The sequence below is a fragment of the Sciurus carolinensis genome, chromosome 10 (genome assembly GCF_902686445.1).
Source record: "Sciurus carolinensis chromosome 10, mSciCar1.2, whole genome shotgun sequence".
Lineage (NCBI taxonomy): Eukaryota > Metazoa > Chordata > Mammalia > Rodentia > Sciuridae > Sciurus > Sciurus carolinensis.
Genome location: NC_062222.1, coordinates 140,420,225 through 140,551,364, shown reverse-complemented (window position 1 = coordinate 140,551,364; position 131,140 = coordinate 140,420,225). Strand labels below are relative to the sequence as shown.

The window sequence follows — 131,140 nt, the reverse complement described above, 5'->3', positions numbered from 1 at the left end:
GTCCTAGATGGCCCACCCCACCCTGGGTCAGAGTCCTCCAGCTGCAGGGCAGAGCCTCAGACTTCTGACTGAGCTCTTAGCTGGGGGTGTGCAATGGGGGCTCCTTCAGCAGGTGTCTGAGCCCGGGAACAGTAGAGCTGGGCCTGTGGACAAGGATTCGGAGAGAGACCCTCCCCAGACATGGCAGCCAGGAAGCAAAGGGGTCTTGCTGTGGCATCGGGGCTCCCAGTGCCTCCGGGACCTGTGGCAGAGGCCACCACCCTGGAGTGGGTTCAAAAACTGAGGTCAGGGAGGCGGAGGCTCCGCGAGTCCTCCGGGGCATGGGCGTGGCAGAGAGCTGCTCAAACAGGTGCGTCCTGGGGTCGGGGGCATCTCCCCTTCTGGTGCCACAGGCGGAGGGGAGCCGAGCCAACCCTTCTCAGGTGACGCGTGGCTCCCTCCTCCAGTGGCACCGTGGAGAGGCGGGTCACCTGCGGGGATTTCCGGGACTGCGTTGCACCCAGGAGGCAGGAGGAGGAGCTGTTTTGGCCCCGCAGTGCAGGGACCCTAGGACACAGGACGCACCAGCTGCCACCGGGTCCCCTTGGCCTCCTGGGCCTGGCGTCCACAGTGTTGTGTGGGGAGGGTGCTAAGCGGCGGGCGGTGCAGACCAGACCCCTTCCTCCGCTGTCCCCGCGGCCAGCAGCCCTCTCAGCTCACCTCTCCTCAGAGCTCCTGCCTGGGCCGGCTGGCTCTGCACCCTCAGGGAGGGGCCACGTCTCCATCTCTGCGTGGAGCCCGCTGTGACCCCAGCGCGGAGAGAAGCCGCCCGCTCAGGGGCCCGGGGCACCACACCAGCCGCTTAGTCCACTTCTGTCCACGGCAGGAGTGACCCCATCATCAGCCACTTCCCAAGTGATCTCTTGGACAGTCTATGCCAACAAACCTTTGGCAGGCAGAGGGGGCTGACCCAGAGGGCCCCTGTGGTCACCTGGCAGGAGGCGGGTGGCTCCAGGTGCCCGCCCGCCACCAGGCTGCTCCGCCCAGGCTGGGAGCCATGTCCACTCTCCACTCGGCTGCTGGGGAGCTGTGGGCCACAGAGCTCCTCCACAGCGGAGGCAGCACCTAATGTCCGAGGGCAGCGTCCCTGGGAGGGGGCAGAGCAGGGCAGCCTGTCCAGGAGCGGACCCTGTGAGCTGCGCGACTAAGGTCCCAGCAAGCCCAGCCTGGGAGCCCGCTGGAGGCAGAGGAGTGCCCATGTCCTCCTTTGGCTTTTGAGGGGCGGGTGGCCTGTGGGACACCTGAGGCTAAACTGATTGTCCCCGTTCCTTGGTTGCCACCCCAGGGCAGGGAAGGAGGGTTTATGTTGGGCTGGGATTAAACCCAGGGTGCTCTACAAACCCAGCCCTTTAATTTTTTTATTTTGAGACAGGACATTCTGTAGGCAGCAAAAATTTGGGAAACCAAGCCAAAAAAAATTGTCAAGAACCAGGTACTGTGGCACATGTCTGTGATCCCAGCACCTCAGGAGGCTGAGGCAGGAGGGTCCAAAGTTGGAGGTCAGCCTCAGCAACTTAGCAAGACCCTGACTCCAAATTAAAACAAAAAATGGGGAGGGGTTGGTGGTGTGAACTCGGTGGCAGAGCCCCCCTGGGTTCAATCCCAGTGCCAAAATACACGCACGCGCACACACACGCAAGGTAATTTTAATTTTAACTTTAAATGTTTTAAATGTCAGGAAAGGGAGGAGGCAGGCTGAAAACCAGTAATGGGCCTGTCTGAGTTGTGGCAGCAGGTGCCACAGGGCCATGGGATGTGCTTCAGCCAGGTCCTGCCTCTGCAGAGATCAGGGACACTGAGTTCAGCCACAGATAGTGCACAAGTGCCTTCGGAGAGCAGATCAGTAGCACTGGAGCCACCCGCCACTGGGCAGCAGGCCTCCAGCGTACAGGATGCAGTCCCAACAGTGAGGCTCTGGCCAGGACTGGCTCCCACCCTGGACACACTGCCCTGCACAGCCTTGACTCAGGTGGAGCAACCCAGGAGCACTGGGGGACGAGGGCAGTCTGGGGCAGTCGGCTGCATAGGCCAGCTCAGGTAAGGGCCCCATCCATCCTGAGCTGGGGTCCTGACAGAGCCCCAGAAGCCCAAGGATGTACCTCCCTCACACTGGATGACTCACATTGAAGAGAGAGGGAGGAGGAGCAGGAGGAGGAGGGAGGAGGGAGGGGGAGGGAGGAGGGAGGAGAGAGGAGGGAGAAGTAATGGAGGAGGAGTGGGGGAGTGAGGAGGAGGGAGGAGTGAAGGAGGAGGAGGGAGGAGAGGAGGAGGGAGGAGGAGGGAGGAGTGAAGGAGGAGGAGGGAGGAGAGGAGGAGGGAGGAGAGAGGAGAGAGGAGGGAGAAGTAATGGAGGAGGAGTGGGGGAGTGAGGAGGAGGGAGGAGTGAAGGAGGAGGAGGGAGGAGGAGTGAAGAGGAGGGAGGGAGGAGGGAGGAGGAGGAGGGAGGAGAGGAGGAGGGAGGAGTGAAGGAGGAGGAGGGAGGAGGGAGGAGGAATGAAGAGGAGGGAGGAGTGAAGGAGGAGGAGGGAGGAGGGAGGAGGAGGGAGGAGAGAGGAGAGAGGAGGGAGAAGTAATGGAGGAGGAGTGGGGGAGTGAGGAGGAGGGAGGAGTGAAGGAGGAGGAGGGAGGAGGAGTGAAGAGGAGGGAGGGAGGAGGGAGGAGGAGGAGGGAGGAGAGGAGGAGGGAGGAGTGAAGGAGGAGGGAGGAGAGAGGAGAGAGGAGGGAGAAGTAATGGAGGAGGAATGGGGGAGTGAGGAGGAGGGAGGAGGGAGGAGGAGTGAAGAGGAGGGAGGGAGGAGGGAGGAGGCAGAGGGAGGAAAGGAGGAAGGAGGAGGAGTGAGGAGGAGGGAGGAGTGAAGGAGGAGGAGGGTGGAGGGAGGAGGGAGGAGGAGGGAGGAGTGAAGGAGGAGTGAAGAGGAGGGAGGAGGGAGGGAGGAGGAGGAGGGAGGACAGGAGGAGGGAGGAGGAGTGAGGAGGAGGGAGGAGTGGAGGAGGAGGAGGGTGGAGGGAGGAGGGAGGAGGAGGGAGGAGTGAAGGAGGAGTGAAGAGGAGGGAGGAGGAGTGAGGAAGCAGAGAGAGGAAGAGTCAGAGAGGAGGAGGAGGGAGGAGGAGGGGAGGGAGGAGCAAGGTCTGTTAGTTGAGGACAGCAATGGGATCTGGTGGGCTGGACGGTGAGGATGCTGGGCTGGTTCTGTGGAGAAGGGGTCCCTGTGTGGCCCCCAAATGGTAGGCATGAGCCCAGTGGGTGGGCTTAGTTAGTGGGCAGGACGGAAGGCCCCTCTGCGTGTCCCCTCTCTCTCCCAGTCCATGACGCTGCAAGCTGCTGTCCTGGGTTCCCGCGTGGCAGCTCTGTCCTGCCCTCCTTTCTCCAGAGACCACCCACGCTCACTTGGGTCTGAATGGTGACCCTCCTGGGCTCCTGACGTCCAGGTCTTATGCTGTGTTCCAGGCAGGCAGGAGGCCAAACAGCCGCGGAGGCCACAGGGTGGAGACCATGCTGCCCGTGGGCACCCCAGGCTGGGTCTCCCAGGGCTGTGCACACAGGACAGTGGAGACACCCCAAAGACTGCAGCGTCACCTGGCTCACTGGACTGGACCGGTAGTTGCTTCCTCTGGGCAGGAGGTGGGAACTGACCAGTAGCACTCCATTGGAGTGGGATGCTCTTCAGACCCTGGACCATATCCCACCAGGCCTGTTAGGGATGGGCTGCAGGTGGCAGGTGAGCTGGACCCACTGTGAATGTGCCCACCCTGGTCATGGGGACAGGGACACAGAGGCTGTGGGTAGTGGGCTGGAGGGGCCATGCCAGAGGTCAGGGCATCCTCTGCAGGACAGGGAGGGTCAGAGAGGGTCACAGGCTGGCTTGAAGAAGCTGCCACCATGACAACATGCAAGGCTGGGGTACAGCAGGGTGCAGTGGAGACCGTGGCCGAGTCAGTGTCCACAGATGAAGGACGGGCTCCCTGGGGCTGCCCCACATCCATGGCCGGAGGCTAAGCGTGCTGAGAAGCCACGCCCACCAGTCCTGGAGTCCGAGCTGAATTTCAGCCTGGCCAACCCAAGGAAGGGCTCTGCAGTGCCAGGCCAGTGTCCACTCCAATGTCCAGGCCACGGGGCCCCGGAGGGTCCAGGGACAGCGGGTCTTGCGAATGGCTCAAGAGCTGTGGCTGCCTGGGGAGTTGTGACCCCCTCCCGGGGCTGTGTGTTCTGTGAGGCCAGGGGCGTCCCGCAGGGCGCGACCCCACCAGGGTCAGATGAGCAATGGGGGTCCTCTCCTGGGCCCCGGGCCACTCCACTGCCCTGGGCGCCGCGCCCTCTTGGCTCGGGGGCTTCAGAGTTAGCCGAAGGCTGACCGCCTGGGCTAAGCCGGGTTCTCTTTACCTCCAGGTACTTTGGAATCCACTGGCTTCTGTGGGAAGCCTGAGGGGGTGGCGCTGGGGTGGCTTCCGAGGTGCAGGTGGGTTTGCAGAGAAGGGACGTCCACACTAGCGCCCGTCCATGCCCTTCTCTGCACATCCCAGCAGCTGGCGTGGTTCTTACTTTCATTCTTACTTTGCGGCGGGGCCTTTTTGAGTGAATGGGCTTTGCAGGTACCGTGACAGAATCTGGAGGCGCCTGCACTTGAGATGCGTTGCGGGGCTTGGCACTGGTGCAGGCGCTGGCTCCCGTGCGCACACGCTCAGCCCAAGATGGCGCCAAGCCGCCCTGCACCCTGGCTTCGTGACGCTCACAGGACTTCCAGCCTCCGCGCCTGTGGCCTCTGGGCCTCGGGAACAGCCTGCCTGTGCGCCCGAGGCACGCCCACTCCTCTCCCCGCCCGCTGCCCCTGGACAGGCCCCAGCAGCGCTGACAGAGGGGACTCTGCCCAGCGGCCTCCCCGTGGGTGGAGGGGCGCTCTGGGGTTCGCCATGATCGCTGCTCCCCTGTGGGGACCTCCGCGCCTCTGCGTGTGCGCGGGCTCTGCTCTGGTGCATCTCACAGCTCCAGGTGAGGCTGTCCTCCTGGCACTGGGGCTCATGCTGCCCCTGCACACGCTGCTGGGCCCTCTGAGCACACGTCCCGCCGGGTCTGCGGTCCAGAGCCTCTTGGGTTCTGAGCGGGGCTGGGGGACCCTGCCCGGTCCCTGCTGCGCTGACTGGCCTCAGGGCTGTGAGGCCTGGGGCTTCGGCCTCCTGGCTCCGGGCCTTTGATGTAGGGCTGTTCTGATTTCTCAAGATGCCGTGAAGTCGGTCTGATGACTCTCAAGGAACCTGAGTCACTGCACGTCCCGCAGGGGCTGTTGGTGACGCCCCTGTCCCTCTACTGTCTGTGCCTTTGGATGTCTCCCCGCGTTCCTCACAGTGGTGCTGTGTCTTCTCGCTTTTCTCCTCGAGCAGTCTACAGATACCTATCAATTTTATTGATCTTTTCAAAATTCAGACTTAGGTTCTGGTTTTCCCTGTTGTTTCTTTTCTTTTCTTTTTCCCTCAAGGGCACTTGGCCACTGAGCCACACCCCCGTCCTTTTTTTGTATTTTATTTAGAGATAGGTCTCACTGAGTTTCTTAGGGACTCACTAAGTTGCTGAGGCTGTGAATTCACAATCCTCTTGCCTCAGCCTCCGGAGCTGCTGAGATTATAGGTGTGCACCATCGTGCCGAGCTTCCCTGTTGTTTATTTCCCATTCCACTGATTTATAGTTGTTATTATTATTATTATTATTTGGTACTGTGGCTTGGGTTCAGGGATGCATTACCACTCAACTGCACCCTGAGACCTTTATCTTTCATTTTGAGACAGGGTCTTGCAGAGTGGCTGGCCTCCAACTGGTGATCCTCCTGCCTCAGCCTCCTGAGTTGCTCTTATCTTTACTATCTATACTTCCTTCCTTTGACTTACTTGGGTTTAATTTGCTCCTGGTTGGGTCGTCCTTCTTCACTGGCATGGTAACTAGCATGGTAAACTTCCCTTTGCTCCTGGTTGGTAGTACTTCTTCACTGACATGGTAACTGGATGGTAACTTCCCTTTCTCCTGGTTGGTAGTACTTCTTCACTGACATGGTAACTAGATGGTAACTTCCCTTTGCTCCTGGTTGGGTCGTCCTTCTTCACTGGCATGGTAACTAGCATGGTAACTTCCCTTTGCTCCTGGTTGGGTCGTCCTTCTTCACTGACATGGTAACTAGCATGGTAACTTCCCTTTGCTCCTGGTTGGGTCTTCCTTCTTCACTGACATGGTAACTAGATGGTAACTTCCCTTTGCTCCTGGTTTTTGTCCTTCTTCACTGACATGGTAACTAGATGGTAACTTCCCTTTGCTCCTGGTTGGGTCGTCCTTCTTCACTGACATGGTAACTAGATGGTAACTTCCCTTTGCTCCTGGTTTTTGTCCTTCTTCACTGACATGGTAACTAGCATGGTAACTTCCCTTTGCTCCTGGTTGGTCGTCCTTCTTCACTGACATGGTAACTAGCATGGTAACTTCCCTTTGCTCCTGGTTTTTGTCCTTCTTCACTGACATGGTAACTAGATGGTAACTTCCCTTTGCTCCTGGTTTTTGTCCTTCTTCACTGACATGGTAGCTAGATGATAACTTCCCTTTGCTCCTGGTTGGGTCGTCCTTCTTCATTGACATGGTAACTAGATGGTAACTTCCCTTTGCTCCTGGTTGGGTCGTCCTTCTTCATTGACATGGTAACTAGATGGTAACTTCCCTTTGCTCCTGGTTTTTGTCCTTCTTCACTGACATGGTAATTAGATGGTAACTTCCATTTGCTCCTGGTTGGGTCTTCCTTCTTCATTGACATGGTAACTAGATGGTAACTTCCCTCTGCTCCTGGTTGGGTCTTCCTTCTTCACTGACATGGTAACTAGATGGTAACTTCCCTTTGCTCCTGGTTGGGTCTTCCTTCTTCACTGACATGGTAACTAGATGGTAACTTCCCTTTGCTCCTGGTTGGGTCGTCCTTCTTCACTGGCATGGTAACTAGATGGTAACTTCCCTTTACTCCTGGTTGGGTCGTCCTTCTTCACTGACATGGTAACTAGATGGTAACTTCCCTTTGCTCCTGGTTGGTCGTCCTTCTTCACTGACATGGTAACTAGATGGTAACTTCCCTTTGCTCCTGGTTGGGTCGTCCTTCTTCACTGACATGGTAACTAAATGGTAACTTCCCTTTGCTCCTGGTTGGGTCGTCCTTCTTCATTGGCATGGTAACTAGCATGGTAACTTCCCTTTGCTCCTGGTTTTTGTCCTTCTTCACTGACATGGTAACTAGATGGTAACTTCCCTTTGCTCCTGGTTGGGTCGTCCTTCTTCATTGACATGGTAACTAGCATGGTAACTTCCCTTTGCTCCTGGTTGGGTCGTCCTTCTTCACTGGCATGGTAACTAGCATGGTAACTTCCCTTTGCTCCTGGTTTTTGTCCTTCTTCACTGACATGGTAACTAGATGGTAACTTCCCTTTGCTCCTGGTTGGGTCGTCCTTCTTCACTGACATGGTAACTAGCATGGTAACTTCCCTTTGCTCCTCGTTGGGTCGTCCTTCTTCACTGGCATGGTAACTACATGGTAACTTCCCTTTGCTCCTGGTTTTTGTCCTTCTTCACTGGCATGGTAACTAGATGGTAACTTCCCTTTGCTCCTGGTTTTTCTCCTTCTTCACTGACGTGGTAACTAGATGGTAACTTCCCTTTGCTCCTGGTTGGGTCGTCCTTCTTCACTGACATGGTAACTAGATGGTAACTTCCCTTTGCTCCTGGTTGGGTCGTCCTTCTTCACTGACATGGTAACTAGCATGGTAACTTCCCTTTGCTCTTGTCCTTCTTCAGACATACTAATGGTAACTTCCTTTGTTTTGGGTCTTCTTTCACTGACATGGTAACTAGATGGTAACTTCCCTTTGCTCCTGGTTGGTCTTCCTTCTTCACTGACATGGGTAACTAATGGTAACTTCCCTTTGCTTCCTGGTTGGGTCGTCCTTCTTCACTGACATGGTAACTAGATGGTAACTTCCCTTTGCTCCTGGTTTGGGTCGTCCTTCTTCACTGACATGGTAACTAGATGGTAACTTCCCTTTGCTCCTGGTTGGGTCGTCCTTCTTCACTGACATGGTAACTAGATGGTAACTTCCCTTTGCTCCTGGTTTTTGTCCTTCTTCACTGACATGGTAACTAGCATGGTAACTTCCCTTGGTTTTGGTCTTCCTTCTTCACTGACATGGTAACTAGATGGTAACTTCCCTTTGCTCCTGGTTTTTGTCCTTCTTCACTGACATGGTAACTAGATGGTAACTTCCCTTGGTTTTGGTCTTCCTTCTTCACTGACATGGTAACTAGATGGTAACTTCCCTTTGCTCCTGGTTGGGTCGTCCTTCTTCACTGACATGGTAACTAGATGGTAACTTCCCTTTGCTCCTGGTTGGGTCATCCTTCTTCACTGACATGGTAACTAGCATGGTAACTTCCCTTTGCTCCTGGTTGGGTCGTCCTTCTTCACTGACATGGTAACTAGATGGTAACTTCCCTTTGCTCCTGGTTGGGTCTTCCTTCTTCACTGACATGGTAACTAGATGGTAACTTCCCTTTGCTCCTGGTTTTTGTCCTTCTTCACTGACATGGTAACTAGATGGTAACTTCCCTTGGTTTTGTTCTTCCTTCTTCACTGACATGGTAACTAGATGGTAACTTCCCTTTGCTCCTGGTTGGGTCGTCCTTCTTCACTGACATGGTAACTAGATGGTAACTTCCCTTTGCTCCTGGTTGGGTCGTCCTTCTTCACTGACATGGTAACTAGATGGTAACTTCCCTTTGCTCCTGGTTGGGTCTTCCTTCTTCACTGACATGGTAACTAGCATGGTAACTTCCCTTTGCTCCTGGTTGGGTCGTCCTTCTTCACTGACATGGTAACTAGCATGGTAACTTCCCTTTGTTCCTGGTTGGGTCGTCCTTCTTCACTGACATGGTAACTAGCAATGGTAGCTTCCCTTTGCTCCTGGTTGGGTCGTCCTTCTTCACTGACATGGTAACTAGCATGGTAACTTCCCTTTGCTCCTGGTTGGGTCTTCCTTCTTCACTGACATGGTAACTAGATGGTAACTTCCCTTTGCTCCTGGTTTTTGTCCTTCTTCACTGACATGGTAACTAGCATGGTAACTTCCCTTTGCTCCTGGTTTTTGTCCTTCTTCACTGACATGGTAACTAGCATGGTAACTTCCCTTTGCTCCTGGTTGGGTCGTCCTTCTTCACTGACATGGTAACTAGCATGGTAACTTCCCTTTGTTCCTGGTTGGGTCGTCCTTCTTCACTGACAAGGTAACTAGCATGGTAACTTCCCTTTGCTCCTGGTTGGTCGTCCTTCTTCACTGACATGGTAACTAGATGGTAACTTCCCTTTGCTCCTGGTTGGGTCTTCCTTCTTCACTGACATGGTAACTAGCATGGTAACTTCCCTTTGCTCCTGGTTTTTGTCCTTCTTCACTGACATGGTAACTAGATGGTAACTTCCCTTTGCTCCTGGCTGGGTCGTCCTTCTTCACTGACATGGTAACTAGATGGTAACTTCCCTTTGCTCCTTGTTTTTGTCCTTCTTCACTGGCATGGTAACTAGCATGGTAACTTCCCTTTGCTCCTGGTTTTTGTCCTTCTTCACTGGACATGGTAACTAGATGGTAACTTCCCTTTGCTCCTGGTTGGGTCGTCCTTCTTCACTGACATGGTAACTAGATGGTAACTTCCCTTTGCTCCTGGTTTTTGTCCTTCTTCACTGACATGGTAACTAGATGGTAACTTCCCTTTGCTCCTGGTTTTTGTCCTTCTTCACTGGCATGGTAACTAGATGGTAACTTCCCTTTGCTCCTGGTTTTTTTCCTTCTTCACTGACATGGTAACTAGATGGTAACTTCCCTTTGCTCCTGGTTTTTGTCCTTCTTCACTGACATGGTAACTAGATGGTAACTTCCCTTTGCTCCTGGTTGGTCGTCCTTCTTCACTGACATGGTAACTAGATGGTAACTTCCCTTTGCTCCTGGTTGGGTCTTCCTTCTTCACTGACATGGTAACTAGATGGTAACTTCCCTTTGCTCCTGGTTTTTGTCCTTCTTCACTGACATGGTAACTAGATGGTAACTTCCCTTTGCTCCTGGTTTTTGTCCTTCTTCACTGACATGGTAACTAGATGGTAACTTCCCTTTGCTCCAGGTTGGGTCGTCCTTCTTCACTGACATGGTAACTAGATGGTAACTTCCCTTTGCTCCTGGTTTTTGTCCTTCTTCACTGACATGGTAACTAGATGGTAACTTCCCTTTGCTCCTGGTTTTTGTCCTTCTTCACTGGCATGGTAGCTAGATGGTAACTTCCCTTTGATCCTGGTTTTTGTCCTTCTTCACTGGCATGGTAACTAGATGGTAACTTCCCTTTGCTCCTGGTTTTTGTCCTTCTTCACTGACATGGTAACTAGATGGTAACTTCCCTTTGCTCCTGGTTTTTGTCCTTCTTCACTGACATGGTAACTAGATGGTAACTTCCCTTTGCTCCTGGTTTTTGTCCTTCTTCACTGGCATGGTAGCTAGATGGTAACTTCCCTTTGCTCCTGGTTTTTGTCCTTCTTCACTGTCATGGTAACTAGATGGTAACTTCCCTTTGCTCCTGGTTTTTGTCCTTCTTCACTGACATGGTAACTAGATGGTAACTTCCCTTTGCTCCTGGTTTTTGTCCTTCTTCACTGGCATGGTAACTAGATGGTAACTTCCCTTTGCTCCTGGTTTTTGTCCTTCTTCACTGACATGGTAACTAGATGGTAACTTCCCTTTGCTCCTGGTTTTTGTCCTTCTTCACTGACATGGTAACTAGATGGTAACTTCCCTTTGCTCCTGGTTGGTCGTCCTTCTTCACTGGCATGGTAACTAGCATGGAAACCTCCCTTTGCTCCTGGTTGGTCTTCCTTCTTCACTGACATGGTAACTAGATGGTAACTTCCCTTTGCTCCTGGTTGGGTCGTCTTTCTTCATTGACATGTTAACTAGATGGTAACTTCCCTTTGCTCCTGGCTGGGTCGTCCTTCTTCACTGACATGGTAACTAGATGGTAACTTCCCTTTGCTCCTGGTTGGGTCTTCCTTCTTCACTGACATGGTAACTAGCATGGTAACTTCCCTTTGCTCTTGGTTGGGTCGTCCTTCTTCACTGACATGGTAACTAGATGGTAACTTCCCTTTGCTCCTGGTTGGGTCGTCCTTCTTCACTGACATGGTAACTAGCATGGTAACTTCCCTTTGCTCCTGGTTGGGTCGTCCTTCTTCACTGACATGGTAACTAGCATGGTAACTTCCCTTTGTTCCTGGTTGGGTCGTCCTTCTTCACTGACATGGTAACTAGCATGGTAACTTCCCTTTGCTCCTGGTTGGGTCTTCCTTCTTCACTGACATGGTAACTAGATGGTAACTTCCCTTTGCTCCTGGTTGGGTCGTCCTTCTTCACTGACATGGTAACTAGATGGTAACTTTCCTTTGCTCCTGGTTGGGTCGTCCTTCTTCACTGACATGGTAACTAGCATGGTAACTTCCCTTTGCTCCAGGTTGGGTCGTCCTTCTTCACTGACATGGTAACTAGCATGGTAACTTCCCTTTGTTCCTGGTTGGGTCGTCCTTCTTCACTGACATGGTAACTAGCATGGTAACTTCCCTTTACTCCTGGTTGGGTCGTCCTTCTTCACTGACATGGTAACTAGCATGGTAACTTCCCTTTGCTCCTGGTTGGGTCTTCCTTCTTCACTGACATGGTAACTAGATGGTAACTTCCCTTTGCTCCTGGTTTTTGTCCTTCTTCACTGACATGGTAACTAGCATGGTAACTTCCCTTTGCTCCTGGTTTTTGTCCTTCTTCACTGACATGGTAACTAGCATGGTAACTTCCCTTTGCTCCTGGTTGGGTCGTCCTTCTTCACTGACATGGTAACTAGCATGGTAACTTCCCTTTGTTCCTGGTTGGGTCGTCCTTCTTCACTGACATGGTAACTAGCATGGTAACTTCCCTTTGCTCCTGGTTGGGTCTTCCTTCTTCACTGACATGGTAACTAGTTGGTAACTTCCCTTTGTTCCTGGTTGGGTCTTCCTTCTTCACTGGCATGGTAACTAGCATGGTAACTTCCCTTTGCTCCTGGTTGGGTCGTCCTTCTTCACTGACATGGTAACTAGATGGTAACTTCCCTTTGCTCCTGGTTTTTGTCCTTCTTCACTGACATGGTAACTAGATGGTAACTTCCCTTTGCTCCTGGTTGGGTCGTCCTTCTTCACTGACATGGGAACTAGATGGTAACTTCCCTTTGCTCCTGGTTTTTGTCCTTCTTCACTGACATGGTAACTAGATGGTAACTTCCCTTTGCTCCTGGTTGGGTCGTCCTTCTTCACTGACATGGTAACTAGATGGTAACTTCCCTTTGCTCCTGGTTGGGTCTTCCTTCTTCACTGACATGGTAACTAGATGGTAACTTCCCTTTGCTCCTGGTTTTTGTCCTTCTTCACTGACATGGTAACTAGATGGTAACTTCCCTTTGCTCCTGGTTGGGTCGTCCTTCTTCACTGACATGGTAACTAGATGGTAACTTCCCTTTGCTCCTGGTTTTTGTCCTTCTTCACTGACATGGTAACTAGATGGTAACTTCCCTTTGCTCCTGGTTGGGTCGTCCTTCTTCACTGACATGGTAACTAGATGGTAACTTCCCTTTGCTCCAGGTTGGGTCGTCCTTCTTCACTGACATGGTAACTAGATGGTAACTTCCCTTTGCTCCTGGTTTTTGTCCTTCTTCACTGACATGGTAACTAGATGGTAACTTCCCTTTGCTCCTGGTTTTTGTCCTTCTTCACTGACATGGGAACTAGATGGTAACTTCCCTTGGTTTTGGTCTTCCTTCTTCACTGACATGGTAACTAGATGGTAACTTCCCTTTGCTCCTGGTTGGGTCGTCCTTCTTCACTGACATGGTAACTAGATGGTAACTTCCCTTTGCTCCTGGTTGGGTCGTCCTTCTTCACTGACATGGTAACTAGCATGGTAACTTCCCTTTGCTCCTGGTTGGGTCGTCCTTCTTCACTGACATGGTAACTAGATGGTAACTTCCCTTTGCTCCTGGTTGGGTCTTCCTTCTTCACTGACATGGTAACTAGATGGTAACTTCCCTTTGCTCCTGGTTTTTGTCCTTCTTCACTGACATGGTAACTAGCATGGTAACTTCCCTTGGTTTTGGTCTTCCTTCTTCACTGACATGGTAACTAGATGGTAACTTCCCTTTGCTCCTGGTTTTTGTCCTTCTTCACTGACATGGTAACTAGATGGTAACTTCCCTTGGTTTTGGTCTTCCTTTTTCACTGACATGGTAACTAGATGGTAACTTCCCTTTGCTCCTGGTTGGGTCGTCCTTCTTCACTGACATGGTAACTAGATGGTAACTTCCCTTTGCTCCTGGTTGGGTCGTCCTTCTTCACTGACATGGTAACTAGCATGGTAACTTCCCTTTGCTCCTGGTTGGGTCGTCCTTCTTCACTGACATGGTAACTAGATGGTAACTTCCCTTTGCTCCTGGTTGGGTCTTCCTTCTTCACTGACATGGTAACTAGATGGTAACTTCCCTTTGCTCCTGGTTTTTGTCCTTCTTCACTGACATGGTAACTAGATGGTAACTTCCCTTGGTTTTGGTCTTCCTTCTTCACTGACATGGTAACTAGATGGTAACTTCCCTTTGCTCCTGGTTGGGTCGTCCTTCTTCACTGACATGGTAACTAGATGGTAACTTCCCTTTGCTCCTGGTTGGGTCGTACTTCTTCACTGACATGGTAACTAGCATGGTAACTTCCCTTTGTTCCTGGTTTTGTCGTCCTTCTTCACTGACATGGTAACTAGCAATGGTAGCTTCCCTTTGCTCCTGGTTGGGTCGTCCTTCTTCACTGACATGGTAACTAGCATGGTAACTTCCCTTTGCTCCTGGTTGGGTCTTCCTTCTTCACTGACATGGTAACTAAATGGTAACTTCCCTTTGCTCCTGGTTTTTGTCCTTCTTCACTGACATGGTAACTAGCATGGTAACTTCCCTTTGCTCCTGGTTGGGTCGTCCTTCTTCACTGACATGGTAACTAGCATGGTAACTTCCCTTTGTTCCTGGTTGGGTCGTCCTTGTTCACTGACAAGGTAACTAGCATGGTAACTTCCCTTTGCTCCTGGTTGGTCGTCCTTCTTCACTGACATGGTAACTAGATGGTAACTTCCCTTTGCTCCTGGTTTTTGTCCTTCTTCACTGACATGGGAACTAGATGGTAACTTCCCTTGGTTTTGGTCTTCCTTCTTCACTGACATGGTAACTAGATGGTAACTTCCCTTTGCTCCTGGTTGGGTCGTCCTTCTTCACTGACATGGTAACTAGATGGTAACTTCCCTTTGCTCCTGGTTGGGTCGTCCTTCTTCACTGACATGGTAACTAGCATGGTAACTTCCCTTTGCTCCTGGTTGGGTCGTCCTTCTTCACTGACATGGTAACTAGATGGTAAGTTCCCTTTGCTCCTGGTTGGGTCTTCCTTCTTCACTGACATGGTAACTAGATGGTAACTTCCCTTTGCTCCTGGTTTTTGTCCTTCTTCACTGACATGGTAACTAGCATGGTAACTTCCCTTGGTTTTGGTCTTCCTTCTTCACTGACATGGTAACTAGATGGTAACTTCCCTTTGCTCCTGGTTTTTGTCCTTCTTCACTGACATGGTAACTAGATGGTAACTTCCCTTGGTTTTGGTCTTCCTTTTTCACTGACATGGTAACTAGATGGTAACTTCCCTTTGCTCCTGGTTGGGTCGTCCTTCTTCACTGACATGGTAACTAGATGGTAACTTCCCTTTGCTCCTGGTTGGGTCTTCCTTCTTCACTGACATGGTAACTAGCATGGTAACTTCCCTTTGCTCCTGGTTGGGTCGTCCTTCTTCACTGACATGGTAACTAGCATGGTAACTTCCCTTTGTTCCTGGTTGGGTCGTCCTTCTTCACTGACATGGTAACTAGCAATGGTAGCTTCCCTTTGCTCCTGGTTGGGTCGTCCTTCTTCACTGACATGGTAACTAGCATGGTAACTTCCCTTTGCTCCTGGTTGGGTCTTCCTTCTTCACTGACATGGTAACTAAATGGTAACTTCCCTTTGCTCCTGGTTTTTGTCCTTCTTCACTGACATGGTAACTAGCATGGTAACTTCCCTTTGCTCCTGGTTTTTGTCCTTCTTCACTGACATGGTAACTAGCATGGTAACTTCCCTTTGCTCCTGGTTGGGTCGTCCTTCTTCACTGACATGGTAACTAGCATGGTAACTTCCCTTTGTTCCTGGTTGGGTCGTCCTTCTTCACTGACAAGGTAACTAGCATGGTAACTTCCCTTTGCTCCTGGTTGGTCGTCCTTCTTCACTGACATGGTAACTAGATGGTAACTTCCCTTTGCTCCTGGTTGGGTCTTCCTTCTTCACTGACATGGTAACTAGCATGGTAACTTCCCTTTGCTCCTGGTTTTTGTCCTTCTTCACTGACATGGTAACTAGATGGTAACTTCCCTTTGCTCCTGGCTGGGTCGTCCTTCTTCACTGACATGGTAACTAGATGGTAACTTCCCTTTGCTCCTTGTTTTTGTCCTTCTTCACTGGCATGGTAACTAGCATGGTAACTTCCCTTTGCTCCTGGTTTTTGTCCTTCTTCACTGGCATGGTAACTAGATGGTAACTTCCCTTTGCTCCTGGTTGGGTCGTCCTTCTTCACTGACATGGTAACTAGATGGTAACTTCCCTTTGCTCCTGGTTTTTGTCCTTCTTCACTGACATGGTAACTAGATGGTAACTTCCCTTTGCTCCTGGTTTTTGTCCTTCTTCACTGGCATGGTAACTAGATGGTAACTTCCCTTTGCTCCTGGTTTTTTTCCTTCTTCACTGACATGGTAACTAGATGGTAACTTCCCTTTGCTCCTGGTTTTTGTCCTTCTTCACTGACATGGTAACTAGATGGTAACTTCCCTTTGCTCCTGGTTGGTCGTCCTTCTTCACTGACATGGTAACTAGATGGTAACTTCCCTTTGCTCCTGGTTGGGTCTTCCTTCTTCACTGACATGGTAACTAGATGGTAACTTCCCTTTGCTCCTGGTTTTTGTCCTTCTTCACTGGCATGGTAACTAGATGGTAACTTCCCTTTGCTCCTGGTTGGGTCGTCCTTCTTCACTGACATGGTAACTAGATGGTAACTTCCCTTTGCTCCTTGTTTTTGTCCTTCTTCACTGACATGGTAACTAGATGGTAACTTCCCTTTGCTCCTGGTTTTTGTCCTTCTTCACTGGCATGGTAGCTAGATGGTAACTTCCCTTTGATCCTGGTTTTTGTCCTTCTTCACTGGCATGGTAACTAGATGGTAACTTCCCTTTGCTCCTGGTTTTTGTCCTTCTTCACTGACATGGTAACTAGATGGTAACTTCCCTTTGCTCCTGGTTTTTGTCCTTCTTCACTGACATGGTAACTAGATGGTAACTTCCCTTTGCTCCTGGTTTTTGTCCTTCTTCACTGGCATGGTAGCTAGATGGTAACTTCCCTTTGCTCCTGGTTTTTGTCCTTCTTCACTGTCATGGTAACTAGATGGTAACTTCCCTTTGCTCCTGGTTTTTGTCCTTCTTCACTGACATGGTAACTAGATGGTAACTTCCCTTTGCTCCTGGTTTTTGTCCTTCTTCACTGGCATGGTAACTAGATGGTAACTTCCCTTTGCTCCTGGTTTTTGTCCTTCTTCACTGACATGGTAACTAGATGGTAACTTCCCTTTGCTCCTGGTTTTTGTCCTTCTTCACTGACATGGTAACTAGATGGTAACTTCCCTTTGCTCCTTGTTGGTCGTCCTTCTTCACTGGCATGGTAACTAGCATGGAAACTTCCCTTTGCTCCTGGTTGGTCTTCCTTCTTCACTGACATGGTAACTAGATGGTAACTTCCCTTTGCTCCTGGTTGGGTCGTCTTTCTTCATTGACATGTTAACTAGATGGTAACTTCCCTTTGCTCCTGGCTGGGTCGTCCTTCTTCACTGACATGGTAACTAGATGGTAACTTCCCTTTGCTCCTGGTTGGGTCTTCCTTCTTCACTGACATGGTAACTAGCATGGTAACTTCCCTTTGCTCCTGGTTGGGTCGTCCTTCTTCACTGACATGGTAACTAGATGGTAACTTCCCTTTGCTCCTGGTTGGGTCGTCCTTCTTCACTGACATGGTAACTAGCATGGTAACTTCCCTTTGCTCCTGGTTGGGTCGTCCTTCTTCACTGACATGGTAACTAGCATGGTAACTTCCCTTTGTTCCTGGTTGGGTCGTCCTTCTTCACTGACATGGTAACTAGCATGGTAACTTCCCTTTGCTCCTGGTTGGGTCTTCCTTCTTCACTGACATGGTAACTAGCATGGTAACTTCCCTTTGCTCCTGGTTGGGTCGTCCTTCTTCACTGACATGGTAACTAGATGGTAACTTTCCTTTGCTCCTGGTTGGGTCGTCCTTCTTCACTGACATGGTAACTAGCATGGTAACTTCCCTTTGCTCCAGGTTGGGTCGTCCTTCTTCACTGACATGGTAACTAGCATGGTAACTTCCCTTTGTTCCTGGTTGGGTCGTCCTTCTTCACTGACATGGTAACTAGCATGGTAACTTCCCTTTACTCCTGGTTGGGTCGTCCTTCTTCACTGACATGGTAACTAGCATGGTAACTTCCCTTTGCTCCTGGTTGGGTCTTCCTTCTTCACTGACATGGTAACTAGATGGTAACTTCCCTTTGCTCCTGGTTTTTGTCCTTCTTCACTGACATGGTAACTAGCATGGTAACTTCCCTTTGCTCCTGGTTTTTGTCCTTCTTCACTGACATGGTAACTAGCATGGTAACTTCCCTTTGCTCCTGGTTGGGTCGTCCTTCTTCACTGACATGGTAACTAGCATGGTAACTTCCCTTTGCTCCTGGTTGGGTCGTCCTTCTTCACTGACATGGTAACTAGCATGGTAACTTCCCTTTGCTCCTGGTTGGGTCTTCCTTCTTCACTGACATGGTAACTAGTTGGTAACTTCCCTTTGTTCCTGGTTGGGTCTTCCTTCTTCACTGGCATGGTAACTAGCATGGTAACTTCCCTTTGCTCCTGGTTGGGTCGTCCTTCTTCACTGACATGGTAACTAGATGGTAACTTCCCTTTGCTCCTGGTTTTTGTCCTTCTTCACTGACATGGTAACTAGATGGTAACTTCCCTTTGCTCCTGTTTGGGTCTTCCTTCTTCATTGACATGGTACCTAGCATGGTAACTACCCTTTGCTCTTGGTTGGGTCGTCCTTCTTCACTGACATGGTAACTAGCATAGTAAACTTCCCTTTGCTCCTGGTTGGGTCTTCCTTCCTCACTGACATGGTAACTAGCATGGTAACTTCCCTTTGCTCCTGGTTGGGTCGTCCTTCTTCACTGACATGGTAACTAGCATGGAAACTTCCCTGAAGCAGATTCAGTCACCCACAGATTCTGACACATTCATTCTCGTTTTCATTCAGTTCAAAATATTCCCAGTGTTCTTGGTGACTTTTCTTGGTGACTCTTTGAAGGGATTACTTTAGAAGTTTGTTATTAAATTTCCAAGTTCCTGGGGCTGGGGATTGGATAACTTTTGATTCTGTGTGGTCAGAGAACACCCTCTACATCACTTGCTTCCTTTCTGACTTACTGAGCTTCGGAGTGGCCTGTCCTTCCAAGTGTCTCGCCCTTCAGTGAAGACGAACATGACCTCAGTCTTGGGTGCTTATTCTCTGAGTGTCCATTAGGTCACGTGTCAGGTCTCTCATGCCCTCCCTGATCTGTCCACTGCCGCAGACAGTGGTGGTTGTGGCTTCGCCTGTCTCTTCAGGTCCTTTCTCTGACTGACACCAGCCTGGCTGCCCCAACCGGCCACAGCTCACCTGCCCACATGGCTCCTCTGGAGCCTTCGGAGGTCCGCACAGAGGCACCGCCCATCTGAGACCCTCTCCTGGTGATGTCCTCGCAGCCCGAGGTCGTCCACCCTGCTCTCTGCCTCTCTCCAGCGGCTCCTGTTCCTCTGGTCCCGTCTCACTCCTGGGCCTGGCCGGCTGCACAGGGGTCTGTTTCCGCCCGGATCTGCCGACCTTCCGGCCCCTTTCCAGCTTTGGTCGAGGGACTCAACTGCGCGTGTGCTGTACGGTTGGGCGATCACTTTAAAGATGGGCTTGAGAGCCAGGCCAGTCCCTGTGTGGGGGCCAGGGACACAGAAGGGGAGTTCCGGGACGTCCCCTTCCAGGCCTCCCTCACATGCCCAGCCTGCAGGGAGCAGAACTGGGACCCCTGCTCTGTGCCACCTGCCTCTCCGGGGCCAACAACTGCTTGGCGCGTCTGCCCTGGCGCGTCGGCTCCCTGAGGAAGGCCCCAGGCGTTTCAGACGGAGCCAGCCTGCGAGTGTCGAGGGCGCCCAGCAAGCCCGCCGCGGTCCTGCCAAGTGCCCGTTTCCTTGGCTCAGGAAGGAGGAGCCTGTGGGCAGCAGGCGGGCTGGGCCACAGCGGCTGGGACGAGTCCTGTGACACCCTCAGCGTCTCTCCCCAGTCCTGCTCCTGGCCACTCGACCTCCCAGTCATCGACAGGAGCAGGGTGGCCACCCCAGTTGCTGCCCCCCACTCCCTTCTGCCTGGTCTCGTGGTCTGCGGCCAGCTCCTCACCCAGAGGGGCCCAGGCTGCAGCGCCCCCTGGCGGCTCTGGGCTCCCCACAGGTCCTGGTGGGGTCCTCGGGCACCACAGTCCACTCCTCCAGGTGCTGTCCCTGGGCAAGCTGGCAACAGGGGCTCCAGAGGCCACGTCAGCCTCCCGCCCAGCTCCGCCCCCTCCCCAATCTCGGGGTCCCCACATCCGGTGTGACTGGGAGGTGCCGGGGACACGTCTGTGCTCCCCAGGAGCCGTGGCTGAGAAGACAGCAGATAAGCAGGCTCCTGAGGGCTGAGACCCACCGTGCCCCCTACGGCCCCCAGCTGCCTCCACGGGCTGTCCCAGGGCGGGAGGCTGGTGAGCCCAACCCACTTGGCCACCTGTCAGGCTGGACATGCTGCCCTTCGGGGTCCTGTCCCTGCACCCTGCCCAGGACCCTGGCCCCCACCTGCCTGTGCCGCTCTCCCTGCTGGAGGCCCTGGGGACAGGGAGCTGCACCCACTGGGGCTTATCACCCAAGGTCTGACCGCACAGGGCAGAAGCAGGGCACCTCGGAGCAGAGCTGGAGGAGCCCCTGCGTCCAGATTCGCCTGTAGAGCCACCTCCACCCCGGCGGGCGCCGAGGGCGGACAGGCATCTGCAGAGCAGCTCCACTCGCCAGGACTCGAGGGGCGACCAGCGGACAGTTTCCATGTGGCTTCTTCCACCGAGTGTGAGCTTTGAGATCAACTCCAGTCGCCGTGCATGGTGGCCCAGGTTGTGGCGCTCCTGCCTGCCTGCAGCCCTGCTGTGCACAGGGAGGTCTCCGCGGCCAGAGCTGTGGGTAAGTTCGAGCAGGCTTGCTGACAGCCCCACGTGGGCCTCCTGATCCTGGCGGGCCTGAGTGGGTGTGACCAGCTCTGCTGGTCATCTGCTCTGAGGAAGGTGCTAGCTTCCATCGAGGGGAGCAGCCCAGGCACCCTTCCCAGGTCCCCCGTGTGGGCCCTGTGGCCACAGGCCTGCACTCACGGAGGACAGTGCGGGGCCCCTGGCCCGGGGGTGTTAATGAGCCTGTGTCCTGAGCTACTGTGTCTACACCTGTGCCCCTGCTCTGTCTGTGCTCACGCAAACTGGCACAGCTCTGCTGAGGACATCTTGATGGCAGGTGTCCCAGGCACAGCCCACCAATTCCTCCTGGGCTCGAGTGGACTTGGCCGGCATGTCCCTGTCCTGCAGCCAGGACCCCTCCCTCGTCCCCTCCCCACCTCCCTCTGCAAGCTGAGAGAGGTTCCCTCAGCAGAACCTGGACACTGCCCCGGGGCTTCTGGGTGAGTGGGACGAGCTTGTCTTGGGCACGTTGACCCTGCAGGACTCAGGAGTGGCACCTGGGTCTGGGCGAGGGAAGAGGGTTCTGCTCAGCATGGGCAGAACAAGAGGCTCCAGAGGCGACCAGGGACCAGGTGGCTGGGGCTGAGGTCCATCCCATCTCCAAAAAGTGGGAGGCCAGCAAGGTCCCTGCCTGCAGCCTGCCCCTTGCCCCTTCTGTGGCTCCAGGGACCCTTGGACTTGGCCCACCCTCTTCCCAGCACTTCCAACTCCAGGGTCCCTCCTGGTGGTCCCCCCAGGGCCCTGTGGACCTTTGGGTCTCAGCCCTCTGCTCCAGGCCCAGGGTGGCAGGGTGCAGGGCTTCCTGTCCCCAGTGCCCATCCCTAGGGCACCCGGGTTCTGTAGGGCCTGCCTGGGGTCCTAAGCTGGAATCAAGAGTGCCTGGCGTGAAAACCTCTGCGCTGACCAGGCTGCTCACGTGGGCCTGCGGTGGGGTGGGAGGAGCCCAGCTCTGGGTGGCCACGGAACCGGGCTGGGAGGCGGGGCCGCCTCAGGCTGTGGCTGGCAGGACCTCTGGTTCCCAGGGCACCACTGTCCTGCTCAGGAGTCCTGGCCTCTTGCCCTGGTAGGGACCCAGCACCTAGTGGAAGTGGGCCCCCTGCCATCCACCTGGGAGCCTGTGGTCTCCTCTGGGCCCTTCTGGAGAGATGGGAGAGTGGGCTTTCCCAGGTGCACAGGAGCCCTTGTGCCCGCACCTCGGGAGCCAGCCTTTGGCCACAGCCCAGGGCAGCAGCTTCCTCTGCAGTAGACAGTTGCGGTGGCCACAGCAACACGGCAGGCTGAGGGAGCAGATCCAGACCACAGCTCCCTGGGGCCGATGCCCCTCCCACTGTGGCGTCTGAGCGCCTCGCCCTGCTCTCACCAAGGGGGACCTACGGGAGTCCAGTGGGAGGCTTGAGGTTGACCAGGCCCCACCGTGCGCCCTGCTGCCAGAGCACAGGACCCCTGTTCTGGTTTCCCAGGGCGCACAGCTCCCAACAGGCCCCAGGGGAAGGGCCTGGCACTGAAGGGACCTAGGCTCCCAAAGCCTCCCAGCCAGAGCCTTCACCCGACACAGCTGCTGGGGCCCCTGTGATGGACACACGCGCCCCTCGCACACACTCTGAACTGCCCCAGGGAGAGCAGCCCTAGTCAGCATGTCCGGCTCTTCCCGGGTATCTCGTTGGCTCAGTGATGTTTTTGGAGGGAGGTTGCACAGGATGCTTGTGAGTCTGCAGCACTGACCTGGCTTCAGGACCTGGGTGGTCACTGCATGGGGCCAGTGGGCTGCCTACAGACCCCCAGTGAATTGCAAGTTCTGTAATCACAGGCATGCCCACAAGGGACAAGGTCCCCAGGGCCACCCACTCAGCAGCCCAAGCAAGTGGACCTTGCATTCCTGGAGGACAGAAACCAGGCCCCTCCCGGCCCACTCACTGCAGGACAGCCAGCAGGCTGTGATCGCAGCCCTAGAGCCACACGCGCCGTGACGTTGAGCGACCTGGCTGTTCTTCCTGCAGGTTCTCAGCATCAGAGCACTGTGGGAACTGCACCCTGCCCTCCTGCTGACCACACCCTGGGGACACTGGTCTTGCTGCTAGGCTCTCATCTGCCTTTAGTCTCTCAGCAAGTTGTGGCCAGTTCTGACGGCAGCCAGGGTTGTTCTGGAACAGCACCCACAGCTGCTCGATGACGGGGACACAGCTCCAGGCAGCTGCACCCTGCACCTGCTCCCTGGCTGTGCTGGCCACACAGTGATTGGGGGCCTGAAGCTCAGCCCCTGCTCCCTGGCTGCAGGTGACCGCCAGGCCCGGGCAGCAACCAGAGGCTGCCACAGAAGTCAGACCTGCCAGTGAGCAGGCGTCCCGGCACTGAGCTGAGCCCAGCTGAGCCCACTGTGAGCAGGAGGGTCCTGTTGTCCCGGGAGCCCTGACCACGAGCCAGCGTGCAGACCTGCCGAGGAGCAGGGCGAGCCCCCGGCGGCCTCCCTCTCCGTCTCAGATGCCAGCACGTCCGCCGCTGGCCTTGCTGGTCTGTGCCCTGACTCCAGGTCAGCGTCAAGACACAACAGTCCAATGGCACAGGAGACGGTGACAGTCCTCAGAAAATAGTTTAATATGTACAGACGATCAAGACGGCACAGAGGCGCGCACTGCAGAGCAGGCAGCAGAGCCCCCTGGCGGCGCCCGGGTGACGGCCAGACACCAAACAAACCAGACCGCGACGCGTGTGGAGGGGCACAGGCAACACTGTTCCTCTGGGGCGGAAAAGGCGCACAGGACAACACAACGGCTTTGGAATGCTTCTCTCCTGCGGGCAGGGGGCGCACAGCGGACCACCAGCCTGGGCTGCCTCCGCCTGCGCCTCTGGCCCACAGCCGGGGCTCCCGGGGGCTCCTGCAGCTGCCCAGGGTCAGAAGAGGGGCCGGGAGCCCTGGCTCTCAAACTCGGACCAGGCGTCGTTGAGCTCCATGAAGATCATCTTGGCGTGCTGCTCGTACGGCTGCCCTGCGGCCTGCGGGGTGGATGAGAGCCGTCTGCCGGCCACTGCCCACTGCCCGCCAGCAGCCCCGCGGGACGCGCACACCGCACACTCACCTTGTCGGGGTGCACGACCAGCACCGCACGGCGGTACTGCTTCTTCACCTGCCCCGGGGTCACCAGGTCGGCCATGCTCACGGGAGTCCAGCGGCTCTCCCCGTCCCACAGCACCGTGTGCAGCGTGGACAGCAGTGCTCGGATGTTCCGCTCCTTGCCTTCAATCCAGTCCAGGAGCTGCAGGACAGTGGCCTCAGCCTTGGGCAGCCCTGCGGTGCCCAGGGATGGACAGCGGGCCCAGGAAGCATGTGGGGACTGCTGTGTGGGGCAGGTGGCTCCTGGGGAAGCCCACCTGAGGCCCACGCACAGTGCCCCGGGGGTCCTGAGGTGAGGCTGGCCTTTCCCCTCACACGTCCCCTAAAGACCAGGAACCTAACAGACCAGACCCCTAACAGACCAGACCCCTAACAGACAGGACCCTAACAGACCAGGCCCCTAACAGACCAGGCCCCTAACAGACCAGACCCCTAACACACCAGGCCCCTAACACACCAGACCCCTAACACACCAGACCCCTAACAGACAGGCCCCTAACACACCAGGCCCCTAACAGACCAGACCCCTAACAGACCAGACCCCTAACACACCAGGCCCCTAACACACCAGACCCCTAACAGACAGGACCCTAACAGACCAGGCCCCTAACAGACCAGACCCCTAACAGACAGGACCCTAACAGACCAGACCCCTAACAGACCAGACCCCTAACACACCAGGCACCTAACACACCAGACCCCTAACAGACCAGACCCCTAACACACCAGACCCCTAACACACCAGACCCCTAACACACCAGACCCCTAACACACCAGACCCCTAATAGACAGGCCCCTAACACACCAGGCCCCTAACAGACCAGACCCCTAACACACCAGACCCCTAACAGACCAGACCCCTAACACACCAGACCCCTAACAGACCAGACCCCTAACACACCAGACCCCTAACAGACCAGACCCCTAACAGACAGGACCCTAACAGACCAGGCACCTAACAGACCAGACCCCTAACACACCAGACCCCTAACAGACCAGACCCCTAACACACCAGGCCCCTAACAGACCAGACCCCTAACACACCAGGCCCCTAACACACCAGACCCCTAACAGACAGGCCCCTAACACACCAGGCCCCTAACAGACCAGACCCCTAACAGACCAGACCCCTAACACACCAGACCCCTAACAGACAGGCCCCTAACACACCAGGCCCCTAACACACCAGACCCCTAACACACCAGACCCCTAACAGACAGGACCCTAACAGACCAGGCCCCTAACAGACCAGGCCCCTAACAGACCAGACCCCTAACAGACCAGACCCCTAACACACCAGACCCCTAACAGACAGGCCCCTAACACACCAGGCCCCTAACAGACCAGACCCCTAACAGACCAGACCCCTAACAGACCAGACCCCTAACAGACCAGACCCCTAACACACCAGACCCCTAACAGACCAGACCCCTAACACACCAGACCCCTAACAGACCAGACCCCTAACAGACAGGACCCTAACACACCAGGCACCTAACAGACCAGGCCCCTAACAGACCAGACCCCTAACAGACCAGGCACCTAACAGACCAGACCCCTAACAGACCAGACCCCTAACAGACCAGACCCCTAACACACCAGACCCCTAACAGACCAGGCACCTAACAGACCAGGCACCTAACAGACCAGACCCCTAACAGACCAGACCCCTAACAGACAGGACCCTAACAGACCAGGCCCCTAACAGACCAGACCCCTAACAGACCAGACCCCTAACAGACCAGGCCCCTAACACACCAGGCCCCTAACACACCAGACCCCTAACACACCAGACCCCTAACAGACAGGACCCTAACAGACCAGACCCCTAACAGACCAGGAACCTAACAGACCAGACCCCTAACACACCAGGCACCTAACAGACCAGACCCCTAACACACCAGACCCCTAACAGACCAGACCCCTAACAGACCAGACCCCTAACACACCAGACCCCTAACAGACCCTAACAGACCAGACCCCTAACAGACCAGACCCCTAACACACCAGACCCCTAACAGACCAGACCCCTAACAGACCAGACCCCTAACAGACCAGGCACCTAACAGACCAGGCACCTAACAGACCAGGAACCTAACAGACCAGGCCCCTAACAGACCAGACCCCTAACAGACCAGACCCCTAACAGACCAGGCCCCTAACAGACCAGACCCCTAATAGACCAGGCACCTAATAGACCAGGCCCCTAACAGACCAGACCCCTAATAGACCAGGCACCTAACAGACCAGGCCCCTAACAGACCAGGCCCCTAACAGACCAGAACCCTAACAGACCAGGAACCTAACAGACCAGACCCCTAACACACCAGACCCCTAACACACCAGACCCCTAACAGACCAGACCCCTAACACACCAGACCCCTAACAGACCAGACCCCTAACAGACCAGACCCCTAACAGACCAGACCCCTAACACACCAGACCCCTAACACACCAGACCCCTAACAGACCAGGCACCTAACAGACCAGGCACCTAACAGACCAGGCACCTAACAGACCAGACCCCTAACAGACCAGACCCCTAACAGACCAGGCCCCTAACAGACCAGACCCCTAACAGACCAGGCACCTAACAGACCAGGCACCTAACAGACCAGGAACCTAACAGACCAGGCCCCTAACAGACCAGACCCCTAACAGACCAGACCCCTAACAGACCAGGCCCCTAACAGACCAGACCCCTAATAGACCAGGCACCTAATAGACCAGGCCCCTAACAGACCAGACCCCTAATAGACCAGGCACCTAACAGACCAGGCCCCTAACAGACCAGGCCCCTAACAGACCAGAACCCTAACAGACCAGGAACCTAACAGACCAGACCCCTAACACACCAGACCCCTAACACACCAGACCCCTAACAGACCAGACCCCTAACACACCAGACCCCTAACAGACCAGACCCCTAACAGACCAGACCCCTAACAGACCAGACCCCTAACACACCAGACCCCTAACACACCAGACCCCTAACAGACCAGGCACCTAACAGACCAGGCACCTAACAGACCAGGCACCTAACAGACCAGACCCCTAACAGACCAGACCCCTAACAGACCAGGCCCCTAACAGACCAGACCCCTAATAGACCAGGCACCTAACAGACCAGACCCCTAACAGACCAGGCCCCTAACAGACCAGACCCCTAATAGACCAGGCACCTAACAGACCAGGCCCCTAACAGACCAGACCCCTAATAGACCAGGCACCTAACAGACCAGGCCCCTAACAGACCAGGAACCTAACAGACCAGGCCCCTAACAGACCAGACCCCTACAGACCAGACCCCTAACAGACCAGACCCCTACAGACCAGGCCCCTAACAGACCAGACCCCTAACAGACCAGGCCCCTAACAGACCAGACCCCTAATAGACCAGGCACCTAACAGACCAGGCCCCTAACAGACCAGACCCCTAATAGACCAGGCCCCTAACAGACCAGGCCCCTAACAGACCAGGCCCCTAACAGACCAGACCCCTAACAGACCAGGCCCCTAACAGACCAGACCCCTAACAGACCAGGCACCTAACAGACCAGGCCCAAGCATGTCCAGGATCCAAGGAGACCCAAATGGCACTGGTGTCCCTTGCTGCCCACCCAGCTCCCCAGTGCTGTACCAAGACCCTGGTGCTGACAGTCGGGGCCAGCTGACCTCCAGGGCTACGCCCACTGGTCCTGGCAGGGCACAGTGGGCACCCACCTTCAACTTGAGCGGGTCCGTGTCTCTAACGAGGTCCTGCTTCCTCATCTCCGCCATGGTCTTTGGTCCCTTCCTGTCTGACTTGGAGGAGAAGCCTTGATTGGACAGCAGATCTTCAAAGTCATTCTCTGAGACCTTTGGCTTCTGGGCTGGAAAGACACAGGGGTTTTTAAAAACACTGGTCCGTTCTGTTGTCACCCACTTCTACTTGCTTCCTGGGTGGGACTTCTGTCCTGCTGCCTCGGCAGGAAAGAAACTGGCCCCAGAGGCCCTCTGTCAAAAGTAGCCTGGAGGCTTGTGCTGGGAGAAGGCCACAGGGTCCCTAAGAAGGTGGCTGGTCAGAGGCGACACCTCCTCCCCTGTTGGGGCACCACGGCCAGCAGCTCCAGGGTAACCGGCTCCACCTGTGGTCACCCTGGGGGAAGACCATGTAAATCACACCCCCCAACGGGCAGGGGACTCACCAAAGCTGGGTGCACGGACGCCCCTCTCTTCTCGGCCCCCGATCACACTGAAGTTAGTGGTGTAGGTGGGTCTCGGCTGTGAACCGGCTTTGGGTGGAGGCTTGGCCTGGGGGGGCCATGAGGTGCCCTGGGCTGGTGGCCGACTTGTCTGCCAGGAGCCACTGCCTTTGGGAGAAGGGGCCGGTTTGGGAATGAAGCCACCGGGAGGGAAGCCCGCAGGAGGACCTGGGGAGAGGGCACAGGGCGCTTGCCAGGCCAGGGGCCGCCACCGTCCACGGCCACCCGCTCAGCCAGCGCCTCCCTCCAGCTCCCGCTCCTCCCTCAGGCGGGACAGGTGAGCGCTGCGGAGCAGCAGGTTCTCATCAGACACCAGGAGAGGCCCGTCCAGCAGGGCCGCCTCGGGCGGCCACCTCCCAAAGCCCCTCCAATGAGCTCATCGGCGCCAGGGAGGCCGGGACGCTCCTGTGGGCGGAGAGGCCCAGCACCTGCACCCGCTGCCCCGCACGCCTGGTACAGCCCAGCGGCCACCTGCAGCACCCTCTGGAAACAGGCCCAGTGGGGACAGTGGAGGCCCGTGGTGAGGCTGCTGAGCACTCCTGCAGAGGCCGTTTGTGCGACCCTCCCTGCTGGGCACCTCGGGGGTGGCGACTCGGCACCCCAGCTGCTGCGCCCCCCTGGCTGGAACCTCCGGCCATTCTGCTTGGTTTTGACGTTCTAAGCGCCTCCCCCTCAACCTGTGGCCAGGGCGCCACCCGCCGAGGCCAGAGCCTCCTCTGGGCTGCAGGCTGTGCATCTCTGCGCTGTGCCTCAGCGCTCGCCTGTCACCTGGTGGGAGGTCGAGGCCAGCCCGCGTGCGGCCGGGAGCCCAGGCTCCGGCTCCGTCTGCGGGGTCTCAGCCGGTGGGCCCACCTCTGCAGAGCCAGGTCTCCCCCCCACTTGCACCGCCTTCTAAGTGAACGTGGTAACGGTGTGTCCCTCGACGGAGTCCCCGCTGGGGTTCTGGGAGGAGCTGCGTCAGGCCTGCAGGCCCTCGAGGTGGGCCCGGCCTGTGGACCCCACCTCCTGCCCCGGCCCACGCTTCTCTCCGTGCTCTCCTGAGGTTTCAGCTCCAGGTTCCGTTGAGTCTTCTGGGGTTTAACCTCGAGGTTGCTTTCAAGTGGCTGCGAACAGCGTTCTCACTGGCACAAGGCTTCTGTGCTGCTCTTGCACCCTGTGCCCTTGGTGAACATGAGGTTCTAAAAGGCTCCCGGCGTCCCCTGCACATGTGCCCTGTCCCTTCTGGGGGGCACAACATCTACCGTATTCTGTTGCCTCAGGGCTGGGTCTCCTGTGAGGGTCAGGAGAACACGCGACCCTGTCCCGGCGTCAGGCCTGCCACGCGGGCTTGGAGAGCTGCGGCGAGGCCCTGGCTTCAGCTGCCACTCTGCAGCCCCGACGACAGGCGAGGTCCCCTCCAGCGGCCACAGCAGACTGCTCCCTAGGCGGGCGCTGAGCCGGCTGCACCCTGCATGAGGCTGCGCATGGCGGGCAGCCTCCCCAAGCGCACAGATGCCGCGAGCTCAGGTCTCCTGGAGGGTTTGTGCTCCCGTGGGCACTGGCCTGCCTGGACTGCACCATGGCTGTGCAGAGCCAGCAGAGAAGCGTCCCCAAGCCCTCCAGAGACCGTGTGGAGCTGCTGCCCTCTGAGCCACATGAGCACTCAGTGCGCAAGGCATGGACGGAGAGCGTATGCCCGTGCCACGTGCTCACCGTGGCCCCTGAGGAGCGGGAGCCTCCACAGATGCGATGCCCGGTGCCTGGACTGTGGGTGCTGTGTCCGTCTCTGACCTGGCAGAGCTGTGTCAAGAACCAGAGTGGGGCTGGGGCCGCAGCTCAGTGGCAGAGCGGAGCACTTGCCCAGTGTGAGCGAGGCCCTGGTGCGTCCTCAGCACCACCACAGAAAGCAACTGAACAAAGAGGAACCAGAGCGGCTCGTGTCCCTCCGTGAGCTGCTTGGGCCTGGCCTCCTCCAGGTGGAGGCGCTCTTCTGCCCTGAGGCGCGACTCGCTGGTCCCCACCTCTGGCTCCAGCCTGGCCCAGTCCCCCGCCACCGAGCCTGCAGCCACGCAGAGCCTCCACTGGGAAGACGGCCACAGCAGTGCAGGAGGGCCTGTGCTCTGCGGCCCTCGAAGGGGACAGAGGAGTGGGCATCCCCAGCCACGATGGGGGCTCATCCAGGCTCCTCGGCTCCACTTCCTTCAGGGTTGCCACTTTCCGAGGGCGCGTGAGGAAGGGTCCCAGGTGACAGCGCAGCGAGCTGGAGGCCAGCTCTGAGCAGAAAGGTGCTGCCTGGAGCAGTGCCCTCCTCCCACAGGCGTGGGGCGGGGACGGCCATCCCAGAGCCCCGCCTGCACCCAGACCCGGCACCTGGGCCACACAGGGAGGCACAGGCACGGGCAGCGGACACAGGAAACCTCAGGACACCGCGCAGGAAACGTCAACCTCTGGGCAGAAACCGGGTGACGGCAGAACCCGTCCAGGTGTGCCCTCTGCAGCAGAGCAGCAGGAGCCCAGGGCTGGGCACGGCAAATGGAAGGAGCCGGAAAGGGCACTGGGACGGGCCGCAGGATGGTGCGGCTCCAGGGGTGGAGACGCAGAGCAGCTGAGCCCCAGCCACAGTGCCCCGGAGGCCACCCACCTGGAGGGCCCGTGCCCAGCGGACGAGGGACACGAGGGCACACTTGCCCTTCTTTCTCAGAGCTATGGGAGAGTGGCCCCAGGCAGTGGCCTGCAGGACCTGGGGAGAGGCGTCGCAGGTGAGCCCGGCACGGGCGTCAGGCGTGAAGCTGCACAGCCTCCCGCAGCTCCAGCTCGCCTGCCCTTCAGGTGGGAGGCGGGCTGCGCTACAGCTGAGCACCAGGCCCAGCCAACCCCACGCGGGTTAGGAGCTGACGGAGCCCCGGGGCTGCACCTTACCTTGGAGGCTGGAGCTGAGGTCGCCTAGGTCGGCAAAGGGGTCCAGGCTCTGAGGCTTGGTCTGGCTGGGCTGCAGGCCGGGTGGGTCTGGCTGGCCTCCTGGAGAGAAAAGGGGGCCTGCAGAGGGCAGAGGGCAGAGGGCATCAGACGGGAGCCACCTAGAGAAGACCTGTCCAGTTCTGCTGCGCCGGATCCCCGGACTTTAGGCCCCCTGGATCCAGCCTTTGTCTAACAGCCTCGTTCACCGGTAGGGGGACACACCAGGCACAGCTCAAGATGCAAACACACTTGTCCAGGCAGTGCCCGCTGCCCAGACTGTTCCTTCTAGAAAGTGGCAGAACCACTGGTACTGAGAGCCGGAGCACAGACGGAGACTGAGGGAGGACTGCGAGTTTGAGGCTAGCCTCCGCAACGAGCTGGACTAGGGAGAGCACCTGAGCTCAATCTCCAGGACCAAGAAGGAGAAAGCACCAAAATGCCCAGGGTTCTGCTCCTGTGTCAGCATCGCCTGCTGGACTCCAGCTGTCCGTGAGTCATTCTTCACACCGTGTGCAGTTCGACATGGTGTGGGGCATTCCTTTACTGTAAACCTGAGAATATCTTAAATATGAAAACAAGAAATAACTACTGTACACCCCCTGGAAGAAATATTATGCATCCAAAGCAACAGCCATTCCTGAATGAAGAGCCTGATAAATCAACCAAAGGTTTCATTCCCCATGAGAAAAGAGAGAGAGTAGGAAATAACCCTCAAGGAAATACAAACAGCCAAAATCATACAAAACAACGCTTGACCTCGTTCATAAGGAAGAGATTCAAGTGAAAAGCACTGATGGATGGTCTCTTAAATGGTGAAGCATTCTTAGAGCCACCATCCAGCTGTGGTGAGAAACCAGGGACAGGACTTGCTCCTGCACAATTAAGTGAGTAAGTGCACCCAAGGGGACACACCAGTGGCCTTGTCCACAGAACGTGCTGGCCCACGGCGTGCCAGCAAGGTGGACCGTGCCGGCCACAGACAGACACTCGCCAGCCCGACCACTCCAGGTGATGCCTGGCCCCACAGGGCATGGGACTTGGGCTTAGGCCACTCCTCCACGGGTGCAGCGGGGCCGTGGGACGCAGGAAATGCAAAGCTGCAGCACCACAAACAAGTGTGCAACCCACAGCACGTGGCGTGGAGTTGTGTTCCACAGCACACCCGCCCCAGAGGACAGGACCAGCACAAGCGCGGGGCACGGTGGCCGCTCAGCAGGGCCGGGGACCCTTCCTTCCTGGGAGGAGGGTGTGGGCTCTGCTGAGGTGGAGGGAGAGGCCCGAGGCGACCGTGCCCTTGGAGCCCAGGCGACGTGGCTCACCTTCTGCGGCTGGCGTGGGGGCTGGCCCAGGCACCGCAGCCTCGGCCCAGGCGTCCCACCCGCCCAGCAGATCCGGGTGGCTGGAGGAGGCTGTCACCTTGCTGGGCTCTGCCGGCAGACCCCCTGAAGGAGACAAGAGGGCGTGACTGGGGCGTCCACACCCACCCCGCTCGCTGCGCGCTCACCCTTGTCCCCTGGAAGCGAGCGGGAGGGGTGCCTGGCCCAGCACAGCTGCCCAGCACACCACAAGATGCCCGCTCTGGGAGAGCCAGAGCCGAGGCTGGCCACCCTCTTCCTGCTGGGCGGTGGGATGAATCATGCAGCCACTGACTGGCCAAAACTGACCAACAGAGCGGCAGGAGGAGCAGGGGACAGCAAGGGACCAAGAGAGCTGGCACCTGCAGAGCCCCGAACCCGCCTTCCACCTCTCCAAAGCCCACCTGGCCCATGGTGGCCACATCTGCCCAGTCCCCTCCTGGAGGGCAGGGTCCATGGCCATGCACAATTCCCCCAAGGGTCCAGAGCCAGTCTTCCCATCCTACCCAGCCCCACGGGCCACTCCTGCTACCCCAGGGCCTCCCTGCAGACACTGGCCTCAACACGCCAACTGCCTCTTCTTGGCCCCTCCTGGTCCCTCTACCCTCACCCCATGAAAGCATCAGGCGAGTGGCCCTTCTGGCTCACAGCAGTGGTCCTGGGGTCAGAGACAACTTGCAGAAAGGACAGTGGGCACCACAGGGCCCACAGCCTGCCCCAGGTCTGAGGGGACAGCTCAGGCAAGGTCAGGAAAAAGAACCAATGCCTCCTGACCCCACGAGTCCTGCCAGACCTGGGAGCGGCCCGACTGTGGGAAAGGCACCAAGAAGCAGGCCCCTGCCCAGCACCCCAGAGGGGAGGCTGGGGTCCCTCCGCCCCCAGCTCACCCAGGCGCAGGAAGGTGGCGCTGCAGGACGGGGGCGGGGCGCTGTGGGCGGCAGGGAAGGCAGCAGGGGTGGCTGCCACGCAGTCGGGGCCAAGGAGCTCCCCCAGGAGGTCGGGCGAGGCGCAGGGCTGGGCGTGGGCCTCCGCGGGAGGCGGGAGCGGGTCGAAGGGGTCCGCTGCGGAGAGACGGCAGCATCAGCTCTCTTCTGGGAGCTGCCAGGGCTCACCCTTCAGGCCTTCGTGCTCCACAGGAGGTGGTCTCAGCCACACAGACGGCCACCCAACTGCCCTCCCTGGATGCACGGCCATCCTGGGGACACAGCCATGCTGTGAGGACAGAGCTGGGGGGGACGGCCGCACGCAGCGGGCCTGCAGACGAGGGGATGCCCCATTCTACGCGGTGGCAGCGCTGAGGCCACTGGCCCACGGGCCGCAGAGGAGCGTACCCGGGCGAGGGGCCCCGGCTCGCGGGGTGCGCTGCAGGCTCTCCGGAGCGGCCGGGCTCGCCAGGAGCAGGTCGTCCGGGGACCCCTCTGGAGCGGGAACGGGTGGCCCCAGCAGGCGGCTGAGCAGGTCGGCGTTGCTGGAGGGGGCCTGCGAGGGAGGCCCTGGCTCTGGGTCCGCCTCCGAGTGCAGCCCCAGGAGGTCCACACCCTCCTCCTGCAGCAGGGGCTCTGGGGGCACTGCCGAGGACCCCACTTCCAGTGTCAAGTCCTGCTGGCCGGTCCCCGAGGCCAGGCTGGCTGTGTCCTCGCCAGGGAAGGTCGGCTCTTCATCCGAGGGTCCGCTTCCCTCTCCGTCCGCGACTGGGGCAGATGGACTCTCCTTGGGAGAGGTATTTTCTACACCAGTGTCTGCTTCTTTCTCTTCTGTGAAAATACAACAGGCCACGGGCCAGTGGACCCACGGGCTGCTATAGCCAGGAGGCTGGGACAGGCCGATGCTGACAGCGTCTGGGCAGAGCCCAGGCTGCAGCCCTGATGGCCACACGGTCAGCACCAGGGTCCCCACACCCACCCTGGTGACCGTTCTGGGGCACTGTCCATGGGACAGACATGAAACATGGCCCAAGGTCTGGGCTGCACACCAGCCTGGTGCCCAGCACCACACAGCCCCCAGGGGTGGCGACACACCTCCAGCCTCAGCAGGTCCAGTGCCACACTGGATCCCCTGCAGAGTGGACTCTGGGAGCCAGTCTAGTGGGGGACACCTCTTGGGGGGATGGTGTCGCTGGGTGTCCCCTAGGACATCAGGAAGGGTCACTGGGGGGGTGAGAGGTCAAGGGCTGGGCCTGGGAACCTGGTATGGGCTCCAGGAAATAAGGGGCACAGGCACTCCTGTGGGATGGGGACCCCGTAACTCGGTGTCCTGCTGAGGCCTCTTCCCTGGGCCCTAAACTCCCCTGGGCAGGGGCCTGTGGGGACCAATCATCAAGACCTCAATCTCAGGCCAGTGTCCACAGCACTCCAGGCTTTGTGGGCACTATGCTTTCTTAAAGAGAGAAACTATTCTTGTTCTGTGAGCCATTTAAAAACAGGCCAGCTTGCAGGTCTCCAGCCCTCGGAGGTGGCCATGGCTCTGCCCTTGACCAGTCCCCATGGGGTGTGCCCTGTGCACCTGACCTGCATGTGACCGCATGCAGGACGGTGCGCCTCTGTGCGATGGAGACTCACTGCCACAGAAGCCACGGTGACCAGCGAGCCCCAGGCACCGTGGCAGACCCACGAGTGGGGAGGGCCAGGCCGCCTACCCTGCCAGTCCAGCGTGTGGAGGAAGTGGCTGGCCTCGGTGCTGCTGCTCTGCGGTGAGTCCGACTCTGAGGGCGCAGCCTCCGGAGACCCCGTCTCGGCCTCGTACTGAGCCGTGGAGCCTGGCTGCCTGGGGAGCTCCGGCTTCCCTGGCAGGAGAGGCGCAGCGTCAGGCCTGCAGGGCCAGGACTGCAGAAAGCCAGGCCGGCAGCAGAGGGGAGCCGCAGGCGCGTCAGGCGCCCGCACACCAGGCTCACCGGGCTCTGCACACGCCCATGCAGACACCCCTCGGGGAGGCTTTGCTGTCCTCAGGGGGAAGTGCAGAGCACGCACACCAAGGCCAAGGCCAGGGGAGCCTGCGGTGGTGGCGCGGCACGTCCTACCTGCCGGGCACTTTTGTACTACTTTTTGGGGAACTGCTCTGAAATAAGAGGAGACACCCAAGCTGAGCAAGGGCCACCAAGAGCCACGGTCCCGGCCTCCAGGTCACATTTAGCGCATCCTGTTCAGAGCACACCTGTGTCAGACAGGGGCACAGACCTGAGCCTGGAGGAGACCCCTCCCCGTGGGCCGCATGGGACCCTGAAAGCAGACTCCAAGGCTCTGTGCACAGAGCACCACCACCTCACCCTGGGGAACCCACCCGGACCAGACTTCCTGGCAGGTCCAGGCTGGGCCTCTGCAGCAGTGGCCAGGTACGTGGGGCAGCTGTGGGCATCCCTCCCTTGTGCACCGCCAGGCCCTGGCCCACACCCAAAGTCGGCACCTCGCACTCCCTGCAGCCGTGCAGCACGCGGCTGGGGCACAGTGCAGGCCTGGTGCAGGGCTCGCCGGCAGGCTCCCCTGGCCCCTTTGCCGCGAGCTGCTCATGGGCCTTACCAAACTTTGACAGAATGTCCTGCTGCTCCTCCCGGCTGGAGAACAGGATCTTGGGGTTCAGCCCCCTCATGCTGGCACTCTCCCAGGGGGGGGCCTCCCGGCTTGGCCTGTCCCTGGGCTCCACCTCGACATCCAGGCTCACCTGGAACAGGTCTGGGTACTTCTCCTGGATGTCACATGCGTCCAGGTCGTACCTGTTGTCAAGGCACACCAGTGAGGACGCCGGGAGCTCCTGCTCAGCCAGGCCGCGGTGCAGCACGTGGCTCCTGCAGGCAAGCTGGCGCAGCCCAGGAGCACCATCCGGTGCCCGAGTCGGGAAAGGCCTTCTGACTGCTGGTGCCAGAGGGGGCCAGGCTGTGCTCAGACTGACTAAAGCAGACAGGACAGCTGAACCCAGCAGGGACCCTGCAGCGGGGAAGTGCACTTCCCCAGGCAGCCCTCAGTGGTGGCTGCCCGCACCCCACAACATGCACATCCTGGATGCTCAGTGGGTTCAGATCAGGTACTTGGGAATCATCGATGTATTTTTCCTTAAAAATGATAATGTCGACCCTGGCAAAGATCTCCAACTATTCTCAGATGCTTGAAAAACCAAGACCTCTGGGACCCAACTGCCAGAACCACAGGCACAATTTGCAGTGGGGCCCAGGGAGCCAGAGGGACAGGCAGGGAGGGGAGGAGGGTGTTGTGGGTGCCCAGACACTACAGGGACAGCTGCCCAGTGGCACAGGTAGGGGAGGTGCGGCCAGGGTGCCCTGCAGGCAATGGACTATCCTAATCTGGTAGCTCTACAGAGCGCCAAGGAGCATTCCTAGACTCCAGGGCCACCCAGACACACGCTGGCTCTGTAGCTGTGTGCCATATGCTACAGATGCTCTTAAGCCTCACATGTAAAACCCCCAAGAAATCAAGACAGAGACACACACAGAGTAGTGACGGCTGGATCCCAGAAGACTCAGGCACCCGGGGCTGCCTGTCTGTGCCTGTGATCAACCAAGGAAGGCCAGGGAACAGCAGCTGGGTGGCAGAGTGAGGGCTGAGTTTACTTGTACTAAAACCAGCAAGCACGGGCTGGAGCTGAGTGGTAGAGCACCTGCCTCACACTCAGGAGGCACTGGGTTCAATCCTCAGCACCACATAAAAATAAGCACATAAAAAGATATTGTAAAAAAAAAGAAAGAAAAAAGATACTGTGTCCACTTACAACTTAAAAAATTAACAAGACAAAGCGAAAACCAGCAAGCAGGCATGGCCACCACGCGCAACCAGGCGCATGCTTCCTGCCTAGGACAGTCACCTTGTGCTCGGGAGAGTGCAGGACAGAGCGGGCAGGCTCCACGCTGCCTCCTCCAGGAGGATGGGTGCCGTGCCAGCAGAGCCAGCAGCCACGGGGAGGGCAGGCTGGGACCCGCCCCCAGAGGCAGGGGCACACAGGGGCACACGGGGCCGCACGGTCCGTCTGCAAACTCAGCTCCCAGGACAGGCAGTGGGCAGCTCCGGCTTAGCTTGGTCCAACCCCACTGGCCCCACTGGCCCTGGAGAGGCCTAGCTCATGCCCAGGGAGGTGAGGGAACAATGAGGGTCTGTGATCGGGGAGGGAGCAGCAGGGCACTGCCCACAGGCCTGGTGGTCAGGCCAGGCCTGGCCCACTCCATCAGGGTACTGAGGGAACCCCGACACCTGGCTGGACAAAGGGCCGTGAGGTCAGGCAGCACAGCACCCCACAGATCTCCTGGGCCATCATGTGGTCACAGGCAGAGCCCTCTGGCTCACCCGACAGTGCTGGACGGCAGCACACCTCTTCCCTCCACCTGCCCACACGCCAGTCAGCCCTCCGCCTCCGTGCTGGAACAGCCCAGCAGTCAGGGTGCCCGCAGCAGAGCCCTGCGCCTGCACAGCTGGTGTCTCCCGGCTGGCCATCGGGCTGCAGGCTCTCCATGTGCAGTGGTCACTCCCCTGGGCGCCCAGGAGCAGGTGGGTCCCAGGTGCCCTTCCAGTCACCTCTCCCACCTCTGGTGGCCTCAGCCCTGCTCGGGTCAGCCCTGGTGGTCAGAGGGCACCATGCTCTCATCTGCATTCCTGCCCATGGATGGCAGTGAACAGCTCTCCACAAAGCACCGAGCCCCTAGGGTCCTCACCGGGCAGTGCCTGCTAGCTCTGCCCGTCCCAACTCTGTGTACCTGCATGTGCCCTCTGACACCTGCCCATTGCTGCTGCCCAACGACCTCGTGGTGTCTACTTGTGAAAACATGGAGCCTCGGTGGGTACCCGTATGGTCTGTCCAGGTCTGTCCACGCTGCTGTGGTCTGAAGCTGTCCTTGGGTGCTCGGGTGCAGGAGGTGCCTGGTGCTTCTGACCTGGCCCTTCCAGCGGCCTGCTGCCGTCGCCCACAGTCCCCTCCAGTGGGCACGGACACGTGGGGCTCCGCCTCCCTCTGCTGCAGCTTGTCTGGGTCTCCTGCAGCTGTGGGCTCTCGTAAATGGCTCTGGCCTGTGGGGTCACCTGCTCAGCGCGAGGACCGTGGCTCCCCAGGCCTGCTAGCTTGTGGTTGTGCTCTCCACACCCCTGGCTCGACCTAACCCCACAGGCCTTACCTGGATCAACCATGTCTTGTTTTCCACTTTCCCATCAGCTCTTGGCGCTCACCAAGAGATGCCCTCACTGGCTAGTCTGAAGACAGTGCAGGCTGCCTCCAGGTCTCCATGCCGGCCACTTCTGGGCCACGGCTGCCCTGTGACCCCCAGCGGGTCCTGACCTGCACTCCACGTGGCCCGCGCTCGCCCAGCCTCTCCTAACTTCTCCACGTGCCCAAGACTCAGGAGACACGCGCCTCGCCCTCTGCTTGCTTCAGCTCATCGAGGGCAGCTTCCCACGGTGTCCCCAGAGCTCCCAAGATGCCACCCACTCGACTTCTGGCGCGTCATTCTGACAGTCAGCCGCCCTTGGCTTTCAGCAACCCCACCATGCTGTTGAGGTGGGAGCTTCTCTTCTTTTAATAAAAAGTCCTTCTGGGGAGTTGGGCTGTAGCTCAGTGGCAAAGCAAAAAAAATCCCACCAAAAGAAAAAAAGATAAAAAAAGAACCCTTTTGGAGCTGGAGTTGTGGTTCAGTGGTAGGTGCTTCCCTGGCATGTGTGAGGCCCTGGGTTCAAACCTCAGCACATGTGAATAAATAAATAAAATAAAAATCCACTGACAACTAAAAAAAGTCCTGGGTGTGTGTGGCGCTCCTGAGTCTACAGCACCCTCATCCATTCAGGAAGGTTCCAGAAGCCTCTCTCCCTCTCTCCCTCTTCCCGGGGCTGGGACAGCAGCGTGCCAGTGTCCCGTGTCTGACTTCACCTCTCTGGCACTGTGACTTGGAGACGGCCCACCAGCCGCTGTGCCCTGCTCTAAATGGGTCTCCCGAGTCCCTCCTCCACTGGTGTCCTCCGTGCCTGGATCCACACCTGCTCTCAGTCCAGGTCTGGTGAGATCCCCCATTCCTGTTCTCAAGCACGCAGTCTGGGTCTGCTTTCTGTTGCTGTAACCGCCATGCTGACTGACAGGCAAGGAATGAGGCTTATTCTGCGCGCTCACCTTCCTGGGTGAGGATCTGCAGTCCTGAGGCAGCACCAGCTTTGCCTGGGAGTCCCTGCCCCACACAAGGCCAGCCCCAACAGCGAGGCCCTGCCCTTACAGCCTCTTTAACCTACCCCCTCGACCCCTCAGGAGTGGGCTGAGTTCCAGGGGGAGCTGGTGGAGACGCTGGACCCTGGCAGAGCTAGTCGTGGTCCTCAGGTCCCTGTTTACTGACCCAGCATCGACCCACACAGGTCTGTTTCCCTCCGGGCCAACAGACATTGGTCTATGCAGGCTTTCTCCGCGCGGTCTGCGGTGGCTGAAGAGCTAGGGCGCTCCCGAGGAGAGCAGGAAGCACGCGGCCCTACCACAGACCCAGGGCTGCCCCAGAGTGTGCGGGCCTCGGGGTGGGGAGCACAAGGGCGGCACCGCATAGGAGCACCAGGCACCTGCCGGCGAGCGTGCCCGTGATACAGAACCCAACAGCCAGACCCAGGCACCGCATCTCCAGGTGCCCGCGGAGTCTGGGCTTCCAGTCAAAACTCAGAGTGACACCTGCCACCTGGTCCCTGGCGTCAAGAGCACAATGGGCTGCGCGTGTCAGCCTGAAGGTGGCCCGCGCCTCCAGAAGGGCCCGCACAAGGCCTCCCCGCAGCGCCCAGCTGAGCACTGTGCCCAGAGCAGGCGCTCAACACAAGTGGCCAATGCCCACTCTCATGGCCGTACATCCAGGGGCAAATGGCCACATTCTAGTGGAGACACCAAGGGCCAGGCCCCAGGCAGCTGGCACAAAGCAGAAGCTGCTCAGCTCCACGGAGCTCAGGAGCCAGGATGGCCCCTCAGGGCACGCCACCCCCACCTACTTCTGGGGGCGGACCCTGGGCAGGCCCTTAGCCGACAGCTCTGGCCTGGACCCTCCCCCGCAGCCACGCAGCCTGACGCCAACATACTTTGCGAATTTCACGGTGGTCGCGTTCCGAGGCACGAAGCCAGTGTGGAACTGAATCTGGAACATCTTCATGGATGCCATCTGTGGAGGGCACACGCAGACATGGCTGAAGGTGCAGCTAGGCCTCGGGCTGACACCTGCCCTCCTCTCGGCCAGGGCTGGGTGTGGGGGAGAGGCCTGTGTGCAGCTGAGGCAGGGACGGCCCAGCGCGAAGCACGCAGCCCAGCACTCAGGGAAGCCCGACCAGCAGGCTGGCACTCCCCTGCCCAGCACTGCCCAGGCAGCCCGTGGCCAGCTGTGGCTCCCCTCCCATGGCACTCACCTTGGCCTGCAGCCGGCCCCCCAGTGTGGACCTGGCATGGTAAATGACGAGGAGCACGTCCCCTTGCACCGTCGTGCCCAGGGGGATGACCGCCCTGCCGTCCTCACTCTTGAATTCCCTGAGGGGCAGAGAACCAGCTCATGGCCACGCGGCAGGAACCCCAGGGTCCCCTGAGCTCCCAGTGCCCGAGTCACAGCACCTCCTCCCAGCCGGCGGGACCTTGCGCCCTCACCGCATCCTGTCGTACTCCTGGGATGTGGTGGCCACGCGCTCGTCCCCCACGTAGACCTCGCAGAAGGGCCGGCAGCCGTTCCTCTGCTTGCTGAACAGCGGCACGGGCGTCATGACGATGGCCTTCACCAGCATCGGCTTGCTGTGCGGCGTGATGGGCTCCTCGGCCACCATGTCACACACGTACTCGATGTACCTGGGGGGACACGCCCATCACCACCGGAACTCTGTTCTTTCCAATTCAACGCCAGAAACTTCCCTTGAAATTTGAGCTGCTCCTCACAGATTGAAAACTGTAATTTTCATTCAGTTCGAAGTATTTCTAAATTGTCCTCAGGACGTCCCCTCGAGTCTCAGGTTACCTGGACGACGTCTGACCCAGCAGTGCTGAGGACTGCGCTGGACGCCCTCCAGCTCCAGACCCCAGGTTCTGCCCCTCGGTGGCCTGAGAATACGCTCCACACGGGACTTCCACCCTCTACTTGCTAGCGCCGTGACTGCTCAATGTGTCCTGTGCCTTTGGTTTCAAAAGGTCTCTGTCACCAGCAGGTGACATGTTCTCGGGCCTGCCGCCTGTGCCTCGGCTCCCGAGGGAGGGCCGGGTCCTGCCACGCTGACCCGTGCATCGTCTGTCCACTGTGGACGCAGCCCCTCCCCTTCTTTCTGGACGTGCTCCTGCCGGAGCCTCTGTGCTGCCCCCCCTGCGAGAGCCCAAGGAGCGACGACCTGCGAGCTCGCCCTGCGCGGTGGACTCTTCTTGGGGCACAGCAACACGAGGACCGCGTCTGCCGGCCGACAGCCACGGCGAGAGGCTGTATGCGACAGGGCAGGAGCGTGGCCTTCTGGTGAGAACGCAGTTGGCTGTCGGTGCACCTGTGTGGCGTGCGCAGGACCTGCCCTGGTGCTTGGGCTCCTGACCCACAGGGCCGTGAGGGACATGGCTGCTCCCAGGAGCCAGCCCGGCTCTCGCCACCCAGCCGCCCGTCCCTGTTGCCTGGCTGGCACTCGTGGTCGGCCTGGCTGTGCTGCCCCTGTCCTAGCTCACTGTCCGCTCTCAGCACGTCTTCCCTTCTGTTCTGTGACCTCCTCCTGGGTCAGTCGAGCTGCACTGGGCCGGAGCCCAGGGCCTCAGGTGCGCCAGGCAAGTGCTGCAGGAGCCACACCAGCCCTAACCACGGCACTGTGTGGCTGCACTCCGTTCCTTCTCCTGTGGTTTCTGGCACGTCTTCCTCCTCACACAGCACCCGCCCTGTTAGTCTGCAGCAGTCGGGTAGAGTGCTGAGACGGGTCTTCACGCCTGTGGGTCCCAGTCCTGCAGCGTCCTGAGCCTCCCGGACCCGAGGCTGGGCGTCTGCTGTGAGCACTGGAGACTCCTGGGCTGCTTCTCTGTGGTGTCTCCATCCTCTACTCTCCCCTTCCTCTGGGAAGCACTGTGTGTCTGGCCACCTGCGATGGTCCTACAGCTCCTGGTCTCTGGGCTTCTGCTGTTCACTGGGCAGTGCATGACCTGTCAGAAGTCCCGGCTCCCTCCTCAGCAGTGACGTCCGCACGCAGGCCCCACTGGCTCTTGCCCACCATGGCATGCCAGGCTGGACCGTCTGTCCTGCTGCAGCTCCTACTCATGTCCCTGCCCTCTCCAAGGCCTCGGTACGCTCGTCCGCTCTTTCAAGCGTCCCTAGCATGCCACTGTGGTGTGGCCTCTTTCATCCCTTCAAGAAGGTGAGCTCAGGCAGGGCTTATGCCAGAGAAACCACAGAAGGGCCTCCGAGGGGACCCAGACCGTCCTTGCTGCAGCCCGAGGCGCCGCCCTCGCCCACCTTGCCAGGCAGCACAGTGGGCCTGCAGTGACCTGGTGCTCAGCCACATCTTCCCTGACAGCAGGGGTCCTGGCACCTCGCGGGGCTGACGCGCCTTGCGTCTGGCCAGTTGGGGCCACAGGACCCAGTTCCCTAGGGTTTGGAAACATCACGGACACGAAGGTGGTCCAGCCGCTGTCAGGGGAGCACAGCTGGCGTGTCACTGCTGGGGTCTCAGAGTCCCTCCCTGCCCCAACTTCTCCTGCACAGCAGGCCCAACATGCAGGATGTGGGAGAGCAAGTGGCCTGTGTCCACTGTGCTGAAAGGCCCTACCTGCCACCACCCTGCTGCGGCCTGGAGGCAGAGCTGCCTGCCACTCGCCCAGGGTGGCTTGAAGGACCTGCTACTACAAAAGGTGCTCTACCCCAGGCAAGTGGGCAGATGAGGTGAGCCCTGCTTCTGGGGACGCCACGGCCCTCACTGGCCTGGGCTCTGCTCGTTGCAGCCCCCATCCTGGCTGTGCTGCTGTGCTCCGCCCACTCTGGGGGTCTTTGCTGTCCACAGAGGGCAGGAGGCTCCAGGTGTTCATCGAGACCAAGCACAGGTGACTCCTCAGACCTGGCCACCTAAAAGGACCCTGTCAGAGTAGAACGGACAGGCGTGGACGCTGCTGGTGAATGTAAACGTTCCAGAGAGAGGATGGGAAGGCACGCCGCAGCTTCAGCCTTGAGCCACAGTGAAGGGCCCGCCGCCCACACAGAGCAAGCCCCGGCTGGAGCGTTCCAGAGCGGGTGGCGGGCGCTGAGGCCCCGCTCAGACGTGGCACTGCACACCCCGCAGCGTCTGAGGTTCATGTGCACCCCACCTCACCTCCAGGGCAGAGCCCTCATGGCTCCCAGGAGGGCAGCACTGGCCCTGCAAGCAGGCGGCCACCCCAGGCTCACATGCAGCTGGACCACAGGTTGGACCCTCACGGCTCTCAAGTCCCAGCCAGGGCCTGAGCCACAGCCAGTATGGCGCTGACCAGTTGGAACAGCCACTCGAATGAGCTCTAAGTCCAGAAGCCCGGCTGTGGTGACACTGTATCTAGGGCAGTGGGGCACGGTCACGTGAGCATGGAGCAGCGGTCACACCGCGGCAAGGGACATGCAGTACCTTTTGTGAGATGGCCAAATGCCTGGTGGGCAGCGCCTCATGCTGAACATGTACACGGCAGCCTCTGCGGTGCTGAAGAGACGGCAGAAGCAGAGGAAGGAGCAGACGGCCACGGCGGACGCAGCTCTCCCGTCCTAGGGTGAGGGACACGGGCTCTGGCACCCACAGTACACACAGGTAGGGGGTGTAGACTTCCTAACTACCGAGTGCCAAGGCGTGGCACAGGACGGCCCTTCTGATCTGCAGTACATTCAGGAACTGGGAACCCAGCAGAGAAGAAGGGTCTCCAGACAAGCCCTCCTGGCCAGCCCTGCAGCTACTGTCCCACATGACCTCAAGCTTGACCCACTGGCCCCAGGGGCTCCCCATCTGCCCCAACTCTCCCAGCACTGCCCCTGGTGTGAGCCCTGAGTGCAGCTCCGTGTCCGCAGGAAGCTCGTGGATGCTCCCTCCCTCTGTGGACTCAGACGCCTGAGGAGAGGAGGCGGCAGGCACGGCCGTGGGCAGGGTAGGGCCTCGAGGTGGGAGGCACCGGTCACGGTGCCCAGGGGTGTCCTCACCAAGGGCTCTCCCCTAGCAGTCTGTGCCCCCGGACCCTGAGTGCCCTGGGGCAGGACCTCCTCTGCCCGCAGTCTGCCTCACCCAGGGGACAGCGCCTGCCCGTTTCCAACAGGCCTGGTCTCAGTCGAGAGCGTGTGGGAGCGCGGCCAGCACGGCCCCCTGACGCACCATGCAGTGCACAACACAGACGTTCCTCTGGTCCTGCCGCAGCCAGGAGTGCATGTTCCTGCAGATGGCGTACAGGCTGTGCAGGTGTGGTGCCCGCCTGGCTGCCCAGCCGCACTCGGAGACCTGCAGAAGCAGCCAGCTCGGCTCAGCTCCCGCGCTGGCGCTGGGCACTGGCCCACACCTCCCTGGTGCCCACTGTGCAGCGCTGTCCTCCTCAAAGGTATGTCAAGAGGGGCCCGAGACCTTCCTCCGTCAGTGTGTGTGGGCAGGGGACCTGTGACCCTGAGCTGTGCGCCACAGGACACGACTCGCTGGACCGCGCCTCCCTGCGCTTGGTCAGCCCAGACTCGTGGAAGCCTGCTGCACATGCGGGTGGGAGCTCGTGGGTGCTCCTCGGGCCACAGGAGCAGCGAGGTGGGGACACCTGGTCTGCTGACAGTGACCCCCCAGCCCACTGCCCACCTGGCCCAAGCCCCAGTCGCCCTGCAGGCTGCCGAGGTAAGGCAGGTCAGTGCAACACAACAGCCAGGTGGCACATCACCACCTGAAACTGTGCTCAGTGGGGAACAGCCCCCAGGGTCACCACGACGTGCAGGGGCCACTGACCCGGCTGTGGAATTTGGAGGCCCGGTAGGTTCTTGGGGACAAGTTGTAGACGGCGTAGTGCCCCGGGTGCTTGGCATCCAGGAACAGCCGCACGTCCTCAATGTTGTTCTTGATGGCTGACTCCACGCCTTCGGCCGGGAAGGACATCACTGAAGAGAGAGCCTGTCAGCCTCTGGCAAGGTGGCCTGTAGCCTCCCCTGCTGCCCGCTGGCCTCTTTGCCCTTGGGGATGTCTGGCCTGGGCTGCTGACCAAGGTGTAAAGACCACCCCCCACGGGAGACCCCATGGATCAGTGTGAGGGCTCCAGGTTTTCCCTTGCAGCCTGATGCCAGCAGGTGCCCAGGCACCAGGACACCCCCAACTGTTCTGTGCCTGCAGACCCGCACTTCAGAAGTGCACAGCCTGGCATCAGAGTGCAGACGGCACTGGGAGGAGTGCCAACACAGGCAGCCCTGCCTGCGGCCTCTGGGAGCCTGGTGGGAGCTCTCACAGGGGGAGGGTCCGAGGCCTGACCGGGTCAACGCACCGGCAATCCTAGACGTGATGTAGGATATGTCCAGATCGCCCTTGGCATAGCTGGAACGAGAAGAGCAGGAGGTTACTGCAGGAAGCACCTGGCACTCACGTTCCGAGTGCCAGGCGGAGGCTTAGGCACCCTCGCCGTAGGCTGACCCCGCCAGGAAGGTGTGTGCAGAGGCGGGTGCGTGCACGCAGGGTCCTGTGCGTGTACGCAGGGTCAGCTGTGGAGCTGACACCCAATCAGAGACACAGGAAGCAACACCTGCAGGCGGCACGAGGCAGGCCCAGCAGGGCCTTCAGCCATCTTACCACTTTCCTAAGTGCTGGGGGACAATCTTGAACAAGATGCCAACACTGTAAGCCCACTGCAAAGGCCAGCAACCTGAGTACAGGACAGACTTGGAGCCGCACAGGCCAGAGGGGAGCCAGCAGGCACTGCTGGAGGGAAGGAGAGAAGCCCCAGGCTCCTGAGACCTGTTCCTGTAGTGGTCCTGGTCACCTCATAGAGGTCAACTGTCCTTAAACAGCCCCACAGAATCAATGGAATGCAGACAGAAAGCCTCAGTGACACACAGGAAGCTAAAAATCCTATTCTAAAATTCAACTCAATAAAAAGTTGTGCAAGCAGAGTCAACACATTCTGGGGAGGCAGGGCCAGGAGGCCAGTCAGCACACAGAGCAGCTGAGCCGCAGCACCCAGCACAACTGAGCAGCGAGGCCAGCACAGAACACAGACCAGGGTGGGCACCTGGTGGCTGTCAGCAGAGGGGTGCTCACCAGCAGAAGCCAGCAAAAGGTCAACGGACTGAGGCCCAGACAGACTGGAGACCCAAACATACACCATAAAACCAACGACACAAGATGTATTCACAGTGATCTTAACAGCTGTGGGTGGGCCACGGATGCTGGGGGTTGAATCCACGGTGCTTTGCAACTGAGCTATATCCCAGCCCTTTCTAATTTATACTTTGAGACAGGGTCTTGCAGAGGCTGGCCGAAAACTGGACATCATCTGGCTTCCATCTCCTGAGCTGCTGGGATTAACAGAGTCCCCACTGTGACTGGCTTAATCTTCACATTTTAAAGTTCATTTACAACTACTTACAATCAGTTAACTCAGGTTGAGAGGGCCTCCTAAACAAGACAACGAGCAGAAGACTCACAGCGAAGCAGAGGCAAGTCCGAAGCTCGGGTGCTGCTGCCGACGAGGCACACTCTGGGACAAGGTACTTGCTGTGGGGCTGGGTTGTGGCGCAGGGGCAGCGTGCATGCCTAGCACATGTGAGGCACTGGATTCAACCCTCAGCACCACATATAAATAAATGAAATAAAGGTCTACTGACAAAAAACAAAACAAACAAAAAAACCTCAGCTGTATGTGGTGGCACACACCTGTGATCCTAGCTACTAGGAGACTGAGGCAGGAGGGTCCCAAGTTCCAGGCCAGCCTGGGCAACTTAGAAAGGCCCTGTCTTAAAAAACAGAAAGGGCCTGGATACAGCTCTGGGGTCTGGCACCCTCCTGGCATGTGTGTGGCCCTGGGTTCAATTCCCAGCACACTCCACAGAAGAGAAAGTGACCAAACCTCCCAGAGCCAACAGCAAAGGCTACCACACACACCAGGGCCTGGCTGCCCTCCAGAAGGCACCAACACCCAGCTGCCTGGCACCGTGGGCAGAACAGACACAGGCACCAGTCACCCACACCTCAACCCCACTGCCCTGCCAGGGTGAACCAGGGGCTGGCCATGCGAGCTTCAGACACGTGTGCAAGGCTGCCTCAGTCTGCAGCCAGCCCGAGAAGACCCGAGGCTCCATCTGCAGGGAGACAAGGCAGCCATGGACACCACGAGCAGCCCAGGGCTCAAGGCCACCACCCATCCCTACACCAGGGCCCTTTCGGCGGCAAGAACCAAAAAACGAAGAAGTGGGTGAGGGATGCTGTTCAGAGACAGCAGCTGCCTGGCATGCGTGGGGCCTGGGTCCACCCCAGCACCACAAAGCACACACGGGAGCGTGACTCCCCTCAGCCTCCGAGGGACAGTGTCCCAACCCAAGCATGCACCCAGACACACACACACATGCGTCCACACAGGCCTCTGCCCGGGCCGAGAACACCTGTGCACGCAAGGGCATCACGGCTCAAGAGGAAGAGCAAAGAAAAGGCCGGGAAGTCCCCGACTGCAGGTGCGTGCAGAGCAGCTGGCTCCCAGGGTCCCGTAACAGACTCGCAGGCAGCAGCAGTGGCGCTACAGGGACCAGGGCCAGCAGGGCTGATCCCTGAACAGCAGCTGCAGAGGAGCCCTGGAGCTGCTCCTGGAGCCCAGCTGCTCTCCGGGGCGTCCCTGGCCTGCAGCAGTGCTCTGTGACCACACGCTCAAGCCTGTGTGGCCAGAAGACCTTGTGAATGAGGGATACTGTGCCCTACAGTGGCCTCGCCTGTTACATCCCCAGAGAAGAAAGGTGCAGTGTGCTGGGCACTAGCAGAGAAAGGGGTCCAAGCTGGGCACTGCCCACACCCAGGGCCAGTCCCAACAGGGGTCTACAGATGGACTTCCCCAGCTCTGCAGCGCTGGGCTCCCTCTGAGCTGCCTCTGGCTCTGCCCTTAGCAGAGGGGGCAGAGGGGGCACAGCTCACACTTACTTAGCAACAGACTGGATGACCTTGGAGGAGGTGTCCTTGAGGTTAGTGAAGAGCCGCTCGGTCCCACCCCGCAGGATGTCAAGAAGCCCACCATGAGGCTGGTCGTACTCTGCCAGCGCCAGGCCTGCAGGAGACAGGGCTTGGCAGGTGAGGGTGCCTGCGGCACCAAGGGGTGTGGAGCACTGGGAGGCGCTGATGGCCCAGCCCACTCCCAGCAGTGAGCCTGCCTGGGCCCGAGCAGTCTGACAGCTGTCCCTGCCTCTCCAGAGCCCCAGGGAAGTAGCCCATGTGGGCACAGAGGCTGAGCTGTGCCTCAGACATGGCTCGCAGCTGGAGCGCTACCCACTGTGGGCAGAGGCCACACCACCCTGGCTATGAAGTCACGAGTGGAGGATGACCAAAGTGGACCCTGAGCCCAGGGGTCCTGGAGTGCGGCCTCACAGGCTTAAGTGTGCAGGTGCAGGTGCAGGTGCGCCGGGCTCCGCCTGGCTCCAGTCCACGCTGCACACCACAAGTGCACTCCCCACAGCCAGAGACGAGAGGCGCTGGGCACCACACTGCACCTGCTGGGCCCACAGTGTGGACCTGGGTGCCCGAACATGGGACGGCCAGTTCCTGGGGCCAAGTCCTCTCCTCAGAAGACCAAGAGGATGAGAGGGAGCTCCGCCCACAGCCAGCATAGATCCATGTCCCTGCCCCAGTCCCCCACGGGCACGTTCACAGAAGCCCACTCTGCACCAGGGGGAAGGTCAGGCCATGGGCACGTGTGGCCCCCAGCCCTGCAACCCCTCCTGCAGCTCAGCTCTACTCCCGCTCTGCTCTACCAGGCACCTCCAGGCCTCTGCCTCAGATGCTGTTGTTAATGCTGCCCAAAGCAGGTCTGGCCCTTGTTCTCAGCTCCCAGGAGGACCCTGGAAGTCAGCTCCCCTGTGGCCTTGGGCTATAATGGATAGTCCAGGTTCTGGTGGCTTGAGGTGGGTTTTGGGTCATAGGGTGTCAGCTTGACTTCTGGAGAAGCTGGAGACTAAAGTCAGCTGTACCCATGAGTCTGGCCCCAGCATAACCCTGGCCATGAGGCAGGTTGATGTGCTGACTACCCCCTGGATAGGACCCTGGAGGCCCAAGCCTGGAGCCCCAACCCACCTTCAACTCCATGGCTTTAGTCTGAATCCTCCCTGTAGGATCCCACACCACACCTTAGTGCATGAGCTCAGCTGAGCTGAGTCTCGGGAATGGAGGGGCCTGGGGGAGGCCAGGGACCAAGTCTTGCCGTCTGCCTCCCACCACCAGACTCAAAGTCCCACAGGAGAGGAAGTTGGGGCCCTGTCGCCATACGTGCCTGGTATCCAGCACACAGCAGGGGGTGGACAGTGGGCGCGAGTGCTCACCTCCACTGTAGCCACTGCTCACAGAGCCTCCAGCGGCGGGTGGTGCTCGGGACGGCCCTGGGTTCCCATAGCCCCCATTCTGCTCCAGCAGCTGTAGGAGTCAAAAGCATGGAGTTGGCACCCTGGCGAGCCAGACTGGTGTGCACCTGCCTCGGCCCGTGCACACGGCCCTGCACTAGGCCTCTCTCTGCCACTACGGACCCAGGTGGAGTGCAGGCCACGTGTGGCCCTGAAACACTCAGCATGGCGGACAAAGTGGCTGAGGGCCCATCCTCAGGTGCTCGGCTACCGACACGCCACCTCCGCCCCTCCTGCTGCTTCCCGATCCACCCGACACTGGCAGACGCGCAGACGTGCAGTCACGATGCCCTGGCACCTGGCTGCTGGCACTGCTCCCACTGCCACCTCAGACCCTCTGCCCACGGCACAGCCTGGTCTGGGGAGTCGGCCCCAAGGAGGCACTCAACAGCTCTGCAGGTGAACGGTCAGAGTGCTTGGAGGCCCGAGGACCAGCGCACCTCCTCCCTGCATGTCCTTTGGAGAGTGAGGCCCACAGCCTCTGCGACCCACCTGGCCCCGTAACCTCCAGGGCCTGCAGCACACTCTGCAGGAGGCCCAAGTGCCCTGGCTACAGTTCTGTCACCCAGAGGCATGGCCCCGCCTGCCAGCTGTTCACTTTGAAACAAACCCTGTCATCCCGCCCCACAAAAACTTCTCATTAAGGACATCGATGCCACTTATCTGCCAACCCAGACCTTCAGGATCAGCTCCCTGGTGCTCCCTCCTCGAGACCTGCCCTACTTCCTGCTGCTCCACAACACAAAAGAACCACAAGCCTCAACCTCCTGCCCCAACCCTTGGGGCGTGCCGGCAGTGCTCCCGTGCCCCAACCACCACTGCGCTGATGGGCCCCAGCAAACCCTGCTTCCAGCTATGAGAGGCAGAGGAGCTGAGAACCGGAAAGCAGAGGTCTGACCTGGGCCCAGAGCTGCACAGAAGGGGACCCAAGGGCAGGCAGGGACTTGCCCACTCCCAGAGGCGTGGGCAGGCCTCATGGCTGCCGCAGGAAGAGTCCTGCAGCTGAGCGCCAGGGCCCTCCTGACCTGCCCACTCTCCTGGGCACGCAGCCATGGGGAGCCTCAGTCCAGCAGTCGACGGGTCTGAGCAGTGTCAAAGCCACATGAGCCAGCTGTGGTGGAGCCTGGACACGGCCACTGAGCCATGGAGGGACAGCTGACCCAGAAACCACAGCAGGCAGGAAACAACACGCCTCACCAGAACCACCAGACAGTTCCGGCGGAGCGACCCTTGGCCCAGACTGTGTCCAGAGCATGAGCACTCCAGCATCCAGACCCAGGCACTGCTGTCCGGGGTCCAGCCTGCACAGCAGCTGCTGGCCCACGAGGCCTGTGACTGCAGGTGGAGCAGCAGCACGACACTTACCTCCGTGATGGGCGCCTTGGGGTTCAGGTTCCTGGCTGCGGCCATCTCCTGCAGCTGGCGGACCACCTCTGTGATGGACAGCCGCTCCTCAGGGTTGACCCTCAGCATGGCACCTGAGGCAGAGCACAGCAGCCTGTTGGGCCAGAGCACAGCCTGCTCTCACCTCGTTAACACCCGAGTGCCAACTTCGGGGGCAAGGGAGAGTGCAAAGCAAAGTACGACCATGGACTGAACAAAGTTATCAGAAACAGGGCGGGAGCGCTGCAAGCTCAGAGCAGCAGGGGCCGGGGGTTCTGTGGAAAAGCACCAGTGTAAAAGCTGTGGGCAGGGGGTGAAGGGCGCCAAGGCCCCAAGCAGAGGCTCCTCTGCCCAGGCCTCTGCACCTGCCAGCCTGACGGGAACTTACGAATGAGACTGTGGAAGATGGTGTACCGAGAGTCGTCCATGGGGATCGAGTACTTCCCGTTGACTATGCGAAGCTTTGCCCCATCCTCAAAAGGATGCTGCCGGAAACACAGCAGGTACAGGATACAGCCCAGGGCCTGTGGGGAGAGCAGAGCTGAGCCCGGACAGGGGACCAGGGGACCAGGGGACCAGGGTATGGGCCAAGCAGGGCAGAGGAACAGCCCCTTCCTCGAGGACCCCTTTCATCCTCTTGGTGTTGTGCGGTGTGACACCAGGTTGTGACTTAAGGTGTCACCCTGGCTGAGCAGTCAGGCCAACCGGCCCCACAGGAAGCCAAGCCCGCTCCAGCCCCCGGCACCGTCCAGCTGCAGGAGTGAAGCGCCAGACTCTCATTTTCACATCAGAAGGTTCCCTTGGAAACCACGTGGCTCTAGCACAGGGACGCGGGTCGGGCAAGCGGGTGCCAGGGATGACCTCGCCCTGCAGCTGCCAAGGATCCGCAGCCCCGGCGCTGGGTACTGTGAGGGCGTAGCCAGCAGAGGGTTTCCACAAGACCAGCCTCTTTCGTGGTCACTCTACCCCCCACACCCAGCCGTGTGAAGAGGGGCTCAGAATGTCACCAGCTGAGGCCACCAGCACACACAGCACACCAGAGGCAGCACATCAGCTGTGACCACGCCCAGGCTGACACGAGGGCCACTCCCTCAGTGGACAGGGATGTGGAAAGCTGATGTGGCACAGGTCCCCAACACCTCACGGGCAGTGGTCTCAACCTGAACCCATGCGCAGGCACAGGCCAGCGGGGTCGGCACTGGCCGTCTGCCTAGAGAGTCGGGTCCTGCACGGTGGCTGAGGTGCTCGGAGTGCTCAGGCACAGCTGCTGCCATGGCTGCCCTGCGATGTGGCCTGCTAGTGGCCACACCAAGGAGGCACAGAGGCACAGGAGACCGTGTGTGCACAGGCTTGCCTCAAGGCTGGACAAAGAGGAGCTCCTCCCCATTCCTGGCTCAGCCCCCAAGTCCTTGGACTCCTCACGAGCGGTGTCGTGTCTTGTCTTTTTTCTGGTTCCAGGGAGACTGATTTAGTACACGTGGGCTTAACCACTAAAGCAATCCCCAGCCCTTTTCTAAAGTATTTTATTTAGAGACAGGGTTTTCCTAAGTTGCTTAGGGCAGCATTAAGTTTCTGAGGCTGGCTTTTGAACTTTCCTGCCTCAGCCTCCCCAGCCACTGTGCACCACCATGCCTGGGGACAGGTGTCTTTTCTATGCTAATGAGATGACCACTGGCTGCCCCAGGCAGTTTCAGGGTGGGACTGGTCAGCAGAGACCAGGTGTGAGCTGAAGGCCAGCACTTCCCGCCCCACCAACCCAGGCAGGGGAGAGGAAGCAGGCTAGGAAGCAGACTGAGCTCACTGCCAATGGCCGTCACCATCCATGCCTACAGAGCAAGACCTCCCTGAGACCCAGGCAGGGATGGGGAGCTGGGCAGGTGGTGGTCCTGGAGGAGTGCACGTGGGTGGGGCTTGGAGGTGCCGCCCCTGCCCAGTACTTGCCCTTTCGTCTCTTCACCTGCACACGGTGTGCCTGCCTGAGCTCTGAGAGTGGCCCCAGCAGGCTGAGGAGCCCGAGCCGAGGAGCCAGCAGCCAGTGGTCAGAAGAACCTGGCCTTGCACCTGGCACCTAAGGGGGCAGGCGGGGACTCAGCCTCGCTCCGTGGGCTGTTGCTGTACAGGTAGACAGGTCAGTGCTGAAGGGGACTGAGGCCGTCCCAAGGGTGTCCCTGGGGCACTGGCTGCTTGCTGCCCAGGGGACAGACCCAGCCTCCAAGTCACATAGGCCTCTTGTCAACCACGCAGGTGCGCATGGCCACCCTGGGTCCAGGGGGCAGGGCCCTGGAGAGGAACAGGGAGGCCTGGGCTCAGCTGACCAGGAGCTCAGGTCAGGGCCAGTATAGGACTGTAGCACGGCAGACCTCATGCTGCCTCGGAGCCCCACTGACCCCCAGCTGCCTCCGCTCAGCTCAGTTCCTCCATGTGTCACAGCAGCACTCTCCAGCAGATGAGGACAAAAGCCAAGGAGGCCCAGGGACAGGTATGCTAGGCTCTGCAGGCCCACCCAAGCCAGGCACCACTAGGCACGCCAGCCTCACCCAGATGTCCTGCTTCTCTCCGATGGGGAAGTTGGAGTACAGGTCTACGATTTCTGGGGTTCTGTACATGGGTGTGGTGTTCCTTGTGATCTGAAGAAAAACACAAGTATTTTAGAGCAAAAGTTACTTGAAAGCACTGTTTTTTGTTTCACATAGAAGCCCTGCGACTTTCTAAATTCTACCACAGCTGGGCGGTGTTCTGTCCTCCCACGGAGTCCCAGAGGCTTTGGCCACCACGTTAACAAAGCACTGGGCTCCCGGACCTGCTCTGTCTGCTCAGGAGAGGTGCATCGCAGCCAGCAGAGCCCACCCCAGGCACTGCATGCAGACCAACTGCAGGAGGGCATGGCCCTAGTGAGCTGGGGTGCTGCGCTGATGGAAGCTTCCAGATGAACACTAGTGTGGAACAGAAACCTTCTGTAACAAGAGAAATGACCGCATGCGCTGGCTGGTCATGTCTAAGAACTGAGCCCCACATACTCAAGAGGGCCACACACCCACAGCCAGGGAAATAAGAATCTTGGTGCACAGCTCAGGCACACACGCCACCCCAAGGCACAGACACCACGGGACAGAGCCAACACTCAGGAGCCACACAGCAGCAGGCAACTGGACCCTGGTGGAAGCAAGGTGGACACAGGGTGGACCGTCCTCTGACAGACCTATGGTCCACGAGGGACAACCTGAGGGTGGTGTGCAAGCAGCCACGGGCTGGGTACAGGTGTGGTGTGCAGCGCCAACCAGCGTTCACGAGCAAAGGAAACAAGACAACCTCAGCAACCCGCTGCAGACCACTTCAGGACGAGGGAAAACAGCAGCCCCAGAGCAGGGCAGAGTGGGAGGGTGGCACCTCCAGGACCCACAGGAAACCGAGCAGCGGGCACTGGAAGCTGCGATGGGAGGGCACCTGGAAACTGCTCCCAAAAGCACTCTGTCCATCAAAGGAGTGAGGAGCAACCTTGCTGGAGCTCTGGGCTCAGCCCGATAGCACCAAAGCAGAATCTGGGAAAACTCCATGTCAGCAACACGCTGGCAGCCGAGCTCTTGCAAAGGAGGAGGGAGCAGGGCCAGGAGCCCTGTGGGGCCAGCTGATGTGGAGGCGTGGCATAGACCTGTGGTTGTGCACTGAGGTCACACTGTTCACATGGAACACATGCATGTGCACGTGCACACCCGTGAGCACATCTGCTCTGGTGTGTCAGAGGCAGGCGATCTCAGGGTCTTGGGGCATCAGAAAGCAATCAGTACTCCACAGTCGTCAGTCAGAGGACAGTGAGAGCCATTGTCTATCACACTGATACAAACGCCACAGACTGGGTACGCGCCAGAGGGCTGCTCTGGTCCCGGTTCTGGCCTGAGGTCAGAGCTGCACACCTGTGGCAGCCACCTTGCTGGCAGAGTACCGAGGTGGCCCAGGGCATCACATGGAGAGTTGGCAACGTGTCCTGTGTGCTGCCTTCTGTATGGCATACAGCCACGCACAGCTCTCCCTTCTCATAAAGCCACCAAAGGGCTCCACCCTGATGAGTCGTCTTACCCTGATGGCCCTCCAAAGGCCCCCTTGAGCCCCAGGGTCAGATTAGCCTTCCATCCTCCCAGGGCCTCAGGATGGGGTTAAACTCCAACCTGAGTTTCAGGAGGATGAACCATATATATACATATATTTTTCTTAGTTGTAGGTGGACACAATACCTTTATTTTTATGTGGTGCTGAGGATGGAACCCAGGGCCTCATACATGCTGGGTGAGTCCTCTATCAATGAGCCACAACCCCAGCCCAATGAACCATCTTAAACCACAGCAGATGAAAAAGGTCTGAACTGGAGCCAACATGAAGCGGATCTAGGACATCCTTGTACCACGATTAAGGACACAAGGTCGCTAGGAAAAACATGGTGCCACAGTTCCAATGACGACAGGCATGCAGACGTGGGCTCCTGCCACTGCGGCAGGCGTGGGGCAGCCAGGCTCAACACCCCTACAGCTGGTCATGGTGTGGGGGATGGCTGAGAGCATGCCGTTAGGAAGAGCCAGACACACAGCATCCTACGCCCCTGCCCACGCTGCAGAGGGCTGACGGCACCAACACCACTGGAACCAGATCCTCGGAAGCGAGGCCACGGGGACCTCCTCCCCACACTCCGGTGGGGAGTAGGGCTGTGAGGCTCCCAGCAAGGGTCAGGCCTCCTCCCTGTGCACCGGCCAGCTCCGCACACGACCCAATTCCTCCCAAGGCTTCAAGCTCTGCCACACAACCTGAGAGGACACGGGTGGGCACTCAGTGTGTGGCCCGTGGCAAAAGGGGAAGACCAGGAAGCACGGCTCCCAGGAGCCACATCCCTTGGTAAAGCCTGCGTCTCCGGCAGCGAGCAGGAGCAGGGATGCCTCCTCCCACACCACCTGCAGCGCTGGAAGAAGGCACACGCTCCTGCGCAGAGCAACCTGGCCACAAGGTAAGCTCCCCCTGACAGCACCCAGCAGGACAGACCAATGGGGGCCGAGCCTCCAGGCACAACGGCCCACAACAGGGGCACTCCCATCTGTCCTCTGAAGCCTTCCGTCGAGTCCTTGCCCCAGCCTGTGGCTCTGCTCTGAACCGTTCTGTTAGTGTGATTCACACAGACACTGAGCTCAAGCTACAGAGCACACAAGCCATGGTGCAGCCCAGCCCGCTGCAGGGTCTCCTGGACAGAGCCACGTGGAGCTATACCCCTAAAAACAAGAGGCGGGTGGTGACGATAACTGCACAACATCACAAACGATGGCATGGCTTGTGTGCACGGACCACCGGTGAACCTCCAAGGGAAACAGGCGTGAAGATGTTCAGAGCATCTGCTGTGAGGAAGAGGGTGAGAAGGAGTTCACGGAAGGCAGACGGAGGGCAGCCTGCAGCAGGGTGGGGGCTCCGGGACGCCAGGCCAGTCACGGTTCACCGGGACACGCTCAGCCTCCCACACAAGGGCTCGCCAGGCTCACCAGGCTCAGAACGCCAGGGGAAGAAAAGGACTGCAGAAGTCCTAGCGCTGCGCTCTGGTGGCAAGCCTCACCTCCTCCTCCACCATGGCTCGCCTCTGGGCGCTCCAGCTGTAGTCAGGGTAATGAGAGATGGTCGTGGCGCTGCCAAAGTCACACAGCTTAATGGTCCCCTGATTGCTGAGCAGCAAGTTCTCAACCTGCAAAATTCCAGAAGACAGTCCTTATGAACTTGGGGTGCAGACAGAGCCCAGATCTCAGCAGAAGCCAATGGGAGCCAAGAGACAGGACCAGCACCCCACCGGACAGTCCCTTTGCACCAAGTCAGGCTGCTGGCCACAGGGCCAGCTGAGGACTCAGGGCCTGAAGCACCGCAGCTGTGCAGGTGTAGCAACTCCACACCCACAGCAGGTGCAGAAGTTGCTGCAGGCGGGGCAATAGTCAGTGGTAGGTCCTGGAGAAGCGAGGGACCCATGGAGGGCTGCGGAGGCTGTCCTCCAGGGAGGCAATGCTAGGTCTTAAGTTCTTTCTGAGCAGAAGCAACATAGGCAAGTTTTAATAAAATGCACAATTCAGGAAATTGTCTTTCTTTCTTCTTCTTCTTCTTCTTTTTTGGTACCAGGGATTGAACCCAGGGGGCCTTAACCATTAAGCCACACCATTAGTCTTTTTGCATTTTATTTAGAGACAGGGTCTTGCTAAATTGCTGAGGCTGGCTTTGAACTTGCGATCCTCCTGCCTCAGTCCCAATTCAGGAAATTTTTAAAAAGTTAAAATCAACCATAAATGAAACAGATAACCCAAATCAACAACATGAGACCCACTCTGAGCCTTCAGGAAAGTGGGAAGATGAGAGAACAGAAGGTGCCCTTTACGATTATACTGAACACATCCAGAGCCTAGGAACCTAAGAAAAGGTGGGCAAAGACCTCCTGTGCAAAAAGCATGAAATGAGGTGCACTTTGAAATCCCACATACACAACTGCATCACGCTCCCACGTGAGGAGCAGCTTAAGGGTGTCAAACCTGCCCCACGGGCTGTGGGGCAGGGGCGGCAGTTCAGGATCCCAAGTCCACCCTGGCAGCCACCAGCCAGGAAGGCTTTTATGCTGTTATTTTATTTATTTATGCAGTACTGGGGTTGGAACCCAGGGTCTTGCACATGCTAGGAAAGTGCTCTGCCTCTGAGCTACACCACCAGCCCAGTTTTTAAATTTTTAAAAATATTTTTTTAGTCATCAATGGATCTTTTTTATTTATTTATATGTGCTGCTGAGTATCGAACCCAGGGCCTCACACATGCCAGGCAAGTGCTTCGCCACGGAGCCACAACTCCAGCCCTCACATTTTTAATAACTAGAAAAATCAAAGAAAGATTACATTTCACAGCACACAAAATCACATGAAATCCCAACTCCAGTCCATGGTTCTACTGGCACCAGCCGTACCCACTCATGATGTTAGGCTTTCTATGCACTAAAACCCAGCAGCCAGCAGGGCCATGGTCCTAATTTCTAAAGTCTGGCTGTTTGCTGAATGAGTCTGTCAACCCCTGCATGGCAGTCAAAAATTCTGATGAAATTCTCAAAAGTTTTTGGGTGAAACTTGAAAAAATGATTCAACAATCTCCATGGAAAGTCAGAGGGCTAGAGAGGGCCCAACCCTAGAGACTCTGCATGGAAAGTCAGAGAGCCAGAAAGGCCCCAACCCTAGAGACCAGACTCAGGCCTTCAGGAGGCTCTGGTACCAGGACAGGGAGCCTGGTCCAAGAGCACCACCAAGATGCCATGCTCATGACAGAGTGGCACCATGGGGACAAGGGAGAGGATGGCGACTTGGTCCCTATGCAGGAGGGTCAGATGCTGACACCCCTAAGCTCAAGGCAAAACCACGAGTCCTCTAGAAGACAGCACACAAGGCCACCTCCTCTGGGACAGCAATGCCCGCCTGTGCAGAGTGCCTAGAGGCCCTGGGTCACAGGAGGAACACTCGACATGGGACCTTCCCTAAGAGCAGGAGAGCGGCCAGAGACCTGCAGCACACAGCAGCACAGACGCCTGCACACCTCAGGAGAGGACGACGGAGACAGGGACCTCGCTCAAGAGGACTCCAAAAACAGCACGATGAGCAGTCAGCCCGTCGAACGGACAGGACACAGCCACAAGCTGCCGAGTCCCAGCATCTGCGGTACCAAGGGCAGGTGAGCAGAAAGCCAGGTGGGAACTGCCAGGATTGACCCACGCCCTCCAGCCACAGCACCCACACCTCCTGCCCACAGAGGGTGCCCTCTCCACGGGCCAGCGGGCACAGAGCAGCAGTCCACCACAAACCAGGCGAGCAGACAGATGACATGCCACCAGAGCAGCGTGGAAGTGTATGCCCACGACAGATGCCCCAGGAGGCAGGGCCACACATGAGGCAGGCACGTCTCGTGTGGAGCACTGAGTGAAAGCGCCAGGCACAGAAGAACGTGTGCCACACAAATCCGTTCCTGACGTCCCAGGGCAGAAAAGCACACTGCCCTGGGCAGGTGCAGAGCACACAGCAGTGGAGGAAGTCAAGACTCAGGGGTCAGTGTGAAAGGAGACCCGGAGGCCCTGCTGAGCGCCTGCAGTGCACGAGCCCACTGCACAGCAGGTAGCACCTGGGGTAGAAGAGCCTGGATGGGGCGTGTGCAGGTGGAACGAGGAGTGCCTCTTACTCGGAGGACAGATGATGCTGACCCAGGCCAGCTCACAAACTGTCTCTCGTTCAACTTCACTGACTGTGCTCTTTACTTTCCTGAGCACACACAGAAGAATACACACTACTCACTGCACTTAAAAGACAGAAGCCAGAAGATGCCTCATGCCACGAAAAACCCACCCTCCACTGGTGTCCAATGAGAGCCACTGGGGGCGAAGGGCTGGCCCAGGGAGAGTCCTTAGTTCCCCACGTCAGAGTGGGGCCTCAGGCACTGTGGGTTCTGGAAACCAGGGGTCTCAGAACCTCAAAACACCTTCTTGCTAAAAGCACTCAGTGTGGTGGATAAAATGGTTCAAAAAAGAAAGACGAGTACAAGAGGGAGGGAAGAGGGAGGAGGAGAAGCAGGGTCTCTGGCCACGCCAGGAGCAGGCCACACCCAAAGACAGCAGGCCCCCGGGAAGGGGCAGTCCAGGGAGGTGGTGGGGGCCCAGGGCAACTCATCACCTCAGCCGATTCCCCAGGCCTCTCCAGGCCTCTCTCAGGGCGCATGCAGGTTGGGCTCACCACGGTTCAGAGGTGGAAGGCGGAGCTGCCAGGGAGGACCTGGCAGCAGAACTTGCCCCAACCAGATCTGCAGCAGAAACTGCCTCCAGAGCCCAGGAGAGCGGCAGCAGGGCCTCAGGGCCACAGCCCAGTGGGCAGCTCCATATGGGGGTCTCCCATGCACACAAGGCCAGAGATCCCAGGAGAGGAGGCAGCCCAGCCAGCTGGGAAAGTCCCACCTGGGCGGAGGTGGGTGAGGAGGTGGAGAGATCGCTGCCCACCTTGTGCCACAGAGCCAATTCCAGGTGACAGAATCAGATGCAAGAAAGGTTGACTCAACACTCAGGGGGTCTGCCCAGGGGACCTGGGCTGCTCGAAAGCCTTCATGGGGGCTGCTGCTCCAGGCTCAGACTTCAGGGGCCACAACACTTCAGGGAAAACTGGGGAAGCTGGCGACAGACCAGGCCTGAAGTGAAGCTCCAGGTGACATTCATTTGCTGGGTGACAATAGTGCTACAATGGACTAAGAAACACCCCTTATTCCCCCAAAGATATCGCTCAGCACCCTGCAGTGAGAGGGCTTTAAGACTCTCCAGCAGAAACAACTGCCCAGTGAGAAGGAGTCAGGACAAGGACAAGTTTCATGGACGCTGGATGATTCTCACAAAATCTTGGTCTTTGAAAAGAAAGGACAGGGGAGTGAAAACTAGGCCGCCACCAGAAGACTTGTAGCACGCGCTCCAGGAACACAGGCGATTTCCCACGAGCCCAACACGCGAGTGACAGAAAAGCAGAGGCAAAGCTGCAGGAAGAGGGCTGAAGGACAGGGACTGACGACCACGGAGTGACCCTCAACCTCACTGACACGGGCAGTCCCCGCAGAAGGGGCTGTGTGCAGGCCCGCTCACCGGGGCGCTGCTTCACCAAGGCCAGGTGGCAGGCGGCAGGGACGCCAGCACCCAGCAAGGCAAGGACCCTGCAGCCACGCCTGCCGGTGCAGGGTGGGAGACGGAGGGCATCTGCCCAGGCACTGCAGGCAGGGACAACCAGGGAGAGCAAGGAGTGCTGGACCCAGCTGAGTGGCTTGGGTGAGAAGACCCAAGAAACCAGAGGGAGCAACCACAAAGCCTCACTGCACCCCAGCGAGGACATGGCGCAGGAAGGGACCCAGCAAGCACTTGCGAAGGCAGCTGGTACCTTGAGGTCTCTGTGGATGACAGGTGGCTTCTGTCTGTGCATGTGCTGCACTGCTCTGCACGTCTGGTAAAAGATCTTCAGAATGGTGTCACAGGACAGAGGGCCTTTAGATTCGACTCTCTTTAGAAATTCCACCAGCTGCCCTAAAAGAGATAAGTACATTGAATCACCCGGGGCTGAGAGATGCCACGTGCTTCCAGCAGGGTGCTCAGGCCCAACCTCGACTGCTGGGTGCCGGTGCCGTTCCTGACCCCACGTCAGGGCCCAGCCTGCCCATCCAGCCCCATTCCCAGCCATTCTCCAGCTGCTGCAGAGAGGTCTGTGAATAGGAGGCATCACTGCAGCCCTGGGTGGGGGACATTTCCAGGGCAGGGGCAGGGACGGGGTAGTTTGGCAGTGGGTACTGGTGTGAGGCAGCCTGGGGACAGCAGGAGAAGCACAATCATCTCAGTGCAGAGTCCTGAGTAAGGAGACATCCCTGTGGCTGGGCCAAGGACCAAGGTCCCAGCACCAGGGAAGAATGCTATCAGGCCACCAAGAAAAGGACTGCATACAGGAGATTCCAAGCCCCCAGTGAGGCTGTCGCTGCCTGCTTAGGCAAGACCTGGCCACGGGGCTGGGGTGGAGCTCAGGGGTGCGGTACCACTCTCGGCATGAACAAAACAAACAGCCACTCACCCACTGCAACACCTGCACACCTGCTACCAGCCCTGACCCTACCAACTGCACAGGCACATGGACTCCCACATCCCCGCCGAGGCTCTGCAGCCCAGGGACCACAGGTCCACCGTGGTGGGCACTGCCCAGCAGCTCATGGCCTGGCCAGACTAGGAATCTCGGGTTGAGCTGGCCAGCCCACCATAGCTGAGGACCACAGACTTTGGGGCTAGGCCACTGCCCGTTGCCCCAGGAGCACCCACGGGGCCTCCACAGGCTACTCCCACCCAGTCTACCTTCGTTTCCCAGGACTTCCCTTCCAGTTAGAGCTCTCCCTCACCCTGTGGCCCACCTGAGACCCCAGCACCCCAACAACCCACTCTCCACAGGGCAGAGGACCCCACTCAGTACCAGAGCAAGGACACAGCCATGCCTGAGAGGCCCCCAGGTGCACACCCTGAAGCCACGTAGCCACAGGGGGACCGCATGAGAAGCACAATCATCTCACTGCAGAGAATGTCCCACACCCAGGGCTGCAGAAGACTCTCACACCTGCAGCTCTTGGGGTGGGAGGCCCCAAGCTCCCACCTTCGGCCCACAGCCCAGACAATCCCAGCCAGGAGCCTTCCCCAGACACGCCACCTACTCAGTGCCTTTACTACCCTTACGAGGAGGGAATGGAGGACTGCTTCCAACTCAGTGCCTTTACTACCCTTACGAGGAGGGAATGGAGGACTGCTTCCAACTCAGTGCCTTTACTACCCTTACGAGGAGGGAATGGAGGACTGCTTCCAACTCAGTGCCTTTTCTACCCTTACGAGGAGGGAATGGAGGACTGCTTCCAACTCAGTGCCTTTTCTACCCTTACGAGGAGGGAATGTCCACTCGTGCCACCTCTGGCCTCACTTAACTCAGTAGCTAGGTCTTCCTATACTGGACTTTTCAGCAGAAGCCCCAGGCTCATGTGCACAGCCCGGCCCAGGCAGACCCCTTCCTCTGCAGTCTGTATGGTCACTTGGGATTCTAGACGTGTCTGAGCAGCCTGTGGTCCCCCAGCCACAACCACCTCAGGCTCAGCCTGCCAGCCAGCCCACCCTGGGTCTCACCCCCACCGGAGCCAAACCTCTCCTTGCCCCAAATCCCACCTGCTTGCCAAGATCTGCCTCACCCCAGAACTGGGCACTCTTGGGCGGAAGGAGGGATCGGGCCCTCAGAGGAATGACGGTACCTTCAGAGGAATGGGGGCCCTTGGAGGAGTGGGGGCCCTCAGAGAAAGCCTCACAGGAAAGAGGGCACCCTCAGAAGAAGTGGGGGGCTCGAGAACATCTGACCAGGCCTGAGATAGGCAGGGCCCAGAGCGTAAGTATTAAAGGGCACAGGTCATGATGCGTTTTCAGGGAGACGTCAACTCCACACGTGGCAGAAGAGAAGCCGCGAACACTCCCTTCCCTGTGTCGCTCTGGTCTCAGCACAGCAGCGCAGGACGGGGCTGCTTCCCACGGCAGCGTCAGAAACAGCCTGCCTGCGAGACTGCCCTCAAGGCCTCCTCCAGGGGCCCTCACCTGCTTGACCCCACGCTGCCCCACACCCGCTGGCACGGCAGTGCGTCCCCGGCGCGCCCTGCGGTGTGTGCTGTTGGCCGCTCGTCCTGATCATGGCTCTGGATCGCCTCCTAGAGCGGGGGCTGGGTGGTAGGGCCGAACCCCCTTCCCACAGCACCCGAGTCGCTGCGCCTGCTCCGCACCACCCAGCACAAGCCAGAGCACCCAGGCTGCCCCACGCCCCTCCTCCAACCAAAGAAAGCCAGGAAAGCAGACAGCCAGGGCCGCGGCACACGAGGCGTCCTGCTCAGGGAGGCAGTCGGCTCCGCGGGCCTCTTCCCCAGGGCCAGGGAGAGCAGACTGGATGACGGAAGCCCGCCTGACCTGGATCCAGGGGCCTCTGACCTGGCCATCAGTCCCACCCAGGAGCGCACTGGTAACAGGCCAGAGCTCCAAGCAGCAAGCCCCTGAGCTAAGAACAGGAGATGGGTCTGCCGTGGGCAAAGGCGTTCCGGGGCTGACTGGCGTCACCAAGCACTGCAAGTGATGTGCCATCGAGCTGCGGAAGTTCTCTCAGGAAGGTAAATAAAATGAAGATGCCCCTGTTCTCAGGCAACAGGTACGTGAAGAACACCAGGCCCTGGCCAGGCACAGTGGTGCTCGGGAGGCTGAGGCAGGAGGATCCTGAGTTCAAAGCCAGTCTCAGCCACTTAGGGAGACCCTGTCTTTAAATAAAATATAAAAAGGACTGGGGAGCACGTGGCTCCGTGTTTAAGCACCAGCGGGTTCAATCCCTGGTTTAAAAAAAAAGAAAAAGAAAAAGAAAAGAAGGCCTGGTCCTGACGTCTGCCGCTGACCTTTAATGATTCAGCAAGAACCCAAGGGAGGTGAAGCAACCGTGAGAACCCGTCACAACGGGCAGATTAGCGTGTTCACACACTTGTTGCACGTTTCCTGGAGATTTAAAACTTCAGGACAAAAAGCTGAGAAAACAAACAAAACACTGCAGCTAATTTAAGGAATTCATGTCCCCACTGTCACCTGACGGCGTTTCCTTGGCCCCGGCGGCTCCTGACCCCACAGCCTTGTCTCCTGTCCACAGCAGCAGGATGAGCAATGGCAGATGAGTGGGGCAGTGGCAGGACAGGCTGGAGAAGCACTGCCCAGTGAAGGCCACCAGCCCAGGGCACCCGCGCAGTGTGCAGAAGCAGTGTGCAGCCCACTCACCTCCCGCCTGTGCCCCAGAAGGGCAACCCCAGCGTCCTCGCTCAGCCCAGGGCCACTGCTCCCTATGGGTGCTGCCCTGAGCCACTCCACCCTTCTCCTCTGTCTACACCGTAGGCTGTGTGCACCCCGCCATCACAGCAGCTGTGCTCATGACTGCCCAGAAGGGACTGGCTGGTGGGCAGCAGCTCTCACGTGGCTGGACCTCCCTTTCCTCCATGGGCTCCGGGCTGCTCTTCCCCTGTCCCCTATCCGTGCCTGGGCCGTGGGCACACAAGCTGTCCCTCATGCCATGGCCAAGTCCCTCAGAAAAGCGTTCCCTTGCCATGGGTAACACACCCTGTGAGGCGGAGCTGGGGAGGGGGGACACAGCTCAGCAAACGCTGAGCAACTAACCCCTGGTGGAGGAGCCCCTCAGAGCTTCCTTTTGCTGACGGAGCCGCACGCACCACCCAAGATCACACACACAACCTCTGTCCCGGGGCTTTTCACGAGGCACCTCTCCCTGTCCGACCTGTAGGCCACCTTCTTGGGCGTGACCACGGTGAGGTCACAACCCCACTAAAGGTCCCTTCCTCTCCTCTCCTGACCAGGCACTGCTCCGGGGGTGCTGCCAGCACTCCTTGTCCCTGTCCACAGGGGCCTGAGGGCACTACGGGCCAGTCCATCTGGCTGCTGGAGAGACGTGACAAGACTGCCCCCTCGGAGTCTGAAGCCCAGGAAGGGAAATGCACGAGCCCACCCGGCAGCTCAAAGGCTGCTAGATGGCCGGTCCATTCCTTCGGCTGTCGTGGGGAGACCCTGGGAACGCTTTACAACTGTGTGAAGGAGTCAGAAAGCGGCAACTCGGACTGCGAGGACCGTACCTTTACAGAGCTCCGTGAGCAGGAGGAACTCCGCCTGCCCGGTGTCCGACTCTTCTTTTCCTATGGATGCTGCAGAGCAGAACTGGACGATGTTGGGGTGGCCAGAAAGTTTTTTCTGCAGGTGTCTTGTTAAAGGAGAATGTGCATAAATGTGTTCACAATTCTGTGCACTTAGAAGTAAGCGTGTACATGTGAAGAGACCACAGGCACGACAGCTGGGTCGCCTCAGCTGAATGCGTCAATGCGTCCAAGCAGAAAGGTGAGCAAGAGGTGGGTGGGCTACAGGAAGGCAGAGTGTGTGAGGGCAGGCAGAGGCCCTGGGTCCACAGGAGAGGCTGCGAGGAGGGACTGTGTCCACGCCACCCCAGCCACAGAGCTTGGAGACAACCCGCACTGAAGGTGAGCCCCCAATGCAGGGGGACACGTGTAGCTGAGGAGAGCAACTGAGGGCCCAGGAAGCCTGCCATCACTGCAGGATGAGGAGGGCTGAGCAGAGGGCAACGAGGTGGGCCACAGGGACGTATGCTGGTGCCACAACTGCCCACACAGCTCTTGGGGCCAGAGGGGCAGGGACAAAGCAGGGCTCTCCCTGTGATAACCAGCCCACCCAGTGGGCATGGAGACCTTTCAGGAACAACGACCCCCTTCCCCACACCTGTGAATCCTTTACTATGACCCTGGAAGCAGAGAACAGGGAAGAAAATTGCATTTCACTGGAAATGGCCAACAGGAAGTCTGGTAAAAGCAAAAGGTCAGTTTTAGCACTTCAAACAGAACATCACAGAGCAGCCTCCCAGCGCTGGTGCTCACAGCCTGTCCACCCTAAGTTACATGCTGGCTCTCAGTCCCAGAAAAAGGATACCAAGAAGCAAACTTCCTGAATGATGGCTCTGTTCTTTTCCTCTTCGTTGGACAGTAACCTCTGCCAGGGAACAGCACAGAAAAGAGGTGGAAGGCTGTTTACCTTCCACTTTACATAACGCCTTATCTCAGACAAACACCGGGGAGTAAGAGTGTGCCCCTCAACCTTCACACCTGACCTGACAGAGGCTGAGATCCCTGAAGAGCCTGGACGAGCCCAGAATACAAGAACACAAAACAGGAGCTTCTCCCAAGTGGGTCAGAGAGAACAAGACACACGAGGAGGAGGAGAGAAGGTGCTCACAGAGAGGTGGGCATGCACTGAGGAGTGACAGAACAGGCCCCTTGGAGCCCCAGGCAAGGCAGGCCCCTCCAACCTCAGCAAGCTGGGCCTGCTGCTGCCACTCAGAAACACCAGAGCCACCCCCGCCGGCACACAGGTCCAGCCCCGCCCGCGCCTGCTCTGTAGATGCACTGTGGACGTACGTTCTACACCAGGGGCTCTGGAACCACTCTGGTTCCTAGACCCCTATTTGGCACGTGACTCCACGGTGAGGTCACTCTCGCGCCTCTCTCCAAGGCCAACTAGCTCCCAGAGAAGGACAGAAATGTCCTTGACCCAAGCTGGAGAGCTGAGCTGAAAGTGAGCCCTGAGAACATGAAGGAGACAAGGATGGACAGGCTGAGCAGCAGGTGCACCCTGCACACAGTCCCAGAGGTCTCCTCACAACAAAGCAGAGCCACAGGGAGCATCTGGCCACTCTTTCTTACCTTCAAGGCATACTCTCTGCCACTTCCCAGGTCTTGGGCTTCGTACACAAATGCAAACCCTCCTGAAAATAAAATTATTTGTCAGTTTGGTGCTGTGATTTAGGTTATAACACCTTTATCAAGTACAACGCAAACCAGATTTGTGGCTATGGACAGTAATTTGCTTTCCACAAAATATACAACCCAACTAATATGCCACTGTCTTTTACACATTCTGCTTCAGAGGCAGGAAGAAAAAGCGCAGGCGGAACAGGGAAGGGAAGAAAGGAAATTCAGTAACACCCAGTGCTCAGACAGCAGACAGGCAAGACAGGTGACTTCCAGGGCCGGCTGATCAGAAAGGAAGACTGATGAGAAGAGGAGAGGCTGCTAACACCCACTGAGGGTCTTGATGTCCAGTGGGAAGTGCAGACCAGCCTACTCATGAGCCCACAGCCAGGGTTCACACCTCTGAGACCAGTGGTTCAGGAGGCAGGGGATCACAAGGTTGAGGCCAGACTCAGCAACTTAGTGAGACCCTGTCTCAAAACAAAAATATAAAGAACTGGGGTGTGGCTCAGTGGTAGAGTGCCCTGGGTTCCATCCCCAGTTTTGGGAAGAGCAGCACACTTGAAAATGGACCAGAATTCTTTATAAGGTCCTAATTCTAACACAATAAGATATCAGCCAATTAAACCCAACAACAAACAACAGGGATAATATGCCATGACTAGCATAGGAGAGCTAATGTGAAAATTCATCAACTCCTACAGCTTTCAGGTTGGCATTGCTTACTTTGTTCAGTTCCCACAAGTGAAAACTCACACAGTGAAATTGAAAACCACAAGCAAACCAGGAACAGAGAGAAACTTGCTCAACCTGACAACGAGCGGCTACCAGGACGAGAGCAAGCGCCAGTGGGGAGCGTGTTTCTGCACTGCTGTGCAGCAGGGCCAGAGAGTCCTGCCAGGGCCTTGCACAGACAGGACGTTACAGGAGTTCACAAGGGCTGCAAGACAAGAGCAAGACACTGCACCCGCTGTGCTGCACACACCCAGGGTTAGGCAGCCAGGATGGAGACATGGCACAAAAGCATGATCCACTCACTACAGGGACCTAATGACAACAGAGAACCCCTGCCTCTACTTTTGGCAGTGGGGCTGGAACCCAGAGGTGTCCTACCTCTGAACCACATCCCAGCCTTTTCTTTATTATTCTGAGACAGGGCCTTGATAAGTTGCTAAGGATGGCTGGGAACTTACGATCCTCCTGCCTCCACTTCTAGAGTCCCTGGGATTACAGGGGTGGTGCATTGTGCCTGGCCTCTTTTACATATCTGACAGAGGACTTCCATCCAGAAAATATAAAGAAAACCCCAAATTCATTAAACAGAAATTGTAATGGGCAAAAGACATGAAGGCACATCAACAAAGAGGCAGAGGCAGGCGTTGCCACTATCCATCAGTGAGTGCAGTCAACCAAACACCTGCCAGGACGTCTGCAACTGTAAACATCACGCCAAGGGTTGTCCAGCACACGGAGCATCTGGAAAGCTTACCTACTTCTTGGGGAAATGCCAAATGCTGCCAACCACTTCAGAAAACATTTGGTAATGTTTTAAATAGTTCAACATACATCAACTAGACGGCCCTGACCAAAGACATAGGTACATAACCGTAAAACCATAAAACTGGAGAAAAGTCAGGGGAAGACCTCCACCCTCAGGGCTCCAGGCATGCTGGGAAGCAGTGCCACCACACCGCAAGTGCCCACCCAGGGCTCTTCTTCTAAAAGTTCATCAGCACACCTGTGGCCAGAGAGCTCTCCTCCATCAAGTCTGCCACCCAGGCCTCTGAAAGCAGCAGCCAAGAGTCCCACTGTGGCAACTCTGCAACTGTCAGGCAATGCAAACACTCCCTGCACTTCAACCAGTCCAGAACATTCTACAGCAGTGAAGGGAAGACACTCCAAAAGTGGTCAGGGAGGCAGATAGGTAGGGAACTGGGACTGCAACCAAGAGGCCCTGGGAACTTGGGTGGGATGTGCCCTCAGGTGCACATGCCAAAGTGCAACCCAAAGAGAACACAGGTTCTAGAGCAGAATCCACAATCCTGTGACTGATGGAAACTACCCATCACATCTAAGCCAACACAATCCTGTGGCTGATGGAAACCACATAGCACATCTAAGCCAACGTGATCCTGTGACTGATGGAAACCACATAGCACATCTAAGCCAATAGGATCCTGTGGCTGATGGAAACCATGGTAGCACACCTAAACCAACGTGATCCTGTGGCTGATGGAAACCACATAGCATACCTAAGTCAACGTGATCCTGTGGCTGATGGAAACCATGTAGCACATCTAAGCCAACAGGATCCTGTGGCTGATGGAAACCACATAGCACACCTAAGCCAATGTGATCCTGTGACTGATGGAAACCACATAGCACATCCAAGTCAACAGGATCCTGTGGCTGATGGAACAACATCTAAGTCAACACACGAGCTAGTGACACTCAAATCCATGACAGCCATGTGGCATGGCTTTCATTTTCTACCTCAGTTCACCTCGCTAGCCACACGTACATAGAGAACTAGAGTTGGCCCCACTGTGCAACCTTGTCTCGGCACTAGTGACCAGCTTCAAAAGCAGCAGTACACAGGGCCAAGTCAAGGAAACAAAGAGTGCACCTAACACATGCTCAGACTGGCACCTCTAGCAGGGTTGATACTCCCAGTAATCGGCTTATTTTAAAAATGAAGAATAAGAACAAAATTTGAAAAGACTAGAAAACTCTCTGGCTCCACAGTTCTGCCCAACAACCCATTTCACACACCAGGTCCAAATGTGTAAAAGCTATGAACAGTGATTGACAGCAAAACATGGTCTATCATAAACTCATCTGGGACAAAACCTGACATGACTGATATGGGTCATTTACAGACTTTAACCCACAATGAGACTATTTATGCATTTAACTATACAAATATGAAAGTACTTAACAACAGAATACTTCCCCAGCCCCTAGGTAGTACCCCATTACATACAGGCCATACGCACTCTCCTTCCAAAACCTGAAGACTTTTGAAGTTGTCAACAGCTACACTCAAGGGTTTCCAATGGTGGACCTTCCTCATATTCATACAGCCTGAATCCCAAGGCCTATGGTGTCCGGCTGCTGTCCAAAAAACTTATTTGAATATATTTAATACTATTATTATTTATGTATTATTTGAATACATCAAATACTAAAGATTTCTTACCCCATTTCAGTTCAGAAAGAAGCTTCAAACAACCTAGAACGTCTAAAAGGAAGAAATCTATGACTGAGAGCTACTCTGCTTATTTTTTCTCTGGGCCCGCCCAGAGAGCAAAGGGAAACCAGTTCTCTGCACAGCCACAGTGGCTGCCCACACTTCCTGGTTCTTCATTCTCGGTGCTGTGTGACCTGCGTAAACTTCCTGCTTTACATGAACCTCCTCCTCTTGCCAACTAGGACCACTTCCACCTGTGAACACCCTCCTGGCCTAGCCTTACCCCTGCCTCAGGAGGGCACACCCTGATGCCTCCCGTCCTGCTGCTGTCTTCTGTCAGTCGCTTCCAGAGGTCTCCCCAGATGCCTGTACAACTTCAATGCTGTACCTCTCGCCCCATATGGCCCTGTCCTTTAGCCATTTGAGCATGTGTCTTATTTTACATTCTACAGGGCCTAAACCAGGTCCTGTTCAGTATGAATTTCCTGAAGAATGAAGATAACTGCCTGGTATTTTTACAATGAATGAACTAATCTGAGTAACTTTTGTTATTGTAGCAGATATAAGGGAACGTCACACTTCAGAACATTAGTGGGGCACTGGCCCCCCTCTCTGACAGAAGCATCTGAGGTTTCTCACTAAATCAACCCAAATCTGTTTATGGACCTACTAGAGAAAAGCATGTGACGGTGCTACAACCAGAAAGCTCCCTCAGGCCTTCTAGAATGAAAACATCCAAATGGCCACAAAGGGCTACCAAAGGTCGACCCTCCAACCCTGAGAGCTGACTAGGTCAAGGTCCACTCCCCCTCCCCCATACCAATGCAACAGAATACAACTGTGTTCGGTCCATGAATTTCAGAGCTGGTGAGAACTGACATGTCCCTGGGCACCACTGGATAAAAAGTAAGGAAGACCCAGAAGAGAGATTTCAATCCTGTGTGAGGGAGAGGACATTCAAAAAGCTACAAGCAAAACCAACAACAGACCAACTTCAAAACACAGATAATGGTCACATCCATCCTGCAAAGTCCTACACAGGCCACAGATAATGGCTCTGCTTCCTGTGACTTACACAGGTGCCACACAAGATGACCAAGGGTGAGACCCGCTCGCTGCCAGAGAGAGAGAGACTACAGGCAGCAGACCCTGCTGCCCACTCCAAGTAGGACAGGGCTGCCACTGCTTCAACACTGTGTGCAAACAGAGGAGCTCCTGGGAACTCAGGAGAGCCAGTCCCTCCTACACAGCAGCGCTGATATGATGCAAACAGCCATGGTTTACGCCCCTCAGCAGTGCTGCTCACCTCCTGACTCCAGCCTTCAGGGCCCCCGGACCTCCCCAACAGCTGTTACCGCTTCTGCCTCCCAAACGGGGGAGGTCCCTCCATGACTATTACCCTCCAGCCTGACCCTAGCCTGAGTGTACCTCTCCAACAAAGAAGAGCTCAACCCACACCCAGACTCACGCCACCAGCAGTCACCCTCCAGGCCTGCTCTGATCCAGGGTCCCCATTGGTGACCCTCCAGGCCTGTGCGGACCCATCACCCCAGTAGTGACCGTCCCAGGCCTGCCCTGACCCACGCCCCCAGCGGTGACCTCTCAGGCCTGCCCTGACCCACGCCCCCAGGGGTGACCTCCCAGGCCTGCCCTGACCCACGCCCCCAGTAGTGACCCACCAGCCCTGCCCTGACCCACGCCCTCAATGGTGACCCTCTGGCCTGCCCTGACCCACGCCCCCATCGGTGACCCTCCAGGCCTGCCCTGACCCACGCCAAGGTGGTGACCCTCCTGCTGACCCTGCCGCTGACCCCCAGCAGCGTGGAGACACCCCGCGCCCAGCTTGGGCCTCACCCTCGGCCAGGACCCGCCGCACCCGGAGGCGCAGCTCGCCCAGCTCCACCGTCTGCCCCACGAAGTCGCTCTGGTCGCGGCCGGCAGCTCCACCCAGAGAGCCCGGGCCCGCCAGGAAGTCGAGCGCCGACTGCAGTAGCGACATGGCGGCGGCCGCTCGGCGGCAGCGGGAGCGGGAGCGGGAGCCGGGCTGGTGCTCGGGCTGCGCTCCGCCTGGTCAGCGGCTGCCGGCGCACAGCCCGGCCATCTTCCGCCCGCGTCGTGACGTCAGCGCGCGAGCACGTCGCGCCGCGGAGCCACGCCCCCACCCTTCACCGGAAGCCGGAAGGACGCGTGCCTCACTTCCGCCACGCCGGCGGGCGCGCAGGCGCAGAGACGCGGTCTCGCGACGGACTTCCGGGCGGCGCAAACCCAAGCGAGGGCGCGCCTGAGGGCAGCGGGGGCCCCGCCCAGGTCTCCAGCCCCGCTGCACCCTGCAGGCCAGGTGGCCGGTCCCTCCGCGAGGCCTCGTCTCGGTGGTGGGGCGGGGCGGCGCGGACGTTGGGCGCGAGTTTGGTGCCGCCCCGCTGCACTGCGCCTCGCAGGGCAGGCCCGGCCCGAGGAAGGTCCGGGTGCCGCCCTCGAGAGGACTGAGCCGGCGGCCGCACACACGCGTTCCTCTTCCTTGGCCCGCAGTCTGGGGAGGAAATGTGAGTTAGTGGCTTCCGCGGAGAGACTGAAAAGCTTGAGCCTCAGGTCTGTCCGGCAGCGCCGGGCCCAGGGCCCCGCGGGTCACCAGCCACCTGGAGCTGCGCCTTCAGGTAAGACGCAGCCGTGCGCCTGCCGCCCCCGAGCCGGGCGAGCTGCAGCCCCTGCGTGGAGAGCTGTTCTCACTCAGAAGAGGACCCCGAAGCCTGCACCGGCTCCGTAACGCCCCCAGGCTTTCAGTCTGTAGCAATGCCGGTGAGACAGGCTGCTCCTAAGCAGAAAGGGAGTAGAAGACGAACTGGATCTAGCAAGAGCGCAGTTTCCTCGAGTGTGGGGCGGGAGCCGGGCCTCCCCGCGAGTCCACAGGAAAAGAGCCGATGATGCAGGGAAGGCGCGTGGAGGGCGCTAAGGAGGTCCGTGGAGAAGAGCGTGGGACTGGAAGGGCAGTGTGGGGTTGAGGTCCCAAAGTGGGAGACTGATTGAACAGCCCGAAGCCGGAAGGGAGCCAGCAGAGACGGGGATTAGTGGAGGAAGGCAGTGACTCCAGAGCATAGGTAGGGTATTTGTTTTGGGCATAGGAAGAACGCTCCCCATGAGAAAGACTGTTTAAAGAGGAAAAATGACTTGCAGTAATAGGGTAACTGTGTTTATTGGCATGAAGCTGCTGAAGGAATTTTTTAGTGGTTTCCCATTTGAACAAGGAACAGAAATCATCTACGGGAAATAAGAATGAGAGTCAGGAAATTTAGGGCTTAAGCAGTGTGGATGAGACCTAAAACAGCCATTGTGGAGACACCTCAGGAATAACTTACTAGAGAACATGGCGGAGTTTGAAGCCATGTACTCATGTGGGCATGACCTGAAACCAAGTGGAGACAGCTAAGTGAGGTAATTGCTGAGTACACTGGTACATGTCTGTAATCCCAGCAATTCAGGAGACTGAGGCAGAAGAATCACAAGTTTGAGACATGGACTTGGCAAGACAGGGTCTCAAAATAAAAATGACTGGGGGGCTGGGGAGATAGCTCAGTCGGTAGAGTGCTTGCCTTGCAAACATAAGGCCCTGGGTTCGATCCCCAGCACCCAAAAAAAAAAAATGACTGGGAACCTTGGCTCACTGGTGATGCACCCCAGAGTTCAATCCCAGGACCGACCGATCAAGTAATTATTCAGGAAACCAGAATCTACTCCAACTCCCATAAATGTTCATAGAGCCACCCTTCTTGGCATTGTAGTAGATACCGTACTAACACTGTTTTATCCAAATCTGCCTCTCCACAGCATTTTGAACCCATGGGTGTTCATTTGTAGCTATCTTACCTCATGTACATGTCTAGAACAATGTATGGTCTGATCCCTCAATCATAGCAAAGGATATCACCGGAGAGTAAGAATTATTTCATAGCAGTCAAGGGGTGAATTTATCAAAAGGACATAGTAATCCTAAACATGTGCCTAATAGCAAAGTTCTAAAATATCTGAACCAAAACTTCGGAACTCCAAGAAGAGCGACAAATCACAATTGTAGTTGGAGATTATTCTTTCCTCAATAAATGACAAGAACCCAGAAAATTGCTAAGGATACCAAAGACTTGAACTACCAACCAACTTGAGCTAATTAACATTTATAAAATGATCCCCACAATAATATCACCTGGTATCTGTTTATTTTTTTTAAAATACACTGTTGAAATGAAAAGACAGCCCAGAGTGGAACAGACAATTTGCAAATTCCCTATGTGGTAATAGACTTGTGTCTGAAATATATGTAGAGAAAGGCACTTCTGAATTCCTTCTGTCCAGCCTTGGGCTGGGGTGCACAAGGCTCTGGTGTAATCCTGGCTTCTTCAGGTGTACCTCCCAGTTCAATCCTTGTGATGCAGCCTTCTCAAGTTTCTTGTGCTTTGCTGTGGGCCAGGCTCTCCCTGTTACCCAGAAACAATTCCTTTTGGCTTTTCATTAATTTCCACAGTACTGTTTACGGATTAAGAGACTTCAAGTATGAACTATTCGGAACAACACTTGGTACTTAGGATTTGCTTGATGAAGCCCTCTTCCTGTTCTTGTGTCCCTTGTTAGAAGTCTCCATACTCAGCTCCAGCATCTCCCATACTGAGGACTCCTGACAGTCTGTGCAGGAAACCTCTTGCTCTCCCACCGTGGCATCTGTCTGTGCCACGGTTGTTGAACATTGTCTTACTCATGACTGCCTGCAGGGCCTCAGGTAATGGACAGTGGGTCTTGCCTCCAGGTGTCTCCTCTCTCACGTAAGTTTCCACTTTATTTCCACCTGCATTTGGAAATCCTGCAGCTTCATCCCCTATCTCTATTCCTGTCTTCTTTTCTTTATTGCCATGTGTCATGCAAATGTGTAGCTGACATGTTTTGAGCACTTAAAGACAAGGCTCTGGGTTGTTTTCTTTTTAACTGTGGTGCAATACATAAAACCATTTTAACCACTTATAAGCACACAACCCAGTGTCACAAAGCCCCTCCACTCCCTGGTGCAGCATCTCCACTACCCATCTCAGGCCTCTTCCTCCTGCAAAGCTGAAACTTCATCCCTGTTATGCACCAACTCCCCCATTCCACCGAGCCCCTGGTGTCCACCTCTCTGCTTCCCGTCTCTCTGGGTTTGATTGCTCTCGGGCCCATGAAAGTGGAACAATACAGCATGTGTCCTGTGCAACTGACTCACTTCACGTTGCAGTCCCCACAGTCCATCCACGTGGTAGCATGTGTCAGCACTTCATGCAAGACTTGAGTGGTGCTCCGTTGCGTCCATATGGCCGCCATGTTGTGTGGCTCCATTCAGGAACCAAGACCGAGGCTCAGGTTGCTTCTGCCTCTCAGCTGTTGTGAACAGAACTGTGCTGAGCCTGGGTGCTCAGATATCTCTGCAAGTCCCTGCATTGGACTCATGGATGAAGTCCAGTTTGTGTATTTTTATTTTGTTGCTCTGCTTTTTGGTGTCATGTTTTAAGAATCCTTGGCCAGCCATGAGGCCCTGGGGTCCCCATCCCCCACATTGTTTTCTAGGAGTCTCGTGCTGGCACCTACATCTAGGCCTCTGACCCACCTTCGGTGACTTGCGTGTGGCTCAAGGTGGGGTTCAGGCCATTCTTCAGCCTGTGGGCATTCAGTTGTCCTGCCACTGTGTATTAAAATTGAATGGTCATGGCACCCTCTTCAACATGAACTTGTTCAGGCTTGGTAGCACACGCCTGTAATCCCAGCAGCTCAGGAGGCTTGAGGCAGGAGGATCCTGAGTTCATAGCCAACCTCAGCAATTTGGTGAGCCCCTAAGCAAGTTAGCAAGACCCTGTCTCAAAACAAAACAACAACAAAAAGGGCTGGATATGGGGCTCAGTGGTTAAGCACCCCTAGGTTCAGTCTCCATTACAAAAAAAGTAGGTTAGCTTGGTTTGACCATAATGATTTACTCCTGAACCCCATGCCATTGGGCTGCATCCTTAGGCCAGAACCAGGAGCAGGTGCTTCTCAGCTCCTGAGCTGCCCACACCAAGCAGCTGTGACACAGAAGGAAAGGACAGCCCTTCCCCTCAGCCATGTGTGAGGCTTGATGTGCGTGACGCTTCAGGAAAGGCAGAGCTGCAGTGATAGGAAGCTGCCAGGCTTGGGGTGTGGGGGACCTTGACGAAGCCTGTGGGGTGGGGACCAGGGTTCCAGCTGTGACTGTGGTCATTCACCCACGTCCACTCCCCAGAAACTGAGAACGACATCCCAGAGAGGGGCTTGGGCTGTGTGTCAGGTAAGAGTAAAGCGGGGTGGGTCAGAGCCACCTCCCGCTCGCCCGCTGGCCTGTCCCAAAGGTTCTGCCTTACGTGTGGACACCCTCATCAGGAGGTCCCTGGTGTGATGCCGTCCACATCTTGCAGCTGACGTTCTGGTTCTGCCTCTCTAGATCTGCCTGCTTGCTCATGATTTATTTCATGGCTTGATAATTAGTCATGTTTTTGCTTTTTCCCCAGTTCTGGGGATGGACTCCCAGGGCCTCACATGCTAGACAAGGGCCTCAACATGAGCGACACCCTGGCCTGTGTTTCACGTGTCTTGCTAAGCCAGACTTGCTTGGTGTAGACCCCAGGCCTCTCTGGAGACAGGGCTCCCCTGCCGGTGTTCTCCTTCAGCTTGAGGTTGGTGGCTCTGCTTATGTTCCAGGGTGCCAGGTGCCTCCCAGCGACCTGCCTGGCTCTTCTGACGGACAGCTCCCACCCTCTGGCTTTGCTGCTGCTTGGGTTTCCTGATGGCGTGCTAGGCAGGCCCTCTCGCACTGAGCTGCTCCCCAGCCCTGGATCTGTGTTTATGCCGTTTGGTGTCCTAACTGGAATCCTCCTTTGTCCATTTTGGGGTGGTCTTCTGATTGTGTCAGGGTGTCAGCTTCTTTGTTTGAGCAGCACGTTGTGGTGCCCCTTATCCCTTGTCTCTGACAGTGCTGTCCACTGGTGCTCTGGCCAGGGTGAGCAGTGGCATCTGCTATACTGGGGCTTACTTGGAATTGAACCAAGGGGCGCTCTGTTGCTGAGCTATAACCTCAACCCTTTTTTTTTTTTTCCTGTACCTTAGAAAATGGCCCCAAACGTCTTCGCTCAGCCTGGGGCAGGGCTGGCTCTCCCTCCTGGACCCCAGGCATCAGCCTCCCTCTCTAGCTGAGGAGCTGCTCCCCAGGCACATTTCCATCCCCGACTGTTGCCAGACCTCCTCCACCTCTCTCTGGATCCCAGCGCAGCATTCTTGCCACACTCCCATGCCTGTCACCTGGCTGTGGTGGGAGTCCCTGGGTCTAGTGTGTCATCCACAGTGCCCGTTACCGTGTCGCCTAGACACCCTCCAGCACTCTCTCCAGGACGTGAGGTGTCCGTCCCAGAGCACACTCCACCTGGAATCACCCTTGTCTTCCCAAGCCACTCCCGAGGTTGACAGTGTCCTGGGAGCTCTGAGCCAAGGCAGCCATGCCATGGGGCATTTGCTGGGTATGCCTGTTGGTCCCGGCACTGTGAACTCAGGCCCCAAGGCCACCCACTACTTTTCCTTGTTTAGGATCAAAGCAGCTTACGGCAGAGGCTGCTGTTGGGCTCAGGCATGTCAGGCCCTTTCCTGTGGCCTGGTGCTGAGCACCGCTTGTCATACGCGTGTGCCTTCCCTTGCTACCTGCCTCTTAGGGCAACCGGTGCAACATGACCCTCCCTAGTCACGGAGCTCAGTGAGGGAGGCTCAGGCTGGTTCCTAGCCTGGAGGCAGGTAGAGGGGCATCTGGGAAGGTCCCCACACCTAGCCCCTCACTCTGGCACCCTAGCTAAAGCCAGAAGGTGGCCCCTGGGAGCAACCCACTGGCATGCTCAGAACTCTGCTTCCTCCTAGGCTCCTGTGGCCACTGGGCAGTGGCCCCGTCATGTCTGGGCCTCCGACTCCTGAGCACGTGCTGGATGCCCAGGGCAACTCTTCCCCGTGCAGGAAGGACGAGGACGCCAGGGAGGGAACCCAGAGCTCCCACCGCATGCTGGGTTTCAGTGACGCTCTCCTGTCCATCATCGCCACAGTCATGGTCAGTGTGGGGGCACCTCAGGCAAGTGGGGGCACCCATCCCTGGCCTTGCTGCACAGCCCGAGAAGAATCTGGTTCCTTTTTGCCTTTGTTCTTCAGATCCTTCCTGTGACCCACACGGAGATCTCCCCAGAGCAGGTACCAGGAGCATGCTGTGTGGTGTAGTCTGTGGGGGAGACCCGCCTGGTCTGGAGAAGTGGGGGCAGCAGGGTGGGCACCTGCTTCCTCCTGATAGGGTCCCTTCCTGCATAAGTTAGGAGAAGGGCTGAGTCCCGGCTTCTGCAGCAGAGACCTGTTTGAGCCTGAGTGGAGAAGGCAGGTCTCCTCTGCTGGAAGGAGCCTCCCAGGTGCAGAGGCGAGGCTGCCTCAGCAGAGGCACATCCATTCGGCACCTGCTCTGGCCCACCTGGGGGTGAGTGGGGAAGTGGTGTTTCAAAGCATTTCTGTTTATGGCCATCTTCATGGGGATGCTGCTGACCAAAGAGCAGCATGTGGCGTGTCACAGCAGAACAGTCTGGGGAGACATCTAGAGGGTCGGTGGGAGCGTGCGTGCACCTTGCCCCCACGACCTCCCACGTTACGATGTCATAGTGCCAGCTTTGTTTGGGGTGCTGTGAGGCGAGAGGAATGGGGATGTGCTGGCCCAGCAAGGCTGAAGTCCAGCTGCCTGCAGTCCCAGCTGGATGACCTGGGAAGCCCCACAGCTACTTGGATTTGGTTTTTGCACTGTGAAAAAATGATGAAGCAGTTTCCATAGGGTCCTAGCGATTGAGTAGAAATGTGCATCCAGCCCGACCCAGCCCTCTGGGGAGACCCAAGCATCACTCTGCACCAGGCACCTGGCTCAGGGCAGTCCCAGTGGAAAGTGCCCACCAGCAGCTGCTCAGGAGAGCCATGCCTTATGGGGTCAGCGGTAGCTCTGGAGCCTTCTTTTTTAGTTGTGGGTGAACACAATACCTTTATTTTATGTATTTATTTATATGTGGTACTGAGGATGGAACCCAGTGCCTCACACATGCTAGGCAGGAGCTCTACTGTTGAGCCACAACCCTGGCCCCAGCTCTGGAGCCTTCTGTGTGAAGCCCGTGGTTCAGCTCCAGCCAGTGTGTCCTGAGGTGCTTACCTCACCACGAGAGGCCCAGGGCAGCTTCCTGCCCAAAGAGAAAACTCAGCCTGAGGCCCACCTGACCCCAGTGCTGCTGGGCCACTTGTTTATTCTCTGCCATGAAGACCGGGACTTCTTTCCGCCAAGTCTGTTTCTCGCCGGATCTCAGAAAGCCCTTGCGCGTCCGTGGGACGTGTGCAGAGACGCTCTTGGGAAGGAGGGAGAGGTGCTGGACCAGACTCCTCCCTGACACAGGGCTTGCCGAGTGCTCGTGTTCAGACGAGGCAGTCAGCACTGGGCGCTGTGATTCAGGAGCATGGATGCACTCGGGGAGAGGTGCCTTTGGAGATGGTACCGGAGCCCAGGAGACAGAGTGGGTACCCGCCAGGGTCTTGAGCCCACAGTGACAGCCTTTGGGAGGCCCTCAGTGACCTCGTGAAAGGGCCACAGGGCTCACTGGACCCTCTACCCTCTGCCTTCCCACCACAGCGTAGGACCCTCTGGGACAGGGAACCTGTTTTCCAGGGCCACGCTCTGTGCCCACTTGCAACTCCGAACCATGAGCCTGTGTTGTGGGTGTCTGGATGCCCAGGGTGGCTGCTCCGCACAGCAGCTGGAGGTTCGCCTGAGGGGAAAGGAGCGGTAGGGGAGATTGATCGGCCCCAGCAGGCAGAGCCCGGTGCAGCGAGGGGTCTCCCCACTCCAGCGAGACGTGCCCATGCGTCGACCACCGGTTACCTGCGACTGCCTCTCATGGTGGTGCTCTTCTGTTCTAGCAGTTTGACAAAAGTGTACAGAGACTTCTAGCAACCAGGATCGCTGTCTACCTGATGACATTCCTAATTGTGACTGTGGCCTGGGCTGCACACACCAGGTAGGGACTGGGCTTCTCTGAGGCTGGGTCACCTTTTGACTTACTTGGTTGGTGAGCCACACCATCCTCAGGTATCTGTGGGCCTCTCTCATGGTCTAGGTGAGGGTGCTAGGGTGGGTAGGCCACCCCTTTCTCCCTCATCCCAGGTTCTTTCTCTGAATCTCCTGCCTGGGTTCCCACATACATGCTCCAAGGCAAGTCCATTTCCCCAACCATATAGCACTGCCCACTGGCCATCCAGACCCTGGGTATGGATGCCCAGTGTGTCCTGCTAGAACCTAGGACCAGGATGGAGCCAGGCACGAGGGGGCAAGCCGCCAACCTCTCCAGCCCCTTCCATGCTTGCAGGTAGCCCTCCTGATCCTGAGCTTTGTCTAGGAGAGGAGAAGGTCCAAATCCAGGGGCACTGCCCAAGCCACAGGGCTCCCAGCCACCAGCGAGGCTTCAGGGACAGGAGGCACCCGGAGGCGGGCCTGGAGATGCTGCCATCCCAGGTCGAGCACTTGTCCAGGAAGGCTGGGGTGCGGGAAATGCACCCTCCCGTTAGGTGTTGGCACCTGGGCCAGGTACAACTGATGTTTCATGTTGTGTACTGTCCTCAGCAAAGGACAGCTTCAGGGGGAAGCAGGAACCTCCGCTCTGCTCAGCCTCCCTGGTGTGCCAAGTACTCAGGAGGCACTCAGGCTGTTGGGAGGTAGGTGGGCTATGAGCTCTGCCAAGCACCATGGTTCCCTCACCAGAGGCCGCACCCACCCATTGTGGAGGATGTTGCCGGAGTGGGGCTCAGCAACATGAAGGATTCCAGATCTTGTGTGCATCTGCCTGGGCGTGCTGTGCTCACACATGGGCCTACCACTTAGCGGTCACCTGAAGAACTGCCAGCTCCTGTGGGTCATAGTCCTTGTTGTTTCGATTTTCAACAAATGTTGCAGCACTAGGGTGGCCCTGTGTCCCTCTCCTGGGTTCGCTGTCCAGCCCAGGAGAAAGCACGGTTCACAGTGGACAGAGAACACGGCAGTCTGTTACCCTGGGCTGGGGTCAAGCCCTGACAGGAGAACCTGTGGCAGGGACCAGTGGGCTGGGCTTCGGGAACGAGCCCCTTGGCCAGCTGGGCTTGCTCGTGCTGCCCCTGACGGAAGCTGATGGTCTTGGATTCTTCACAAACAGTGCCATGTTATCTCAGGACAAAGCGATGCTTCTATTAAGTGGGCAGCTGCACAGGTTTAGGGGCTGAACCCTGAAAACAATGGGAAAGGATTTCTCTTCTTCAGAATGGCTTTTATACACAGCCCTGCAGAGTGAATCTACTGCATGATGCAGCTGTGTGTCCATGTGTCCAGCCTGCTGGCAGAAGCTGAGCAGCAGTTTCAGAGAGCTCCAGCTGGGGCCGGCCACATGTGCCTCCTGCAGCTCACAGCCCTGGAGGCAGGGATGTTCAGAGGCTCACCTCCCAGCAAGGCCTCCTGAAGCCAAACCCAAGAGCCACCGCCAGCCCTGTAGTCTCCAGGTTCCGCAGGATGAACCTGCTCCAAAAGACATGTTTTGAAAAGACTGTCCTCCGGAGCTGCCCATTTGTTTCTGCAGATTGGCTCTTACTCCTCAAAGCAACATGCTTTGAATAGTCAAACAGCAGGAAAAATATATGGGAGTGAAGAGGGTGCTTTCCAGGGAATTTGTTTTTGAATTTTCTGAATTTCATACACTGGGTAGCATTTTACATTTAGTAAGAAGTGACTTTTTTTTAGCTGGGTGTGGCAGCACACACCTGTAATCCCAGCCGCTTGGGAGGCTGAGGCAGGAGGATCACAAATTCAAGGCCAACATGGGAAACTTGATGAGACTGTCTTAAAATAGAAGGGCTGAGGATGTAGCTCAGTGGCTGAGCACCTCTGGGTTCAATCCCTGGTTACCAACCCCCACTCCAAAAAGTAACATCTTTTAATTATATTTTAACTGGAAAATACTGGAGCAAGTGTGTGTGTGTTTAGTTTTACTGGAACCACATTTGATGAATGGTCCATCTTCTGTTCTTAACTTTGTAGATTATTCCAGGTTGTTGGGAAAATAGACGATACACTTGCCTTGCTCAACCTGGTGAGTTTTTTCTGTCCTTTTGGGAAGTGATTTTGGTTTATGATTTAACTCTCCCAGGAGGACTGAGAGGATACAATTGGGTACTTCTCTCTTATCCTCTGGCACCTCAGAGCCTGAATTCTGTCCACACCTGGAAGCTCCTAGGACAGGCCCCACCCCACAGGGGGCCACTGCCCTACCCTAGCCCACATGGAGCTGGGGGTGTGGGCCTGCCTGTGGAGAGGGCTGAGATGAGCTCGGAGGGGCACGGGCTTCCCCAGGGCCTCACACTTGCTGGCCCACCACCCTGTCGTGGGAGTGGCCTGACCTGACCCCCTCTGGAGTGGTGAGGGCTTGTGGGCCGCTGGCCACATCCAGGGTCACGGAGATGTGACCTCCTCCCTCCTCTGCAGGCCTGCATGATGACCATCACCCTCCTACCATACACAGTGAGTAACAGCTGCCCCGCACGCCCCAGCTGTGCCAGGCTCCACCAAATGTAGACCAGCAGGATGGTTCTGGGCCACGGGGCTGCAAAGAGGAGAGAAGTTTCAGGGGGAGTCTGATTGGAGTCCTGGAACCCTTAAGCCAGGTGTCAGAGGGAGCTTAGGGCTTCTGGAGGCAGAGACCACTGAAGACATGGTCCAGGGGCCCCCACTCTCATGGTTCAGTGCTGACCTGGCCTGCTGGTCTCTGCGGGCTGGGTCAGAGAGGTCAGATCTGGGGAATCGCACATGCGATGCATGGATGGCATTGCTCCTGTGGGCGCTGTGGACAGATCTGCCACATCCCACACCGTCCCCTCCCACGACAGTCCTTCCCAGTGCACAGCAGAGAGCCCAGGAGGCTCACGGTGCCAGCTCCTAGCCTGGGAGCCCTGACGGCTTTCCTCATCACTCCTTGTTTTGGACAGTTTTCCTTAATGGTGACCTTCCCTGACGTACCCCTGGGCATCTTCGTGTTCTGTGTGTGTGTGATCGCCATTGGGGTTGTGCAGGTAAGGCATCAGGAGCCCGCAGTGTGTGCACTGGGGTAGTGGGTGGAGAGAGGTTGCCAGGGGCGAGCAGGCAAGGTGCACTGTCTGACCTCCACATCCCAAGGAGTCCAGTCTGCCATGGACACCGGGGTATGTGTGCCTGAGCCCCCCATCCTTGCTGAGCAGAGCCTAAGAAGGGCCTCTCAACTGCATCAGGACTGGGGTCAGGGCTCCCATCCCTTCCAGTCCCCAGAACACCCCAGTGCAAGTCTGCCTGAGGGTGCAGATGTGTGGAGGCAGCCCGGGATCGCTGGCCACGCCCCTCTGCTCACGGGGCCCTGTGGCCTGCCTCTCCCACAGGCACTGATCGTGGGGTACGCTTTCCACTTCCCACACCTGCTGAGCCCACAGGTCCGGTGCTCTGCCCACAGGGCCCTGTCCCGGAGGCACATCCTGCACCTCGTCCTCCGTGGCCCTGCGCTGTGCTTCCTTGCGGCCATCTTCTCCCTCTTCTTCTTCCCTGTGGTAAGTGCTGGGGCGCCCAGGGAGGACACAGCGTGGTCACAGGTGCTTTTGCTAAGCCAGCAGCTGATTTCCACGGGGATAAGAACAGTGGTCTGGCGGTACTCCGTCCACCCAGGACAAGGAGCTGTAGAGCACTAGCTGTTCAGAATTGGCCCGAGAAGCTCGTTTTGTGGCGCTGAGTCAGCTTGAGCATTGTTGAAGAACATCGAATTTTTAATCCAGATTATCCTAAGAATCATGAACAAAATTAATGGTTAATGTTTTCGTAAACATTCAATAAGCGTTCAAGAGGATTCCAAGTTTAAAACAGGCTAAGGTGAACATGGTGGTGCACACCTGTAATGCCAGAGCGACTGGAGGCTGAGGCAGGAGACTCACAAGTTCAAAGATAGCTTCAGCAACTTAGCAAGACCCTGTCTCAAAAAATAAAAGGACTGAGTCTCAAGGTGACTCTGTGGTAGAGCCCCTGGGTTCAGTACTGGGTTAAAAAGTTAACAGATGGACTGGTGAGGTCCTGTGGCCGCAGCGGAGCAGAGTCACCTTGAGAGCACCAGGCAGCAGGTGAGCAGGCAAAGAAGAAAGGTGGGCTGCGGTGTGAGGCCCTGGGCCTGTGGCAGGTCATGTGACCTGGTTCCCGCGGAGATGTCTTCATGTCAGAATGCATTCTACTGTCGTGTATGACTAATGAGGACAAGTATGCAAATTTAAAAAATTCTTCTGAGGCTCGTGAAACAGAAGGGAGCAGGGGCGGTGGGCAGCAAGGACAGGAGTGGGGGACGGTGGTCTGAGGCGCGTCTTGGCTTCACAGGTGTGACAGTCCCCTCCCAGGGTGCCCTGTAGCGTTCTGGGTCCATCCTTGCTGCATCTCATCGGAGTTCCTTTTAGTTGCCTGCAGATAGTTCCCTGGCGGCTGGCCAGGAGGTGCTGTGGTTGCTCAGCATGGCCGCCCGGGCTGTTCCCCCACACCTGGCTGTCCTGAGCAGCCGTCCAGTCTCGGCTCGGTTCTGTGGACTTGCCCACAGGGGCCCTGCTGTGCTGTGCGGCCCTTGCCACTGTACAGCTGCCGCTGGTCTCCCTCCCCCTGCCCCTGTGGGTTCAGCCATCCAGCTCTGTGGGGCCCTTGCTGGGGCTGTGACTCGTGTCCCTGGGGATGGCACCCTGAGCGTCCTCTGGCTGCTGACCTGTCCGTGTTGCCTCCAGCCCTCCCAGCTGGCCGTTTGCCTTCTGCTGTTGAGTTGTAGTGCGCTGTGTGTGTTCTGGACACTACTCTTGTCAGGTGTGTGGCTGCTAGGTGCTTTCTACCCGGCCACGGCTGTCCTTCCCCTTATCTGCGTAAAGGACAGTTCTCTGGACGTCCCCTCGTCGGGGCTGCTGCCCAGCTTTGTCACGGGTGGTAGGAGTCCTGGGTGGCTGGGCTCAGGCAGCGTGCGGCCCTGCCCTGGGGAGGTGGACCCTGAATGTCATGTCCCCACAGTCATACCTGCTGATGGTGACCGTCATCTTCCTGCCCTATATCAGCAAGGCCAGCAGTTGGTGCAGAGACAGGCTTGTGGGTAGGTGACGGCTGGCGGTCCTGCACTGAGGCCTCGGGAGGCGCCCCAGGGTCGGGCTGCTGAGAAGACTGCCGGGCGGGGGCACGGCACACGGTGCGAGCCTCCCACCCGAGCAGCTCCGCACCATCTCCTCCCCCGGCCTGCACATTCCCAGTCCCTGGGGGCAGGGGACAGGGGTGACCACTCTGGCCCCATAGCCCACGGACTGGGCCGGCTCCTCCGTCCTGTGTCTTCAGGCCGCAGAGACCCCCCGGCCCCCAGTGCAGAGGTCTTCAGCTTCGACTTGCACGAGCCTCTCAGCAAGGAGCGGGTGGAAGCCTTCAGTGACGGCGTCTATGCCATCGTGGCCACACTCCTCATCCTGGACATCTGGTGAGGACCCGAGCTGGGCTGACCCCATCTGCCTGTGTCTGAGTCCCTGGCATCTTTGCTCACTGTGTCATATGGTGGAGGAGAGACAGCAGAAAGGCTTGGCTTCACTGCCTCGGGTGCAGAGCTCCCGAGGGCCCCCAGGAATGAGAGTCCTCTCGCGCCCCCACCCCACAGTGCTTAGGGCCACATGGGTGGTGCCTCTCAGGCCTCGGACCCACCCCTTTCCCTTCAGGCGTGTCCACCTTCCACTGCTGGTCTGGGCAGCTTGGACTGCCTTAGGAATCTGCTGGAGCTCTGATCTTAGTCACTTTTATTTCTAAGTGTTTGATTTGCTTTTTCAAGTCTTCCATCCTTAAGTCTCTGATTCCTTAGTCACATTTCAATGCACGCTTCTATTGCATTAAACATCTTAAAATGTTCTTTTTGTTTGTTTTGGGGTTTTTTGCTTGTTTTTGCAGTACTGGGGGTTTAATCAGGGCTGCTCTACCACTGAGCTACATCTGTGACCCTTTCTGTTTTGAGACAGGGCTTTGCTAAGTCTGGCTTCAGACTTGTGATCCTCCTGCCTCAGCTGGGGCTACAGGCATGCACCCCTGCACCTTACTAAAATGTTCTGGTTTTATATTCTGTATATGATGGTTTGAGTCTCTTATATTCTCTAAGTAGCATTTTTTATTATAATTTGTGAACTTAAAAAAATTGGTAGCAAATATTTCTTGTAGTACCTGATTCCTAAAGCCTAGATTTAAGGAACATTCCTGAATGATCTGTTTTTGCTTCTGCCCTGCAGCCAGAAGCTGTGGGTGGGGGCAGTGTGGCTGAGGGGAGCCCATCACCCTCCCATGAGTCTCACACTCCCCCAGGCTTCCCCCCACGCCCTTCCCCTGGCACCACTCAATGAAAGGTGCCTCTCTGGGCCTCCAGGGCTGTGCACTAGAGGACAGCGGCCTCCAGCAGGGCAGGCACGTTGTGGGAGCTTGTGAAGGGTGAGGGCTGCCCCCAGCACTGGGCCAGCAGGGAAGGCAGGGAGCAGGCCAGGCAGGCGAGTTCTGGATGGACTGAGGAGGTGACTCGGGAGCTCAGCATGCCGCCTGTCTGTGACGCAGCATCCGGAGCTTCCCCCAAGTTAGCACTGACCCCAGCCCACCCCTGGGGCCTGTGGGCTCCCGGGGAGGCTGCTACAGTGCTGTGTTCATGCTCCTCAGCGAGGACAACGTTCCAGACCCCAAGGACGTGAAGGAGCAGTTCCGCGGGAGCCTCGTGGCAGCCCTGGGCGCCTACGGGCCGCACTTCCTGGCCTACTTTGGCTCCTTTGCCACGGTGGGCCTGCTCTGGTTCGCACACCACTCGCTCTTCCTGCACGTGCGCAAGGCTACGCAGGCCATGGGGCTGCTCAACACGCTCTCCCTGGCCTTCGTGGGAGGCCTCCCCCTGGCCTACCAGCAGACCGCAGCCTTCGCCCGGCAGCCAGAGGACGAGCTGGAGCGCGTGCGCCTCAGCTGCGCCATCGTCTTCTTCGCCAGCATCTTCCAGTTTGCCATCTGGACCGCGGCCCTGCTGCGCCAGGCAGAGACGCTGCAGCCAGCCGTGCGGTTTGGCGGGCAGGAGCACGCCTTCATGTTCGCCAAGCTGGCGCTATACCCCTGTGCCAGCCTGCTGGCCTTTGCTGCCACCTGCCTGCTGAGCAGGTTCAGCACGGCCATCTTCCACGTCATGCAGATCGCAGTGCCCTTCGCCTTCCTGCTGCTGCGCCTCCTCGTGCGCCTCGTCCTGGCCACCCTGCGAGCCCTGCGCAGCCTGCGCCCACCACAGCCCCTGCCCAGCCAAGCCCCAGAGGAGGCCCAGTCCCGGCTCCTGCCTTCCTCCTGCTAGTGGAGGCTGTGCCCACCTGGGAAGGAAGCCTTTCGGGTTGGACCTGCCAGCGCCCTGGGGCCACCTGGGTCTTGCCTCTGTTGTGAAATATCAAGGTCTTTCAGAGTACGCAGAGTGTCCTCCTTTTCCTCCTTTTCACACCGTGAGGAGTCCCACAGGAACTCAGTCGGCTGTTACCCACCCGCTTTCCCCCTAGATCCAGCACTACCAGGAAGACTGCCCCTCTAACCGAAAGCTAGTGGCCCTCCTGCAGCCATGCCCTGGCCCACCCGCCCAGTAGTGCAGAGCTGCCCTGGTGGGTCTGCAGCCCACCAACCCCTCCCCACCTGTCACCGACACAAATGAGGGAGAGATGGCCACAGGACAGTGGAGTCCAGACTCTGTTCATCCTGATATAAATTAGGTCACAATCAGGAAGCAGTAAGTCACACAAGGAGGACTAGTGTTCAGGGACACACCCTGGGGGCAGTCTCGCATAAATAGGACAAGCCACACTGACAACGAGCAGACACCTCCTGCAGGTGTGAATCAAGGCAAAAACTAGAGGCACCACCAAGGTCTGATTCTGGAACCACAGGTGACGTGAACACAAGGAACATCTATGCAGAGAACACAGCTGGCCCTCGGGATGCGTTTGTCTGCAGTTTTGGCAGAAGCAGAAGGGGCGGGACTGAGTGGCACCAAGACCCCCAGGGCTGCAGGCCAGGCCACAGCCACTTCTGAGGTCAAGGGCCATGGCCATGCAGATCCAGTGCCAGCAGACAGAGAGGAAAGATCTGACTGGAGGTCCCTTTGGGGGGTGGGGGCCTCTGGAGACTTCCCACATGGGTTTCTTGTTTCTGGTCAGACTCCTTTAGAATCTGAGGTGAGAAGCGTCTTGGCACGTGCTCCAGGCCCAGAAGCAGAACTGCCTGGGGCATGGGGCCAGGGCAGGAAGGGAGCAGCAGCAGGCCTGTGAGGGCTGCGGCTGAGCCTGGGTCTCCAGCGCGGAGCACACCGGAGGGAACCTACACTTGGCAGTGCAGGCCCCCTGCCTCGACCCAGGGCCCGAGCGGGTATGCTCAGGGCCTGGCCCACACTCCAGCTAGCCTGCAGGTGGACGGGTTCCCTCACCTCAGCCACAGTGCAAGCCAGAAAACAAGGGAAGCTGCCTTCTCAGGACAAGCAGAGGTGGCCACCCTCCTACCAGGTGGGGCCGGCAGAGCTAGCAGCACTTGCTGCTGCAGGGTCAGGAGGTGGTCCAGGGGAATGGTCTCAGGGGCACAAAATGAGGTCAGAGGCCCACATGATGGCCCTTGTCCAGTGCTGTCCAGTTCATGGGGCTCAGGTGGAGGGGTACAAAGAGGGTGTCTCACCCCCAGAAAGGCAGCTTGGGCTGCCCTTGACTGACAGGTGTGGGATCCCAGTCCCTGTGTGCCAACCTGCTACACAACTATCACTGAACCGAGGGGAGATGGCCCACCCAGCAGTGTCCGTGGAACACCGGACAAGGACAAGAGCTGGTGACCCCTGGGCCTGGGGTGACAGCCAGGTTCATCCGCTGGCCAGCCAGTGTGTGAACTCGGAGCAGCTGAAGACAGGAAGCCCAGCCCGGCCGCCACATCTCGGCCTTCTACTTCGGGTCACCCTCAGGGGCAGACGAGGTGTCTGCCCTGGCATCCCTGGCGGCACCGACCTTCCTGGGCCTCTGCTTGGCCTTCCTTAGCATGTGCACCTGTTTGAGGCAGGGGGAGGGGTCAGGATGGCATAGGCCAGTTCTGGGAGCACAGATGGTCAACGCCCTGGATGGGGCTGTCAGCAGCCCACTGCCCACCCTCGGCTAGGCCTCTCAGGCCCAGGTCTCATGTTGTCATGACCACCTGGCCTCTGGGAGGCACAGTCCACTTGAGCAGCAATGGCCACGCCACAGCCACAGCCCACCTGGCTTCAGGCCCTAGTCGACATACCTTGGGACCAGCAGCTGAGATGATCATGTGCCCCGGGGCCTGAACCCAGGGCTCACCATCCACCTGCACGGGAGTGGCCTTGAGGAGCGTGACTCGGAAGTAGGAGCCCTGGGCGATGCGGATCCCAGAGCGCAGCCCACCCTGCACCTGGCCCTGGGCAGAGGGAGGCTGGGCTTAGTGGGCCCACAGGAGCCACCGGGCTGCCCACTGGGCTCCAGTGCTCACCATGTGCACGACGCCGGTCACACCCACCACCTCCAGCAGCCCGTCGTCCATGCGTGGCTTCTCAAACCTTGGGTCGCTGTCTGAGCCCCACAGGTCAGCCCCTGAGCCCCAGCTGCCCCGAGAGGGAGAGGGAGAGGGAGGGGCGTGCACAGGTTAGGCCCAGCTGGACAGGGCTGCAGGGGCCCAGCCCCACACCTGGGAGCCCAGCCCCACACCTGGGGATGTTGATGAAGATGAGGCCCTCGATGCTGGGCAGGTCCACCTCCTGCTGCTCCACCTGCAGCCGGATCTCCCTGTGCAGGCCGCGGGCGTGGCTGAGCTTCTGCAGCCCGACCCGCACGTACACACCCTTATTGTGGAACCTGCCGAGGGGCACACCCGTGGTCATCGGCCAGGGACTGCTGCCTTGCCAACCGCAGCTCCAGCTCCTGGCCTGCCCTCCTGGTACCTGCTGGTAAACTTGCCGGGCTCCTCCTCCCTCGCCTGGTGGAAGTCCAGGCTGAGCTCAGCGTCAATGCCAATCCCACAGTAGTTGCTCATCTGCACAACCTGGGGACAAGGGTGTCACCAGCACACTAGCCAGCCTCTAGGTACCCTGCTGCCGGCCCACAGCACCCAGAGCAACCCACCACACCAGTGGTTGAGCGAGAGCCTCATCTTCCGAGTGGGGGTGCCAGCACCCCTGCTCATGGCTGAGGAGGGAGATGCCCACGCTCCTCAAGAGCCACCCGCGAGAGCCCAGCAAGGGGCACACTAGTACCTTGGGGGGCTCTGTGTCCACTACACTGTTCTCAGCACTACTGGCCTCCTGGGCGTCCAGCAGGATGGTCCAGCGGTCCATGAGCACAGCGTCAGCCTCATCCACAGACACGAGCACAGAGAACGGGTCTTCCCCGCTGTAGCCCGCTCCCCAGCGGAGCACTCGGCCAAGGTCGTTCCCTGGTACACGGGTGAGACGCGGTGACTCCCACGCGCCACCACAGAACAGAGCCCCCACCTGGGACAAGAAAGCCCGGCACAGGCCTGGAGCAAGACTCAGGGCCACGCGCCCATCTCTAACTCGATGGCTGATCCCACCTGTGCCCAGGGGCAAGATGGCCACAGGAGGCTGTGGGCAGGCCAGACGGTGTCGCGTCTCCTCCAGAGCACCAAGCACCCAGCCCACGGTGCCATCGCCACCACACACCAGCACCCGGAAGCAGGGTACCTGGGAGAACAGATGGAACCTGCGGCAGGAAACGGGAAGTGTCCCCCACTGTGCAGCCTGTCTCCAGCCACATGCCTCCTGCAACCTCAAGTTCTCAGGGGCCACAGGCAGCATGGAAGCCCTCCCGCCTGCAGCAGACCCGGACTCACCCAGGAAGAGGCCCCCCGTTGGTCAGCTCGAAGACCTGGTGTGGGTTCAGCAGCCTGCGGAAACTGCAGAGCAGGTCTCGGCCCTTCAGGCCTCCGCTTTTAGGGTTCACAAACACGAGGAGCGGGCAGCAATCTGGGGGCAGCTTCATGTGCTGAGAGGCAGGGGGGCTGGGTTAGGGCAGGCCTGCCTGAGTCCACTGGCCAGAGCAGCCCTCCTGAGGAAGGCACGCTGCATCCCCACACGCTCATCCCCGTGCTGACCGCAGGACCTCTTTCAACGAAAGCCTGGTTCTCAGGCTGTGGCCAGTGGACAGCAAGGAGGCCAGCTGGCTGCCTGGAACTCCAAGGGCAAAGGCCAGCCACACCCGCCTGCCAGGCCACATGCCCACAGGCACAGACCCAGAGGTCCCTGCCTGGTGCTGCCGGCCAGCACAGAGGCCTGGCCCTCACAGGGCACCCAGCTGTCCCTCAAAGGTCTGCAGCTCCCAGGCCCCCTGCCCACACAGCGACCAGGAACAAGGCTGTTCCCAGGGTGGCCACACTTCTCCCTCGGGCTGTGGGACAGAACCCATCTCCCACTTCCCACACGCAACCCCAAGAACCAGCCCAGGAGCCCAGACATGGGCCAGGCAGGGTCCCTGCAACAGGGTAGGGTGACGAGACAGACACAGGGTGGGCGGCGGCACACGGACGGGACCGTGGCTGGGCGAGGACACACTTGGGGCTACGTGGCCCGAGGGGCAGGCAAGGCCGCCTGTGCTCACCACTTACCCACTCACCCCAGGGCAGGCAGCTGACGGGAGAGAGAAAGTGGTGTCGGCTTCAGGCCCAGCTCCGCCCGTGGAGCGAGCGGACGGGCTGGGACGTGCCTGAGCCCTGTCCTGCAGGGGCCGAGCCTTCAGAAAGTGGGGACAGCCACCTGCCCTGGCCAGGACAGGACCAGGTAGGACCGGGCTGGGGGACCTACAGGCATTCCTCACTTGGCCACAGACCCCCAGACCAACTCTATTTCTCCTGGTCTTGAGCTGCGGGTCAAGGGCCAGGATTCAAGAACAAAAAGCCGTGGACACCTGAGCTTCACAGGACGAGCAGAGGCAGGCAGGGCAAAGTGACCATGGGCACTCACGGGTGAGCAGGGGCAGGCAGGACTGAGCCAGAGACCACCAGGACGGCGTGGGATGGAGGCCCGTCTGCAGCCCTCCTGCGGCTGCATACCTGTGCCCGCATACCTGTGCCCACAGGCAGTGCCGCCCTCGCTGCCCTGCCACCCTCTTCCAGGCACTGCTGGCTCTCGAGGGGGTCGCCAGCAGAGAGGCTCCACCAACGGGTTAAGCCCTGGGTGTGGAGCAGGGGCCCTAAGCCCTCCCGGTGGGGTGGAGAGGACATGCCAGTGGGATGTTGGCAGTCACATGCTCTGGCTCTTGCAGGGAGCCACTGTGCAGACCCCACGTGTTCTGTGTAGTCTGCAGCTGTGTCCTGTGGCCTCCCAACAGGGTAGAGGCCTTGGGATCCAGAGAGGACAGCCAACCCTGGCCCCCAAGAGCGGGTCTCACCCACCAGGCAAGCACTGACTCTCTGACCTCTGTCCCTCTGGTGTAAAGTGGGCAGCCTTGTCCATCCTAGGCTACGAGGCCTGACCGAGGTGGCACCTACCAGCCCCCGCAAACTCCAGGGGGATGCTGGCTCAGCACGCCAGCCGTGAGGATGGGAGACGCACACCTGCCACCCTCAGGGAGCCACAGAGCCGCAGAGCCGCCCACTCACCAGCACATCTGGGAGCACCAGCACTGACAGTGGCCGGCCACGCACAGCTGTGTCCCTGCCCAGCATGTACAACCGCTCGGCCTCGGCAAAGCAGGTCACGTCCAGCACCACCGCACCTGCAAAGGCGCCAGAGCTGGGGGAGCCTACCCTGCACACCACCCTACCTAGCCCACGGGGCAGTGCAGGGGCCGGCCCTGCACACCCACCGGGGCACCCCCACCATGCCCAGGGCAGGGTCTGTCCACCTGTCAACAGCCCAGCTCTGGCACAGCCAACCAGAGTCAGCCCCTGGAAGCTGGCATCTACAGTGAGGGCCTCCCCACCCCACGGTGCTTCAAGGATGGCCAGGCTCAGCTACCAAACCCAACAGTGGGCAGTGGGCCTTCCCCACACCAGGGTCCCAGGCTACCCTGGGGCACGCCCACAAGTAGGCAGGTTACTGGGGCATTTGGAACCTCCCCAGGAGAAGGCAGGGCCATGGCAGCAAGGCCTGGAGGGCACAGCGGAGCCTGAGCCACGCTGACGCAAGCATCAGAAGTCAGGCAGGGATGTCGCCAAGCCCTGGAGGAGGGAGAGCTGGCCCTGCCCACCTCTGGAGTGTGGGCACAGCTCACCTTGGGAGTTGTAGACATGGCTCACAGACACCACGGCAGCTGCAGAGAGACTTACGTCAGGGCACGTGCTGCCAAGGCTGCCCGATCCCCCTTCCCAAGGGCTTCCCACTCCAGAGCAGGGCCTGCCCCCTGAGGGAAGCAGAGATCCCTGGGGAATGAAAGGTCAGAGAGCTGAGTGGGCTCTGCCTAGGCAGAAACCAAGCCGGGGCCCAGCTGGTGGGAAAGGCAGGAGAACCACCCTAGCCAGAAGCCCTGGCCAGCCCAGGGTCACACCTTTAGTGGCCATGGCCTCATGCAGCAGGTGACCATACTCCTGGGGGGACAGGCCAGGTGGCAGACCACCCACGAACAGAGAGACGTGCGGGGTCATGGTCCGGCTCTCAGTGACATAGAACCGCGTCTGGCTCACCTGCCGCACCGATGTCTGTGGGGAGGGCAAGGGCCGTAGGGATGCTGGGCAGGGCCCCCAGCGCCAGTCCCTCTGCCCTCCCCATCCACCAGGGGCAGTGGAATGTCCCTGGGGCGCAGTAAGAGGGGAACCAGGACTGCCTTCCTCTGGGCCAGCCCTGAGCGCCCAAGAAACAGGGGCAGTCTGTGGCTCAAGGCCCTCCTGCTGGGGGTGATGATGTTTCATAGTGGACGCTGCCAGCCAGGGCAGTCAGCTGCCTGCTGGCGAGGATGCAGTATCTGAGGACACACCCCTCCGTGGGGCAAAGGCCATGCTGAGGGCCAGCAGCTCCCTGTGGCCAGCTCCACACCCACTGACCTGCCGGATGTCCTGAAGCCGATCGAGCAGGGGCTCTTCATCTGCCAGCACTGTCCGCTGGACTGTAGGGTTGAGGGCATAGCCCATTAGGGTCTGGCTCCTCCCTACATCAGCCAACAGCCACCCTGAGAACCCAGGGCACATGGGGACACAGGCAAGATGCCCCAACATCCTGGGAGACACCCTAGGCTCGGGAGGCAGAGGCCGGGCCCAGGACACATGCAGGCCGAGGAGCACTGCCCAGCCTGCTCACCCACCTTGCTTGCTGCCCATGAGCACCTCGACCAGCTGGAAGCTCTCAGGACCCTCGACCTGCGAGGCAGGGACGGGCCATCAGGCCTGGCCCAGCTCCCACCTCCCCAGGACACCTGCAGCAACAGAGACAGGGCCCCCGGCTAGGTCACCCCCGGCGAGGCAGAGGCAGGCAAGGCCAGCATACGCACCTGGCGCCCGAGCAGAGGGAGGACCTCCAGGACCAGGGCCTGCGCCGTGCTCTGTGGGGTCACACGGATGGACACGTAGGCCACGCCCACCCTGCGGGGGACAGGCTCGGAGCTTGGGCCGCGGCCCCCCCACCCACTCACCCAGCAGACCCTCGCCTTGGGCCTCACTTGAGCCAGCCTGGGTAGATCTTCAGGACCTCCTGTGTCCGAGGCAAGGACCGGATGACCCAGGCCTCGGGCATGGGCTCCTGGGGCCCAGGGACTCTGCCGCCCTCCTCCTCCGCAGGCCCACCTCGCCCAGCCTTTCCCAGGGCCTGGGTGTCACCACTCCGCGAGGGCAGGGGCAGCGCCTGCAGCTCAAAGTCCCGAGAGTCCTCGCTGACACAGTAGGCCCGCAGCGCCGCCTCCTGCGGGGTGGGCACAGCTGTGGGAGGCAGGCGGGGGCCTCACAGGCAGGCGGCCTGCCCTGGCCTCCTCTGCCCTGGCCTCCTCTGCCCTGGCCTCCTCTTACCAGCACCTCCTGGCTGGTGGCCAGCCGAGGAACAGTCACCAGGCGGAACTGGTTTCTCCTGATGGCGTCGTTGCCATCAAAGATCTTCAGGGTCTGCTTGCCTGGGACAGGAGGGACGGTGAGAACCCCAGTGGTGGGGACGTGGGGACAGGGCAGGGACAGGCCAACCACGACCAGGGCACTGACCAGACTCAGGAGCCGCCAGGGCCTCTCTGCCCAGCACCCCAGCAGTGCTTCCGTCTGCTCCCTCATCCCTGTCACCTGCAGAGTGGACGTGCACCTGTCACCAACACTGCCCGCCTGGCCCCTGGTGCCCAGGGCCGCCCCGTCTCACCTGGCTCCGGCGCCACCGTCTCCGCGATGCGGAAGCAGTGCCTCTTGCTGAAGTTGCGGGACAGCAGGCGCACACACGAGGGGGGCAGCACCAGGGAGCGCAGGCGCCCGAACGCGCACTCGGGGGCGAGCGCCGCGGAGCACACCGAGTGGGCCTGGGGGACGCGGGCCAGCTGATGCCGGGCGGGGGCGGGTCTCCCCAGGCCAGGGCAGACCGCACCCTCGGAAAGGCCGCCCCGCCCCTCCTCGGGCCACACCCACCTGGACGCCACACCACTCGCAGCGCACGCCGGCCGGCACATCTGAGGACCCGCACGTCTTCCTGCAAACCTCACAGCGCGCGCCAGAGGGCAAGTTCCCCTCCCGCCAGTGGTGGTGGTGCACGTCCTGTGGAGGGGACGGTCAGCGGCGTGGCCGCCCCGCCCGGCCGCCCTCACGCCCAGGCCCCTGCACTCACGTGGTCCTGGTGGCCATCCTGGTGGCACTGGCGGCAGTCGCTGCAGGCGAAGGGCACACAGTCGGGGTGAACGTGCAGCTCACACACTGGGGGGCGGGCAGGGTTAGGGCTCTCACCGTGCCCCTGCCCCCGCCCTCCTCGCAGGCCTCCCGTGGGCTGGGGTGACCCCGGCCCTGACACCGAGGATTCCCCTCCCTGCCTACCTGCACTGGGCCTGGTGTGCACCCCCGCAGCAGAAGCCCCCACGCTGGCCCTGCACCGATCCCCACCCCCCTCTAGAACCGCGGGTTGGGGGCAGGCTACCAGAGGACAGGCCACCCTGGGCAACAGAAACCAGGCCCTGGGTGAGGGGCCTGGCCGAGGGGCTAGTGGAGCCAGGGGTACCTTCACAGCGAAGAGCGGGTGCCTCCAGGCCCTTGCGGCACACAGAGCAGAACCTGCGCTTGTAAAGGCCCCGGGGGCCAAAGCAGTGGGCTACAGGGACCTGCAGGGCAGAGCAAGCCTCAGCCTGTGCCTGCCTCAGCCCTGGCAGCTGCCTCCTCCCCTCCAGAGGTTCCTGAGGCCACCACCCCCAGGTCCACCTCTGGGAGGCAGTTGGGCCACAGGACTGTAACCTTTGCTGCCTTTCCATGAGAGATGGAGAGGAGTCAGGCCCTCACCCTGCCGCCCGTCCCGCTCCAGGCCTTCAGTTACCAGTGCACAGCAGAAGGGCACGGAGGCTAAAGCTTATTTCTCTCTTATTTTTCGGTACTAGGTGGGGCCCTTTACCACTGAGCTACACCCCCAGTCCTTTTTATTTTTTATTTTGAGAGGGCCTCACTGAGTTGCCCAAGCTAGACTTGAACTTGCGATCCTCCTGCCTCAGTCTCTAAGTCTCTGGAATTACAGGTGTGTGCCACCATGCCTGGCTTTTTAAAATATCCATATCCTCTAAATCTTTATCACATGTATTTGAAATTTATGACTTTTTTTTTTTAAATTTAGTAAAGTGAAAAAGCAGACATTAAGACAAACTGTAGGAAATGGAGCCACAGCTGTCCATGGGAGGGCCACCCCAGATGTGGCACCCCAAGCCAGCAGCTGAAGCCAGCATGCTCAGGCCCTCTGTGCTCACACATGGTGATCAAGCCGTTCCCCCAAACACAGCACCAAGCATGCCAGGCAGACACCCAGCCAGAGCCCACCTGGCAGCAGGTGGCCTGCAGCCCGGCCCTTCACCCACCAACAGCCCTGCTGCCCTGAGCCCCAGCACACGGAAACAAGGGTGGTGGTCAGCAGCGCCACTCCTCGGGGCCAGCTAGGCGGCAGGTAAGTGGGGTGTGGAGCAGTGTGCAGGGGCAGAGGTGGCGACTGAGGCCATCAGTCCTCCCTAAACACTGGCCGCCATCACCCAGAGAAGGGAAGTCCCCGCACCCAGCAACGACAGCCAGGCACCTCGACACCCCGTGGAGAACTCTACAGAGGGAAGTACATGGTCAAATTCCTCCAGCTCCTGGCTTGGACCTTCTGTTTGCATGAGCGTGGGCCCAAGGGCTACGTTGTGCAGAGCTGTGGATGTCACTGCAGGGCAGAGACGGTGGTGCTGAGTCAGAGCACCCAGCCCCGGCGCCCTGCACGCTGCACCTGGTACCCATGCCTGCTCTCTACTGCACTGTCTCCTCCACAGTTCACCTGCTAGTGGGCAGGCAGTGTGGCGTGTGCCCTGTGGGACTGGCCCCGCAGGAGGACACCTGGGGACCCACCCAGGTGCTCAGGGCTATCCACTGCTCCTTCCCTTGGACAGCTGAGCAGGATTGTGCCCTTTGCTTCTTAATCACAGTGTGACCAAGCTGACAGGAGGACAGCCAGGCAGCCCGACCCACAAGGGCCCACGCGCACGGCCGGGCTGGCACTCACCCGCACCAGGCTGGGCGCGGTGCCCGTGCATGGAGTCCTCACGTGCTTCAGGCACTTCTCGTGGGACATGAAGTTGCAGACTGTGGGAACAAGAGCTACGTCAGTGGTCTGGTCCTGCTGGGCAGCTACCTCCCACCCAGGAGCTGAGAGGACCCAGGACCCAGCCCCCAGTCTTGCTCAGCAGAACCACAGCAGGGCACTGGCATCTTCCACAGGGTCTGGGTGCCCAGTGCAGAGGGTCCTGGCCAGGCAGTGGAAGAGGCTACGTTGTGCAGAGCTGTGGATGTCACTGCAGGGCAGAGACAGTGGTGCTGAGTCAGAGCACCCAGCCCCGGCGCCCTGCACGCTGCACCTGGTACCCATGCCTGCTCTCTACTGCACTGTCTCCTCCACAGTTCACCTGCTAGTGGGCAGGCAGTGTGGCGTGTGCCCTGTGGGACTGGCCCCGCAGGAGGACACCTGGGGACCCACCCAGGTGCTCAGGGCTATCCACTGCTCCTTCCCTTGGACAGCTGAGCAGGATTGCCTACAGGTGAGCTGTTGTGCTGCCCCTGCCTTGTCCCACTGGGCAGTGGAGAAGGCACTCCTGCCATCCCAGGGCTGAGGCCAGGTGACACACTGACACAAGACCCCCACGTTCCCCACCCTCATCTACAGCCAGGACCTGGTGTTGTGGCCATCCTGGAAGACAGCAGGCAAGGCCCCCGCACCTCTGCAGCTGGCCCTCAGCAGGCAGAGGCTTCATAAGCTTCTGCATCTCTGCACACCTCCCAAGAGCAGCTCTGCCTGGGATACTCTTCCCACTCACTCCCGAAACTGTGTCCATTCCTAACTGCCCGTCACCTTCTAAGGGGTGTGCCTGATGTCCAGAGCCACACCAGGTAGGTGGGACACCTAGCCAGGTAAGGGTTCCCAAAGGCAGGAGTTGCCAGCAGGCAGACTGCCCTGAGCCTCCAAAGGCAGTGTGTCTTAAACACTGGCTGTAGTGGGTGGGAGGCCAGGACAGCCCCAGGGCCAGCAGACACAGCACCTTGATCCTGGGGAGGTGGCAAGTCCCAGGGCCTCAGCAGGAGCAAAGGCTCAGCAGCAGATGGATGATCAGAAGCGGGGGGCAGTCTGTAGTGGCACATTCAGAACCAAGCGACCAAGAGAGGACAGAGGGGCAAGGAGTCTGAGCTGGGCCCCAAGGGTAGGAAAGGTGGACAAGGTCACAGGGGCAAAGGACAAAACTGCCGAAACTACCCAGAGTTAACCTGTCTGTGGGGCCTGAGACAGGCCCATTCTTAGACGGGCACTCCCTAGAGGGCAAGCTGGGGGGCTGCCCTCGGGAGCCCCAACCTGTGGACCCCCACCTCCCACACACCAGGCCAGCTCCTCAGTCAGCTGCTTTGCCCAAGACAAGGCTGAAGATTCCTGAGCCCCTTCAACGTAGAACCCACCTGCAAGGGGCCCTTTTGTGAAGGGGAACAAGGGTCTAGTCTTAGACTTCAGCTCCTGCCTTCAGATCTCTCACCACGACAGGGATCCTGGGTCTGCCCTCAAACCTACAGTTCCATGTTCATCACCTTTCACCTTCACAGGGATTAACCTCAGACCTGGAGCTCTGCTTCCGTACCTTTCACCTGTGCAGTGAATGCTGTGGGCTAGCCCTCTACCTGCATGCAGCCCTGTGTTCCACCTCTCACCTGTGTGTGGGGTCCTGAGATCTAGCCTGACTTGGCCTGCATATGCACACCCTCCACAATGGAGCCCCTGCCTGCTCCTGGGAGCAGGCAGAGCAGTGTAGTCTCTGAGCTGACAGAAAAACCACGGTGACAAAAAAAAAAAAAACACAGTGAGCACCCCATGCCAGCTGGCCAGCCTGGGAGTCAGGACCACCACACCCTTTTCATTGACAGAGGACATCCCTGTGTGAGTGTCTGGCCTGAGTGGCTCCACCCTAGAGCAAAGGCCTGTCTCTATGAGCAGGGCAGAGGTTCCTCAGTCAGTCCCACCTCCAGCCCCTGACCAGGGCTCAGGAAGTGCCAAAGGTCCATGTGTTCCACTCAGGCTGGGCTGAGGGTCCCAAGGCCTGCCTGGTGACATGAGGAAGGGCCAGAAGAGGCCCAGCCCGGAAGCATCCTTGAAGCAGAGAGCTGCCTGGGCTGGCTTGGCAGCTGGGTGGGAGCCCTGTTGGGACACGCCACACCTGGGAGGAGGCCCAGCCCAGCTCTCCCCGCAGCAGAGTCTGAGCAGAGCCAGCACTAGGTCCTGGGCAGCAGCATGCATTCACGAAGAGAATGACCAGCATTTGCCGCTCAGGTCAGCCGGCTTGCCCATCCCTACTGCCCAGTCGCCCAGAGATGCAGTCAGACCTGGGAACCCCAGAGAGGTCCGGGCTGCCTCAGGGCCAGCTGGCTCCCCCCGCCCCCCGGACCCTGCAACTGCCCCCCACCCAACCCCAGCGCCACACCGTGGCTACAATCCCCCACCCCCGACCAGGGAGCCCAGGAACCCCGCGGCAGGAGGGGCAGGGATGAGCGGCTGAGGCCCTGCGCCGCACTCCTGGGGGCAAGGCCCGTGCGGGCCCGCGGCCCTCGGGAGGAGGCCCAGGCCGGCGGCGCGCTCTCACCATCGCACAGGAACCCGGCCAGCCCCCAGACAAAGTCGGAGCAGAGGTGGCAGAAGGTGGGCTTGGTGAGCGTCACCTTCCGGAAGCTGTGGCCCGGAGCGGCGGGGCTGGGGGCTCTGCTGCCAGACTGCTCTGGCCCCGGCCCGGGGCGCGCGCGGCCTCGGGCACCCAGCACGGGGCTGCTGGCCGGGCTGCCGGGGCGCAAGGAGCCGCCACCCAGCCAGGCGCGTGCCCCGGGCTCGGTCGCCGCCGCCATCCCGGCCCGACAGCCCGAGCCCGGACTGGCGGGCGGGTGCAGGCCGGGTCCGCGCTGAAAGACTGGAACAGTGCTCCGCCTGCGCCGGCTTCCGACTGCGCTGCACACTGCGCAGGCGCGGGGCGGGGCCTGCGGTCAGTGGGGAGGGGCCAGTGACTGTGGGCGGGGCCTGGTGAGGGCGGGGACAGCGAGGCGAGATCGGGATACGAAGGTCTGGTTCAGGCCCAGCTCGCGCGGGCTGAGGGAGGGAGTTGATGGACTTGGTCTCTTCCTGACCGCCTGCGACCATCTGGCAGGCCCCAGCCGAGACTATTTCCCCGCACGCGGCCTCGCGACCCCGGACAGGGGGACTTTGCACCTGCGGTTTCCATGCTTGTGACTGTGCTGATCTACACCTCCGACGCAGGACGCTGATCCCAGCGAGGCCCAGGCTCTGCCTTTCCGCCCGAGGGCAGGAGAGCAGTGAGGGTTCCAGGGCTGGGACCCTGCGTGCCTCTGCAGTGTCGCTGGAAGCGGGGTTCGTGCTGACCTGCCCTGTCGCACTCCTGGTCACTTTCCCACCACGCTCCCAGTTCTGGAATCCATGGAGCTGGTCACTCAGTGGAGGGGCAACCCCAGCATGCACGACTTTGTCTTGTCAGAGTGTTGCTGCTGACATCTGGGGTCAGGGTCCATACTGGTCACCTATTTCCTTTGCCAGCAGGGAGAACCTGACCCTGTGGGCCTGACCATGGTTGAAGTTGGGGAGGCCTCACTGTGTATCTGAGCCAAAGGGCTCCTGCAGGACATCTAGATGCCTCCAGCCAAGCCACCACCAGGGCAGAGCAGGAACCTGCAGGGTCAAGCAAAAGGACAATCCCAGGGGAAGAGTAAAACAGAGAGGGGCACATTAGGAGAGGATAATGTCTCCAGGCAGGGCTGCTGCAGAGGAAATGCCTGGGAATGTGCTGGAACTTCTGAATGGGAGACAGGACGTTTGTCCTTGGTTCCAGTGACCGTCTAAAAAGAAGAGCAGACCCTTGAGAAGCTGGGAGGGGAGGCTTGGACCTCCATGCCTGCAGGACAGGTCCACTTGTGCTGCAGCTGAGGGCAGAACCCTGGGTAAGCCGTCTTCACCTAGAGAGCAGCACAGCGCTGCCCTCAGCCGAAAGCCCTCCCCTTACCCTGCCCGTTCCAGCCAGCCAGCGGTAAGGACGCTGGTTTCCACTCCTCTCTCCTTTCTCCTCAGCACACCCTTCTGGCTTCAGCCAAATCGGGCCCTGGACCTGCCTCTGTCCAGGCCCACCTGCTCTTGGCTCTGGGAGGGCTTCGACCCAGCCCTGGAGCCTGGAAGAGGCAGAGGTTCACCGAGGCCACCCCCGCAGCCCAGACTGTAGTGACATCTAAAGAACAGCAGTGTTCACAGAGACACCTCTGCCCTAGGGGAAAATAGAGCACATCTGACTGCTTCTGCCAGAACTCCGTTTCCTGAGGCAGCACGTCAACTAAAACAGCCTGCATTTCCATCATACCCTTCCACAAACTTCCCAGAATATCTTCCAGAGCAATTAGCAGCTTACCACGGAAGGTGTCTTAAAACCTGAAACCTCTGCAATGGTTGAAACCAAACAGCACCCGCCAGATGGGGACTGTGTGTCAGCATCTTCAGCAGCTCTTGGGATGATCTCTTGCACAGGCCCCTCCAGGTTCCTGACCCCCACTCGTCTGTGGCATTGTCTCTCCCATTCACCCTCCCCACTGTCTTAGATCTGGCTCCAGAACAAAATGCCATGGTGGATTAATCAGCTTATTTCTCTGGGCTTTGGAGACCGGAAGTCCAGTATCGGGGTGCTGACATGGTCAGGTTCTGGAGAGATCTACTTCCCTCCCCCCTCCCCAAAGAGCCACTGTGTACCATCATGGCAAAAGTGTGCCCCCAGGTTTATATGTTGGGAGTCCAGTCCTTAGCACCTTGGAATGTGACCTCCGTTGAAGACAGGAACTTTCCAGAGATGGTCAAGTTAAAACAAGGTCATTAGGATGGGACCTCGTCCCCACTACTGGTGTCCTCATGAAAGGGGAGCAGACAGGGAGAACGTCCGTGACCAGGACAGCAGAGGTCAGGGTGCTGGTTCTATGAGCCAAGGAGCCCCAGGGGGGTCCAGGACAGAAGCTCCCTCACAGCCTCAGGGGAGCCAGCCCTGGACACCTTGCTGGGGACTTGCAGCCTCCAGGATTGTTAAACATTAAGTTTTAAGTCTACCCAGTCTGTGGTACTTGTTATGACATCCCTAGGACACTCAGACTTGTCATCTGTGCTGGCCTGTGCCAAATGGCACAGAAACAGAATTCGTGTATGTATGCCGTTTGGTGATCAGTGTCCCTCTTAGTGTTTTGCCTGAGAGCTCCAGGATCAGCCCATTTAATTGCTGCTCTCCCTTGCTCTCCCCTGGCAGGAACTGTGTATATTCCAGTTTATTTGTTCTGTTATCAATGGGTCTGGGGTATTGGCAGAACTTGGCTGTTATGAATAAGGTTTTGTGAGCATCCTCCTTGTGTTTGGATACCATGTGCTCAGAGATCCACACGGTGGACTAACATGAGTCGTAGGACAGGCTGTGCTCCCTTTAGAAGATGAGGCCAATCCCTTTCCCACAAGGAGGTCAGGCCTCCCTCAGGTCTGCAGAAGAATTCCCGCCTGCACACTTCTTCAGCGCTGGCACCTCCACGGGCAGGGAATCTCCGACGGCTTCCACTCCCCCTGCTGCAAGGGGGCTCCTCCTGCCAGGGCCGCCCGCCATCCGCAGTTCTCATGGGCTGTCGCACATCCCTCTTGTTCTTGTGACTTGTAGTTCTGGACATAGTCTGAACGTGGCTCCTTGTCAGTCGCAGGGAATGCTCGTTTCCTGCAGTAGTTCTGCTCCACCTGCCCCCGCGGAGCTGAACTGGGGCAGGCCACACCACCGCTCCTGGGCAGGGTCACCAGCCTGGCCACAGCTGTGGCACTCACGCGGCATCCCTCATCTCCTGCTGATTCTGTTTTAGGACGCCTTGTGCAGTGTGCATCTACAGTCAGTTCTTTAAATTCCCAGGGACACTGTCTCGCAGGCCTGACGGAAGCTCTCCTAACACTTGTCTTTCCTTGGGAGGACACATCACAACCATCTTGTGCTAGGGAACGTAAGACAGCACCAGCACTGAACTGGGGACCATTTCTGTCACCAACAGAAGCTCAATTTTGCAGAAAACATGGCACTAAAAGACAGCAGAAAGGCTGGGCCCAATGGTGCACACCTGTAATCCCAGTGCCTGGGAAGGCTGAGGCAGAAGGACCGAGAGAGTTCAAAGCTGGCCTCAGCAATTTAGTGAGGCCCTAAGCAATTCAGGGAGATCCTGTCTCTAAATAAAACATGAAAAAGGGCTGGGGATGTGGCTCAGTGGTTAAGTGTCCTGGGTTCAATTCTTGTACCAAAATAAAATAAAATAATAAAAAGACAGCACAAAGGACACAGTATGGGCTGAGCAAGCAGCAAGGGAACTGGTGCCACCCCAGCAGGAGCTGCAGATCAGTGGCTCAGGTCTTTCGTTGCTCTGAGCATGTCCTTGAGTGACTGAGAAGCACAGTGAGTATTGATTTGGGGGTTACAGACCCATCTGAATGCCCATCTGAATTTGCAGATGCGGCATCTATGAGTAAGGCCCAGCTGTGACCACACAGGCCACACGTTCTGTCAGGGCAGTCCGCCACAGCTCTGGGACTGGAAGTTCTCCTGTCCCCTGAAGAGGTGGCTTCTGGTTCTCACATCATCTGAGGTCACCACAGGCTTCTGTCTGACATCTCAGAGCCAGCTGGACTGACCTGGCTGTTGTGGGACTGGGTCCCCGCTTTGACGCAGCTGCCTGTGTCCCAACTGCTGTACTGGAGGAGGCAACTGGGGTGGAACGCTCGCTGTTGGAGCCCATCCAGGTGTGGGTGGTCTGAAGCAAATGGGGCTCTCAGGGAAAAATGCAAATAAATCATTACAAAATTATGTGCATGTTTATTCAGAACAAGAGAAAAAATCACAATAAGTCAGATGTTTGCATTTTTATATTTTGGTACCAGGAATGAACACATGGTGCTCCACCACTGAGCTATACCCCATCACCATCGCCTGACTTAGTGAGTCTTGCAGAGTCCTGAGGCTGTGGACTGAGGCTTCCGTGCATTGAACCCAGGGTGGACCTTGGCTCCTCTTCACCAGTGCCTTACCAGCTTCACACCTGTGCTGGCTTCCTCCTTCAGGCAGGTGCCGCGGGATTGGCTCCCTGCAGAGGCAAACACACCCATCCCTTTCTGCTCCCAGAGCTGTGCCGCTGGCCTGCCTCCACCTTCAAACCCAGCAGCCAGCACCTACATCCTAAGATGTGATCCCAGGTGGGTGCTAAGCAGCCTGGCCAGGCACACAAACAGACAGCTGCCCTAGAAGACCTGCAGCTCACATTCCCAAGGTGGGCACACCATATGCCATGCCCTGCATTGGCCAGGGCAGGAGGGAAGGAGGCCCAGGGCCTGTACTGTGGTTTCCCAGGAAGAAGTGGGTAAGGCAGGGTAGGTGCACTGAGGGCAGGTGGGACTTCCCTGGGCTGGGCTGTGGGGCAGTCCTCTGTGCTCCTGGCCTGCGGTTCCCAGGGCAGGGCAAGTCTGCTTGGTGTGGGGGTCTGGTAAAGGAGCCTCTGTGGCTCCAGACTAATCTGTCTGCATATTGAAGGGGAGCTGAGTTGCTGACTAGTCATTAGCCAAGCCTGGGGGTGGGTGAGGGCTACCCAGGATCAAGGCCAGAGCACCAAGACCACAGGAACAAGGGCACGCAGAAAATGCAAGCAGGGCAGCTGGGAGACTTGCCCTAGAGATGTGAGTCAGGTTCTCTTTAGGAAAAAAGAGAAAAGAGAGGGGCTGCTGGCACCGAAGAGGCCCCAGATGAGCCGTGGCCCCTACCCTGCCCCCAGGTGGCCAGGGCAGGAGCTACAGGCCTAAGCAGAGAGCGCGGGCTGAGTGGGAAGAACATAAAGCAGGTCCCAGGGGAGCGCACAGCCCAATCCTACTGGCTCTTTGACCTGGAAGCTCAAGTGCCTCCTGTGGTCACTGCACTTGCAGCTGTGGCCCCAGAGCCCAGGGCCCCTGCCCAGCTTCCAGTGGAGTTAAACCCCTGAACCCACCCGGTCAATGGCTATCGGGAGCTGCCCTCCTGGCCACCACTCACCTGGCCACAGACAGCTCTGCTGAGGGGACAGGGCACACCCTCCCAGCCTGACCACACCTGCCGTCCCTGCCACACACCTTCACAGGGGCCAGACGCACACATGTCCAGGGATGGGCAAAACAGGACACCCAGGACCTCCCCAAGAGACTCGCTCGGGCCCCTCTCCTCTCAGACACTCCAGCCCACACCCCTTTGTCCTCTGTGGGCTCTGCGGGCAGCACAGTCCTTGCTCCCAGTTTTACTCTGAGTCAACGGGCACCCCCTGGCAGTCCCCGGAGCCCCCACTGTGGCAGCCCTGGCTCCTCCCACCTCCTGGAGCCCCTGGTGCAGGCTCCTGGTGCATGGCTGCCCCTCTTGGTTCTGTGGTGAGTCCTTCAAAGCCACCTGCTGGGCTCTCCTGGAGACAGAAGTTCTCACAGACCTGGACCTGACCCTGTTCTACCTCCGGTCTGCAGGTGGGAAACCCGCTTCGGATCTTCTCCTGTGCTTGCTCCATAGCGTCCATTATTTTTCTATTTCATAATGAATTTTACCTGCCATTTGTCTTCTGTTTCTTCCTCTTTTTAAGTCTAAACTGCAGTTAAACCAGCCCATTATATTTTTGACTGCTTTATTGAGATATGACTTACATTCAATAAAACAACCAATTTAAATTGTGTGATTCAATAAGTTTTGAGTAAGTTTTCTTGAGGTATTTGTGGGTTTTTTTCAACATTTTCATGTTGGGAAAAACAACTCACAGAAAAGTCGTGCGTTTTTCTCTCAGGTCCACTAATTTTGGTGCATCTGCTCTTATCTTATCTTTTCTTTTTTTTCTTTTGAACCCAGGAGTGCTAACCACTGAGCCACATCCCCATCCCCAATATGCTTTTTAAAGTCCGGGCTTCCCACCCGCCCACTTGGGTTTAACCTGGATTCCCAGCTGCTACCTCACTTCTTTGATGCTTGTAAGTTTGTTTTAAAATGTTTCATACAAGGGTTAGCTGCTTTCTGGGGGTGTTCAGATGGAGTGAACTCACCCGCTACTCCTCTAAGAACATTTCTGAGTGGTCAGTTTCCTCTTGGCTTTCCTGCTCTTTCATGTCTTTCAGTTTTCTAAATTAACAGGGTTTTCAGAATTTTTTTTTTTTTTTTGTATTTTATTTTCCTTCCTTGATGTTTTGGAATTTATACATTGTTTCTCTTTTAAATGACTAGTCATGGCATCTAACCCTTGCAATCTCAACATAAGAGAATCCAGTGTTAAAAATATCTTAACCTCCTCCTGCTAAATAAAAAGTCTCCACAACTTTAAACTGCAATATCCCACCTTCCAACTCTCAGGTCGCTGCTGTGCTGGATGTGATCAGTGGTTGAGTGGCCCTGGGTTCAAACCCCAGTAAAAAAAAAAATTTTTAATTCCCTTAGTATAGACATCTTGGGGAGATTGCCAGTGTTCTTCCATCTGCAAGTATATTGATTTAACCCTCCAATTAGTCTATTTCATGTTATTACAACAAAATGCCCAAGGCTGGGTAACTTCATAAAGAAAAGAGGTTTATTTAGCTACAAGATGTGGAGGCTGTGGAGCAGCAGGACACTGGCTCTGGTGTGAGCCCCCTGGCAGATGGCAGAGTTGTGTGCAGGAATGAGAGATCACATCTCAAAACAGGAAGCCAGAGAGGCTGGGGTCCCACAATCCCTGGGGAGGGCAGCACTCCAGCAGCTGGGACCCAGGCTGCAAGGTCTCACCTCCCAACGTGGCCACCTGAGGTCAGACCCCCAGCTCCTGAACCTTGGTGGGAGTGGGGGTGGGCGAGCTGCATCAGCCGGCACCCCCGTGAGGTCACGCTGGCCTGTGTTCTGGGTCACTGTTCTCTCACCATGGTGCAGCCCGTCCTGTCTTCCTGCTCCCCACTGCCCCTGCTGCCTGCTCTGCTGTTAGTCAATGGCCCTTCCTCTGCAGGTGATGGAAACTTTTCTTCAGGTAGCTCTTAAAATCTTGCTGTGATCTTTCTTTTTAAGTATTTTTTAGTTGTAGATGGACACAATACCTTTATTTATTTTTATTTTTACTTGGTGCTGACGATCGAGCCCAGTGCCTCACACGTGCTAGGCGAGTGCTCCACCCCTGAGCCACAACCCCAGCCCTTGCTGTGATCTTTCTTGCCTGCCAGTTCTGCTACAATATGACCCCGTGAGATTCACTTGTTATTGTTTCTGCTTTCCGCTCCATAGGTTTGAGTTTTGCATGAGTTACTGCTTAACTTCCCACCCTCCAAGTACTAGGGATTGAACCCAGGGATGCTCTACCACTGAGTTACACCTCAGTCCTTTTTATTTTTTATTTTGAGACAGAGTCTTGCTAAGTTGCTGAGGCTGGCCTGGAACTTGCAATCTTGCCTCCGTTTCCCAAGTGACTGGACTACAGGCCTGCATGGGTGCCGAGCTCTACTAACATCTGCCCAGGACTCTGCCAGGACAGTCACCCTCCATGCTCTCCATGTCTCCACCACCTTCTTGGTGCTTCTCTGCCTCCAGGAAAGCTCTCGGGACGTTGGGCCCACTAGGCCTGTCTCAGCTGTGCACGGTGCTCATCCCTGAAGGCTCCCCCTTCCTGACACCAGCTTTGCCCTGTCCTTTCACCCATCCCTTTACAGTCGTGCTGATGACCCAAGATTTACAAGCACCTTCCAGAAGAACTGGTGACCTTGGCTGGCTGCAGGGACCGGCTTCTGCTGTGTGGCAGAGGGGGTGCAGGCAAGGGGCTCTTCGCCCTGTTGTGAAATTTGACTGCTGGCTACCGGTTGCTGTGTTCTACAGGCTGTGTCCAAAATTCGGACTGTAAACGTCGTTACACACCTCTGACCCTGCCTCCCCAGGACATCCCAGCTGGTCATCAGCTGTCCATGAGAAGTGGCCACCTGACTCCTTAGAGAAGGCACGCCTCGGGCCACACCTGTTCCTCTCACCACAGCCCCTTTTCAGGAAACCGACAGGGCACTCGCCAAAGCCCTAGGAGCCCTTCCGACTCCTTCTGACCCCCACCTCGCAAGGGGCCTCCTCAGGTAGCCCCCGGTGACCGGCTGGCGCAGTCCGGGCCTCTGGCCGCCGGTCGAGCACTGCCGAGACGTCAGCACCGGGCCCGCGCTCTCCCGAGGCCTTTCCGCGTCGGGTCCCCGGCCCTCGCAGCCACGCGGGGTCGCAACGCCGGGCTCCGCGGGGACACAGGGGACCCGCGCCGCGCGCAGGAAGCGGCGCCTCCAGCCGCCGCCCCGCCCGGCCGCGAGGCCCCGCCCTCTGTCCCGCCGCGGCGGTCACGTGGGCGCCCCCGGCCGGCCGAACGGCCCGCCAGATCCGCGGGCCCTGCGGGAGCGGAGCGTCCGGCGCCTGCGGTCATGCGCCCCCTGCGCCGCCGTGCCGCGCGGCTCGCGCTCCTGGCCGCCGCCCTGGCCGCCGCCCTGGCCGAGGCCCCGCACCTGGTGCGCGTGGACGCGGCCCGCGCGCTGCGGCCCCTGCGGCACTTCTGGAGGAGCACCGGCTTCTGGTGAGCGACCTCGCGCGGAGGCTGAGGCCCGGGAGGCCCGGGAGGCCCGGGAGGCCCGCGCCCGCGCACACGCTCGCTGTGCCCGAAGCGGGCCGCCCAGCTTGCCCTGGGGCCCCGATCGCGTCTGAGGACACTCGGGCTCGCTGCCCTCCACGCCGTGGGGCTCAGGAGCCAGGACCAAGCCCCTTCCTCTGTGACTCGGGGTGGGGCGTCTTCCCTCCTTTCCCCTCCTTCGCCGAGTTTGGGTTCTGGGTTTTACTGAGTGGGTGTCCCCTGGGCTGGAGCTCTGGGGTCAGCCCTGAGCGTTCCCTTGGCCCCGGAGTCTGAAGCGCCCTGGCGGGCACTTAGGCTGTGGGCTCAGGATGCCCTCTTCCCTCTTCCTGACTCCCAAAAAGGGCAGCCCAGGGGTGCTGGAGCTGACCCCCATCTGTCTGTGTCACCAGCGCCCTCCTTAGGGAGCTGAGACCCTTCCCTGTCTGGCAGGGCAAGTGTCTCTTGGGAGCTCCCACCCAGGAGGACCAGCCGCAGGGCATTCCTGGTAGAGGGGTCATTTTATTATTCACTGCCTGGGTAGTGGTGCCAGATGTGTGGAGGCGGCTCCACTGGAGCCCCCTCCCCAGGATGAACACAGCACTCCCGTCCTGTCCCCAGCCCCCCACTGCCACATGACCAGGCTGCCCAGTACGACCTCAGCTGGGACCAGCAACTCAACCTCGCCTATGTGGGTGCCGTCCCTCATGGTGGCATCAAGCAAGTCCGGACACACTGGCTGTTGGACCTCGTCACTGCCAGGTGGGTGCTGCTGGGCAGGCACCTGGGGGCTGCTGGCCAGAGCCCACCTCACAGAAGCAGCGAGGAGGCAGGCCTGCTCTCGCCAGCCACTGTGGAGAAGTGTAGGGCTGGGGTGGGAGGGACCGCGTGGGGCACGGTGCTGGGGCTGCTCTGAGACATGTCGCCCCCAGAGTGCTCCTGTCAGCGCCTCCCCTGGGGAAGGCAGGAGGGGGACATCCTGGCTGGCTGTGCTGGAGCCCAGGGGTCACTGTGTCCCAGAGGCTCTGAGTCCCTGGAAGGGGCACAGCTGGCTTCACCCTGGAGGTCGCCATGGAGGTTGGTGTCTGGCTGCATCTGCTGCACCTGGCTCTGTGTGTGAGGACAGGTGCTCCAGTCTGTGTGGCCACTGGCAGAGCTATGTGGGGACACTGCCCCTGAGGGCCAAGGTTGCTTATCCACCTTGTCCCTGACACTGGACCAGCTGGCCTGCCCAGAGGTGAGCACGGAGTGCAAGGAGCACTTGGGTGTGGTGGCCCTCCAGACACTGGCCCTGGTGCCCTTGGTTCAGCTCCTCCTGGGAGCAGGGGCCAGGTAGGCCCAGGGATAGGGTGGCCTTCTGACACCTTGGAGGCCACATAATTTGCAGGACTCTGTTCAAATAAGACAGTGACACAGAATGTCAGACCGGGCCTGGCCTTTCTGAGTCTGGCCCAAGGGGCCATGCCTGTGCTGCACCAGGGTGGGGCACATGTTTTGGGTGAGCACTTGGGGTTCTCGTGTGTCTGAGAGTGCTGACCCTCCCTTTCAAGTGAGGTTCCCTGGCTTCTCCATGGCAGAGGTGGCCCAAGGTCTCACGCTTGGCTGACTCTAGCCCTTGGGCAGCTCCTGCAGCAGGAGCTCAGTGATGGCTGTGGGTGTCTCCCTTGGGCTTGTGGGAGGGAGTGGACGCTGGCAGTCCCTGGCCCTGCTAGAGGGCAGAGTCAGCGACCATGAGCTCCCCATGACGGGCGTGGGCGGCCTCCACAGCACTGTGCACGCTGGGGAACAGCTGCTCCTCCTCAGGACCCTGGTCCTCACCCAGGAAGCCTCCTCTCCTCAGGGCATCCCTCACTGAGGGGCTGCAGCAGGCCAGAAGCAGGGTGACGCCCAGGGCCTGGTAGTCACGGCGCAGGTCCTGCAGCGTGGCCATGCCAGCCACGTCCAGAAACAGCAGCGGGGCGCAGTCAATGACCACCGTGTGGAAGCCAGCAGCCGCGGGCACTAGCCTGACCCTGCTGTTCACCGAGCCCGGGGCCTTGCCGTGGACAGGCTCTCCCTCTCCACCGGCCCCCTCTGAGCCTGGCTCCCTCCTCCTGGCAGCCGAGCGCCCCGCGTCCAGCCCTGTGAGGCTGTAGAGTGACCGCAGGAAGAAGTCCTTGTTGGCATAATAGAGTGGCCCCGCAAAGCGGAACACCCGCACCCCAGGCTGAGGCACGAGGCCCTCGAACTCCGTGGCGTCCTCATAGAAGGCCGAGTCCCCAATGCGGGCCAGCAGGGCTGCCCGTGGGCGCTGCGTGCGTCCCGCCAGGCTGAGCAGCGAGAGGAGCACCCCGGCCAGCAGCCCAGCCTCAGTGGTGACTAGCACGCAGGTGGCTGCAGTGGCCCCCCACACCAGCGCGTCCACGGGGCTCAGCCGCCACAGCTGTGGGAGGTCCCTCACCTTGCGCAGAGCTCCCCGCAGGCTGACCACGATGATGCAGGCCAGCACACTCCGCTGCAGGTCCCAGAACAGAGGGGCCAGCACCAGCAGCACCAGCAGCACCACAGCAGCACTGACCACGCTGGAGAGCTGTGTCCGGCAGCCAGTGGCTGTCTTCACCAGGCTCTTGGAGAGCGCGGCACTGGTGGCAAAGCAGTGGAAGAAGGCAGGCAGCACGTTGCAGCAGCCCACGGCCAGAAGCTCCTGGTTGGCACGGATGGAGTAGCCATGGCTGCGGGCAAACATCTCCGCCAGTGAGATGGAGAAGGCCGAGCCCACAAGGGCCAGGGACACTGCGTCCAGTGCCACACGCTGCATCAGCCTGGGGTCCGGGACCTGAGGGGCCACGAAGCCAGTGGGGATATCGCCTGCCACGCTGGAGCCAAAGCGCCTGTGGAGCTGCCCGAAGTGGGACACGAGCGTGGCCACCACGATGACCAGCAGCTCTGTGGGCAGCGGCACCTTCAGGCGGTGCCGGAGGCGGTCAGAAAGTTCCTTAGCGGCCAGAAGCACTGCCAGGCAGACGGCACTGGTAGCCACATCACACAGGTTGGCTTGCCCAAGGCTGCGCAGCAGGCTCAGCCACGTGCTGAGCACCATGCCCGGGCCCTGGTGCCGCGGGACCCGCACGCCCAGCATGTGCCTGAGCTGTGAGGTCAGGATCGTCACGGAGGCCCCCATGGCGAAGCCGTCCAGCAGGGGCTGCGAGAGGTAGGTGGACACGAAGCCCAGCCGGAGGACGCCCATGAGGACCTGTGGATAGACTGCAGTCAGCACGCAGGGCCATGGGGGGAGCACCAGGCCTGACCTGCTCACCTCCAGAAGGGGACCCTCCCACGGCCCCATGGTCCAGCAGACCCTGGGCACACTGTGCTGCGTGTCAGCAGGCGACTGTGGCTGCTCACTTCTAACCCTCTGCTGCTGGAACCAGGCTTGTTCAGGGGTTGGGGCTGTGGCATAGGCACGGCCCGCTCCCTCACAGGCAGGTGAGGGGCCACAGGTGGGACCGGGCAGACAGCCTGGGCAGGAGCAAGTGGGTGTGGGGAAGCCATGGGTCCCCACCCCGGGTTCCACCTGGAACGAGAAGCCCAGGAGGCCCTGGGGGCTGCAGCCTCGCCGTCTCAGCCACAGCCACGCTTGGCCCACTGTCCCACTCAGCTGCCCATGCCCCTCCTGTCCCACAACCAAAACCCCTCAGGTACTAGGCATGGGTCACCCGCATGCCCCAACTCTGCCCTGGCCTCGCTCTGCCCTCTATGAGGCCCTGGCCTCGAACTGAGGGAACCTCTTCTGGCCTGACCATACCTCCCCATGGCGCTCCGTGGTGGTGGGCAGCAAGCCCCTGAGCAGGAGCAGCCGAGCCAGCCAGCCCTGCCTTCCATGCGGCCATGAGCAGCCGCTCCTCACCTGATAGATCCCGGCCACCAGCGTGAGGGCCGTGGCGACACGGATGGCGTGGCAGTCCCTCCCGCAGCCCTGTGGCCCCAGCACCAGTGAGGTGTTGGGGCTGCTGAGGGCACTGCTGTTGGCCTCAGGCCTCAGGCTGTCCTGGGAGGGGTCGAAGCCAGCCAGCTGGAGCTCCCGGTCCACCACCTGCCCCACCATGAGGCACAGGAGGCTGAAGATGCCCACGTTGACATGGCGCGAGGTGCCCATGAGGAAGTAGATGAGGTTGGCAAAGAAGGACGTGTAGAGGCTGTAGATGGGCTGCAACCCGGCCAGCAGGGAGTAGGCGATGGCCTGGGGCACCAGGATGATGCCTATGACCAAGCCCGACATGACGTCACCCGCCAGGTCCTCCCGAGGACGGTACTCACGCAGCCAGCGTGTGGCAGGGACCAGGTCCTGCACCAGCGCCTGGGCTCGTGGCACGCTGCAGGTACAGCTCCGCCAAAGCCTGGCCTTCAGCGTCTCCAGCAGGCCCTTGGACGCGGGGGGCTGCCGTCGGACCAGCAGCAGCCCCCGGCCCTGCGGCGGGGGCTCAGGCGAAGCCTCCATCCTGCAGAGCCTGGCACTGCAGGCCAGCCTGCAAGGGAGAGCAGACGTGGTCAGGGCCTCAGGCCCCCCGGAGCCAGGAGGCAGCACCCAGCAGGGGCTGCCGGCCCACCCCAGCAGAGGGCAGAGACTGCCCTGCCAACAGCAGGGCCCTGCGTGGAGGGAGCTGGGCCTGGCCTCCCAGACCCTGCTTCTGGGAGATGTGAGCACAAGGGCAACAAGTCACATGCCTCCTGTGAGCTGGATGACCTCTGAAGTTGCCCATCCTGTCCAGGCTCGCCTGGCTCGTGGGCTCCGCAGTTCCTGCCTAAAACCTACCCTGAAGTGTCCTGAAGGCCCTCTCCAAGGGAGCGGGAAAGGGTCTCCACCTGCACACACAGGCCTCAGGCCCCAGGCTCCGCTGCCCCGTCTGCATCCCTGGCGCCATGCTTTGGTGAGGAGCCCCGCAGCCCACGCCACACCCAGACCATCACCACTCTACAGTGGACACCACTGAATACTGGGGCAGAAGGCCTCATGGACGCCAGGGACCCAGGTCTTCACCTGTCCCACCTGTCTCTCCCACGCCCTCCCAGTGGCAGAGAAAGTGCTTAGAGGCGCCCCACCAGGCCAGTTGGGACGGAGTTGGGGCAACTGGCGTCCATCTCCCCTGCTCAGGTTTTCTGGGACATGAGGCACCCTTACCCTAAGTGCCCGACCCTACCCAGCCAGCATGCCACTCTGCAAACAGCCGGCCTGGCCATCTCTGCACCTCCTGACCCGTCTGGGTGAGGGAGAACACTGGGTGTGGAGGGCGGTGCTTAGAGGCCACACTGACCACAGGAGCGGCCTTGGGCCTGTCCTGCTTCAGGCTCCAAAGTACGTGTTTTCAAAATCCCCTTCATGGCAATCTTAAGCAAATACTCTCTGGCTCTCAGAACCCAGGGCACCCTGGCTTCTGTGTGGAACCACTGCTTACCGCTGGCCCTGGGCACAGGCACCTGCGGCATCTGGGAAGAGCAGGGTGGTGGTCCCAGCCTGGCAGGCCGCGCAGCTCTCAGAGAGAGCAAGAGCAGTGAGCCCTTCCTCCCAAGACCTTGCTGCACAGGGGTCTCTGGCATCCTGATGCTCATGCCCAGACCTAGGGTCCAGGCAGGTAGAACCAGAACTGTAAATGCCACCTGTCTCATGCCCCAGAGTCTCAAGGAAATAGCGGGAGCCGAGCCTCTCTGCTCCTGCCTATCTGCCCAGGGCCTCTGCTATGGCAGGGTGGTCAGGTGCAGGGACGATTCTTACCTGGGGTGCCCACAGGCTTGGTGGCCTGTGGGATATGGAGGGGCTGAGGCCTGCTGGCTGGCTGGACCTCCGAGCCCTCTGGGACAGCAGGTCTGAGGCTGACCTATGAGGAGCACTGTGTGTGCTGGGCCTGCAGTTAAATTATTTACCCCAAAGATAGCTGAGTCATGGGTTTCCCCAACCAGTGTTACCTGAGTGCTAATCCAGTGAGCTAATCCCAAGAGTCCTACTGTAATCAGAGGCTCACACATAATTACAGTTGTGGGGGCCTCGGGCAACCCCCACCCTCCTGGGGCAGCCGCCCTGCCAGAGGGGCGGGATGGGGGCCTAAGTGCCTGGATGGAGTAGGATGTCCAGTGCCAGCACCTGGCCAGAGGCAAGCACGGGCACCTCCTTGGGGGTGGGGAGGCTAGGCCCCTGTCCAGATGCTGGATCTTCTCCATTCTGCTGGAGCCTGGCATGGCCCAAGCTGGAGCAGGGGGAGGCATAACAGCCGACGGGGCACAGTGTGGCCATATCCCCAGCCTCTGTCCTGGGTCCCTGTGAGGAGAGCAGGCCCAGCTGCGGGTGGGCACTCACACATGTTCTGTGTGGCTGGGGACATCCAGACAGGTGTGCCTCCTCGCCCTTGCCAGCAAGGTCCTGGGGCAGCCCTGGACCCACCCAGAGTGTGACTGTGGGCAGGCTCCTGATGCCCAGGCACCTCACCCTCTCCTCTGCAGCAGAGTGGGACCCACAGTGCCTGCTCTGCAGGGCTGATCTGAAGATAAGTGGCCCCTTAGGAGGAATTAAGCCAAGTGGTTAGGGAGTGGCCCAGTGTGAGGGAACCCAGGTGGGTGGTTGTTTCTAAAGTGATGTTCAGAACCCCAGGCCCCGTCTGGAAAGGAGTGGCCTTGCAGGGACGGCGTCATGTGTCAGGAGGCTTGCTCCCTTCTGGGGGCTGCAGGGGCCTGGGTGCTCTCCCGTCCTGCAGGGAGGCCCCAGACTGTGGGAGGGTACTGGAAGGTCCAGTTGGCCTAGTCTGCTATCCCCTGGAGGCCCCACCAGCTCTGCCTCTCTTTCCCCGGGGAGATTAGAGTCAACAGGGGTCTTTGCCAAACCAGCTGGGACCCTGGGTTCTATTCCCCCAGGACAGGAGACTGTGAGAGTTGGAGTGGGGAGCAGCCCCTAACTGGGACCTACCCTGAAACTTCCTCCTGCAAGCCCTCTCTGCTTCCTGATGACATGAGCCTGGCCAGGGAAGACCAGCAGCCCCATCTGGGGACAGAATGGGTGTGGAATATGGGGTGAGTGGCCAGAGAGCAGGAAGAGGCCGCCAGGATGGACACCTTACCTTGGTCCTCATAGCCCCCACCCGTGCTCTGTCCTTCCTCCCCAGATCTGACTACTGCTTCTGGAGGGCCCTGCCCTGGACCCCAGGATCGCCCTGGCTCAGTTGGGCTTCTGAGGACCTAGGCCACCTCCTCCTCCTGGACCCCAGTCCTGAGGGGCCCACTGTCTGCCCAGCGGTTGTGATTTGTGGCTTAGAGGAGGCTGTTTCCTAATGGGTGTGGTGGGGTGAATCACAGAGGGCCTTCTGGGGCGGATAAGGAGCCCTTCTGCTGTCTAGAAGGCAGCTACTGGGCATCATAAAACCACAATCTGCCCAGTGCCCGTGGAGGAGCAGTTAAAAACTACCTAGGAGACCAGCAGGGCTGAGTCACTCTCCTGGGGTCTCCCTGGCGTTGGCAGGATGGATCCTGGGTCCACAAAGCAAGCGAACCTGCAGATAGGTGCCGGTGCGGGGCAAGGTGGGGCATCACCTGGGCAGTACAGAACAGTGTAGGGGCAGCCCCTTACCCCTCTGTGGTCTGGGTGGCAGGGATCCGTCCTCTCGCCCTGCCCTGCCTGGTCTGGGTACCTCCGCAGGTGAGATGCAGCTGTGATCACCCACCTGGCGAGAGAATTGTAGGACCCTTGGGACTTAGGCTCCCCTGGCGCCCAGCTGCGGGTTCTCTGGCACTGAGGTCGCTGGGCCCACTCCCCATCCCCAGTGCGCCCACTGAGCCGCAGGTTCCGTCCATCTGTGCGTGGCCCACTCCAGGCAGCGGGGCAGCGACTTGAGGCCTGGCGCCTTCAGCTCGCCAGGACCTGCTCCGGCCCGCACGCCTGTTAGTCCTGTGCTGCCCCGTGATTTCCCTCGTTTTATCTTTAAATCGCCTTTAAGCGCGCTCCCGGCCCGGAAGACCCCCGCCTCCGAGCTCGCGCGGCCTCTGTCCCGCCTTCCTCGCTGCGAGCCGCCCGGCCCCGCCAGTCACCCCGCTACCCGCGCCCCGGGCCCCACCTCGCGCGTCTCCCACGCTGCCGCCACACCCTCGTGCAGGCGCGGCCGATTCGCCCATTCCCCGGCCCCGCGCCTCGGTGCCCGCGTGGACCCCCTGCACGCACGGCCTGCAAGCGCGTCCCGGCCGCGCACCCTACGGGTCTGGGCAGCCCCCCCACGCGCGGCCGGGCCCGCCCACCCCGCCGTGCGCATGCCCCAGTGCACGCGCGCCCCCGCCATCCCCGTCAGCTCGCGCACCCCTAGAGGTCCACCCGCACCCCGCTTCTGCCCTGGGCCCGCCGGCGCCTCGCCCAGCCGCGTGCACTCACCCGGCGCGGCAGCGGCTGGGTCCTAGCGGCGCTCGCGCTCGGGCCGGGGCCGGGGGGCGGCCCGTCGGTACCAGCGCGGTGAATGGGCCCCTGTGAGGCCCGGCCGGTGCCCCGCGGGGCCTGGCCGGCCTGGGCGGGTGGAAGGGGCCTCTCGCTTCCCCGCGGCGGTGCCCTGTCTGCCTCTCTGATCAGGCCGCTCTGCAGGGGAGTTTTGGAGGACTTGCCATCCGCCCAGCTCCCTCCCGCTCCGCGCCTCCAGAATCCCTGTCCCAGTGGGGGCCAAGTGGAGGGAGACCGACCCTCCGCTGATGCGGGGCTTCCTCTCCAAACCAGTACACGCACCGCACTGGAGTGGGTACTGTGTGGAGTTACTGCCTTTGGGACCTGTAGAGAAAACGGGGAGCCTACAACTGTCCCCACCCCATTACCTGCAGGACTTTGGAATCCGGCAGCTGTCAGACCACTCATTTAATCTTTATCCAAGTGCATGTAAGGTTTTATTTATTTGCTACTGAGTATGACCTTTGTATGAGAGGCTGAGGTGGGGGTGGAGGTGGAGTGGGCCTCTGCCCTGCCTCCCAGCCTCTGGGGAGAGGGGTCATCCAGAGGGAGCTGCAGGAACTGGGCCTATGGACAAGGACTCCAGCCAGGCCCTGCTTGACTGTGCAGGAGGAGAGAGGGAGGCAGGTGGGACTCTGAGGGAGGTGTGCTGTCCCAGCCTGCTGGGATGGGGTCATCACTAAGCCCTGACTTCTGGCTGTGGCCAGTCCACTGCCTGCCATGGTGACCCTGCGCCTGCCTCCATCCCTCACAAACGCCCTCTGGGGGCACATGTCCTTGGACCTAACCCTGACCCTCGGGCCTTGGCCGTAGGGCTGCAGTGGACTCCCAGTGGGGGTGATGGTGCCCCAGCTGGGCAGTGTCAGACCCTGACTGGCTCACCTGCTTCTCACCAGCAGGCCCTCACCTGGGCTCCAGAGCCCCCGAGCACCAGCGTCCTCAACTAGACCACCCTCAGCTGGCCAGTATCACACCACCAACCCATGCCAGTTGTCCTGCAGGCTCCCCTGCTGGTCCAGCCACTGGAGCTGCTGTCAGGAACCCCAGAAACCCCTCAGCGCCAGCCCCTTCCGATGGCCTCCCAGCCACTGCCCAGCTGGGCACCGCTGCTCTTGCTGGGAGCCCACTGCAGCCCTCCAGCCAGTCTTCTGGCTCCTGCTCTGACTCCAACTGACTGCCACAGGGACAGGGACCTTTCCAAAATGTCACTGTGATGCTCTGCTCAGAACTCTGAAAGGTCTCTCATTTCACTCTGTCAATGCCCCACCCTCACAAGACCCCCAAATGTATACCTCGTTTATTCTGCCTGGGCCCCTGCCATGAGCTCACTCCTGCCTCAGGCCCTTTGCATGTCTGTTCATCACTGTCCCCCCACTTGGCAGGCCTTTGATGGTACTCTCTGAGAGGTCCTCTCTCCTGACCCTTTGCCCCCTTCGCTCCCACCCCCACCACATTCCCTCCACCAAACATCTGACGGTCTATAAAGATCCACATGGATGTCTGAGGACACCCATGCCTCTTGGAACCTGATCTCCGTAGGAATTGGTCTGGACGAGCATGTGGGAAGATCCTTCACCTTCCTGGCCTGCACATTCCTATCACCTCTTGGGAGTATGGAAGGACGGTGAGGGTGCCATTAGGCCAGATTTGGGGCCCTGGCCTCCGGGAGGTGCAGAGAACCAGGGTAGAGTGCCTGCTGGGCTCTGCCTGGCTCCTGTACCACAGCCCCTGCTCCCAGGCCAGCCATCTTCAGGGTACCCTCCCCACAATCCCGTGGAACGCCTCCTGCAGGACCTGCCTGTCCCTCCATCCCAAGGCTTCTATCCCGGAAAGGCTTGGGCATGGGGGGGCCATATAAAGGCACTAGTTCATACTAGGCTGTGGGTGACTGACAGGCTTCCACAGTGTTGGCTTTCCAAAGGGAAAGGCCGTGGGAACCTGGACCCGTTCAACATGGCGTCCTACAAGCTCCCTACCTGCCTGAGTGTGGCTGTGGTTCAGCTCAGGCTGCCAGACACACTGCCGTCCCCAGCACTGACTGTCCTTCAGCAGGGGGTCGATTGAGCAGGGCCTGAGCTACAACTTCACCCACCTGGACGGGTACTTGGACCTCCTCCGAGAGAACCAGCTCCTGCCTGGTGAGCAGGGACCACATCCCCTCGGACGCCCTGGTCCTCCCTGGCAGTGGTGGGCTCAGGGCTGGACTTGGTACTGGGGGGCTGCTGGCACTGGGCAGTGGGGCAGCTACCCTCTGTGCCACAGGCTTTGAGCTGATGGGAAGCCCTTCTGGACGCTTCACGGACTTTGAGGACAAGCTGCAGGTGGCCAAGTGGAGGGACCTGGTGTCCCTCCTGGCCAGAAGATACATCGGTGTGTGGGGGGCAAGTCCTGGGCCCTGGGCTTTCCCTCCCCGTCACCAGCCAGCCCTCCAACCCGGCAGCCCTGGGAGGGGGGCACTGGTGCTCCTGGGACCGGGTGCAGCGTGTGGCAGCAGGGACGCTCTGCAGGCCGCTACGGACTAGCACACGTTTCCAAGTGGAACTTCGAGACGTGGAACGAGCCCGACCACAGGGACTTCGACAACGTGTCCATGACCACTCAAGGTGGGTGGCCGGCTGGGGTCCCGCCATGCAGGGAGGGTTGGGGCCCGTGCCCGCAGATCCTCCTGACCCCCGGGCCCCGGGCTCCAGGCTTCCTGAACTACTATGACGCCTGCTCTGAGGGCCTGCGGGACGCCAGCCCGGCCCTGCGGCTGGGTGGCCCCGGGGATTCCTTCCACCCACCGCCAGGGTCCCCGCTGTGCTGGAGCCTCCTGGAACACTGTGCCAAGGGCACCAACTTCTTCACGGGTGAGGTGGGCGTGCGCCTGGACTACATCTCCCTGCACAAGAAGGTGCGTGCCGCCCGCCCGGCCCGCCCTCGGCCACCCGGCTGCAGGGGCTGAGGCCTGTGCTCTGGCAGGGTGGGGGCAGCTCCATCGGCATCCTGGAGCAAGAGGTGGCCACTGTGCAGCAGATACAGCAGCTCTTCCCCAAGTTCAAGGACACCCCCATCTATAACGACGAGGCCGACCCGCTGGTGGGTTGGTCTCAGCCACAGCCGTGGAGGACAGACGGCACCTACGCAGCCATGGTGGTGAAGGTGGGCACCCCAGCCTGCTGAGGCCCTGGCCAGCCCACCCGGGGCGCCGGTGGCCTTCCACCAAGGTCCCCTGTCCGGACCCCGCAGGTGATCGCTCAGCACCAGAACCTGCTGGTCGCCAACACCAGCTCCTCCCTCCACTACGCTCTCCTGAGCAATGATAACGCCTTCCTGAGTTACCACCCTCACCCCTTCTCCCAGCGCACGCTGACCGCCCGCTTCCAGGTCAACAACACCCATCCGCCCCACGTGCAGCTGCTGCGCAAGCCGGTTCTCACAGCCATGGGGCTGCTGGCCCTGCTGGGTAGGCTGTTCCTCGTTGCTCCTGTGTGCACTGTGTCAGGCTGCTAACGGACCTTGCCCTGGCATGTTCCCTTGGAGATGGGTGAGGACCACAGAAGGCCCTGAGCACCCTGACCCAGGCTTCACCTAGTCAGGGATGTCTTCCCTGAGGCAGGGGAAGCACACTTCCTGCTGTGCCTATTTCTTGGGGCTTAGTCCTCTTAAATGCCCTCCCCTACCCCTGTGGCTCTGGCTGAGAGGTATGAGGACAGCAAGAGGAGGGGGAGCACGTGGTGGGAAGGCAGGCGCAGGCGAGGGCCGGCCACCCCTTGTGGTGACAGCCCCACATCCCCACCCTGGGCCCTGTAGATGGAGAGCAGCTCTGGGCAGAGGTGTCCCGGGAGAGGGTGGTGTTGGACAGCAACCACACAGTGGGCGTCCTGGCCAGCGCCCACCGCCCCAAGGGCCCCGTTGACGCCTGGCGTGCCACCGTGCTGGTCTATGCAAGCGATGACACCCGCGCCCACCCCAACCGCAGCATCCCCGTGACACTGCGCCTGTCCGGGGTGCCTCCGGGCCCAGGTGAGCGGCAACCCGGGAGGGCGAGCCGGAGGGGCGGGCCTGGCGAGCTGAGCCGCGCCCCGCCTGCAGGGCGCGTCTACGTCACGTACTACCTGGACAACCGGCTCTGCAGCCCCCACCGCGAGTGGCAGCGGGCCGGCCGGCCGGTCTTCCCCTCCGCGGAGCAGTTCCGACGCATGCGCTTGGCTGAGGTTGGTGGGCCCTGGGTGAGGCGGGGACCCGCCGTCAGGGGGCCGCGCTCACCCGGGCCCCTCTGTCCTCCCCAGGACCCGGTGGCCGCCGCGCCACGCCCATTTCCGGGCGGCAGCCGCCTGACGCTGCACCCTGAGCTCGCGCTACCCTCGCTCCTGCTGGTGCACGTGTGCGCGCGCCCGGAGAAGCCCCCCGGCCAGGCAAGAGGCGCCCCTGCCCCGCCGTCGCTGCCCTCACTCCGCACCACACCCTGCCACGGCCCCTCCCTCCCTGCAGGTCACCCGCCTCCGTGTTCTGCCCCTGACCCGAGGGCAGCTGGCTCTGGTCTGGTCGGATGAGCGTGTGGGCTCCAAGTGCGTGAGTGGGGCCCGGCCCCTCCCCGCGTCCAGCGGCAGAGGCCCACCTGGGCTCCCCCGCGGCTCTCTGGCCGCAGCCCCTGCCGAGCTCCCCTGTCCCTCCACTGCCCCTCCTCTGGCCTGCCCTGTGCTCTTCTGCAGGCCCCATCCCTCATGACATACCTGCACACATCCACCTTGACTGCCCACCTGCACTGGAGTGCTGTCCAGGCACCTGCAGGGGACACTGGAAGTGTAGCTGGGCTGCTGTCCCCTCCCCTCAGCCACTGTGGCCTGTCATTGCAGGAAGACTGCCCAGGGACGCTGGACCTCAGGAGAATAGGGGGCTGCAGGGAATAAGACTGTGGTCACCCCTCCCCTGCCCACCCAGACCTTCAGGGGCCACCCTGACCCCAGCTTTGACCCCAGCCTCACCCCTCACCGGACCTCCCCAGGTGCCTGTGGACGTATGAGATCCAGTTCTCCCCCAACGGTGAGGTGTACGCCCCAGTCAGCAGGAGGCCGTCCACCTTTAACCTCTTTGTGTTCAGCCCAGGTACACCCACCACCTGCTGCCCACTGCCCACCGCCCTGGGTCCCAGCACAGCACTGGCGGGGTTGGGGTGGGGGCTGGCGGACTCAGGCGGTTCAGGTGGAACAGGCTGGAGAACACACGTGCCCTTGTGTCCACAGACACAGCAGTTGTCTCTGGCTCCTACCGCGTACGAGCACTGGACTACTGGGCCCGGCCAGGCCCCTTCTCAGACCCGGTGCTGTACCTGGAGGGCCCTGCCTCCTGAGGGACCCACGAACCTGGTGAGCCAGAGCAGCCAGGAGCCAAGATGGCTGGCCTGCTGCTGGCCGCCTGTTGCCTGCCAGCTCCTTTGGTCCCCCACCCTCAGTTTAAAGAGGCTTCCTACATGGCGTGTCGGGGTCAGCTTCTGGACGGACGCTGGGTGGATGTGGAACGGCACTGGGAGGAGATGGGGCTGTGAGGAGCTGAGCCTGGCCTTTGCCGGCCTCCCTCCCAGTGAGGACACCCCTCCCGCCTGGGTGGAAGCTGCGGGTGAGGCTGGGAGCCCAGGCTGACCTGCCCACCAGGGGTCCCTGGCACCCCCTGGGGACGCAGCTCCCAGCGTTCCTCTTCCTCCTCTGAGCAGCTGTGGCAGAGGGTGGGACGGCACCCTTGCCCATCCCAGACTGTGGTCAGCAACAGGAAAGACTGCTGTCTCCACCTCCCCAGGTCATCTGGGCCCAGGAAGAAACAAGTGAGGACACTTTGGTGGCCTCGCAGAGAGGCAGGCAGGGGGCAGGGAAGCCACAGGGACGGTGCCAAGCAGTGGGGCACCAACAGGTCCAGACAGAAGGGTGGGAGGGAAGGCTGCCAGTCCAGGACCAGAGAGCCCCACCTAGGGACGTGGCCCCAGCCCGCTTCCCTCTCTCCAGTGCCCACTACAACTGTCCTTGACCAAGCCAGCTGTCCTCAGTCAAGGACAGAGGCATGGGAACCAGGGTGTTCTCTGGGGTTGTCCTGCGGCTGGGGACAGCATCTCAGCTTCTCTGCTCTTTGTGCCCTGCTAAGTGCCGAGCTGTGTCCTGGCTGACAGAGGCCTCTGCAGTGCTCGCTTCCATGGGGCCAGGTCACCGTCCACAGGGATGCCCTCCCTGGGATCGCTGTCCCCACCCTCCAGCCTTCCTTGCTTCGGGGCTTAGGCTTCAAGCTGTGCCAGGAGCCAGGGCTGTCCATGCCGTCCCTGCTGCCATGGCCAGTGGTTGGTATCTGGCACCCTGTTTGTGAGAGCCACAGGGAGCAGATGCCCTTGGGACAAACATGGGCGTTTCTGAGGGCACAGCCCCTACACTGTCTCCCCAGACCTGGGTGCCAGCCCCCTTCCTCTCTGGGTCTGGCCAACACCCAGCCTTGTGGGTGCTGCTGATGGAGAGCCAAGCTTGAGCTGGGTGTGCTGCCTTGACCCCTGCCCTTTCCCAGGGCCCACCTCCCGTGGACTGGGACACAGCTGTTGTCCCCTTCCGGGTGGCCTGCTGCACACACACCTCTGTGAACCACTTCTGCCGCATCTCTTCTCTCCAGCAGTGGGGAGCTGTGTGAAGCCTGGGCTGCCTGGGGAGAGTGGCCTTTCACAAGGGGTGGTTTGGTGGGTCCACAGGGTCGGCTTGCACATGCACGTGGCCCAGCACAGTGGACAGGCATGCCCTGGGCTCTCGCCGCCCTGCGGCCTGCTGGTGACTGGCATCGGAGCTTCACCAGGGCTCAGGGCAGATCCAGAGCTGCTCTTCAGTGGGACTTGGTGTGACAGGAGGAAGTGGCCTGCATCGGGGGCAGGTTCTGGGTTGCAGTTCTCAGTGCTGCTGGCCATGTTGGTCTGAAGGCCTCCTGTCCAGCAGTGTCCCAGACTGGGCCTGCGGAGCCTTTTCCTGCCAACGGAACTAGTTGTCCAGGAGGTGGTGAGGGTGGATGCTGAAATGGGTGCAGAGCTGCACCCAGACCCAGAGCTCGGCAGGCCTTGCCTCCAGGAGATGGGCGGAGCAGGCCCAGGCGCGGCTCACTTTAAACGGGCTATGTCAGCATTTCCCAGGCTGCTGGATGCTGGCAGAGGGCCCTGGAGCGCCCAGCCTGCAGGAAACGTGTCTCACTGAGGTGGGGAGGGCACGTGCCCACCACCAGCTAGCATAATCAAGACCCCGCTGGGTGCACTTGGCAGGAGAGGGGCACGGAGGCCTCGGGAGTGTGGGATGAGCCTGCCACTCACGTTGCCTCTGGCTGGGGAGAGAAAAGAGCATCTGCCCGCGAGGCAGGCTGCTTCGCTTCCCAGACAGGCTGGCTAGGAGGCATCGCCCCTTAGGCTGGCAGGCCAGGGGCTCCCTGGATCAGCGAAGGGCCTGCAGGAGGGTCCGCAGAACCCACAGGCTCCAGACAGGCCAACGGGGCTGCTGCGGATGCCCTGCCCCACTCGGACCAGCAGGTCACGTGGTCTCTGGGAGGGTTTGGAGTGGTTCAGACCCTGGGTCTTCCCAGGCAGTCACCTGGAAAACGTCCAGGTCCTCTTCACGGGGACCTGGCTCCCTCCACCTGGGCACCAGGTCCTGGATCCACTTGGACAGGAGGCCTCAGGGCCACGCATGCATGTGTCCCAGCAGCACTGTGCTGCCACCGGTCATGTCCAGGGACCTCTGGTGTCTCCCATGGTCTCTAAGCCACAGCCCCTGGGGGCATGTCACTCTGGAAATGCTGGTGTCCTTACTCGAGTGCAGGCTGACTCGGCCCCTGTGTTGGGGGCTGGTGTTTCCGTCAGGCCCGGGGTGCTGCTGGTCCTGGGGCATGAGCAGAGGTCCTGCAGGGTAGGGTTCTGGGCTCCTGCCCATTTGCTATTCCAGGTGCTCAGGTCAGCACAGTCCAGAGACCCGTGCCTGCTTGGGTGGTGAGGCCGCTGGCCCTCCGCCCACAGATCACCACAAGCTCCAGGCTCTGAGAGCGGTGAGGCTTGTACCCACCTCCTCTCCCCCCACCTTCTTGGCCACACTGGGGGCCAGTCGGGGACAGAGGAATGCTGATGGGGTGCCGAGGAGAGATGGCACCCTCTTCTCAGATGGCCGCCTGGGCACAGACGAGCTCTTTCCTGGGGCGACCCCCTTTCCCTCAAGGTGAGCAGGGTCAAACCTGAAGCGGACCTGGAGTCCCGTCCTGCGCTGCCACTTCTCACTCCACTCCACCTCCTCTTTTACAGGGCGAAGGAGGAGCCCACCTCTAGAGCTCTCCCGTTGCCAGGGCCACTGGACCTCTACTCTCCTCCAGCACCACCAGTAACTCTGAGGCTGGTTCCCCTGCAAGGTTGGCCCTGGCCTCTCACCCAGGAGCCGCCTGGCCTGAGACCCCCGTTGGAGGTCCTGGGTTGCGCCCAGTGCTTGTGACGCCAGGCCCAGTTGAGTGGAGGGGCCAGGAGGAGCTGAGCTGGCTGGCAGTCCCCTGCACAGTCGGCGCGGGTGTGCCCGCCTCTCCCCATGGCTCACGGGACCGGCTGGGCTGTGGGTGGGGTCTGACCCGGACATGGCCGTCCTGCAGGGGAGCCCTCTGAGGCACACCCTCCTCAGGGTTGCAGGGGGCCTGGGTGCAGCCTGAGGTCTGCACATCTTCCTCTTCCTTGGCCCTTGGCTTGGACATTGCCACTAGGACAGGCCTGAGCTGCCCTCCTACAGTGACCCCAGGCACTGAGCACCAGGTCAGAACCTCCCCCTTCTGTCAGAGCCTCCCACCTGGTAGACACAGAAGGAGACACCTGTAAGATGTTCCCAGAGACTCCACAGAGGCCCAGCTGGGCTGTGTACATCCCCCGCAGCAGCCCAGTGGGGAAGGCAGCAGCAGGACTGGTGGGCAGCACTTGTACCTGTGGCCTGGGGGCCTCTCACTGCCCACTCTTGCATGGCACCTAGTACCTGGCCTGGCCTGGAGGATTTGCTATCCTAAAGCTGAGCTCCAGGCCCCAGGGTCAGGGCCTGTGGGGTCATGGAGGCTGGAGAATGGGCCTCGACCACCTGGGCTGCTGTATGGGGGTGTCCATTCCCCAGACCATCACCCCCGAGTAGCGGAAACACCCCAGGCAGCACCCTGGCCCATGGCCATGATGGGGACAGGCCTTAGCAGGCCAGAACTCTCCATGTGGGAGACCTGAAAGATACGCCCACCCATTAGCCCCAAACCAGTGTCCTGTCTGGCCTCAGCAGAGATTCGGCTCAGGCCAGGATGTGTGTCTTCCAGGGCTGGGGGCTGAGCCCAGAGCTGGTAAGGTCTGCTCAGCCTGCTGTCCTGTCCAGTAGCCCTGCCCGGGAACTAGGACACATCCTGACCAGTCACAAGGCAGGTCTGGTGTCACATACACGGCCCCATGGGCCCTGTGGGGAAGACTGACCAGAGGGCCCTGTCCTGGTCAGCCCGGCTGTCAAAACAGCAGCACAGGCTCCACAAACAGGCATGCACACTGCCTGTTCTGGAGGCTGGATGGCCCACTCAGGGAGCCCTGCTGGGCCTGCTTCCTGCTGCAGAGTGCCCTCCCCATGTCTCCTCCTCAACTCATCCCACGGGGGCTGTCTCCCGCTTGGGCACGGCATGTGCAGGGGCACTGTGCGTCGCTGCCCATCTTGGTGTGGCCCTGCACCTTGGCTTCTGGGGTGAACGCTGGGTGGAAGGGCGGGTCACCTCTCAAGAGCCTGCAGACTCACGCTCCCCAGCCTTGCCTGAGCGTTGCTTGCTGCTGGCCCTCGGGCGGCATTCTGGGAGGACGCAGCGTCCTGGCACCTGCTGCAGCTCGTGAGTCCGGGTGCCTCCTCTTAGACTCCGTAGTTTTCTGCATAGTTGGCCTTGGCATTTACAAGCAGGGCTCATCGCCTGTCCTCTCCATGTGGGCCCCGTGTTCTTCCTCTGCACTCCCTGCACTGGCCAGGAGGCGAGTGCCAGGGCTGCTGATGTCCATGGGGAGGGCCAGTGTCCACGCTCCCATGTGACGTCGGATGCATTCTTAATTTTCTTTTTGGTAGATGCCTTCTGCCAGGTTGAGGAAGTGTTGTGTTCTTTTTTATTCTTTTACTGCGTCGTCGCTGAGATCTCGGAAACAACTGTCACGTGGTCGGCTGTGCGGGTGGATTTTCAGATGTTCGATCAACCTGCAGCCCTGGACACCCCTGCTCAACCACCACGTGGTTTCCTTTTTCCACCGTTGCACTGGATTAATTGCAATAAAAGCATTTCACGTCTCTGTTCACGACAGACATTGCTCTGTGGGTTTTGCTGTGATTCTGGCTTGGTGTTGGCACTGCGGCCCCAGGAGCTGGTTGCTGGGCCTTGCTCCTCCTTGGGGGAGTGTTTGCTAGACTCTCTGTGGAGCTGGCTGCTTTCTGGTGGGAGGGCTTCCACAAGCAAGTTCAGAGCGTCTAACATACGCGGCTGTTCAGGCCTGGAGCCTCTGGGCCAGCCCCGGCAGGGTCTGCTTTCTAGGAAGGGTGTCGCTCCTGAGCTGTCCAGCGCGTTGGCTGTGGTGCTCACGTTCGACTGTCCTTCCCTGTGTTCAGGCTCTGGCAGCGCTGCCTGAGGGACTCTGACGTCAGTCTGCATTTTTCCTTTTCATTCATGTTGGTAAGAGATATGTCACTTTTGTCTCTTTCCAAAGAGTCAGACTTTTAAAAATATTTTATTAGTTATCGACGGAAATTTATTTATTTATTTATTTATTTATTTATTTATTTACATATATGTGGTGCTGAGAATCGAACCCAGTGCCTCACATGTGCTAGGCAAGGCTGCATCACGGAGTCACAACCCAGCCCTAAAGAGTCGGTTTTGGTGTCAGTGATTTTTCCAAAGCTTCTCTGCTTTGGGCTTTACTGACCTTGCCTGTGACCTTCCTCTCACCCGTCTCCTGCTCACTGGGTGTGCCATTTGCTCTCATGGCGCTCCTCTTCGGATGGAGCTGGGGTCGCTGGTTTGGAACCCGTCTTCTCTACACTCCATGCCGAGAGCTGTGAACGTCTGTTCACCACGTGGACACGTCCCACGGTTTTTGGTATGTTGTTCTTTCCTTTCACTTTGGTTCCATTTGGTTTTTCAGCAAGGGACCCGGGGCCTCAGGTGTGCTGGGCCAGCACTCTGCCATGAGTCACAGCTGACCCCTCTGTGCGGATTTCTAACATAATTCCACTGGGGCCTGAGAACGTGCTTGGAAGGACTCAAATCCTTTTAAATACACTGAGACTCTGCCCAGAAGACAGAGGTGGGTTCTGTGATGTGCACAGGCTCAGGCAGCCAAGCTGCTCCTGTGCCTTCTGTGTTCCTGGCCTGTCCACCTGCTGGTCAGTTACTGTAAGGCGCTGTCCACTTCTCTGCTCAGTCCTACCAGTTTCTCCTCAATGGTGTTTGCCTGCCGTTGGGTGCATGCATATTCAGGGTGTGGAAGTCCTTTTGGTAGTTTAGCACTTACCAACACGGAACTGTCCTGCTAATCCTGGGAAATGCTTTCCGCTCTGACACCCTCTCTGGCTGGTTGGGATTTCTTTTGGACATTTTATAATATAAAACTGCTCTCCCCACCGCTTTACGCTGCAGCCATTTCTCCCCCTCCCATCTTACAACCTAGATCGTCAGTCTGTGAACATTCTAGCCGTTACTGGTCCACTAGTCAGCCTGCAAGACCCCTTCTCAGCAATCAGCCTGATTGTTGTTAGCCTGTGAGATTCCACTACTTAGGAGAAGCTCCTGCGCCATTCTCTCCCTCTCTCTCCTTCTCCTTCTCCCTCTCCCTCTCCCTCCTTCTCCCTTTCTCTGTCTCTCTCCCTCTCTCACTCCCCTCCCCCCTCCCCTCCCCCTCCCTCTCCCTCCCAGCTCTGAGAGTAGAAGCTCTGGTGTGAGTTCCCATGACCAAAGTGGCTTTCTGGGTGCTGTCGCTGGACCAGATTGCGACTCAGACCGGGCACCCCAGAATGCTTGCTCCCCTGGATTCGAGGGTCTGAGCTGCCTTGGGCCCCGAACTGAGCCACATTTTTCTTACACATTTATTTGTTTATTTATATGTGGTGCCTCACAGGTACTAGGCAAGTGCTCTACCACTGAGCCACAACAGCAGCCCCTTAATTTGACCGTCTAGAACATTCAAGTTTACCTGTATAGGTATGTGCACCTGACCGTCTTCTCCTCCTGCTCTCTTATACCCTCCTTGTTCATTTGTTCTTTCTCCCTCTCTTCCTGCCTTCTTTTGGGTTAATGTTTTAATTCCCTTTGTTTCCTTTCTTGGCCCATTAGTTGAAATTCTTTGTTATTTTAATGGCTGCTTTAGGATTTGTACTAAACATCTTTTTTTTTGAGATGGGGTCTCCCTGTCTGGCCCAGGCTGGCCTCAAACTCCTGGATCGCCCACCCTCCTGCCTCAGCCTGCTGAGCAGCTGGACCACAGGCCTGTGGTGCCATGACTGGTCTTATGCTTGACGTGTCCAACCAGCTGTGGTCCAGGGTCACGGGGCGTCCGTGGCCTCACGTGCATGCAAGCCCTGCATTCCTCTCCACCTCCCAGCCCTTGTTCTGCTGGTATCTACACTTCAGGTTTTCACATGGCATGAGCCCTTCAATGCACTATTGTTTTTGCTTTAAACAGCATTTTTATGGAGACTTACATAAGACCATGCTCTTTTTTTAAAAAAATATTTTTGTTGAAGATGGACACAATACCTAATTTACTTATTTTTATGTGGTGCTGAGGCGGAACACATGTGCTAGGCAAGCACTCGACCACTGAGCTTCAACCCCCACCCAGACCATGTTATGTACAGTCACCGGTGTAGTTTCTTTTGCTTTTCTTTTTGGTGCTGGGGATGGAACCCAGGGCCTTGTGCATTCCAGGCAAGCCCTCTACCGACTGAGCTACGTCCCCAGCCCCAGTTACTGGTGTGGTCTCTATTTCCAGGGCTCCTCTTGGCATGCACATGCAGGTTCCCGTTGGGCATCGCTTTCTTCTGCCTGAAGGACATCCTTTAACACTTCTTTCGTGC

The 131,140-nt window shown here is 59.0% G+C and overlaps 5 protein-coding genes across 38 annotated transcripts; 2 read left to right on the top strand and 3 right to left on the bottom strand.

Annotated features, from left to right (window-relative positions):
- Nucleotides 1-23,168: 23,168 nt before the first annotated feature.
- Nucleotides 23,169-72,339, bottom strand: Gak (cyclin G associated kinase). Of its 5 annotated transcripts, none has more exons than XM_047566348.1 (28): nucleotides 72,064-72,339; nucleotides 66,972-67,033; nucleotides 66,202-66,261; nucleotides 65,340-65,454; nucleotides 61,052-61,194; nucleotides 56,701-56,826; nucleotides 53,654-53,743; nucleotides 51,505-51,640; nucleotides 51,099-51,211; nucleotides 49,656-49,746; nucleotides 48,268-48,391; nucleotides 45,632-45,681; nucleotides 45,106-45,254; nucleotides 44,500-44,622; nucleotides 43,771-43,904; nucleotides 40,820-41,014; nucleotides 40,588-40,705; nucleotides 40,267-40,346; nucleotides 35,758-35,951; nucleotides 34,881-35,027; nucleotides 33,577-33,999; nucleotides 33,133-33,306; nucleotides 32,210-32,332; nucleotides 30,852-30,950; nucleotides 27,897-28,121; nucleotides 27,433-27,581; nucleotides 23,675-23,851; nucleotides 23,169-23,591 (listed from the first exon to the last, which is right to left on the bottom strand). In XM_047566348.1, exons 1-28 carry the CDS (start codon nucleotides 72,206-72,208, stop codon nucleotides 23,490-23,492), a joined length of 3,867 nt encoding a protein of 1,288 aa, XP_047422304.1. In that variant the 5' UTR covers nucleotides 72,209-72,339; the 3' UTR covers nucleotides 23,169-23,489. The 5 variants fall into 5 exon arrangements, with proteins under 5 accessions (XP_047422304.1, XP_047422303.1, XP_047422305.1 ...); XM_047566347.1 differs by having other exon boundaries at nucleotides 30,852-30,968; nucleotides 72,064-72,338; XM_047566349.1 differs by having other exon boundaries at nucleotides 27,897-28,061; nucleotides 30,852-30,968; nucleotides 72,064-72,338.
- Nucleotides 72,340-72,439: 100 nt separating this feature from the next.
- Tmem175 (transmembrane protein 175) lies at nucleotides 72,440-87,784 on the top strand. Of its 2 annotated transcripts, none has more exons than XM_047566358.1 (11): nucleotides 72,440-72,863; nucleotides 78,133-78,316; nucleotides 78,415-78,453; nucleotides 80,200-80,294; nucleotides 82,337-82,388; nucleotides 82,781-82,816; nucleotides 83,281-83,364; nucleotides 83,704-83,868; nucleotides 85,343-85,421; nucleotides 85,658-85,793; nucleotides 86,999-87,784. In XM_047566358.1, the coding sequence occupies exons 2-11, from the start codon at nucleotides 78,164-78,166 to the stop codon at nucleotides 87,663-87,665; spliced, it is 1,506 nt and encodes a 501-aa protein (XP_047422314.1). In that variant the 5' UTR covers nucleotides 72,440-72,863; nucleotides 78,133-78,163; the 3' UTR covers nucleotides 87,666-87,784. The 2 variants fall into 2 exon arrangements, with proteins under 2 accessions (XP_047422314.1, XP_047422313.1); XM_047566357.1 differs by having other exon boundaries at nucleotides 80,197-80,294.
- A 243-nt stretch (nucleotides 87,785-88,027) lies between these two features.
- Dgkq (diacylglycerol kinase theta) lies at nucleotides 88,028-100,938 on the bottom strand. Of its 4 annotated transcripts, none has more exons than XM_047566352.1 (23): nucleotides 100,588-100,938; nucleotides 97,977-98,056; nucleotides 96,465-96,564; nucleotides 96,081-96,166; nucleotides 95,885-96,010; nucleotides 95,625-95,778; nucleotides 95,477-95,551; nucleotides 95,291-95,391; nucleotides 94,948-95,186; nucleotides 94,780-94,870; nucleotides 94,594-94,648; nucleotides 94,337-94,398; nucleotides 93,844-93,994; nucleotides 93,571-93,609; nucleotides 92,957-93,072; nucleotides 91,193-91,344; nucleotides 90,914-91,062; nucleotides 90,597-90,775; nucleotides 90,285-90,385; nucleotides 90,052-90,198; nucleotides 89,837-89,948; nucleotides 89,612-89,764; nucleotides 88,028-89,379 (listed from the first exon to the last, which is right to left on the bottom strand). In XM_047566352.1, exons 1-23 carry the CDS (start codon nucleotides 100,841-100,843, stop codon nucleotides 89,278-89,280), a joined length of 2,826 nt encoding a protein of 941 aa, XP_047422308.1. In that variant the 5' UTR covers nucleotides 100,844-100,938; the 3' UTR covers nucleotides 88,028-89,277. The 4 variants fall into 4 exon arrangements, with proteins under 4 accessions (XP_047422308.1, XP_047422310.1, XP_047422309.1 ...); XM_047566354.1 differs by having other exon boundaries at nucleotides 100,664-100,793; XM_047566353.1 differs by lacking the exon at nucleotides 89,837-89,948.
- Nucleotides 100,939-107,139: 6,201 nt separating this feature from the next.
- On the bottom strand, nucleotides 107,140-118,473 carry Slc26a1 (solute carrier family 26 member 1). 9 transcript variants are annotated; one of them, XM_047565747.1, is made up of 5 exons: nucleotides 118,002-118,414; nucleotides 117,210-117,303; nucleotides 115,371-115,500; nucleotides 113,508-114,126; nucleotides 107,140-112,853 (listed from the first exon to the last, which is right to left on the bottom strand). In XM_047565747.1, exons 4-5 carry the CDS (start codon nucleotides 114,096-114,098, stop codon nucleotides 111,330-111,332), a joined length of 2,115 nt encoding a protein of 704 aa, XP_047421703.1. In that variant the 5' UTR covers nucleotides 114,099-114,126; nucleotides 115,371-115,500; nucleotides 117,210-117,303; nucleotides 118,002-118,414; the 3' UTR covers nucleotides 107,140-111,329. The 9 variants fall into 9 exon arrangements, with proteins under 9 accessions (XP_047421703.1, XP_047421706.1, XP_047421702.1 ...); XM_047565750.1 differs by lacking the exon at nucleotides 115,371-115,500 and having other exon boundaries at nucleotides 118,002-118,199; nucleotides 118,301-118,364; XM_047565746.1 differs by lacking the exon at nucleotides 118,002-118,414 and adding an exon at nucleotides 117,694-117,840.
- Nucleotides 109,038-128,372, top strand: Idua (alpha-L-iduronidase). Of its 18 annotated transcripts, XR_007110445.1 has the most exons (20): nucleotides 110,233-110,383; nucleotides 116,501-116,656; nucleotides 116,749-118,352; nucleotides 118,436-118,490; nucleotides 118,958-119,298; nucleotides 119,601-119,685; nucleotides 120,111-120,199; nucleotides 120,324-120,431; nucleotides 120,569-120,664; nucleotides 120,752-120,954; nucleotides 121,023-121,202; nucleotides 121,290-121,506; nucleotides 121,854-122,066; nucleotides 122,136-122,257; nucleotides 122,333-122,458; nucleotides 122,535-122,611; nucleotides 123,049-123,149; nucleotides 123,287-123,861; nucleotides 126,340-126,534; nucleotides 128,144-128,372. XR_007110445.1 is itself a non-coding variant. In XM_047565757.1 (15 exons), exons 1-14 carry the CDS (start codon nucleotides 109,443-109,445, stop codon nucleotides 123,391-123,393), a joined length of 1,929 nt encoding a protein of 642 aa, XP_047421713.1. In that variant the 5' UTR covers nucleotides 109,038-109,442; the 3' UTR covers nucleotides 123,394-123,409; nucleotides 128,209-128,372. The 18 variants fall into 18 exon arrangements, 2 of the variants coding, with proteins under 2 accessions (XP_047421713.1, XP_047421712.1); XR_007110443.1 differs by having other exon boundaries at nucleotides 116,749-118,490; nucleotides 118,961-119,298; XR_007110446.1 differs by having other exon boundaries at nucleotides 116,749-118,490; nucleotides 120,114-120,199.
- Nucleotides 128,373-131,140: the final 2,768 nt, after the last annotated feature.

Excerpts from the sequence above, each read along its gene's own strand:
- Gak (XM_047566347.1), bottom strand. The coding sequence starts at position 72,208 with ATGTCGCTACTGCAGTCGGCGCTCGACTTCCTGGCGGGCCCGGGCTCT. Across the intron at positions 65,455-66,201 it reads TTCAGGAAGTTTGCTTCTTG|AAAAAACTTTCTGGCCACCC; the intron begins GTATCCTTTTTC and ends AGACACCTGCAG. Across the intron at positions 23,592-23,674 it reads TGGTCGTGCACCCCGACAAG|GCCGCAGGGCAGCCGTACGA; the intron begins GTGAGTGTGCGG and ends TCCACCCCGCAG.
- Tmem175 (XM_047566357.1), top strand. The coding sequence starts at position 78,164 with ATGTCTGGGCCTCCGACTCCTGAGCACGTGCTGGATGCCCAGGGCAAC. Across the intron at positions 78,454-80,196 it reads CGGAGATCTCCCCAGAGCAG|CAGTTTGACAAAAGTGTACA; the intron begins GTACCAGGAGCA and ends CTTCTGTTCTAG. Across the intron at positions 85,422-85,657 it reads GTGCAGAGACAGGCTTGTGG|GCCGCAGAGACCCCCCGGCC; the intron begins GTAGGTGACGGC and ends CTGTGTCTTCAG.
- Dgkq (XM_047566352.1), bottom strand. The coding sequence starts at position 100,843 with ATGGCGGCGGCGACCGAGCCCGGGGCACGCGCCTGGCTGGGTGGCGGC. Across the intron at positions 96,565-97,976 it reads CCGCGCCCAGCCTGGTGCGG|GTCCCTGTAGCCCACTGCTT; the intron begins GTGAGTGCCAGC and ends TCTGCCCTGCAG. Across the intron at positions 96,011-96,080 it reads AGGATGGCCACCAGGACCAC|GACGTGCACCACCACCACTG; the intron begins GTGAGTGCAGGG and ends TCCCCTCCACAG.
- Idua (XM_047565757.1), top strand. The coding sequence starts at position 109,443 with ATGCGCCCCCTGCGCCGCCGTGCCGCGCGGCTCGCGCTCCTGGCCGCC. Across the intron at positions 121,203-121,289 it reads ACGCAGCCATGGTGGTGAAG|GTGATCGCTCAGCACCAGAA; the intron begins GTGGGCACCCCA and ends CGGACCCCGCAG. Across the intron at positions 122,612-123,048 it reads GATGAGCGTGTGGGCTCCAA|GTGCCTGTGGACGTATGAGA; the intron begins GTGCGTGAGTGG and ends GGACCTCCCCAG.
- Slc26a1 (XM_047565752.1), bottom strand. The coding sequence starts at position 114,098 with ATGGAGGCTTCGCCTGAGCCCCCGCCGCAGGGCCGGGGGCTGCTGCTG. Across the intron at positions 112,854-113,507 it reads TGGTGGCCGGGATCTATCAG|GTCCTCATGGGCGTCCTCCG; the intron begins GTGAGGAGCGGC and ends GTCTATCCACAG.